Source organism: Pinus tabuliformis, chromosome J (genome assembly GCF_031772625.1).
Source record: "Pinus tabuliformis cultivar Carrire ecotype Pingquan chromosome J, CPIR1, whole genome shotgun sequence".
Classification (NCBI taxonomy): Eukaryota; Viridiplantae; Streptophyta; class Pinopsida; order Pinales; family Pinaceae; genus Pinus; species Pinus tabuliformis.
In genome coordinates, this window is record NC_142295.1 from 101986893 (window position 1) to 102131071 (window position 144179).

The window sequence follows — 144179 nt, forward strand, 5'->3', positions numbered from 1 at the left end:
TGAATGTACGAAGCACATCGAGCAGCGAGAAAAAGGGACACATACACATGCACCATCAAGCAAAGACCAAGACCATTGAAGACCCCGCGCACTTTTCACGCATGTTTTGTATTCGTTTGTAATACTATTCTTTAAGCGTTTGTAATGCATGTTTGCTTAACCTATACTAAGGTAGTTGAACTATTTCGGTTATTTTAGTACTTACATTGTTGAAGGTGTGTTGTATTATTTATCAATGTCGTCCCATCCGTGTGGACTACTCTGCAAGACATTAGACAAACCATCTTTTCATTTTCTTGGTTTTAACGACCGTCACCTCCTTGGGGACGACTCCGTTGGACGATGTACATATTTTCCCTTGAACTTTGGTTTTCATGACTGTCACATCCACTGTGGACTATTCCACTGGATGTTGGACAGACCCTTGTTGTTGTTCGCGTGTGTTTCTTCCTAGGTTGGGACTATTCCCTCTCATCAAGAGGCTCACTTTACTCCCCCTTTTGACAGTAAGAGAACCCAGACACAAAGTTACATTACGCACTCACCAGGCATACTCACCTCGCTTTCTTGAAGTTACAAGCATAACACTCTCATGTGCTGAACAACAAGAGCTAAGGAAAATCTCTAAGACAATGGCAACCAGCCCATCGTATCAGATGGGACTCCTACACCAAATGGTGTGAGGTCTAGTTGGAACTTCATACCAAGGAGATCCCTTGAATGTTGGCGGGTCCAACACCATCAACAAGTCTAAAATGTATAGTAAAATTTTTATATGATTGAATTATTGATCTCTAAGGCTTTGTGTCTCTAAGATGGAATCTAGGGTTTGTAATGGATTATAGTAGAATTTGTCATATATCTCTAAAAAATAATATTGAGGCCCTAGATAGAATGAGACTGATTTAAGTTTCTTTATGTTGTAGTCTAGGGTTTGTAACAAAACCCTAGCAATAAATTGAAGTTTAGAAGTATATGTCTCTCGTTGATTATGAACCTAACTAGGTTTAGGTGTTTTCTAAAGTATTTGATTGTTTTGATGCTTCCATTACATTGACATAACTTTGATATTGTTAACTTCATGCTTATATTGACATAACTTTGACACTGTTAACTTCATGATTATATATATAATGGATCATAGTAGAATCTGTCATATATCTCTGAAAATAATATTGAGGCCCTCTATAGAATGACAATGATTTAAGTTGCTTTATGTTGTAGTCTAGGGTTTGTAACAAAACCCTAGCAAGAATTTGAAGTTTAGAAGTATATGTCTCTTGTTGATTATGAACCTAACTAGGTTTAGGTGTTTTCTAAAGTATTTGATTGTTTTGATGCTTCCATTATATTGACATAACTTTGATATTGTTAACTTCATGATGAAGAAAGTTATAAGATTGAGGTGATCTTGATGAAGAAGTGAAAGGTTGAAGCTTCTCTGATGTTATTGAAGAAGAAAGTAGGTAATCTCCCTAAGTTAAGAGGGAGCATGGTTCGAAGAAAAGAGTACATCTCCCCAATTAAGAGGGAGGGCATATTATGATGAGCATGATGGATACCTTGAAGAAGAAATCAGAAAATAAAAGGAAGTACTATAATGTATTGAGGATGTCTTGATGTTGCTGATAAAATGAAAGAAGAAGTGGCATCAGGATGATTGAGGAGCCTGAAAGTTTGTGTTTACTTGTATATATATTGTTGATTAGGTTTTGTGTTTGAACAGGTAAATCTCTCCATGAAGAAGGATGAACACTTGGGAAGCATGCTTGTACAAATGGATATATCTAGTTTATTAAGAAGAGATAAGGCATATAATGGCAGATGCTTGGGAGGACATCTAGATGACCTATGTGTGTTTGATGTCTAGATCCCAAAGAGGGAGGGTGGGGTTGGTCTTGGAGCTCTGACCAACCCATAGTTGAAAGATCAATAGCCTCTTGAAATTCCAATACCCATAGTTGAAAGACCAATAACCTCTTTCAGCTAGGATCCTAGTCACAACTCCCATTGGCCATTGGACCAAGGGCTAATGATAAGGGACTCCAACCTTCAAAAGTTCACTTTTTCTCTTTAATATAAAATCTCCAATGTTAAAGGGTCGAACCCTAGATTAATTCTGCACCAGCAATAGATAAGCAAATTTCCAAAATTTCGATACACAATCCATTGACGAAAAAGGGGTTATGTTTCCTGCTAGCAATATCGAGTTCAATAATGTAGAGAACTTGTGACTATTGTTTGGTTGCAATGTCTGACCCTTGGGACTTGATAGCCCAAAGATTTTCCAATCTAGGGCTTATGCCCTCCCTTCCAATTAAGCTTTGATTGCAACTCCCTTGTCAACGATATATGTAGGGGATGAGGTTAGGGATCCCCAAACCCGAAATTTCCAAATAACCCAAAAATTCAAGGGGAATCAATCCTCAAATTTCTGTAAGGTGCAAGCTTGTGGAAGGGATTTTTCTTAGTTTGTCCCTATTGGACACCTAAATAATAAACCTAGAATAGGAAAAGACCCGGAGTGTGAATCCCAAGGGTCACCATTCCCAGTAGAGACAAGAATTAAGAAGTTGAAAATAGGAAAAGCAAAGGACTTGGTTGAACTTCAAGCAAAATACCTAAAGTGGGAAATAAACATTCTTGCACCGCACATCATGGAAATATTCAACAACGTCATTCGGCAAGGGTTCCAAAGAGATTGGACAACTAGTCTAGCAATACCCCTTTTTAAAAAGTGGAGACATTAATCATCCTTCCAACTATAGAACCATTATGATCAATCCTTTGTTTGCAAAGCTCTTGAGTGACATGGTAGAAACTAGAATCCGTAAGTGGGTGGAAGTCAAAGAAAAGAGGGAAAAAGGGCAAGCAGATTTTAGGTTGAAACATTCTACAGTAGATCATGGTATCACGTTGAGACACATTATTGAAAAGGTTTTGGAGGGAAAGAAGAAATATTTTGTTGCTTTTTTGACTTGAAAAAGGAATTTGACATGGTCCCTAGAGATAAGTTGTGGAGTAGAATGGAAGAACTTGAAATTCCTTTGCATTATAGAGTTGTTGTCCATAGGCTTTATGAAGATGTGAAAGTCAAAATTAGAACTTCAGCAGGCATTTCAAAAAGCTTTATAAGTGACATTAGAGTCAAGCAAGGTTTCCCTTTATCCCCTATTATTTTTGGTTTATATATTGATAAATTGGAAGAGTGGATAAATTTGCAAGGTGGGGATGGTGTTCGGTTGGGGGAGTTTGTGATAAAGCTTCTTTTATATGTTGATGACCTTGTATTGATTGCTAAATCGGCCCAGGGATTGCAGATGCACCTATATGCTCTTGAGCATTTTTGTAAAGCAGTGGGGATGCAAGTCAATACCAGCAAGACCAAAATAATGATTTTCTCAAATAAAAAGAAGCAGAGCCAGCATATGTTCTTCTTTGAAGGCAACATTCTTGAAGAAGTAAATGAATACAAGTACCTCAGGATTGATTTCAACAACAAGCTTAATTGGGAGCACTGTAGAAAGAAGAGAATTTTAGGAGGGTGGAAAGCATTATATGCTCTTCAAAACATATGTAGAGAGGCAGAGTTATGGGATTGGAAAACAATTAAAATGATTTTTGGGCTCCTAGTTTCTCCAGTGATATTGTATGGGTGTGAATTGTGGGCTAGCATCATCCCTGTCTCAAAATGGAAGCAAATTGAGAAAATCCAAATAGACTTAATCATGAAGAAGTTGAAAATAAAATTTTTGGTTTCTTATGAGATAATGTTGAGTGAAACAATAGCAACTTCCATCGAAACAATTGCTATGGTGCCTCTCATAATGTATCTATAAAGAATTGAACAAATGGGAAAAGATAGATGGCCTAAAGTTATCTTCAATGAAGGAATGAGTGAAAGAAAGAAATCATGAATGAGACAAAACAACAAATGGATGCAAAAATGGAATATTTACCTCAATGCACGTCCCACAAATAGCAAGGATTTAAAGAGTTTTGTTATGAAGAAGTTTTGCAAGTGTATATGGGAACAGAATTGGGCAGAAAGAAGAAATACTATGTTCAAGAATCCAACCCCACTTTTGATCTCCAACAAAAAGAGTACATTGGAGCTAGGATTCAATAGAGAGAAAAGATTCTTATAGCTCAATTAAGAACTAACTCGCATCAACTACGGTGCGAAACAGGCCGATGGAAAATACCTAAAGAAGCTTGGGAAGAACGAGTGTGTACTTTTTACACTTCTGGAGTAGTGGAATCAGAAAACATTTCATTTTGGATGTGATGCTTTCAGAGACATCAAAGATAGTTATAAAAATATGATAACATCGATTCCTTGGCATTGTCTTTTCAGTGAGGGGACTTTTAGAAGGTTGGGTCAGCTCATCATTAATTTGAATAATAAGAAGATTGAATTGGAAAAGGCAAAAATCAGGGAAGTTAGTGGTCCCATAGACTATATCTAGTCTCGTGGACGTTAAAATTTCATTTCATTTCATTTTCCAATGTATATATTGATGCTTATCTTAATGAAGATATTCATTTAGGAGTTACCATCCTGGCATGACATCCTATCAGAGCTCAGGTCCCAAAATTTGATTCCACTGCCCTTATAGCTTCTCTACCATCTATTTTTGTTTAAGCTATCTATGATTCCTTGACTTAGCAGAAACACCTCTTCGCTTTGTATCTCTTATTGTTGTGTGCCCATTCCCCTATCTGTTGTAACATGTACATTCAAACGGTTAAATGTTATCTCCATTGTAATGTAGATCCTGGCCTTGTCGTAGCAAAAGCCTCTAAAGGCCCATGCTTGAAGGAGATCACTTGCTTGTAACATGCAACTGTGAATTTCTACATCATATTAACATTCAAATTTCTCTAGTGGTGTCTCTTCACAATGTAATTTTTATGATGTAGTGCGCAACTGCGTAATGTAACCTTCAAGTCATTGGAACTTTGGAGTTCCACATTGTTTGTTGTTAAAGAGTTGTGTGCATGTCTGCTAGTAAGGCCTAAGGACCGATAATGACAGTGAACAACGTGAACTTGAAGCTTGACTGCACACACTAGTCATCTTATTATTGCACGATTGGCATTTTATTATTGCGCTAGCTTGCACTAGTTCAAATTCGTGTAAAAATCCTTGGGCATCCTTAGCCCTAGCTTGGGTAGAACTAATTCTCCTTAGTTGTCATTGGTGGCTCTCAGATCTACTTTTATGGGCACCATTCCAACACCATTTTTTATATTTAAAAGGCCCTTCAAAAGCGTAATTAGGGAATCTGTGACCATTCTTCTAAGGCGTCATCTACCGAGGCAAAGGATTTGCCCAGATGACCAAAAGTGGCCAGAATCTGAGCAAAAAAATTCAAAAAATATTGCAGTAGCAATGTTTGAATTATGTTTTTTATGGTGGAAATAGATTCAGCACTATCAAAAACCACTGGGGCACCCAAAATCTTGAGAAATTACAGCAATAACCTGTATTTACAAAAATCCCTGCCAAATTTTATCAAAATTTCCATAATTTTCAAGGAAAAAAAGCAATCTGGTTAGACTACTGCTTTTTCTAAGGGTTGGAAAGCAACAAGACATATTTCGATGATACTCAAATGGAAATCAAGGGGATCATATGTATATTTTCCATATCAAAGTATGTTGAGATGCACTCTTAACCTTGTCATAGAACAATATAGGAGGCATAATCCTTGATGGAACATTGTTGGTGATAATAGTAATACTTAATATACGAGCCTCACTATCATATTGATTTCCTTAACACTGTTGCACACTAGTCATTGTTTATTGGTGCACATTGTTTGTTATAATATTGTTTACCAAGTTTGGATAGAATTCGTTTATCATGTACAAAAAAATTATTATTGCAACAATTCTTTTGCTTGACCATTATTAAAGATGCATTCTCTCATCTCCATTGTTGGAGAAGTTCTCACTGGCAAAGAGAACTACCATGAATGGTCCAAAAAAATCAGAGACACCCTCATCTTCAATGACTTATGAAAAGGTGTTTGTGAAGGAAAATATGACAATCCACCTGCCAAGCCCACTTCATATAAAGAGCTCGCCATATGGGAGAACACGAGCAACAAATCTTATGCCATGATAGTTGTTTCTATCAACGAAGAGGTGAGTCACCATATTATTCCAATTACCAATGCTTTTGATGCATTAAAGAAGTTGAAAGACTTATATGACTCAAACTCAAAGCTCAAGGTAGTCCAATTGATGATCAAACTCTTCAACCTAGAGTTGAAGGATGATGATCCCCTATCCCTATCCTTAGAAATTAGAGCTATCATGCATGATGTAGAAGCCATTAGAGTTAAAATGGACATTCCTCTCACAACTTTCCTTAAGGCTCTCTATTCCAAATATTATCACTATCTTGAATCCTTATAAGCTAGTGCCCAACCTAAGAATATTATGTACACTCTTGTGGAGAAGTTTCCAGAAAGGGAGAAATTGTTTGGGAAGAGGAAGAAAATTGCTCAGTTTTCTGAAGAAACTGTGTCTTGCACAAAAAGAGAGAAATCAAACACAAGATTCTTCTAAAGGAAGAGGTGGTAGAAGAGGACGTCGAAGAAGAAGAATGGAGGCAGGAGGTAAATATCATCAAGGAGGGAAATTTGATCTCCATTGTATTCGTTGCAATAAATGGACATGATGCATCCACATGCAAGCTCTCTTGGGACAGAATCCAACAAGAACGAATGAAGATAAAGGCAAAATGTTAGATCCAGGTAAAAGTAAAGCACCTAAATCTGCTCATTATATTCTGGCACATTGCAATATTGGAATAACTGAAGACCTATTTCATACTTCATTTACTTCTTGGAAATATGCATGGTTTCTTGATACAAGTGTAGCCTACCAGATGACTTTTTAGAAACATTTTTTGAAGAATGTAGTGATAATGTAGATGGAGTTGGATACTTTGTAGACAAGTCAAGATTCAAACCATTTGAACTTGGCACCATCAGGCTCAAATTGGTTAGACTCCATGAATTTCTTCTGTATAATGTGCTCTACTTTTGAGAGCTACGAAGAAACACAATATCCCTTGTTCACATTCACTAGCAATGACATTTTATTCACATGTTTGATGGCAAAGTTCTTTGGTTCCACTTTATATGCCTTGATTCCTAAGGAACAAAGAAACAAACTTGGTGCAAGGAGTCGAAAGTGTATCTTCTTCGGGTAGTCATATACCTTCAAAGCATATTGTCTCTAAAATGAGGTAAATAAGAAGTTTATATTGTCTAAAGATGTGATTTTTCTTTAATTTTCCAAGGTTGGCATTGTTGTTGAGTGGCAACATGATTATTTGGATAGATTTAATCATGCAAATGACTTTTGGAAATTTGATAATGAGATTCCACATCTTAAAGGGGGGATCCCTATCGTGGATCAACTATGGAATCTCCTTCTGAAGCACTCTCTCCCTCATGAAGTTCCAACCACTTCTTTCGATCAAGAAGACAATTTGAGTGATGTGATTAAGAGGATTGGAAGGCTAAATCTTGATGCAATCCCATGTCAATCAACAAAACATCCTAGACCATCTCAGAAAGGCCCTTCAAAATGGCTCACTAAGACACTTGAAAGCGTTATCCTGACAAGGTTGGAAAGACTTGAACTAGAAGTTCCATTAGACAGGATGGAGGTTATGTAATGATTCAAATTCGATTGTTGATATAAATGTTTCTTATTATTGTGAATTAAATTTGTCTATTAATTTTGAACCAACTTTTTTTAAAGACATTGTTTCTCATGATGAATGGAAAGAAACAATGCAAAAAAATATGATTTTCTCATAAAGAATGAAACCTAGAAGCTGGTGGACCCTCCATTTGGAACTAAACCAATTGGTTGCAAGAGGGTCTTCAAGAACAAGTATAAATCATATAGTTCACTTGACAAGCACAAAGCAAGGCTTGTGGAAAAATGATTTCCACAAAAAGAAGGGGTCGATTATGAGGAGACCATTTCCCCCACAGCTAAAGGGGCCACCATCTAGACTCTCTTGATTTAGCAGCGCATAATGGATGGAAAGTCCATCAAATGGATGTAAAAACTGCTTTCTTGAATGGAGACCTAAAAGAAAATGTTTTTATGTTTCAACTAGAAGGTTTTGTTGTGAAGGGACAAGAGCATAAAGTATGTAAACTCATCAAATCCTTGTATGGCCTAAAACAAACATTGCGAGCTTGGTATGAAAAATTGATTGAGCATCTTTTGAAACTAAATTTCAAACACTTTAATCTTGATGATGCAACTTTATTTGTTAAGAAAATTGGCAAAATTGTTGTCTATCTTGTGGTATATGTAGATGATTTGTTGATGACAAGGAAAAATGAAAATTATATTGCATCCATAAAGAAAGAATTGAAGAAAGGATTTGAGATGACATATTTGGGACATCTTCACTACTATTTGGGTATTGAAGTAACCCAACATTAGAAATATATATTCCTCTCTCAAAAGAAGTACATTGGAAAATTATTGAACAAATTTGGCATGGTTGAATGCAATCCTTTGTCCACTCCAATGGAACAAAATTTAAAGCTCACATCTAAAGAAGGAAATGAATTTGAGGATGTAACTAAGTACAAAAAACTTGTAGGAAGTCTTATCTACCTCACCACTACCAGACTAGACATTTCATTTGTTGTTGAAATCCTTTCCAAGTTTATGCAAAAGACTTGTGAGGGTTGATGATCTGTTGCAAAAAGAGTTTTAAAGTACTCGAAAAGAACTCAAGACTTTGGACTCAAATATACATAGGTAGATGACTTCAACTTGATTGGATATTCTAATTCAATCTTTGATGGAGGCAAGGAAAACTGAGTATCTACTTCAAGTTATGTTATGAGTCTTGGATTAGGAGTTGTCTCCTAGAGGTCACATAAACAATTAGTTCCAACAGATTCAACATCAAAGGCAGAATATGTGGTATTTGTAGAAGCAACCAAAGAGATTGTGTGGCTCGTGACAATTCTTGAAAATTTGTAGGAGAAAAAAGTGCACTCTACTCCTCTTCTAATTGACAATACTTTTGCAATTAAATTGGCCAAAAGTCCAAAATTCCATGATTGAACCAAACATATCATTACAAAGTATCATTTGATTCGACATCATGTTAAGGCCAAGACTATTCACCTACAACATTGTTCCAAAAATGAGCAAATTGCAAACATCTTCACCAAAGTGCTTGGAAGAGAAAAGTTTGAAAGACTTAGAATGATGTCTGGACCCACAAAATCCTCTCAGATAAACGGGGGAATGTTGGATGCCTAATCCTCCAAGATTGGGTGAAATTATGTAAACAATAAACCTAGAATAAGAAAAGACCCGGGAATGTAAATCTTAAGGGTCACCATTCCATTGTAGGTATTGGTGTTTATCTTAATGAAAATATGCATTAGGAGTTACCATCTTGGCCTGACAATCCCCAAGGCTAGAATAGATTCTTATAAGGCACAAGTTTTCCTAGAGTACTCTTAAAACTATAAGGGTCCTTGCTAGCCTTGAAGGTATCCATACTCTTTCATTTCACTGCCATACTCCAAGCCTTTCATTTAGTTTCTTCAATAGACTTCCACCAACTCCAAAGTTATTTAATGAACTCTTTAGTACTCTCCATTAGATGTTCTAAGAAATCTCTTCATCTTAAGTCTTCCTTTTTGAGATCAAGGCTTCTATTCTTGTCTCAAGCCCATATCACCCACAAGATCTACACACTTCAACAAGCCTAGAGATTATCCAATAACAAACCATGGACATTAGTAATAACCAAGACAAAATCTATCAATCCTATGCTTAAGGTTAACCATTTGCTTCATATCCATAAACATGAAGGACATAACACAAGAGCACATTAAAGGCCATGCAAACACCATGTAGCCATTACAATTAGATATGCTAATTCTCATCATAATACATCATATAGGCCATATTGTCCATTTAACATACAAGCACATGAACATAATACATTTCATCAATCATCATTTCTTTTCTATTAACATGGTTTATATTACAAATATGAAGTCCACGAGGGTACTTATCTAATCCAATTCATTGGTTGTCTATGTTTGATGAAGGATGAGCCATATTCCACCCTACCATACACTCAACTACATTGCGATCTCTTAAAATTGGCCACCCTTGAGCCAAGCCATATGAAGCCATGAGGGAAGTTTTCACTTGGCATTATAAGGTGGAGTCACAAAGGCCGTTCTCCTTCATCAAGTAAAAGTCATCATGTCTCTTAAGAGTCCCACTGAGCATGGGGTCTACCCAACTATTATGAGCAACTCCTCAATTTCTCTGCATATTAAGCACCCAAAAAGGGCAAATCTCTTCGACATTATTAGTGGTGAAGGAATGAAGACTAATCTCCTTCATCCAATCAAGCTCATTGGTTCCCTTAAGATCATGCCAAGCTCAAAGTCTACCCAATAGTTATGTGTGGATTCTCAACAACTTTGTAGAGCAAGCACTCGAAAGGGTAGATCTCTCCAAGTCTATTCATGGTGTAAGGATGAAGACCACTCCATCCACACAAAAATTGGTATGAGATCTCTCAACCTATTAGGTTAGGGCATGTTCTCATTCACAATATGGCCCCCAAGGGCCTACACAACACAAAGAGAGCCCCTCTCGATGCTTCTCTTGTGTGCTTCTTATGCATTGGTTCAACAAGCTTTCTCGAATGTTGGCCATTCTAAAACTACATAGTTTGAAGGGAGTTCTCCGCTCAACCAAGAATCCCTCTATGCTTCCCTCCAATAATTCTATGCATAACACTAATAAATTCCTCAAAAATCTAATTGGCACTCTAGCTCAAGTTCAAGACTCAAACACTGGCCTCTCACAACTACGCAAACTACAAAATGCATAGGATTTTTCTTTAGTTCCCCCGAGTCTCCTCTTGCCTCTCTACTTTTCTCTTCTACTCTTCTTTGCCCTTTGCCATGCCCATGAGTGCTTCTCTTTTGTATCTTTCCTCCTCTTTAAGTTTCATTTTTTGATGAGTTATATGGGCATTCAAAAGCCTTCAGAAAGGAGGGTACATAACCCATACTTCCGAGGAATTTGGTACCACTATCCCACTCCTTTCATAATTGTTGGTAGTTATTACTACTTCCCATTAGGTATTTTCTTGGGAAAGTTGACAATCCCAAATTATTAGCTTAGCCAAATATTTCATGACAATGATTAATTCCCTAGACCTCTTTTCACTGACTTCCCTCCTAATGGTTTCTATTAAGGCTTCACATCCTCAACAATTGTTATTAAATTATAATTACAACTAATCCATGTCTTTTTGCCCATTTACATTTACACACCCATAAAAAAATCAATATAATTAATTACAATTATAATATCAACAAAAAATTAAAAATTGGGATGTTGCAAATGTAATCTACAAACATTACAAAATTAAAACCAAAGATAAACCTTATTGCTTGTCTTTGCTAGGTGTCAAGGTGTTGGGTGTTATATTTTTTACATGATTGGCCCATGTATTATAGATTAATAAGAGAAAAAAAAAATTAGAACAAAACACCCTTAAAAAACTATTTAAACTATTATTTATATCTATTTATAACAAGATTTTCACTTTTAACAATTTTATTGCGCACAATTTTTCAACTCAAAACACAAAATTTTCCAATTTATAATTTTTTTAATTTCAATTAATAAATTAAAATTATGTTATAATCCATATCAATGAATTCAAAATTTTCAAAATCTATATCAACATTGCTTTATTGTGAAAGTTTAAAACTCAATAAATAAAAAATCTTACGAAATTAATTTACTTATCAAATATACCATGTTAAGAATCCTAATCACCTCATGATATTATATTATATAGTAATTAAATTTACTAAAACTATATTTATTAATTAAAATGCTATATTTATATTTAGGTATCACATTTAAATATTATACTCGGGATGAGAATTCACTACTCGTCCCTAACGATTTTGATAGTGAAACTTATCTTCAATAATTGGAGAAATGGAACTGCACGTTCTGCGCATGATTGATGGATTGGTTTTTGTGGTTCTTATTTGGCTTTTATGTAATAACTTGAATAATTGCAAGTCTTCCCAACACCATAAAAGTTTTATGATAAAACAAAAGCCATGGGAAGGATGTTAAGGTGGGGACATATAAGTTGTATAATAAAACAAAACAAAAAGCGTGAGGATGTTCACGTGGTGACTCATTGAGGATTTTATACCAAGACTCTGAGCATGCCCCTTTGTGTGTGCAGAACAGGCCACAGAGCATGTCTATGGAAGGTCTGAGGAGGATTTGGCTTATTTTTGTTTTAGGGTAAGGACTCAGGAGAGTATTAATGTACATTGAAATTCCAGTTCTTATTTGGCTTTTATGTAATTAAATTTAATAATTGCAAGTCTTCCAAACACCATATAGGTTGTATGATAAAACAAAAGCCATGAGAAGGATGTTAAGGTGGGGACATACAAGTAGTATAATAAAAAGACAAAAAGCGTAGGGAGGATGTTCACGTGGGACTGATTGAGGATTTTTATAGTAAGACTCTCAGCATGCCCCTTTGTGTGAGTAGAGCAGGCCACAGAGCATGGCTATGGAAGGTCTGAGGAGGATTTCGCTTATTTTTCTTTTAGGGTAAGGACTAAGGAGAGTATTAATGTACATTGAGATTACATCGTGAGGGATACGATGGAATTCTGGGAATTAATTTTACAGTTGTTTTTGGCCAGAGGTTCATATTATATTTAACAAGTTCTCTCATTGTCAAAATTCTTTGTGATACATAAGTTTTGGAAAATTGAATACTATCATGTCTGTGCAGGCCATTTCTGTCACTGTTGCTGAGTCACGCAGAGGAGATAACAGAATTTGAGGGGAAGTCAGTTGACGTTTTCAATAAAGGCCCCTACTCAGTTGGCAGACTGGACATTCCACCATGGGGAGAAGACCCCTTGAAGCCCTTGCTGGTGGCAGTCCCCACGGCGAAGGGCGTGTATCCCGTCGTAATGTTCCTGCACGCGTACTTTCCCATCAGGAATTATTTCTACTGGCAAATGCTGGAACACGTGGCGTCTCATGGCTACATTATCGTAGCTCCACAGGTAACTGAAAAAGAATTTTTTAGGTTTTATTTTTTATTTTTTTCAATTGTAAGGTAATGGGCAAGTTAGACACCACATTGGTATGAAATTTTTTATTTGTGAAACTATAGATCTGCTTTTTCGCAATAATAATTTCTAATGTACCAAACATACAGACTCTCTTAGCTCTGATTTTGAACATATAACCTCTTAACAAAAAAATACATACTCTTAATCACTCAATAAACTCTCTAAAACATGGATTTAGCTAATTTTGATTTCACAGAATTGCAGAAAAATATGCGGTAATTTCTGTAACTATTAGCTTCGTGTATATATCGTAGCAAAATAAAATACGCAGAACTTTCTATTACTGTCAGAATTGTGTATATATCCTAACAAAATATGTGTATCGTCAGATGTATGACATTACCGGCTGGAACACGACGGACGAAATGCTGGACGTGGCTTCCATCCGAAGGTGGTTGCCGGCTGGACTTGTAAACTTCTTTCCACCATATCTGCGGGCAACGGTTAAACCCGATTTTGGAAGAGTGGCGATAGCGGGCCACAGCCGTGGGGGCAAGGTGGCCTTCGGCGCGGCCATGGGGCTCTTTTCACCGCCCAGTTTCTCCGCCCTGGCGGCGCTGGACCCGGTCGACGGTGCCACCGGCCACCCGACGATCCCACCGCTGCTGACAGACTCGCGGAATTCGCTGAACCTCAAAATTCCGACGCTCATCGTCGGAACGGGCCTCGGGACGGTAGAGTACCGGTTGTTCCCTACCTGCGCACCGAAGGGCCTTGGTCACGTAGAGTTCTTCCGGGAGACCCCCGGCCCGGCTTATCATTTCGTAGCGTTGGAGCAGGGGCACCAGGATTTCCTGAACGACGACGTGGATTTCGTGGCGTGCTTTCTTTGCAAATGCAAAACTCCCCTGGCGCCCATGCGGAGGTTCGCGGCCGGAATTCTGGTCTCGTTCCTCCATGCGACCGTGGGCGGTAAGGGCCCTGAGGCTCTTCTTGAAGTTCTCGTAAATCCGCATCTGGCGCCCGTCCAGCTGGAGAAGCCGGCGTTTAAACCTCCTGGCCCGAGTGAAACCGATCCTACCTCGGTGGAGCATGGGATAGAATTGTAATTTAAAATTCCTACGAGAATTAATTAATTTTTATTATAATTCATGACTAATTTGGAAGATATAAATAAAGTATATTTGTTAATTATTATTGCGTGCCAATATTTCTGGCAAAATAAGAATAGCGTGAGATTGGTCTATATTTTTTTCAGAAAAATTGTGTTAGACCTTACAAAAGCACCCTTATTATCATCCCACCCTGTGCATTTTTATTATTTTGTCACATTTTAAGTAAGTGTTTTTATTTTTAAAATGATAACATATATAATTATTATTATTTTAAAATTACTAAAATGTTTCTTTAAGGAATAAGAGATTTATTTTCTCATGATAATTTAAATGTTAAATTTTATAAAAGTGTACATCTATTTATTATTTTTTTATTGAATTTGCGATTTTTGCTTGATAGATCCAGAATTAAGATGAATCTAGGCTGGTTATATATATATATATAGAGTTAAAATGAATCTAAGCTGGTTATATATAATATAGTTAAGATGAATATAGACTGGTTTTATATATATATAGTGTTAAGATGGATTTAGGCTGGTTATATATATATATATATATTTGATAAATCCAGAGTTAAAATGGATCTAAGTTGGTTATATATATATATATATTTCATTCGCAAAACTAGATTGTCAAAACATATAAAAATAGAATATATTACATAAAAATATCATTGACAACTATATTGTGAAAACCTAAAACCCAAAAACCTCTATCAGTAAATTAACACTATGATTTCAATTTCACTTAAACCATAATTTTAATTTTAATTTTTTATTTATATTTAACCGAATCAAAATATTTACATAAAACATTACCACCTTTCTTTCTTCAAAACTAAACTAGAAAATTCCATGCTAGAAAAGATCTCTCAACTCTTCCTAACTTTCCTAACTAAAAAATAAAAATAAAGTTTGTCATGATGAAAAACTTGGGGATACAATGTAAACTACGAACAGGCTCGCCACTCTACCCTTTAAATTATTGGACGCAATTCAGATTTCAAACTCTTAGTTATAGCATCGCATCTTCGATCCTCAAGCAAATGCCCAACGTGTTTATGGAGTAGATGCACTTCCTATCTGAAGAGAGATTCCTTTCACTTAGCCTTAATAGCCCTCTCATTTTCAATATGGCACCATATATTTTATGCAACTCCTATAGCTGAGTGTGGTTTGAACCGGCTGGTTCGAATCTGACCGGTTTTTCCTCTATGTACGAGTAAGGCCAATTCACTGGGAATTCTCTTCGAGGTGGCAATTTACTGTTCAAATTTCCTGTCATGGCCGCGGTGACACATTCAATCTTGGCAGGCAGTAAATTTCTTCATCATTTGGGAAGTGATCCAATAATAAAACATCTGGATGATCATTAAGCTCATCAACGAATCCAAACCAATAAATAACCAGCCCAGAACCAAATCTGTTCACGTACCTGCAACGAGGATGAAAAATGATCGGAGTTAAAGATGATAGTGTCAAGACGACAGCAAATGTAAAAACAGCATAAAGTTCTGTTTTGGATCCCAACCACTGCAAAGGCTTAGTAAGCGTGACCTTCAAACCAGTCCAAAAATAGCGGAACAAGAAAGGGGATAAGGACAATATGAAGGCCCTGAAGTAGCTTATCGTAATTACAATGCAACTAATACACAAAGAAACCAAACTTCACGTATGTAAAAGCACGAAGAAATATTCATTTCCAACCAAAAGAGAGAAAATCATGTGCAGAGAGAGACAAACAAAATGTGTAATAGTAGAGTTAGCCCCTGCAATTTTCTCCCCTACCATAACATTTCAATTTGATCTTTTTTTTTGTAGTCACCAGATCAAGATCTAATTCTCTGTCACACAACCAGCATAGTTACGTTCTTATGGGAGCAACTGAAATGAAAGCATGTTTCTACACATTTCAAAGGCATCTACTCTCTACATTTTGAAGGTGTTTCTGCAAGGGGCATTTCAAAGACAGTGTTTCCATGCTTTCTTTTCATAAAACCCTTTATCTTCACAATAGCTGGAATGTTTAAAGTTTCTCTTTTTCGAATAGAAAGAGTTTCCTTTACTGTATGCCGATTAGATATTATAATCAAAAGCTTGAAGGGTTTTCCAAATTCTTGACATCATAGTCGGTTTCTCCACTTGAAACTCAAATAACAACCGATTTTTTATTCAAGTTTTGTTCTATTTGAACTGTATGAATATTTACTCTTCCCTTCTATTGGAGAATTCAATTAGTGATAGCCGAGGCGGTCCAAACACTGTAATCTCTTATATGATGTATTTAAGATTGAATAGATGTGCACGTTAACTCTACTTGAGTTGCTAGTAAATATCAGGAATACTTTCTGTTATTTCCGAAGCATGCATAAGCATGTGTTTTCTCATTTTCCTATAGACAAATTTGGGCTGCATATGTTTCTATATTTCCGTGTCTCGGACAACTCTGGCAAAATGAAGCAGAATGCCATTATATAAGTCACAAGGAGACGAAGCTACTATTTTCAGGTCAAAAGACTTTGCATCATACAAACAGTAGACACACATCACATCCTATGCAAACATCTTGACTGAAATGCATGCTGCATTCCAAGAAGAATCATTGGTAACGTGATATTTGAAAGTTGTACCTTACACGTCATAATATCTAAGCTTCAACAAATGGTGGCGCCTACAAATCCAAATCGCCAAGAATGTTGGATGACACTTGTACCTAAGATATTATGTCAATTTCTAGCGGTAGCATGGGGATAGAACCATCATGGGTCATGCGAGTACAAAACATTTAGAAAAGTAGAGGAAAAGGAATGTTCATATTATAATGTTATTTCAGAATTTAGTGGGTGTGGTACATCTGTTTGGCTTGGATATTGCATTCATCTCTTCGGGGAATATGTTTGCATTTACCTAAAATATTGTCAATTAACAAGAATAACTAAATCTCCAAATTGCGAAGGAAATAGCTTCTTTTTCTAGCTTTGGACAACAAAAGCAAACCCTATGTTTGTGTTCATTCCACATTAATGGTGCTTGCCCTGCGTGAGCCACTAAAGGAAGAATTATCATTACGTCCAAGTTGAGGACATTGAAACCAAAGGAAATCTACTTTAAATTCCACAATAAAACAACAATTGCAGGCACTACTTTTTTCTCATTTACAACAAAAGTAAGTTCATTTTAAATTATCAAATGCTCCTGATTTTAACGAACATAACAGTGATCATAGAACTGATGCTCAGGTAGGTATATACACAAATGTCATCTGATATAGATAAAAGAGTACTGTGTAAGTACATTGTGGAATTAATTCCACAATGCGCTATAGTTGGAATGTTTTGTTTTACTTAGTATATTTGTCTTTAGCAGCATCTTTTTTCGATAGGAGAAACAAGAATCTAACCTCTGAAATTGTTGAATTCCTTGGACCCGGTGGTTGTATTCATCCCCAAAGGAAGCTTTGCTGTCAATCCAGTTAACTATGCGACCACAAACACCAATAGGAACCTCCAATTTAACATCCGGCGTCTTACTAAACCCCGCAGCACGTAAGGCTTCTTCTGACTGGAAAGGAATCTCCAACTTTTGTAGCCTCCCCCTCAGTAAAAACTCATATCTACGGGTCCAACCAAACTTCAAATCGATGCCAAAAAAAATGCATATAATTGAAAGATAATGAAATCATTTAACGGAATAAGGAAATTGACAGAATAATAGAAATGAGAACTAAAAACATCTGCTTTAAAAAATACAATTAGCACCATAAGATGAAGTAAAAAACAACAATTAACTCTATTTTCAAAAGAAAATCAACAACAGGGAAAGCGATGCCAACTATAATAGAAAAATGCATATAATTAAAAGATAATGAAAGCATTAGACGGAATCAGGAAATTGACAGATCACATAGGCAGATCTCAAAATGTGCAAGCTGACAGATTATCAAAAAAAAGGTATGTTCCAAGAATCAGGTAAATGGTACATGGAAATCAACTGGGAGAACAACACCTATGTCATGGAGGACCTTCTTTTTCCAGGAATATAGGCTCTCTCCTAGGCACTACTGAAGTCTGGTTTTACTTCTGTTAGAGATTTTTCGACTGCTTGGCCGCTAGGCATAAAACAGTGTCCTCTATGAGGACGGATTTTCTTCCCCATCATAGATGGTGTTTTTTTCTCAACAAGTTCATACTGTATCCTAAAATAGGCATACCACTGATGGCTGTAATTTTGTGTATTTTTGTATCTAGCTTATATCATTCAGTTCCCTATACACAGTTTAATCATTGAATAGCTTTATCACTTGCTATTTCTTATTTGAGGGTAGGAGGTACTTGCAATTACAGCCTCATTCAGTTCCCTATACACAGTTTAATCATTGAATAGCTTTATCACTTGCTATTTCTTATTTGAGGGTAGGAGGTACCTGCAATTACAGCCTGTTTTATTTTATAGACAATGCCAAAGTGGCTTATGTTTTGAACAACAGCTGACTTTTGTAAATTTCTACTTTGTTATCAATACAAATTGTGCTTTTTTCGTACTGGAAAAATGAAATTGACACAATAGTAAAAATGAAAACTAAAAAAATCTGCTTTAAGTAATACAAATATCTCCTTTAGATGAAGTAAAAAACAACAATCAACTCTAGTTTCAAAAGAAAATCAACAACCACGAAAACGATGCCAACTGTAATAGAAAAATGCATATAATTGAAAGATAACGAAATCATTAAACGGAATAAGGAAATTGACAGAAAAAATAAAAATGAGAACTAAAAACATTTGTTTTAACTTAAAATATACTTATGTCAGCATTAGATGAAGTAAAAAACAACAATTAACTCTAACATCAACAACCGGAAAAGCAAAGACGGTTTCCCTCAGAAAAACAGAAGCAAGCATTGGACATAACGGAAAAAATAAGCCTGATTGAATGAATAAATGAAAATATCAGCGAAATCAAGATATTACTCTTTAATCTTTCAAGATACAATACAATTAAAAGAGAATAAATCATTAATTTAAGTGAACACTTATATATATATATATATATATATAGTATAACGTTACAGCTAACACACTATTTAAACAAAGTTGGTAAAAAGATTCTGGGTTTTTACTACTGGAAGAAGGTTTTGGTGGAGTCTCAATTGAAATTATACTTGACATTTGATGAGACAAGTACTTAAATAATTAAGATTATGAGCTTTAGGAAGTCTTTAAATCAGTTGTAACACCCCCTACTTTGGACCTTACTTCTTGTAATTTCAAATGTAATCACAACACCACTGTGGGAAAATCATGATTGGCTGGCTGAATAGCTAATTAGTATTGTTATTAATTAATTAAAAAGAAGGTTTTGGTGGAGTCTCAATTGAAATTATACTTGACATTTGATGAGACAAGTACTTAAATAATTATGATTATGAGCTTTAGGAAGTCTTTAAATCAGTTGTAACATCCCCTACTTTGGACCTACCTTCTTGTAATTTCAAATGTAATCACAACACCACTGTGGGAAAATCATGATTGGCTGGCTGAATAGCTAAATAGTATTGTTATTAATTAATTAAAAAGAATTAACGAAGGGACAGCCTTATGGATCCTTGGTCTAAGGGAAACATGCTTGCTTGTGTATTTTGAAAGCCATTTCCAGGCAAATTTAATGCCTGAAGCTACTTGCTTGCTCACCTGGTTTGAAAAGCCATAACCTGACCTAGCCGAATTTAATGTCAAAGTTGCTTGCAAACTCAGGAGCCGTTACTTGACAGGTTTTAAGATGATGTGATCAAGTTTGAATTGGAGTAGGTAGAGTTGCTAACAATTCACTTACGAGAGCAAAATTTGGGTTGGACAGTTCCCATTCCCATTTTCCCCTCTTGCAAATCAAAGAGACAGCCATAAGGAAAACAAAGCAAAGACTAAGGCAGTGCTCTCTAAGTTGTACCGAGAGACACGAGAAATTCTATTATATGCACAATAGAAGTGAATTGGGGGTTTGACAATTTGAAGGGAGTTCTTGTTGGAATTTTGTAACCATGGTTGGTATTTTCATCCAGAAAGGAAAAGAAAAAATTAAATTTGAATTAATGACCCCACAAGTGTCAAGTCAGCCAAGCCCCTTGAAGGCACCCATTCGACCTCCTTTCGAAGACTAGTTATAGGAGACCATTTCTCCTCATTTGCACATCGATGATCTCTTGTTTTATCTCTGATACAGTGAAGATAGGAGGAAGAGGAGAAGACCAAAAATCAAAAGAAGAGATGACTTGACGGCTCAGCACTTGGGGGAGTTCTTGTACTGGTTAAATGTTATTTTGATGTTTTATTTCTGGATGGATTGATAAACATTGACTCTCCCTCGTAAGGAAATATTTATGGGTCTTCCCCTGGCTGCTGGCTTAATTTTCTGTGTCTCTTGTCTCATTGTCTTATTTTACTTTCCACTGCTCTTTCATAGTTAATGGTTGAAATTTTCTTATGTATAACTACTTGATGATATAAAATGCTATATGAAACTACTATTAATGAATCATTTGAAGTAGTTATATTAATAGAAAATTGTTCTAGTCTGTCACAACTAAAAAAATCAACATGGTATCAGAGCTATAATCAAAGAGCAGTTTGATGGAGGTCCAAATTACCTCTGTAATGTTGTTGCTATCCAAAGTTTGAGGTTAGAATCCAAGTACATGATGATGGGTCGAGTTCTCTATGATTTATCTCTGTGGAAAGGGATCGAGCTCCCTGTTTGAGAAAGGGCCGAGTCACAAAGTACAAATGCGTGTTCAAGGCAAATGAATGTTATACTTATCACAAGTGCGAATTCTAGCATCCAAGTCTAGTCCAAAGTTCTGAGCTAAGTTTGAGGTTTGTAGCATACATTTAAGGTCTGTGGAAGGGGTCCGAAGTCTGTGTACTAGTCTGAGTTGTGCAGAGGAGATCGGAGCCTTATTCTTTAAGGTTTGACCGAAAGTCTGATCCCAGTCAAGGTCTGCAATTGATCCACGTTTTATGCATGTTTCCAAGCTACAGAAGATACCAAATTCTGTGAAAATCCGAGCCTCATCTCTGTGGTATGGTGGTTAAGAGCCGAGCCATTTATGTGTTAGGATCCGTGTTATCCCTGAAGTAATCTGAGCTCCTTGACATGACCCTATGTGGCATCCGAATTATCTTTGTAAATTTGAGCTATCTCGTGACATCCAAGTAGCATCTGAGTAGTATCCAAGTGGCATCCGAGTTTGTCATCCCTATGGAAGAATAACAAGGTTGAGTTTGGAATCAAATCCAAGCTTGAGGTAGTATGAGATAGTAGTCTGTGAAATAAGACCAAGCAGTCTAAGGTCCATCTCTATATAATCCGAGATAGTATTCCAAGACTGTATCAATCCACAAACAAGCCGAGTCTTTTGCATCTGATCTATAGTTTTTTGAGAAAGATAGATAAGCCATTCTATAAAGCCACTATAAGAGACGGAGTCTCTCAAGAAATTTGCATAAATGAGGAAGAAAGTGTGCCATTATATTTAAGGAATTCAAAGACAGTAAAGCCTAAGAGGCCGACAAAGCCAGAGAATGCCTTCAAAGGAAAGAATTTATAAAGTTTGAAGATGCAAGACTGTGTCACCTGGAGGGTCTATTATATACATTACCTTGACAACCATGCTCCTCAGAAAGTCTTCAAGTATATGATCAAGATTGTTATAAAGATTATTCAAGACTCACAAATGATCTCTCACCATGATCATTTCGATTGAAGAAATTATGTGACCCCTATTCATTTGATAACAAACCTGAGTAGGACATTACTTTGAAGTCTCAAGTATTGAACAAGGAAGATTCAGAGTTGTCCCTAAGATCGTGATATGTCATATCATTGAAAGATAGGGTCTGCTAAATTTGAAGATGTCTCTTGCCCCTCTTCAAGCCTTGAAAGTCAAAAGTCTCTCTCAATGATGTCCTAAATGACTAAGAGTTTGCATGAATATTTGAGTATAAGCCTAAGAACTGAATGATGAAATTTATTGCAAGGGCAAGTGTTGTTGTTACAATGATGTAAGTGTTGAAGATGTTAGAAAATCAGAAAGGCAGAAAGGTTTTCTTAATTACTTGTGATATTTTTATGTTTTCTTATGTTCTTCTTTTACTTTAGTTCATCAAGCAATTATCAAAACAATAACACAAAGATTATAGACACCAGATGTAGGCAGATAGCCATGGCAAAACCCCTATCTAGGTGAAAACCCAATCAATAAGTCTTCCTTTATTAGTTTCACAAGATAATCCAAAACTCTTTGACCTAGACACAAACTTCCTCCAATCACCAAGTCAACCCTTCCCTTCTTTTGTAGATGATAACATTCCAGCAACAACTTCGACCTTGATGCAGCAGCAATTCTTCAGCCTAGCAAAAACTTTGACCTAGAAAAAGAAACACTTCAACCTAGAAGCAGCAGCAAAATTTCCTAAGTCTAAACTTGGGGAATATGGTTAATTAATCAGAATTAATTAAGTCAAGGCGTGAATGATCTCGAAACTCACACAGATCAACTTCAAGTTAATCCTAGCCATCGATTAAGATTTAATCTTGATCGTTGGAGTCCCAACAAAGGATTATAAGAAGTCAATGAGCACTTGGAGAAGACACCTGAGGTTCGATTTCTAGGCAGATCGAATTCCTGAGTAGCAATAGTCAGTTGTTGGAGAGAGAGTTAGAGATCGAAGCAGTAAGTGAGGGTCAGGGACAATGATCCGACGAAAAGAATTTCTCGATCCGAAGAGGTGGTAGCAAGAGGGCCGAATTACCCCAGAGAGGCAACGTTGAGGGACAACGCAATTGCTTTAGCTAGGCAATTCGATTTGGAGGAAGGAAAAATCGTTCTCAGTTTCAGAGTCTAGGAAGAAATCCCAAAGGGCCGGAGAATCGATTTCCTCAGCATCCAAAGGCAAAACGACTTCATCAAAGCCCATTTCAAAGCAAGTCATTGATCCAGCTATGCAAAGCAGCGCAAAGGCTGACGCAAAGCTCCAAGAAGCTGAGTTTTGGTAGGGAAAGTCGAGCCAAAGATTGCTTGTGGGAAAAGGGTAATTCCCTTTTGTATTTTGCCTAGATTTTCTTGTTGTTTGGATTGCCAATTGGGCTTCCATAGATGTACTTAGATTTCACTGTTGCATAATAAAATAAAACCCTCACTGTTGCACCGATTTTCCCAAGTTGGGTTTTTCTAGGACATTTGTCCAAAAATAATTGTGTTATTTTATGTGTGTGTGCTAGCATTTCTTCTAGCGTTTATTCTTCCGCAATTTTATTTGTGTAGGTTGCAGTGTGAGTTATTCAGTATTTGTTGTATGAAACAGTAAATAAATTGTTAATTAAAATAACAATTAGGAGAATAATTTCCAATTGTTGCAATAAGATTCCGGGTTTTGCAGTTTTCACATGGCATTAGAGCGCAGTTGATCAGCTAGAGTGCAAAGTAGCGAAGACAAGAGTTTTGTTGTTCAGTGTGGGCAACAGATCGTAACCCCAGAGGCAACATAGTCACTTTGCCAAGAGGCCGAGTTACTTGAGGAGATTTGATTTTTTTGAGCAAGGGACAATAAAATTCAATCTCTCCAGATTGAGTGATTTCAAAGGTAGACGGAGCAGCCTAGTATTTTTGCAGAGTAGATCTCTAGTTGGACGCAGTAGTTTTGCAACATTTTGCTAGAGTTGAGCTAGTGCCGGATGGAAGGAAGAAGAGCACACACTGAGGGACAATTTTCCTCGAGGAACTTCTAGTCTCAAGAAGTTCAATTTCCCTCGCAAATCAACAGTCGTTGTGAGGAGAGTTTCTCACTCCATAAGGGAGTATGAATATCCTAGCAACAACTTAGCAAAAGGGAAGAGGAGATTTTTTACATTTGTTGAGATGTCCACTGTTGGGCTTCGAGATCAATACAGGTTGGATGGAGCTTCCAACTATGTCATCTGGAAGGCAAGGATGTCCTTCCTTCTGGATGAATATGGCCTGAAGCCATATATTGATGCAGTGGTAGCAGTACCCCAAAATGCAAATCAGCTGAAGGAGTACAGAAAGGAGATGGTGTGGGCAAAGAGATTAACCTTAGATGGTGTCCAGGATCATGTTGTATCACACATAGAGTCCAAGGGAACGGTCAAAGAGATGTGGGAATCGAGATACACTTTCCAGGTTGTACCAAGGAACTTTTGAACAATGGAAGATGTACTTAAGAGGAAAAGTTGAGGCTCATCTGGATGCAAAAGGGAGAAGGCAGACTCTTTCCTCACTGGGATTTAGGAGGTCCAGGACCAATTGTCAATTGTTGGAGCAGCGCCTCAAACCACAAGAGTTAGTGCGATTGGCACTAAACAATGTCTACGAGGAGTGGCAAGTATTCGTCCAAAGTATTTTGGGCAGAGATACCTTGCCAAGGTGGAACAAGGTGTGGGCCGATTTGCAGCAGGAGGAGTTGAGACAAGCTCTATTGAAGAGCTCCATCAATGGCAGCAAGTTAGAAGCGGCTGAAGGAGGAGGAGAATGTGGCCCTCATATCAAAGGGTCCCAGTCAAGGACAGGGGGAGCAAAGAACGAAGAAGAAGGACATGTCGAAGGTCAAGTGCTTCAGATGTGGTGAGCTTGGTCACTACAGTACCCAATGTCCTCTCAGAAAGAAGGACAAGGAGGAGAAGCAGGACCAGCAGGCAGCATCGGCAGAGATTGATAAGTTGTCCTCCAAGCAAGAGGAAGACTTCGCCATGTTTGTTGATATGCCTCTAGGAGTGAGGTGGAGTGACTTGGTTTTATAGCCCCAGAGCACTACAGATGGGCAAGGTCATTGAGGAATCCACCTTTTAGATCATTACTTTGCTACGAGGGCCCACAATATTAAGTAACAAGATGGACCAGTGACAGTTGATGCAGTCAAATGCTAGAGTGACAGATGCAGAGACTAGTAGCAGTCAAATATTGGGGAGAGCAGTGTAGAGTTGGCAGCAGTGCAGTTGGCACAGTGCATAGTCAGCAACAATGCAGATTCTTCAGTGACAGTGCAGATACTAGCAACAGTAAGAAACTCAGGTGATAGATGCATCATACTAATCACAGTTGATTCAATATTTAAGATGCTTCTCAATTACATTTGTTGCAGTTGCGACAACAACAAATGAGAGGGAGTTGTAGTGCATATGCAATGTTGGCAACAGTTCAACAAGGTCAGCAACAACACAGATTCTTCAGTGACAGTGCAAATACTAGCAACAGTAAGAAACTCAGGTGACATATGCATCATACTAATCACAGTTGATTCAGTATTTAAGATGCTTCTCAATTACAGTTGTTGCAGTTGCAGCAGCAACAAATGAGAGGGAGTTGCAATGCATATGCAATGTTGGCAACAGTTCAACAGGGTCAGCAGCAGCACAAATGCAGCGTATATCAAAGTTGCGCAATTGTTGGTGGGCAACAACAACCAAACATAAGCAATGTGATAGGAGATGTTGCAGAAACAGGGTGCTGCTACAAGATGTGTAGTAGAGCACTAGAACACATTCCTCGCTAAGAGGGAGTGTTAGTTTTTGTAGCATCGGATGTATTCTAGCCACGAAATGTTATGGAGAGGCTAGAATATAGGAGATCTCAAAAACCCATAAATCATTTCTAGAAATTTCGCCTAGAAATGACTTAATTACATTATTAGCTAGTTTTTAAATATTTCCTATGTCTAAACTTAGGGAATATGGTTAATTAATCAAAATTAATTAAGTCAAGGCATGAATGATCTAGAAACTCACACGGACCGACTTCAAGTTAATCCTAGCCATCGATTAAAATTTAATCTTGGTCATTGGAGTCCCAACAGAGGATTATAAGAAGAAGTCAATGGGCACTTGGAGAAGACACTTGAGGTTCAATTTCTTGGCAGAACGATTTCCGAAGTAGCAACAGTCAATTGCCGGAGAGAGAGTCAAAGATCGAAGCAGTAAGTGAGGGGCAGGGACAGTGATCCAGTGGAAAGATTTTCCAGACCCAAAGAGGCAACAACAAGAGGGCCAAATTATCCAAGAGAGGCAGTGCAGTTGCCTCGGCCAGGCAGTTTGATTTGAAGGAAGGAAAAATCGCTCTTAGTTCCAGAGGCCGGGAAGAATTCCCAGAGGGCTGAATAGGTGATATCCTCAGCATCTGGAGGCAAAACGACTTCATCAGAGCCCAATCCGAAACAAGTCGTCCAAACAACTACACAGAGCAGCGCAGAGGTTGACGCAAAGCTCCAGGAGGCCGCATTTTGGTAGGGAAAGCCGAGTCAGAGATTGTTGTGGGAAAAGGGTAATTCACTTCTATATTTTGCCCAAATTTTCTTGTTGTTTGGATTGCCAGTTGGGCTTCCCTAGATGTACTCAAATTTCACTATTGCATAATAAAATAAAACCCTCACTGTTGCACTGGTTTTCCCAAGTTGGGTTTTTCCAGGGACATTTGTCCAAAAATAATTGAGTTATTTATGTGTGTGTGCTAGCTTTTCTTCTAGCGTTTATTCTTCCGCAGTTTTATTTGTGTAGGTTGCAATGTGAGTTATTCAGTATTTGCTATAGGAAACAGTAAATAAATTGTTAATTAAAATAACAATTAGGAGAATAATTTCCAATTGTTGAGATAGGATTTCGGGTTTCGAAATTTTCACATAGGTATTTTCATTAAGAAAGGAAAAGAAAAATTAAATTTGAATTAATGACCCCACAAGTGTCAAGTCTTCCAAGCCCCTTGGAGGCACCCATTTGACCTCCTTTTGAAGACCATTTCTCCGTATTTGCACATTGATGATATCTTGTTTTATCTTTGTTCCAGCAAAGATAGAAGGAAGAGAAGGTTGAAAATTAGAAGAAGAGATGACTTGATGGCTCGACACTTGTGGGAGGTCTCGTATTGGTTAGATGTTATTTTGATGTTTTATTTCTAGATGAATTGACGAACATTGATTCTCTCATAAGGATAGATTTTTGGGTTTTCCCCTTGTGGGTTTTGCCTTGGTCACTCTGTGTCTCTTGTCTCATTGCCTCGTTGTGATTTCTATTTCTCTTTCATGTTTAATGGTTGAATTTTTTTTATGTATAATTGTTTGATATTGAATGTGTTAAAATTGGCAACTAGGGCCAAACTCCATGTGGGTCATCTTATTAATGGCAACTGATATTTTTCTTGGATACCTCTCATCGAGAGGTGTAGGATTGATCTAAAGATCATCCGATTCCAATAAGTATTCATGGAGATATGAATTTATTTGTGTTATGGGACAATTTGCCAAGGTCGGCCAGCAACCAAATAAACCCCACTTGTGCTCAACGTTTTAGTATAAATAGAGGTGCCTTGAAAGTCATTTGAACACACATCCTCTTGGTGATCTCTTCCTCTCCACTTGTCTTTGTGTTTTGGTGGGAGGAGAGATCTAAAGAGGATACATTGCCCTAGATCCTAACGCTATCATGGAGGAGATTTTAATGCAGTAAAGGAAGCCTACATAACGCAGCAAGGAGAGATCTCATTGCTGGTCTAAAAGAGAAGCCCTACGCTACCCTATACACAACTCTAATGGAGAGCCCTACGCTGCCCTATACACAGCTCTATGGAGAGCCCTACACTGCCCTATACACAGCTCTATGGAGAGCCCTACGCTGCCCTATACACAACCCTATGGAGAGCCCTACGCTACCCTATACACAGCTCTATGGAGAGCCCTACGCTTCCCTATATGCAGCCCTATGGAGAAGCTCTATGTTGCCCTACCCGCAGTTCTCCAAGTGATATAAAGGAAGACTATTCAAGCATGCCCTAGTCACAACCATGGAGGAAGGAAGGTCTGAAAGCGGCTTGTATGACATGGAGAAGAGTGTTGAAGGGTATACGTTGAAGTCTGTCCAGCAAGGCAACATATGTTAGGACTGTGTTGATAATAATACAATCACTTGCATGGAGAAAACAGTGATGATACATTTAAGCATCATGATGTTGCAACCAGCAGATATATTGCAGCAACATGTTGATGAATGTTGCAGCATGATGGGTACAACAATGAAGTGTATCAAAACATAGTGAGGGGCAGCACAATGGTGAGTTACAGCGGTATGATATAGCAAGTTCATAGTGCTGCTAGTATAACACATTGGGACAGCAGCATGATACTTAGTGCAGCAAGTACAGCTAGCATGCAAGGGACAGCAAGCATGCTAGGGACAACAAGCATGCTCAGGACAAGAAGCAAGAAAGGGGCAGCAAGCTAGCTAGGTGCAGCAAACACATAGGTTAGTATGGCAACATGTTGCAACAATGGCACATGATGCAGTATAGTGATGGGTACCGACATGATTGATGAAGCATGATGAGATGCAGCATTGTGATGATGGGTGCAACATGGTGCAGCACGGTGAGGCACAGCATGATGATGAGATGTAGCACGATGATAGGTGAAGAAGTCACCTTGGAGAATCAGTTGAAGCAGCCTATCTTCAACTGATCTCATGTATCATCTTCTTAGAGATGATCTATGCTCTCATCTAGATAAGTCAACGTATTGACTTCAGTTGTAAATGTAATATCTCTCTCTCTCTCTCTGTGTTGAACTATTGAAGAACATATAAGAAGAATTGAACAAGGGTTTCCCCACATTGGGGTTTGTCCCTGGCTAACGCCACATCTTGTGTCCTCTTGTCTTGGCTTGTCTTTTGCGATTTATGTTTATGTTCTATCTGCAGTTACTTTAATGTTGATGTGATTGCTAATCTGGAAAAGATATTGAGCTAACTATGAAAATTGAAATAAATTGCTCTAAGCATAGAACATACCTAAACTTAACATGGTATCAGAGTTGAGGTGAAGACAAAGCCCAAGCAAGAGTGAAAGAGCAATCACCGAAGACAATTGGAAAAGGATCAGTGGATTCCTTATCCCTCTTCAAATTCACCAAGGGTGAAATCGAAGCAGAGAATATTATCAGAATAGCGCAGCAGAAGCTTCTGATGGCCTACCTAAAGATCACTTCATTGGGAAGTCCAGATCTAAGGGTGGAAGGAAAGGCAAATGCCTTGGTTGCAATAAGTTCGGCCATTATGCGAAGGAGTGTCCGAATGGCAGGGACACATCACTTGATGATGATAACAATCATTCCAAGGACATCTTCAATGATCAGAGGAATGACAGGTAATGCAGGTCATCAAGGAAACGGCCAACTCTTTAGAGAAAGCAAGGAACCCCAGGTATGAAGAATCAAATGTTGTTTCTAATAAGATAAACAAGCGTTATCTTGTATTGGCCCTTTGCTTCAGATTCTTTGCGAACCTGGCTTATTGATTGTAGTGCTTCAAGGCACCTCATCGGATAGAATGGTGCTCTCTCGAATTTGGTAGAGATGGAAACAATCGTGGTATTATGCTTGGAGTCGATGCCACCTATCCCGGAAAGGGTGTAGGGAATGTTACCCCTCAATTGAATGTGGGTAACTCGATTCATTTACAAGAATCTCTTTTATGTACCTGATCGCAAGAAGAACCTGGTGTCCATTTCGGTAATGGAAGTCAAAAGGTTTCAGGGTGGCATTCATCGATGGAAAGGTACGTGTTTGGAAATAGAATTTTCAAAGATGCTTTTATCTTTGAGTTCAAGGTTGGCAAGAAGTCCATTAGGGACCATGTCAGTTGACACATAGCACCGTAGGTCTATAAGTCAGATGATGACAGGGATGCCTGAATTCAAAAGGAGCATGATGGTACATGTCTAAGATGTACCGAAGGGAAAATCTTACAAGGGGACCATTCCCCTCATATAGCACATCCACAGGTTTGGAACAACCCAATGGGTTTGAGATTCACGATCAGGAATCTCATGTGTGCCGGTGGAAGAAAGCCCTCTATGGCTTGAAGTAGATCACCCCGGGTTTGATATGAGAGGATTGATAGTTGTTAGATGAAGCTGAGATTCACTAAGAGTGAAGTCGATCCAAACCATTGTTTGAAAGTTGTGGATGATAGACCTCTCATACTGCCACCATCTGAGAGCGACCTATTTCAGATAGGTACAGACCCTCTAACTTGCAAAAGTAAGAGGGAGTTGGATTCCGAATGTGGAATAGTAAACTACAAGCCCATGACTACCTCGAGGATCTTAACTTTCAAAAGTTATATGGTGAGCTCATATTTGGTTGAGCCTCATTGGATTGGTGCCAAGAATCTTCTGAGATATCTTTGGGGCACAATCTCTCATGGATTGAGATACACTGCTGGAAATATGAAGTTGCATGATTATTCGAATGTTGATTTGGCAGGCAGTGTGGAGGATCACTAGAGCACTTCTTAGTGTTGGTTCTCGTTGGGTTCTGCTTCGATATCATGGATGAGCAAGAAGCAGAAGTCGGTTGCTATAAGCACCGCCAAGACCAAATACATAGCTATGAGTATGATCTCATATGAAGCTGCCTGGTTGTGGAAGCTCTTCACTGATTTGTTTGTACATATGATGAATACCATCGTGATCCTCTGTGACAACCAAGGGGGGATTCGATTGTTGAGGAATCCCGTATTCGATGATTGCTCCAGTAGATAGACATCAGATACTACCTTATCTGGGATATGGTAAGTCGATGAGCAAGGAGGCTCCATCGCATTGAGACTGATGTACAGGTCGCAGACATTTTGTCGAAGCCCCGAGGAAAGATCAAATTTGTGACTTTCCCGAACAACTTGGAGTCGTTGAGAGACCTTCTTATAAGGGTCCTGTATGTTGCATGCATTGAGCTCTAGGGGCTTGGGGTACTTACTGGAGCGACATACGACCACAGGGCGACTCACCCTCCCCTGGTGGTGCGCTATGTACAGGGTGAAAGGTTCAACCTTCCCCTGTGATACCCCGTGACAACTTTGGGACAAGATGATTGGTTCTCCTGTGGCGACTGTAGGACAGGATGATTCATTCTCCTGTGGGACAAGATGTTTATTTCTCTTGTCCCCATGCAGTTTGGGACTCATGGGAAGTACCTTTCATCCGATCAATGAGCATGGAAATGGGGTTAGGGACCATAGTAGTACTATCAATGGACACATCATTGTATCTATCGTACTCCCTATGCTAGGATGACCTCCATTGATCTGGAATCAATGAAATTGATTTGGGATAAGTATGAGTGGTTTGAGACACTCTCTTGTGATATTGATTTGGGATCAATAAAACTAACTTCGGATCAGTAAGAATGATATGACACACTCTTCAAATGAAACTAACTTCGGGTCAGTAGAGAATGGTATGAGACATTCTCGATCAATTCTTCTTCTTCATGGTTCAGCAGAGCAGAGCAGAGTAGTGCAAGGCACTGATGGCAGAGATAGTACAGTCGGACATATGGATCAGCGGATGGAGTTCTCCCTAGTTGAGAGGGAGTGTTAAAATTGGCAACCAGGGCCAAACTCCATGTGGGTCATCTTATTAATGGCAGCTGATATTTTTTTTGGATCCCTCTCATCGAGAGGTGTAGGATTGATCTAAAGATCATTTGATTCTGATAAGTATTCATGTAGATATGAATTTATTTGTGTTATGGGACAATTCATCAAGGTCAGCCAGCAACCAAATAAACCCCACTTGTCCTCAACGTTTTAGTATAAATAGAGGTGCCTTGAAAGTCATTTGGACACATCCTCTTGGTGATCTCTTCCTCTCCACTTGTCTTTGGGTTTTGGTGGGAGGAGAGATCTAAAGAGGATATGCTGCCCTAGAGGATGTCCTAGATCCTAATGCTATCATGGAGGAGATTTTGATGCAGTAAAGGAAGCCTACATAATGCAGCAAGGAGGGATCTCATTGTTGGTCTAAAAGAGAACCCTACGCTGCACTATACATAGCTCTATTGGAGAGCCCTACGTTGCCCTATACACAACTCTATGGAGAGCCCTACACTGCCATATACACAACTCTATGGAGAGCCCTACACTGCCCTATACGCAGCTCTATGGAGAGACCTATGCTGCCCTATACACAACTCTATGGAGAGCCCTACGCTACCCTATACGCAGCGCTATGGAGAAGCTCTATGCTGCCCTAACCGCAGTCCTCCAGGTGATATAAAGGAAGACTATTCAAGCATGCCCCAGTCACAGCCATGGAGGAAGGAAGGTTTGAAAGCGGCTTGTATGACATGGAGAAGAGTGTTGAAGGGTATACGTTGAAGTCTGTCCAACAAGGCAGCATATGTTAGGATTGTGTTGATAATAATACAGTCACTTGGATGGAGAAAACAGTGATGATACATTGAAGCAACATGATGTTGCAAGCAGTAGATATATTGCAGCAGCATGTTGATGAATGCTGCAGCATGATGGGTACAACGATGAAGTGTATCATAGCATAATGAGGGGCAGCACAATGGTGAGGTACAGTAGTATGATATAGCAAGTTCATAGTGCTGCTAGTATAACACATTGGGACAGTAGCATGATACTTAGTGCAGCGAGTACAACTAGCATGCAAGGGACAACAAGCATGCTAGGGACAACAAGCATGCTCGAGACAACAAGCAAGCTAGCTAGGTGCAGCAAACACATAGGTCAGTATGGCAACATGGTGCAACAATGGCACATGATGCAGTATAGTAATGGGTATCGTCATGATTGATGAAGCATGATGAGATGCAGCATTTGCCATTGTGATGATGGATGCATCATGGTGCAACACGGTGAAGCACAGCATGATGACGAGATGCAGCACGATGATAGGTGAAGGAGTCACCTTGGAGAATCAGTTGAAGCAACATGTCTTCAACTAATCTCATCTATCATCTTCTTAGAAATGATCTATGCTCTCATCTAGATAAGTCAAAGTGTTGACTTCAGTTGTAAATGTACTATCTCTCTCTCTCTCTCTTTGTTAAACTATTGAAGAACATATAAGAAGAATTGATCAAGGGTTTCCACACATTGGGGTTTGTCCCTAGCTAATGCCACATCTTGTGTCCTCTTGTCTTGGCTTGTCTTCTACGATTTATGTTTATGTTCTATTTGCAGTTTACTTTAATGCTGATGTGATTGCTAATCTGGAAAAGATATTGAGGAAATAAATTGCTCTAAGCATAGAACATACCTAAACTTAATAGAATGCTATATGGAACTAATACTAATGAATCATTTGAAGTAGTTATCTTGATAAAAAATTGTTCTAGTCTGTCACAACTAGAAAAATCAACAATTCTTTCACTGTGTTTGAGATCATTGACTTCTTGTCTAAGCATGTCTTTCCAATGTGAAGAGCAAAGATTGAATTCAAACACTAAGTGCTTGCCCTTGGCCAATGAACCACTTAGAGCTTTTAGTTTGGCTATTAAACCACTGAGAGCTTGTAGTTTGGTTGTTGAACCACTTAGTGCTTGTCGGTTGGTTGATGAACCAATAAGTGCTTGTTGACTAGTTAATGAAATTACTAGGTGCCTTGGTTGATGAACCACTTAGTGATTGCTTATTGGCTGATGAACCAATAGTGCTTGCCAATTAGTTGTTAAACCACCTACATAGTTAATTCAATCCTCTAGCTCTAAGCGACATACTCCCTTGGAATTTGGGTGAAGTTATGTGTATTGAAACTCGGAGAGTAATCCAATCACTGGGGTGCTTACTACTACAGAGTAGTTGAAGAACCACCTGGACAGTGGATTCCATACATTGAGTGTTTAATCTATCCATTGGTGTGAATTTCCCTATGCAAGCATCCCCTCAAACTCTGGATCTAGCTCGATGGTGGTCAACTGCAAGAAATATTGTAGTGTAGCTAGCCCCTTCCAGTTGGATGGAAAGTGGCAGTCCCTCCTTCAGTTGCTAACTAGCTCAATTCATTCAGATAAGCATAAAGTGGTGCCTATTTAACTTTCAAGTTGTGATAGCCTTGTTCTATTCATGAGTGTTACTATGATCATGCATATTCATGTGTGGGTGTTTGAAAATTGTTATCACACTTATTGTTGGCTATCTTCAACATTATGGTTTCAATTATTGATAGCATTGTGGAGTTGCTGCCATATTTATGATTTATCAATTATTTGTATGCTTGGAGCTAAGTGCCTACATGTCTCTAACTGCAAGTTCATAACTTATGAAAAGTGTTGTAAACTGTAAATCTCTACAATATTTCCTTGTTGTTGTTATTATGAGGATAACTTTGAATTACTCACTCAAAATCTACCATATTGAGAAAATGCATGACAAAATCCTTAAGAATGTAGTTGCAAGGTTGTTTCACCTGTTGGAGGCCATTGTTAAAGCCTTGGCCATCTCATTCAAAAAGATTGATGGGCGTGCCTCTACCTCCTTGGCTTGGCGCTAAATTTTTCGAATAGGCACTATCAAAGACGAGGTGGACCGGAAACTGTTGCAAGAATTTATGTTTGTCAACACTGTTAATCAAGAAGACTACCTATCACTCATCAGTGCTTACATCCCATAGTGCTTTCACAATCGGGCGACAACGATAGTAGTAATTGGCACAAAATTTGTTTGTTGGGGCAATCAACTAACAGGACAGTCCACTGCTAATTGAATCGACCCTTCGGGCCCTCATGTTGATTTTTAATATACCTTGGACAAGTGGTTTCCCATGGGTTAAGTCTCTACCTAGGGAAAAGTGTCCAAAATAAATTTTTTCCTAAGTGTGACTTTATAAGTAGTAAAGTCAATGTTCAATTATAAAGTGAAAGGTGACTTTAGACATAAAGTACAATGTGGGTACTTTATTTAATGGGTGAGTTAAAAAATAGAAAGTGAGAATTAAATGCACATTTATTCTCATCCCTTGATCTAAATGAATATGAGCCATTAGATCTTAGGGATGCCCAAAAGTCATTTAGGGAAACAAAAGGGGGAAAAAAAGAGAGAGACTGCATTCATTCTTCATGAGCAAATTGGAAAAAGGAGGTTGAGAACTGGAGAAAAGTTCTGAAGGATAAATTTGTTGCATCAAGCTGAAAGAGTGATTTCTGGGCAAAGTTGGGCACAAAAATCAAGGGATGGAAGACAACAGAAAGTACAATACGAACAACATTTAATGTTGTGAGCTGCACGTCATTCAAGAGAAGTTTTTGAGAGAAAAAAAAAATACGAAATCCGTACACTACAGTCTGTATCCATATAGTACATATTTTCAACTTCAAGTGGGCATGGTTTTCAAGGAGTTTTGGGCTGAAGAGATAAGTTGTATTTCGATGTTTTGTTTTGTCTACAAATGAATTTTTCTTGAACTTGAAAGATAAATAAATTTGAAAATCTCTCTAACAAATTTTCCCTCAAGAAGATTGAAGGGGTTTTGCTTGGGTCTAAGTTGACCAGAAATCTGTGTATTTTTATGTGTTGCTGGTTTGTTTGTGTCCATATTTATTTTCAACATATGTTGACAGCCCCATGTGTTTTAATCTAAAAAATTTCATTTCTAGAATTCTATATGTTGAATGTATGTTTATGGGAAAGGGCATTTAACTGAATGGGAGTGATAAGGTGAAATTAAAATTGGGTTGGGATAGCAAGAAACTTTCTAGTCATCAAATTTCAACACCTCATTATTGAGTGGCCTTCTTAGACAACACTATCCAGGCATGGTTAGATCAACAACCTTGATTCACTTTGGGGGGGGCCCGATCTACTGTAGGATAATGAGTGGGAGGGATTCTGAAACAAGAACCCACCCACGATAAAAATCACTATGGTTTTTGGTGGAACATCGAAGTGGAACCTCATGTAGGGGTGACTACCCCACAAGTGGGTCGGATTTTCCCTTATTAACATGGCCCACATTCGGGATTTGAGGTGTGGTAGGGGTATTAAAGTTTGCAGCAAGACATATGTGGATGAGATCAAATCATTCCACCTTGGAATGGCTGCATCTGAGGATCCAGATGTAGACGAAGGAAAATCCATAAGTGTAAGGTCAGATGTGGTTGGAACCGAATATAATGTGAGATGATTGCAAAACACGAAGGGGTAGGCCTTATGGGGCCCATGTGCCAGAGACGATGTGGCAAATGCCATGGGGACCTAACAATGGCCACATGAATGCCACATAGGGAGGTCCCAGTAATGATGTGGACTTGTATCATGCTGATGTGGCAATGGCACGTCGCAATGCCACATGGACCAAGGAGGAGCCATGTGGATGACACTTGGAAACTTCATACTGACATGGCTCTCTTTATGATTGGTCAAACTCCAAATGGGCATAACCTTCAATCTAAGAGTCAAATTGAGATTAAATTTATATCGTCAGAAAGCTCTTAACAAGTTCAACGTGATGATGACATTCGTTTGTGTTTTGACAATGTTGAGTGAAGAGTATTTTTGTAACCTCATCGTCATAATAGACCTTGGAGTTGGGCCAAAAGAAAAAGTAACACTTCTCGCAGCACAAGAAAGTACAAGGGCGTGGTAGGGAGCATTACAAAGTGGTATCAAAGCTTAGGTTCAACACTAAACTTGAAAAGGCTCGTAGACCGAATTTAATATAATGTTTTAGATATTACATATGTTAATTTTATTTAGATTTATAATTGATGTGGTTGCTAACCTTGCTAGAATGCTTACATGTCTTTTAATCTATGTGACTAACATGGATTTTGATTTTGTGAACAGTTTCATATCAGCATGTTTAATGTTGTCAGACCAAGGCAATAACTTATTATATCCATATCAAGATTAACTAACAAATGTGTGTGTGGCAACACATAAGAAAACACAAGTTCTAGCCTAAAAGAAAAGAATGAGCAGTACAATGGTGTAGTACAAGACAAATAGATCCTAACATAATTAAAAAGAGGAAACAATTGGGAGGAGGTTGGAGGAGAATTATCTTGGTTGCATGGACACTCTCAGGAGCTTGAAGGTTGAATTGAAAAGTTGTAAATTAGACAACGAAAAGATTGTCAAAGCACGAAAGAAGTAAGCAAAGGTGAATGCAATAATTTTGCAGAGTTTATCAAATTTACAAAGGCAAAAACAACACGAGCTTGGTGCCAACTATCTAGGCAAACACAAAACCAAGCAAAGTCCATCAAAAGTACAAAAACATGGATTGGAGACTGATAGGGTGAAAGGAAGTAAGTCAAGGAAAAGACATAGACAAATAAGTGAAAACACGATGAAAGACCCAGGCAACACTCGAAGGAGATCAATCACAAAGCCAAATCAAACCACTTCACAATCTGCGCATCAAACCTTAGCTGCCTCATTAACTAACTACTGCATAATACTGCCACACACACTGTCACAACTACGGATACGCCAGACCCAATTCTGCCAAGTATCATTGTGTTATGTCAATTAGGTATTGTCATGTCATCAAGTCAACAACCACACCATGTCCTCAGGTAATTGTTATCATCACAAGGAAACTGTCATGTACAAGAAACACCGTCAAGTACCAAAATACATTATCAAATGCCAAGTATACTCTCATGTAGATCATTGTCATACAAAGTCACTGTAATTATGCATTGTCAAAGATCACAACAATTTGTCTCTATCGTACAACTGTAAAGGTCATCACTGTCATCAAGAGATATATTGTTGTATTCAATGTTGTAGATTATCAATTTAGGTGTCACTATCATGCGCTTGGTCTTTGTTATAGGTCACAGAAATGTTGTGATATCTGTCAACAAGGCTTAGTTATTAAATCACTGCCACAATTTGTCATGTAATGCTTGTACACTAAATCTCATGGAAGATCATGTCATCATAGGTTATTGTTTGTATCAAGATTATCATCAACCCTTTAATATTAAATGTATCAAGGCCTACCACTGCCATACAATAATGAAGTCTTTAATGTCAATTGTGAAGTACTGCTAACATCTAGAGGAGGCCATTACTACTACATATCTCACTGAACCATCTTCACAAGGTGACAAAGATACTTCAAGGTGAAGTAATCGTAAAACTCTTAGACAATCTTCAAAATAAAAACAACCCCTCGCTGCTCATTGATTCTTTGTATTAGAGTTACTGTAGGTATGGACTAAGTCAAAAAAATTTGTCAAATACTACCTACTGCTTTAAGAAGAGTTACACCAAGAGGCAATGGTGATTTATTTAGAACAATACAACTGCAACCGTTAGAAGATCGTTGCCTCAAAATTCATTCACAATTGTAGTTAGAAACCCTTGTGTTTAGAATGCCAATCTAATTTATGTTCTGGACTTATTCACAAGTGCAAACTTCTGAGTGTAGCCCGCATGAGACACTTTGGTTGAGGAGCCTAATAATCAAGGATTGAATGCCTTGTGAACAACAATAAAACCCTAGAGGATGTTGAAGGTCATTCCTTCAAAGTCCCACAATCTCAAACGAACTTTATGCTCAAAACTTGAATTCTTAAAAACCCTAAGACAATGTTTTTTAAAATTGTTCCAAAAACATAGGTATTTAGGGAGTTGAAGGCCTATCAAAATAAATGTTTGGAGCACTATAGGTATAGCCTATTGAACGATTTCAGGTATCTAAAATGATGCCCTAACAAGTCTCCAAACACAAACTAAGGATGTTGAGAAGGAGCACAACTAAATCCTTAATTTCTTCGTTGTTCTAAGAGAAGGATCACCAAGAATTTTGTTGATTTCTTGTAGTGGATGCCCTAAGGAGGCCGAAATATTAGTGTTCTCAAAACCCAAGCGCTCATTCTACCTGCGAGAGAAGATTTATCTAAGAGAATCCCAAACCAAAAAGAAATATATATATATATATATATATATATATATATATATATATATATATATATTATTATATATATATATATATATATATATTATATATATATATATATATATATATATATATATATATATATATATATAATTTTAATTGTCCTTTGACCATTGACTTGACTAAGGTGATGGTACCATATGGTCACCCTCTAGGATTTTCCCAAAAATTGGGGTTTCAAACTTCAAACACAAATATCTCTCAAACTAGGAGGCCTCTCGGGGCATGCCATATACCACCGAAATCGGCTTGACAACGAGAATCAAATGGAAAGGATCTCCATGATAAATTCCATGGTTTGCTTCTTCAAAAATCCTCAACAAGTGCAGGTTATGTCCTTAGTCCAAGGAATCCAAACCCTGGAACTAGGGTTTTCAACCATCCAATACTGGAGCTTCCAACTTGATGTAATCTAGACAAATATAACAACATTCATTAATTGTTTAACATCAATGACAGGTGTTTAGTCAAAGTCAAACTCCAGGGTTGACATCAATGGCAACACCATTCAACAGAGAAAGTGAAGATTCAAAGGTACCTCAATGGGTTTACCACAAGCTTACTAAGACAAGATTGAGTTTGATGAACCAAGAACATTACAAGACACCATGTAGAAAATAAATATTGTTATGATCAGTCTAAGCATAAGATCGAGGTTTATACAAGTTGGAAGAAGTACAAAACCCTGATTTAAAGGAAAGGGATCAAAATCTGAAGGGCATGGGCAGATGGCGAAAAACAGTAAGTTCATCACCCCTGCAAAAGGAGGATTCCAACGAACTTTCCCCGCTTACAATAGAGATCGACCCACTAAACTAGCGAGAGAAGAGGTTGCAGGGCTCAAGAGAGGACCATTCCATTATTGGACATATGGAGGAAACCACCTGCGGAAGGGTTGTCCTCAGTGCTCACCAACAACAACAAAATGATAAAATTTTGTACATGCAAGAGGCAAAGATGGTGAACAATGTGGCTTAGATTATACCTCGAATTTATGCAATGTTGGATTGTGACCTCCTATCCTAGCCAAGTGTTGCTTGAACTTGTTAGTACCTCCTCCTTCAATAGATTTTTGGAAATATTTGCAGATCATTTTGCCATCAATCATATCACAATGAGCCCATGCAATATCCTTGGCTTTTGGAGGCATGGGGACTACTACTCAGCCCAAACTCTCTGTTGTTCCACTACTCCAACAAAAACTCAACACTCTCCAAGCTCACAATGAAGCTCACAAAAACTCCAAATGAGATGTGTGAGGAAAATGAGAGGGGAGACATCCTTTTAAAGGCTTGGAGGAGTTGTTTTTGGAGGGAAACAAGCCCTAGTTTTCCTCAAAACCACTTGAAAAATCGTGAAACAACCTTTTGTGGGGTCTATGGCCAGCGTGGCAATAAATCGATTGATTTATGACAAGACCAACCAATTTATGGGAAAAATAGGCTAATGAACTGATTGGTTTGACTATTTTATGGTTCAAACTAGCCAGTTTTGAATACTATGGTTTTGAACAATGTTAAAATTGGTAACTAGGGCAAAACTCCATGTGGGTCATCTTAATGGAAGCTGGTATTTTTCTTGGATCCCTCTCATCGAGAGGTGTAGGCAGTGTTCCACGGGGACTCGCCCCCCCCCCCCCAGGGGTCTAGTTTCCTCGCTCCCCCGCGCTCCGAGGACTTGGGGACGAGTAGGGGACGTTTCCCCACGCTCCCAAAATGGAGGAAACTCAGGGGGACGTGCCAGGGAAACGTTTCCCTTCCCTAAGGGGGCGTTTCCGAAAAGGGGGACGTGGGGGGCGTGGGGGGACGAGAGGGGACGAGGGGGGGCGAGAGGGGACGTGGGGGGACGAGGGGGGACGTGGCACACCTTTAATGCATTAAAAACCATTTTAATTAACTAAACGCTGAACTTAATCTTTAATTAAGAGTTAATTAATGTTTAGGGTTTTGGAAAGTCGTCGTTTCATGTTATAAAAATGGCACCCTAAACCATGAACAACACACTCACAGCCTTTGCAAGTTCGCTGAGCGCTCCACTCACAACGTTGGATTTCACTGTTCGGATTTTAATAAACAGTGCCTGTATCATTATTGATTGTATTAGGAATTGTATACAAAAGGTAAATTACCTAAAAAGAGTCAGTGAATTAATACAATTTGTTGAAAGTGCAAGCTAGGAAAACTAAGACATTGAATCGGTTCAATATGGGCTCTCCCCATTCATGGTGATAGTAGGTTTAGGAAAAGAGCCTATTGTCACATGTTCTGAAAAGTGGATCTGACTATTTTGTTTCCAGGAACCAATTAACCACAAGTATGGTGAAAAATCCGACTTGTAAAAACTTAAAAGACTGCCTCCTTGACTACCATGCGTTGTGTTGATGAGACCTGATTGAAATATAATATTGTTGATATAATAAGACCTGATTAAAATACAGAATGTTAATATTCCACCAGCCACCCAACTACTTTCCTATATGATTTCTCAAAATTCTGCCCTGACATCTAATTTTGATCACATGAGAACTTAAAAGGTTCAAAATATACATTCGCTCAAAGAAAGAAACTAGCAGGATCTGTAAAATGGAAACTAACTAAGCAGTCTAACAACATGAAAAGAAGAAAGTAACTTCCACTTACGTGTCTATCATTTTTTGCATGAGATTGCCGATGGAAAAATCTATGGCACAAGGTTATGGCTGTCGCAATGGTTACCTGGGAACTGAATAAACAATAGACGGTCAGCCTATTACTATATTAGGCCTATGGTCTTTACCTGTGGAAAAAGCATCCAGGTTCCGTTTAGTCCAAGTTCCAAAAATGATTTCTTTTAGACATTTTCTCTAGGTTAGCAGTATCTAAAACAGAATTGTGAAGGTATATCAGACCTATGGGCTAGTCCTATAGAAGCATTTCCAAATAGGCTATTCATATATTAATATTATCAGTTGAAAATCTACGGCCTGCCTAACTAATATGTCAAGAACTTAGAAGTCCAGTTTCTCAAAATCATTATACATAATCCACTATAGTTCTGAGTTCTCTCTATGTTAAAGTTTTCTTCTAAGAAGGACAGTTCTCTCTTTGTTTAAGTTTTCTTCTAAGAAGGATTGTGTAAATTTTCAAATTCATTGCTTTCTTGCTCCAAGAGTTCATATCAATGATCATGCTTTGCAGCTTTTCAATTCAAACCAAATTGTCATAGTGGACTCAATTAATAAATTATATTTTATATTTATAAATTTTTAAGACCTTGACGCTCCCCCACGTTTCCTAAAAAATGGTAGGGAGCTTTTGCATAGGCCGCTCCCGCGCCCCCTCGCTCCCTCACCCCCTCGTCCCGGAACCTTGGTGGAACATTGGGTGTAGGATTGATCTAAAGATCATCCGATTTCGATAAGTATTCATGGAGATATTAATTTATTAGTGTTATGGGACAATTCTTCAAGGTCGGCCAGCAACCAAATAACCCACACATGTGCTCAACGTTTTAGTATAAAAGGAGATGATTTGAGAGTCATTTCTCACACACTTCACTCTTGATCTCTCTCCATTTGTTTTGGGTTTTAGTGTGAGCGAAATCTAGGAGGAAGTAGCCCTAAGACGCAGGAGGAAAGGAGGGTTACAATCTGCCCTAGCCGGAGTCCTAGCACAACCCTAGCCGCAGTCAAGAAGAAGTTATATGCTGTCCTAACCTAGAGGACACAATCATGAAGAGATGCCCAAATCCTCCACCCTGTCTCAAGGGTAACCTAGCCGCAGTCAAGAAGAGGATATACGCTGTCCTAAATATAAGTATGATGCCCTAACCGCAGTCTAGACTAGGAGGTGAAACTGTTGTCCAAGCCATGCACTTATCCGCAATCAAAGAAGGGCTAACGTTGCCCTAAACGAAGTCTTACAAGAAGGGTTATAACCGCAGCTTTTGGAGGAACCATAGCTGGAGTAAAACATGCCCTAGCCGCAGAGAATAGACGGTATAATGCAACCCTTAGACACAGCTAACAGCAAGGCAGTTTAAGGACCGTTCTAGGGCTCATTGAAGGATATCCAAACTATGGTTAGAAGGCTGAAGTGTTAAGGGCTAAACGTTGTGCTGAGCATAACCAAAAGCCAATTGTTGTTGTGCTAGAACTCAGGTCATAGCACCACAGTTGGGCTTGCGTTGAGCTGTTAAAAGCTGTCATATACCCTATGGCAGCAACCTAGCAGGGAAGGAGTTCACCTTCAGCAAGCCATAGTCTTTCAAGGTTTGTTTGGGGCAAATTGGAGAACATTAAGGTTACTGGAATATGCACTAACAAATAGGGTTGGAGCAGCATGCCAAAGTGTGAATACTGTTAATGATAAAGGCTGCCAAGAATACATGGAATAGTATGACAGCGGTGTGGAATACATAGAATAGTATGACAGCAGTATGGCAAACATGGAATAGCAATGACAGTGGGACAGCAACAATGGCATAGTGCAATGATGGCACAACGAGACAACAACAACAGCAAAGTGACCCATGAAGTTGAATGCATACTAATGTGATAGTACAACAAGATGCATGGGCAACATAATATCACCGATGCCATGTGGCAGCAAAAGCACATTGGGACAGTTGTAGCAATGCTAAATAGTGGGACAGCAGCATGGTGCTGCAAGCGACAACAGCATGGTAAGTGGTACAGCAGGACATGGTGCTTGTTGGAGCTTGGTACTTGGGACAGCAAGCTATGACATGGCATAACAATGTTAAACGATGGGACAACAAGGACATGGTGCTTGCATAGAACAACAAGCAATCATGGTGCAGCAGTATGATGCATGCAGCATGGTAATGAGGTCCAACATAGTGATGATGGGTGCAGCACGATGCAACACAATGAGGTGCAGCATGATGACAAGGTGCAGCAATATGATGGGTAATGGAATCACCTGGGAGAATCAGTTGAAGCAGCATGTTTTCAACTAAGTTAAGCTATCTCATGTATCATCTACTTAGAGATGATCTATGCTCTCATTTAAGATAAGTCAAAGTGTTGACTTCTGTTGTAAATGTACTATATCTCTCTCTCTCTCTTTGCTGAACTATTGAAGAACATATAAGAAGAATTGATCAATGGTTTTCCCACATTGGGGTTTGTCCCTGGCTAGTGCCACATCTTGTGTCCTCTTGTCTTGGCTTGTCTTCTGCGATTTATCTTTATGTTCTATTTGCAGTTTATTTTAATGCTGATGTCGTTGCTAATCTGGAAAAGATAATGAGCTAACTGTGAAAATTGAAATAAATTGCTCTAAGCATAGAACATACCTAAAATTAACATGGTATCAGAGCTAAGGTGAAAACAAAGCCCAAGCAAGAGTGAAAGAACAATCACCGAAGACAGTTAGGAAAGGACAAAAGGATCAATGGGCTCCTCATCCCTCTTCAAATTCACCGAGGGTGAAATCGAAGCAGAGAATACTATTAGAATGGCGCAACGAAATATGGCCTACCTAAAGATCACTTATTGGGAAGACCGGATCTCAAGGTGGAAGGAAAGGCAAATAACTAGTTTGGCCATTATGCGAAGGAGTGTCTGAACGATAGGGACACATCACTTGATGATGATAACAATCATTCCAAGTACATCTTCAATGATCAGAGGAATGACAGTGCGGGTCATCAAGGTAATGGCTGACCCTTCAAGAAAGCAAGGAACCCCAGATATGAAGAATCAAATGTTGTTTTTGATAAGATATAGAAGTGCTATCTTGTATTAGCCATATCCTTCAAATTCTTTGGGAATCTGGCTTACTGATTGTTGTGCTTCAAGGCACTTCATCGGATAGAAGGGTGATCTCTCTAATTTAGTAGAGATGGAAACAATCGTGGGATTATACTTGGAGCCGATGCCACCTATCCCAGAAAGGGTGTAGGGAATGTTACTCCTAGATTAAATGAGGGTAACTCGATTCATTTACGAGAATCTCTTTATGTACCTGATCGCAAGAAAAAAACCTGGTGTCCATTTCGGCAATGGAAATCAAAGGTTTCAAGGTGGCATTCATCGATGGAAAGGTACGTGTTTGGAAATAGAATTTTCAAAGATGTTTTTATCTTTGAGTTCAGGGTTGGCAGGAAGTCCATTGGGGACCATGTCAGTTGACACATAGCACCGGAGGTCTGTAAGTCAGATGATGACAAGGATGCCTGAATTCAAAAGGAGCATGAAGGTACATGTCTGAGATGTACCGAAGGGAAAATCTTACAAGGGGACCATTCCCCCCATGTAGCAGGTCCACAGGTTTGGAACAACCCAAGGGGTTTGAGATTCATGATCGGGAATCTCATGTGTGCCGGTGGAAGAAAGCCCTCTATGGCCTGAAGCAGATCACCCCGGGTTTGATATGAGAGGATTGATAGTTGTCAGATGAAGCTGAGATTCACTAAGAGTGAAGTCAATCCAAACCATTATTTGAAGGTTGTGGATGATAGACCTCTCATATTGGCACCTTCTGAGGATGACCTATTTCAGACAGGTGCAGACCCTCTCACTTGCAAAAGTAAGAGGGAGTTGGATTCCGGATGTGGAATGGTAAATTGCAAGCCCGTGACTACCTCAAGGATCTTAGCTTTCAAAAGTTATATGGTGATGATGTTGGACCAGATTTGGGAAATGCCTCTGAGTTTCATAAACTCATTTGCATTGATGTTCTTGGTGAACTTGCGTCCGAACATATGTTTTGCAGTTAGCATGGTGAGCTCATATTTGGTTGAGCCTCATTGGATTGGTGCCAAGAATCCTTTGAGATATCTTCGGGCCACAATCTCTCATGGATTGAGATACACTGTCGGAAATATGAAGCTGCATGATTATTCAAATGTTGACTAGGCGGGCAGTGTGGAGGATCACTAGAGTACTTCTCATTGTTAGTTCTCTTTGGGTTCTGCTTCGATGTCATGGATGAGCAGGAAGCAAAAGTCGGTTGCTATAAGCACCGCCGAGACCGAATACATAGCTATGAGTATGATCTCGTGTGAAGTTGCCTGGTTGTGGAAGCTCATCAGTGAGTTGTTTGTACACATGATGAATACCACTGTGATTCTTTGTGACAATCAGGGGGGATTTGATTATTGAGGAATCTCGTATTCGATGATTGCTCAAGCAGATAGACATCAGATACTCCCTTATCTAGGTTATGGTAAGTCGATGAGCGAGGAGGCTCCATCGCATTGAAACTGATGTACAAGTCGAATACACTTTGTCAAAGCCCCGGGTAAAGATCAAATCTGTGATTTTCCCAAACGACTTGGAGTCGTTGAGAGACCTTTGTAAAAGGGTCCTACATGTTGCATGCATTTAGCTCTGGGAGCTTTGGGGTCTTGGGGTACTTACTAAAGCGACATACGACCACAGGGCAACTCACCTTTTGCTGGTGGTGTGCTATGTATAGGGTGACAGGTTCAACCTTCCCCTGTGATACCCCATGGCGACTGTGGAACAAGATGATTAGTTCTCTTGTGGGCCGAGATGATTAGTTCTCCAGTGGCAACTGTGGAACAAGATGATTAATTCTCCAGTGGACTGGGATGATTAGTTCTCCTGTAGCAACTGTGAAACAAGATGATTAGTTCTCCTGTGGGCCAGGATGATTAGTTCTCCCATGGCAACTGTGGTATAAGATGATTCGTTCTCCTGTAGACAAGATGATTAGTTCTCCTGTCAAGGCATCCTACCGATGTAGTTTGGGACTCATGGGAAGTAGCTCTCATCCGATAAATGAGCAGGGAAATGGGGTTAGGGACCATAGTAGTACTATCGATGGATGCATCGTTATATCTACCATACTCTCTATGCTAGGATGACCTTCATTGATTTGGGATCAATGAAACTGATCTGGCATCAGTATGAGTAATTTGAGACACTCTCTTGTGATATTGATCTGGGATCAATAAAACTGACTTTGGGTCAATAGAGAATGGTATGAGACATTCTCGATCAATTCTTCTTCTTCATGGTTCAGTATATCAAAGCAAAACTGAGCAAAGCAGAGCAGTGCAGGGCACTAATGGCAAAGATAGTATAGTCGGACATATGGATCAACGGATGGAGTTCTCTCTAGTTGAGAGGGAGTGTTAAAATTGGCAACTAGGGCCAAACTCCATGTGGATCATCTTATTAATGGCAACTGGTATTTTTCTTGGATCCCTCTCATCGAGAGGTGTAGGATTGATCTAAATATCATCCGATTCTGATAAGTATTCATGGAGATATGAATTTATCAGTGTTATGGGACAATTCGTCAAGGTCGGCCAGCAACCAAATAACCCACACATGTGCTCAATGTTTTAGTATAAAAGGAGATGACTTGAGAGTCATTTCTCACACCCTTCACTCTCGATCTCTCTCCACTTGTTTTAGGTTTTAGTGTGAGAGAAATCTAGGAGGAAGTAGCCCTAAGACGCAGGAGGAAAGGAGGGTTACAATTTTCCCTAGCCGCAGTCCTAGCACAACCCTAGCCGCAGTCAAGAAGACGATATACGCTGTCCTAACCTAGAGGACGCAGTCATGAAGAGATGCCCAAATCCTCTGTAACCTTGCCGCAGTCAAGAAGAGGATATACGTTGCCCTAAATATAAGTATGATGCCCTAACCGCAGTCTAGACTAGGAGGTGAAACTGCTGTCCAAGCCATGCACTTTTCCGCAATCAAAGAAGGGCCTGACACTGCCCTAAACGAAGTCTTACAAGAAGGGTTATAACCGCAGCTTTTGGAGGAACCATAGCTGGAGTAAAACAAGCCCTAGTCGTAGAGCATAGAAGGTATAATGCAGCCCTTAGACACAGCTAACAGCAAGGCAATTTAAGGATTGTTCTAGGGCTCATTGAAGGATATCTGAACCATGTTTAGAAGGCTGAAGTTTTAAGGGCTAAACGTTGTTGTGTTGAGCATAACCAAAAGCCAATAGCCAATAGTTGTTGTGCTAGGCCTCAGGCCATAGCACCACAGCTGGGCTTGCGTTGAGCTGTTAAGAGCTGTCATATACCCTATGGCAGCAACCTAGCAGGGAAGAAGTTCACCTTCAGCAAACCACAGCCTTTCAAGGTTTGTTTGGGGTAGATTGGAGAACATTAAGGTTACTGGAATATGCACTAACAAACAGGGTTGGAGCAACATGCCAAAGTGTGAAGACTATTGATGATAAAGGCTGCCCAAAATACATCGAATGGTATGACAGCAGTATGGAATACATAGAATAGTATGACAACAATATGGCAAACATGGAAAATCAATGACAGTGGGACAACAGCAATCGCATAGTGCAATGATGCCACAACGGGACAACAACAACAGCAAAGTGACCCATGAAGTTTGAATGCATACTAATGTGATAGTACAACAAGATGCATGGGCAGCATAATAGCACCGATGACATGTGGCAACAAAAGCACATTGGGACAGTTGTAGCAATGCTAAACATTGGGACAGCAACATGGTGCTGCAAGGGACAACAGCATGGTAAATGGTACAGCAGGACATGGTGCTTGTTGGAGCTTGGTACTTGGGACAGCAAGTTATGACATGGCATAACAATGTTAAACGATGGGACAACAAGGACATGGTGCTTGCATAGGACAGCAAGCAATCATGGTGCAGTAGTGTGATGCATGCAGCATGGTAATGAGGTCCAATATAGTGATGATGGGTGTAGCACGATGCAACATGATGACAAGGTGCAACACTATGATGGGTGATGGAGTCACCTGGGAAAATCAGTTGAAGCAGCATGTCTTCAACTGAGTTAAGCTACTTCATGTATCATCTACTTAGAGATGATCTATGCCAATGTTGCACGAAGCGAGAGCGAAGCGGAATCGTTTTTTGGAAGCGGGGACGCCGAAGCGTCATTTTCCAAAAATCTAGGAAGCGAAGCGTCCGCGGAAGCGTCTGCTATATATATATATTTTATATTTTTTTGCATTTATACTCAAAACAAACATCCCAAATACCAAATTAATTGTAGAAGACATGCAAACATGCATATTTTTGCATAAATCAAAATAGATATGGCATCCATGATTCCATTGTAGTTACTAGTATGTACAACAATCATCTATATTCTAGCTATTACAAACATACATCAAATTTTTAAGCATATTATAAAACATAAAACATTTAAGCATATTATAAAACATAAAACATAGAGCATATTATGATTTATCTAGCAAGTGAGCAATTGTCAACATTTGTCATGTCCAAAATTCAAATAATAATGTTTACAAAATATGTCACTTGGTCATCGCCAAGCCAAAAAGGTTCAAAATTCAAATTCACAAGTCTACAAGTCTAATGAGTAATCTATGACAAAAAGTAGTAGATTGTGAATATATCTACTAATCTCTCCTCCTTCCACCACGAATAGAACGTGGTGGCAGGCCTCCACGTGGTGGCAATGAAGAAGATGGTGCCTGTGGAAGTCGTGGCACTGAAACTGATAAAGAAGAACCCCCTGCTGTTGGTGTTGAACCATGGAACCTAGGAACCAAGGGACCAGATGGGGGTGGGGGTGGTGGCATATCAACACTGTCATCATCATCCTAGAATCGCTCAAAAAATTCATGCAAAAAAAAAAAAAAACACTAGTTAACAAAAAAAATAAAAACATGAATTAGAGAAATGCTTTATAAGGGAAAATTTGGAAAATTCATACCACAATGGACATACCTGGATAAGAGCATCCTCTAATTGCTCTAGTCGCAACACTCCATCCTCCAAATTGGGCTCCTTTGGATTCTTGTCCCAAATCAACAAGTCTTTATTAGACTTTGCATCTTCACAGTAATGGGACAACAATCGCAAGTTGTAATGAACATAAACCAAGCTCTCTGCCCGGTCTAAATTCAACCTGTTCCTTTTAACACTGTGGATGAAAGAATAAGAGCTCCAACACCTCTCTGCAAAAGAAGTGTTTACCACCTGTGATAGCACCCGCAATGCCAAAGCCTGTAGAAGTGGAGTACCCCCTCCATGCATGTTCCACCACTCAAGAGAAGAAAAAGTCTCTCGATATTTAATTGCATGTATGCTCCCAAATGGACCAGTGTTAAGCATATAGTTGCTCACCTGTCTCCATACCAATGCAGCCTCCTCCTCATCGGGGATTAATTTACTCAATGCAGCCATATATTTTTTGTGAACCTCTTGATCTTGGTGTAGTTTTCTCCTACTTCCCCCCAGGTGCTGGTGTTGAAAGCCATGATGGATGATAGTATTTAGGTGTCAAAACATATGCTAATGCATGCAATGGAACATTTAGCATTTCCCATCGGTTTTCCACCTCTACACGAATATAATTGTACAAGGTGGTATCTCTAGGCTCAACAATGTCTTTAATCTGCCCCAACATGCTATCCATTTGCTCATACACCTCCCCAATTACTGGTCGATCTGAATCTGCAAACTTGATCATGTAATAAATTGGTTTGGTGAATTGCAAAACATATTTAACCTGTCCCCAAAAGTAACTGTCAAGAACAGTGTCCTTGACTGCATTTGCACCATCTATGTCAGTGTTAATTTCATCCCATGTTTCAGCACACACCAGATTAGTTAAAGCTTGTCTCACCTTCACTAGCCGCCTAAACGTGAGGTAATAACTAGCAAATCTTGTCTTTGCAATTTTAAGCAATTGCAACTTGGAGTAAGTGCCATAGAAGTAGTTTACCCTTGTATGCCCTGTGATGAATTTAATGAGCTGCTTCCCTCTCCTGTAAACCTCAGCAATCCACCCACATTCTTTGTGTTTCACAATATCATGCATCAAAAGGTTCAATGTGTGAACCAGGCACCCAGACCAAAAGATGTGTGGATGAGTACGCTCAATAATTTTTCCTGCTGCCTTACAATTTGCTGCATTATCTGTGATCACTTGAACCACATTATTCGGACCAACATCTTTGATTGATTTCAATAGGAGATCTGCAATGTTTTGTGCAGATGCAGTGATGGAGGAGGAGTCATGACATGCAATAAATACTGCACCACTAGAAGAAACACCAAGAACATTTATCAAATGTTGGTTTCTAATATTTGTCCACCCATCTGATACAATGGATACCCCAGAATCTACCCACTCATTTGTAAAACGTGTCAAAGCTCTTTGAACCTTAGCTTTTTCTCTTTCTAATAACATTGTTCTAGCTTTCTCATAGTTGGGGGCCTTGTATCCTTTTGGGGCTTCATTGATGGCCTTTACCATTTCATGCCAATAGGGAGAGCGAAGCACATTGAATGGTACACCGCAAGCACAAAGAAAACAGACTATCTTTCCATCCACATCATCCCTCCCAGCAACATTAAGGAAATCCCCTATTGTTCTTCTACCTCCAGAGCTTGCAGAAGTACTATGAGGAGATGAGCAACTACCAAATTTAGAGGTTGCACTTGATTCAGAATGAGTTTTTTGTTTCTTGTTTTTTTGTTGTGCAGCCATCTCTATTTGGATGTATTTTCTTCTTTCTTCAGTTGAAATGTTTGGGCAAATTTGTACCCCCACAGAACCCTTTTTTTCATCACTGTCCAGCACCCCACAAAGATGCCTCCTCAGACGGGTATATGAACCACAATATGGTTTTCCTCCATGACAACCATGAGGGCACACAAATTTGTAAGATCCACCACCCTTTCCCCCATCAAGTTTAGTCACATAGTTCCACAAGGGTGTTGATGTAGCTTTCCCATCTTGTGTTTCAGTGTCCCCTTCAGGTTCATCCCCTTCCTCTTCAAACCCTTCCTCCTCATCATACATTGGGTCACTCCTATTAGGACCATCACCAATGTCCTCTTCTGTTTCTTCCCTTCTATTCCTCACCTTTGCCATCATTAAAACCAAGAGTGGAATGATACATAGAAGCCAAAAGAACACCATCTTGGAATATGGATATAGGTGGTGGACAACCTGTAAATAAAGGATCAAGTAGAAACAATGGGAAAGAGTAGGAGAGGGAGGAGAAAAATACAAAAAAATTGTCAAAAAAACAAGGGAGTTTGGGGTTTGAACTTACCTCTTTAGCTCTTGTAGATGAAGTCCTCCAAGCTCTTGCTCCAAGCTCCTCCTCCTTCTCCTAGCTCCTCCTTCTTCACTCCTCCAAGCTCTCCTCTCTTCTCCTCTCCTTTCCTCTCTTCTCTTCTCCTCTCCTCTCTTCTCTTCTCCAACTCTCATAAACTCAAAGTGAGAAAATGAGGAATGAATGGGGGCTTTATTCTTTTCATTCCTCACCTTAACCTAACTCTAACCTCACCCTAACCCACCCCCTTAATGTTGAGTGAACATAACTTAAAAAAAAAATTAAAAAAATAGTGTTTTTTTCCCTTGGGCGCGCCCCTTCTCGCTGAAGCGTACGGAAGCGTGCGCGAAGCGGCCGCTTCCTGCTCCGAATCGTCGAGCTTCGGAGGCCCGAAGCGCCGTACGAAGCGCGCTTCGGAGGCATGGAAGCGGCGCTTCCGGCTGGCGCTTCGGAAATTCCAGGAAGCGTCTTAAAATGCCGAAGCGCCGCTTCCGATGAAGCTTCCTAGGCGCTTCCATACAGGACGCGCTTCCATACAGGACGCGCTTCGGAGCTTCGATCCGGGGGGGGGGGGGGCGCTTCGTGCAACACTGATCTATGCTCTTATTTAAGATAAGTCAAAGTGTTGACTTTTGTTGTAAATGTACTATATATCTCTCTCTCTCTGTGTTGAACTATTGAAGAACATATAAGAAGAATTGATCAAGGGTTTCCCCACATTGGGGTTTGTCCCTGGCTAGCGCCACATCTTGTGTCCTCTTGTCTTGGCTTGTCTTCTGCGATTTATGTTTATGTTCTATCTGCAGTTTATTTTAATGCTGATGTGGTTGCTAATCTGGAAAAGATAATGAGCTAGCTGTGAAAATTGAAATAAATTGCTCTAAGCATAGAACATACATAAAATTAACAAACAACTTAAGCATTTGCTCAAACACGCACTTGTCTTGAAAATAATCGACCCAGAAAAGGATTTCCTGGTTTATACAGATGCTTATAAAGAAGGATTAGGTGGAGTTCTAATGCAAGAAGGACAAGTGATATGTTGTGAATCAAAAAATTAGATGAGCATGAAAAGAACTATGTCATCCATGATTTAGAACTCATCGCAAATGTGCATGCACTAAAGATGTGGAGGCACTACTTGCTCGAACGAAAATTTGTGTTGATGTCAGATCACAGAGGGCTAAGATATTTGTTTGACCAACCCAAGTTAAATGCTCTACAAGTTAGATGGTCGCCTTTGATAAACAAATTTGACTTTGAGATAATGCACATTAAAAGCAAGAAGAACAAGATAAGAGACGCGCTTAGAAGTTTGCACATGGCTCACTTGGTAGCCATGAGAACTTACCAATTTGATACCAAAGAAAAGATCAAGGAAGCATTCATACAGGATGAGCACTTTCAACATGTGAAAACTTGCCTGCAGAAGGAGCCAAAAGAGCCATTGAGTAAAAATTATAAACTCACACACAAAGGAATGTTGAAATTCAAGGATAGGTGTTATATACCTTGTATGGGTGACTTGAAGAAGCTAATCTTGGACAAGTTTCACAAAGTACCTTTTTCAAGTTATCCTAATTATCAAAAAATGATAACAACAATGAAGAATTATATTATTGATCGAGCATGAAGAAGGAGTTTGCTAAATACATTGCTAGGTTCCTAGAATGTCAACAAGTTAAAGTGGAATGCAAATACCCAACATGATTGTTGCACCCAGTTCCAATCTCTGAGTGGAAATGGGAAGTCATATCCATGGATTTCATCACGAGATTGTCAAAGACACCCAAGCTGCATGATGCCATTATGGTCGTAGTGGACAAATTGAGCAAGGCAACTCACTTCATACTTGCGAAGTCCGTCCACAAGGCCATGATGTAACTCAGATTTTCATGAAAGAAATATTTAAATTGCATGGCATACCCAAGAAGATAATCTCTGATCGGGATGCCAAGTTCACATCAAATTTTTGGAAAGCATTGTTTGCTAGCTTCAAAACTCTGCTAGCATCCAGCACAACCTATCACGCTCAGACTAATGGACAGACAGAACGAGTGAACAAAATTTTAATGAACATGTTGAGAATGTATTTTATGCATCAACCAAGGAGGTGGGAAGAGTTCCTACCATTAGTGGAATTTGCTTACAACGATTATCAAGAGTCATTGAAGATGAGCCCTTTCAAGGCCTTGTATGGCAGAAAATGTAACACCCCCATTAGTTGGGATGACCCAATAAATAGAGTCGTTCTTAGACCTAATATGTTGAAGAAAACGGAGCAAAAATTAATTAGTATCAGGCGAAAAATGAATGCAACTTAGGACAAGAAGAAGAGTTATACATATCAGCAAAGAATTCACATGGAATTCAAAGTGGGAGATCACATATATCTTTGCATTAGACCAAGGAAAAGCCAATAAAAGTGGGGTCCTATGCTAAGTTAGCACCAATATTTTGTGGGCCATTTCAAATTTTGGAAAGAGAAGGATCAATGGCTTATAGACTAGCTTTACCACCAACTGTAAAGGCACATGATATATTTCATATAGCCTTGCTTAAAAAGAATGCATATGACACTAATCATGTGATTGATTAGTCTATGATACAAGTGGAATTTGAGGGATTGTTCCAACCAGAGCCACAATACATCCTGAACCAAAGGTAGACTGTGAGCAGGTTAAGGTGCAATGGAAGCACTTTAGACCAAATGAAGCAACCTAGGAATATGCAGATCAAATGAAGCCATTGCACCCATTTTTGTTTATTGTGTAGGCAACCATAAAGAGTTATCACTATAAAGCTCAATTTTTGTTGTTGTTTGTTTGTAGAACACCGAGGACAATGGTCCTTTAAGGGAGTGGGTTTTGTAACATCCCCTATTTTGGCCCCTGTTTTTTGTAAAGTCAAATGTAACCACAACACAAGTGGGAAAACCATGACTAGCTAAACCTCTTATTAAACAATTGCTAATTAGTATTATTATTAATTAATTAAAAACAACTAAAGAAGGTATAGTCTTACAAATCCTTAGTCTTGTTAATTTTTGCAACTGCGGTCAAATTCCACTTTGGACAACTCAAATGACCGACATGATGATTGCATTAGATTCCTCTTTTCAAGAGGACCAAAATCAACTTAAAGATCACCCAACTTGGCCAAGCGTGTGAAAATTCTATCGCTGCAGCAACTGATTTACTTTTCCTACTTATTTCATCATAAGTTATTCATGAAATTACTTCAACAAACATTAAAATAAATATTGTTGTAGATATCACATCGTAATATAGAAACAAAAATATGCACACATTGACACAGTTATTTTGGACTAATGTCCCCAGAAAAACCCAATGTGGGAAACCTGTTGCAAAAAGGGAGGATTTTATTATTCAGCAAATTTCTTGAACAACGGAGTGCCAAATTGGCTTATCCACAGATACACAAACTTCCAGCACTTTCCTAAACCCAGCATAGGCCCTACTGACCTCTGCTACAGCCTGAAACCCTTTGCGTCAGCTTGAAAACCTCTGCGTCAACCCACTGAGGCTCTGCGCAGCCTCTCTCGGCTTTTGCGTCACTCTTGTAGCCTCTGCGTGGATGACGCAGACCCTTCTGGCTTTGCGCAGTCTCTACTGCCTCTGTGTGGATTCCTCTAGCTCTGTGTGGATTCCTCTAGCTCTGTGTCTGCCTCTTCTACGTTGATATCTCGTCTCTCTGTTCCGTACTTGCTGCCTCCTAACTGCTCTCCAGACCACTGGTTCAATTTCTCTACAAACTCCACTCCATAAATTGAACTGACTAGTCTCCCTTAGTATGTTCTCCAAGTGCCCCTCAAGCCTCCTCTTATACTTTTTCTGTTGACATCTCAACGATCGAGATTAAGTCCCTAATCAACGACTAAGATTAGACTTGGCTTGATCCATGTCTTTTTGGACCATTCTAACATAGATTCATATTAATACACATTAATATTTTATTTTCCCTAAGTTTAGACTTAGGGACTCCATTAAAAACATTAATTATTTTAATATCTCCTGATTTGTTTAGAATCTGCCCAAACCCTTTCTGGGTATTGGAGATCTCATGTGCCCCAACCTCTCCACCAAATTTCGTGGCTAGAGCACATACAAAGCTACCCCAAATCAACACTCCCTCTTAACGAGGACTGTGCTCTAGCAATACCCCTCATTGAGTACTACTCTGATCATCTGGCATCAGTACCTGTTCTGATGCTAGGCCTTCTTGCCCAACATCCTCTACACTGCTACCTCTTGTACTGCTGCACATGGTTCTGCCACTACCACTGATGCATTTGTACGACAACTCCCTCTGCATCCGTGCTGTTGTTGGTCCTTTCTCCCAGCACTGCATCCGCACTGCACCTTCCTCTGCATCTGTGTTGTTGTTGGTCCTTTCTCCCAACACTGCATCTGCACTGCAACTCCCTCTGCATCTGTGCTGTTGTTGGTCCTTTCTCCCAACACTGCATCTGCACTGCAACTCCCTCTTCATTCGTGTTGCTAACACACTACTTCTGAAAGGGGTTCTTTACCATCCCCATCTTTTCCCTGAAGTAGTCAAATTTTGACTTTCCAAGGGCCTTGGTGAGGATATCTGCCACTTGTTCCCCTGTAGGAGTGTAGCTCAACTATACAACTCCACGTTGGACACAATCTCTGACAAAGTGACACCGAATATCAATATGCTTTGACCTATCATGAAATATTGGATTCTCAGAGAGTTTGATGCAACTCTAATTATCACACATGATCCTGGTCACCTCCATATTTCTTCTGAATAAGTTTACCAGCAGTTTTCTAAGCCATATGGCCTCACACGAAGCTGTGCTTGCTACCATATATTCTGCCTCAGACGAGCTCAGAGCCACGGACTTTTGTTTCCTACTGCACCAAGAGGTTATTCCTGATCCAATGTTGAAACAGTACCCAGAGGTACTTTTCCGATCCACTGAACTTCCTGCCCAATCTGCATCAGTAAATCCACTCAACCTGATATCCTTCCCCTTGTTGTACAAGAGCCCATAATCAACCGTTCCTTGTAAATACCTGAGAACGTGCTTGGCCGCTGCCCAGTGAGCCCTCTTTGGTTCCACCATAAACTGACTGAGGGTGTTGACAGTGTAGCAAATATCTGGCCTGGTATTGACTAGATACATCAGGGACCCTATGAGTTGTCGGTATAAGGTGGAATCAACATCCTTGTCTTCTGATGCATCAATCTTCTTTCAGTTGGTGATCATTGGTGTAGCCATAGGTCTACAGTCTCCCATCTCGAACCTTTTCTGAATTTCTGTAACATACCTTCCTTGCCCGAGGAAGATTTCTCCTTTCTGCTGCCAAACTTCCAACCCTAGAAAATAGTGCATTCATCCCAGATCCTTCATATCAAACTATGTGGCTAGATTCTTCTTGCAATGTTCAATGAGTCTGGATGATCTTGTTAGGAAGAGATCATCCACATATAATACTAAGATAAGTGGCTCACTCTCTACGACCAGATAGTAGAGATTCGGATCCACGTCACTCTTGAAAAACCCCATCTTCTACAAATAGCCATCTATTCGACAATACCACGCTCTTGGTGCCTACATCAGCCCATACAAGGCTTTCTTCAGTCTGCATACATGAGACTTCTTCTCATGAGTTTCAAAGCCCTCTAGTTGTTCAATGTATACTTCTTCTATTACCCCGTTCAGAAATGTCGCCTTGACATCCATCTGATGGATCTTCCATCCCATTTAGGTTGCAAGAGATATCACAGTCCTAATAGATGTATACCTGGCTACCGGGGCAAAGGTTTCCTCATAGTCAATCACTTTCTTTGGAGCATACACCTTAGCCACAAACCTGGCCTTGTATTTTTCAATACTCCTGTCCGCAGCATATTTGATCTTGTAGATCCATTTTGAACCTACCATAGATCTGTCTTGAGGCCTTGACACCACCTCCCAAACATCGTTTACCATTATGGAGTTATACTCCTCCACCATCGCATCTAGCCAGACCGGATGCTAAGTTTCCTCCCGTAAGCTGGCAAGCTCTCCATCCTTAGCTACTAACGCCTGATACTTCTCTGTCTGTTTTCGCTCCCTTTTACTGTTACTTGGCTCTCCGATGAAGTTCTCTGCATCATGCAGAATCTGACGAAATTCCCTGCTGGTTCTTTCTCTGCCAAGAGGTGCTTCAGTTTGCTCCTCTTCCTCATCCTGAGAATCTTCCTAATCTGATGAAGAATTCTTCACTTCCGTTGGTTGAAGAGGCATGACCAACGGATCCTCTTTCGACTGCTCCTTGGAAGGCATTTCGTGAGATCTTCTGAAAGCTCTGTCCTCCATGAACTTTACATCTCATCGTACTACTACCTTCCTTCTCCCTGGAAGATAGATCCTGTATGCCTTAGCATTCTCGCTATATCCTGCCAGATACCCCTTTTCTGCAGTCTAATCCAGCTTCTTCCTCTTTTCTTCCGGTATGCGACAATATGCCAAACTCCAAAATATCATGAAATGACTAACTTCAGGTGTCTTCCCAGTGAAGACTTTCTCTGGAGTAATCTTGCCCAATGCCCGATGAGGAGTCTGGTTCTTAACGTAGATAGTTGTGTTGCTTGCTTCTGCCCACAGGAATTTTGGCATACACTGATCATACAGCATGGCCCTAGTTGCTTATACAATAGTCCTGATTTTCCTTTCTGCCACCCCATTCTGCTCCGAATTGTAGGGAACGTCCACTCTCTTCTGATGCCCTCCTTAACGCAAAAATCAATGAAGTCCTTATCGACATATTCTCCACCATTATCTGGCCGCAAGACTTTTATTTTCTTACCTTTTAGATTCTCCACTAGAGCCTTGAACTCCTTGAATCGATTGAAAACCTCATCCTTAGTTTTCAAAAAATAGATCCAAGTTTTCCTCGAGTGGTCATCAATGAAAGTAAGGAAATACTCGGCACCGCTGAGAGCTTTGACAGACATAGGTCCGCAGATATCTGAGTGTATCAATCCTGGTACACTCTTGGCCTTGTGGTTGCTCCTAGGAAATGTCGCATTGGCATACTTTCCTAGAGCGCATCCCTTGCATACATCATCTCATTCCGTACTCAGATCCAGAACTCCTGTTACAGTGCTCCTGAGAATTCTCAAAACTCCATGGTGCAAGTGACTCATCCTTTTGTGCCATAATTCGTTCAAGTCTTTGTCCCCATGACTGCCTATTAGTGCCATTGGAGATTCTAGTTGTAATTTGTACAACTAATTCACTTTCTTTTTCCAGCTCCAGTGTTTGACGTATACCTTTTCCTTGATGAAGTAGACATCATAGCCCTTGCCTTGTAGTTATGACACGGAAAGTAAGTTCATCCCCAATCCTGGCACATGCACCACATTTGTGGCACGGAACTGCTCTCCCGATTCTATCTGAAAAACTATGGTACCCTTTCCTACTGGAGTACACGTTGCCTTGTTCCCCGTGGTGATCTGAAAGTTCATCTTCTCAATATTCTGAGAAACCCTCCCTGATTCCTATCATATGCCACGAGGCTCCACTGCTTACATACCATACTTCTGATGGTGCAGCACTAGTCATGCATACCACTCTTCTTCCAACCTGGAAGCCAACATAGAGAAATCAAAATCTCTCTCTCTCTCTCTCTCTCTCTCTCGTGCAATCTTATGAAAATTTGCGTGAATCCCCTGAGGTGGATGCCTCTGCATTGTGGTCTCGACCCATAACTGATTTTCCCATTTTGTCTCTGATTACTTGCTCTGATACCATGAGAAAATTCTATCACTGCAACAACTGATTTACTTTTCCTACTTATTTCATCAAAAGTTATTCATGAAATTACTTCAACAAACATTAAAATAAATATTGTTGTAGATATCACATCGTAATACAGAAACAAAAATATGCACACATTGACACAGTTATTTTGGACTAATGTCCCCGAAAAAACCCAATGTGGGAAAACCGATGCAGCAAGGAAGGATTTTATTATTCAACGAATTTCTTGTACAACAGGGTGCAAAACTGGCTTACCCACAGATAGACAAACTTCCAGCACTTTCCTAAACCCAGCGTAGGCCCTACTGACCTTTGCTACAACTTGAAACCCTCTACGTTAGCCTACTGAGGCTCTGCGCAGCCTCTCTGGGCTTCTGCGTCAGCCTCTGCGTGGATGACGTAGGGCGTCCTGGCTCTGTGCAATCTCTATTGCCTCTGCATGGATTCCTCTGGCTCTGTGTCTGCCTCTTTTGCGTTGATCTCTCATCTCTCTATTCCATACTTGATGCCTCTTGACTGCTCTCCAGACCACTAGTTCAATTTATCAGTAAACCCCACTCCATAAATTGAACTCGCTGGTCTCCCTCAGTATGTTCTCCAATTGCCCCTTAAGCCTCCTCTTATACTTTTTCTATTGACATCTCAACGGTCGAGATTAAGTCCCTAAACAACAGCTAAGATTAGGTCTGGCTTGATCCATGTCTTTTTGGACCATTCTAACACAGATTCATATTAATACACATTAATATTTTATTTTCCCTAAGTTTAGACTTAAGGACTCCATTAAAAATATTAATTATTTTAATATCTCTTATCTGTTTAGAATCTGCCCAAACCCTTTCTGGGTATTGGAGATCTCATGTGCCCCAACCTCTCCACCAAATTCCGTGGCTAGAGCACATCCAATGCTACCCAAATCAACAAATCGGAAGTTGAGTTATGAATTATTTTACTCATATATGTATTATGGAATAGGTCGTCCCTAACCACATGGGTTACTACTTAAGTCGGCCTTAACCCCAATTCGACCCTCATGAAAGCCTATAAATAGAAGAGACCTCAAACTAATTTGGATACAATCGATCGAGCTATCTTCTCTTCTCTTACTTTCTTGGTTCGTAGGTTCGACAGAAGGAGTTCACTCATGGGTCCGAAATCATAGGCATAAGGTTCGCTCTAACTTAGGGTTTTCTGATCCCTCAACGTTGGCACAAAACTGGACATTTTAGTCCCTGGACGCTAGCACACAAGCTTATGGGAGCATCCAAGGAGCCTTGGACAGTGGCACAATGAGTTATGGGAACGTCCAGATCTTGAGGGTCAAATCGGGTTGTACTAGTCCCCGAATGCTCGCACATAGTGGTCCTGAGAGCATTCGAGATGCCATCGATGCTCCTCAACAGTCTAATGAGAGCGTTCAGGGCTTGAAGTAGGTATGGGTATGTTTGACCACGAATGCCCTCATCCAGTTCACCTGGGAGCGTCCAAATCTGTTTTGGACGCTATTATCTAGTTATGCAAACATCATCTAGATCTGTTATAGACGCTCGCACAACTCCTTCTCCCTGCGTCCAGGACTCATGAATGAGATTTCTGTATTCTGAAAATTTCACTCAGTGACAGTAGTGTTCAACAATATTCAACGGTTGATTACAGTCAGTGACAGCACAGTTCAACCATCAAAATCAAGGTTTTGCTTTCAAGCATGATAAGATTTGTTTCATGGATATCATAGTTGTTTTGATGCATATATAAATTTATGGATCATTATACTCTCTTTTGCTGTATCATTTGATAACAATCTAAGAAGAAGAAGATTTGCAAGGGTTTTGCCACGGTCTCGGACCAATCCTGGTGTCTCTATGTGTGTGCATGCTTTTCTTCTAATGTTCCTTTATGTTTCGTTGCATTGATGATGATGATGTTGTTCTTTCTATATAATTGCATATGTTGATGAATAATGGTGTAGATCTGAATAATGTAATGATGATATGGTGTGAACTTAATGTATTAATGATGAAATGCAATTATCAAAGCAAAGAACAATATAGCCTTATGAAAAATTAATATGGTATCATAGTTGGGCTGAAGAAAAGCCATGGAGATCACCCCGATATTGACACCTTTGATGGAAGCCAGAAGAGGATGGTCGAGACCTAAAAGAATTCTAGGTTTTGAAGAAAACCCTAGGCAACTTGATTATTAGGGTTTGATGGATTCTATGAGCTTAGGGTATGAGAGAAACCTTGGATTATGTAACAATATGAGATATTAAAATCTAGCTTGTCAATGTGAAGATGCTCAAGCACTTGTGGTAGATTTGATGAATCCCTAGATGGGATAACCCCTAACAAACCTGGTTGGACAACTAAAAGCAACATTGGTATATGGATAATGGACATTGATGGCTCTTGAAGATTGATTCAAGAGGGAGAGGATCACCTCTCATTGAAGATAAGTATTTCTTGACTTATGATGCCTCTTACTTTTGTTTAGATTCATGGATCTGATTATTATGATTATTGTTTGTACTTCCCACATGTGTTTGAGTACATGGATGTGACTAACCTCCTTGATGAGCTATGATGAATGGATCTTTCTTGAGGATCATTTGAAATGCAAGAAGGATGGCTAGAGATGGAAAAGGTTAAGAGGCACTACAAGATCACAAGGAGCTTCAAGTTGCTTATGAAGAAGGTGCATATGTATTTGAATACCACAAGGTATGCATGGTATGTTGTGTTTTGCCTATTGGCTCTATAAGCCCTAAGGTATGATGAGAATGTCTCTTTCTTTAATGGCTCATACATGCATATGAAAGTGACTTGGATCTATGTTTCCTATGATGAAAAGATGCACTTGGTGTTGAAAATTTTGATCTTCTTGAATTATATGAGGCTATCTAAGGTTGATACATTGATGTACTTGATGTTTGGCTAATATCTATATGTTGGATATCTTGATCCTACATAAGTCTAGCACCTTGACTCTAGTAAATGATACTCTTGATACTTGTCATGATGGATTTCATAAAGAAGGATAGCTCATTGACTCTTATACATGATACTGCTGGTAATGCTTGCGATAAGCATGATGAAAGCATACGGAAATAGAGATTGACACTCTTGTTGTTTTGATAAAGTTTTATTGAATGACCTAATTGATCATGAAGAGCATGGTAACCTTGATGTTAGAAGTACAATTATAAGATCGATATCTAGATCTCTTGCTAATTATGGACATGTCATGAGTAATTATGGTTTCCCTAACTCGATGGAGTGACTTGATAGAAAGTGTTATTGTCTCTCAGATATGATGTTGCATCTATCTGCGGCTTTGAATCTGACCTTTGATGAAAGATTGATGGCATGATGTTGATAGCCATGATAGATATATGTTTATGATCTAACAGATTTGTTGTTGCTTGACTCTAGTAGAGACAAGTTGATTACATGGTTGAAGATGAATGAAGTAGATTCCCAGTTAGAGGGAGAATCTCTTCTCAAGATTCCTTCTCATATTTGCATTTTGTGTTGTTGAAGTATGATTTATGTGCATGTGACATTATTGATCTACAACAAAATCTCAAATATAAAATGTTAAAATTGGCAACTAGGGCCAAACTCCATGTGGGTCTTCTTATTCATGGCAGCTGATATTTTTCTTGGATTCCTCTCATCGAGAGGTGTAGGATTGATCTAAAGATCATCCGATTTCGATAAGTATTCATGGAGATATGAATTTATTTATGTTATGGGACAATTCGTCAAGGTCGGCCAGCAACCAAATTGCCCCCATCTATCCTCAACGTTATACTATAAAAGGAGGTGGCTTGCAAGTCATTTGAGACACACATTCATTTCTCTTGTGATCTCTTCCTCTCCACTCGTTTGGGTCTTAGTGGAAGGAAGAGTCACTAAGAGTATACGCTGCCCTAATATGAAAGTCCTAACGCAGTGTATGGAAGATCATGGAGAACAATAGAGAAGCCTAACCCAAACATGGAAAAAGCCTAAGAGCTCTATATTATAGTCTAGAAGAAGCCCTAGACAAGGAGGAGAAACAGTGCTCTTGAAGATCCTACAGCAACCCTAATAGTAGTCATGATGGAGAACCTTCAACGTTGTTCTAAAGACTTTAATGTAGCCTTGGAATCACAGTAAGGAAAGGCATAACGTAGACACTAAGACGTTGTCCTTATATGCCCTAACATTGTCCTAAAAGAGACCTCTATTCGCAGCAAGGAGAAGCCCTAGTCATGAAGGAGACACAACTCTAACGCTGCCCTAAATATGGTCATGGAAACACAGCAAGGAGTGGGTAAAAACGCAAGTCTATAACAAACATCTAGACGCTGATTTAGGAGGGTCATATCATGCCCTAGTCGCAAAGAATAAGAGGGCTAATCACTGTATAAAGGAGGCCTAAAACGACAAGTTCTAAATGTTGTCAAGAGAGCTCCATATACGTTGTCCTAAGGTGGCCCTAATCTGCAGCTACAGAGCTACCCTAGTTGTTGTCTATCTAGCCCTTAAGAAGGGTCCTGTAGCATTGACAACATAGTGATACGGTGCAGCAATATGATATGATGGGCCAGCATAGTAATAGGGTACAACAACATGAATGTATTGAAGTGCAGCATGAAGGATGCAGCATGTGTATCATGGGTGCAGCATAGTGCACAGTGATGGGTACAACAGTCATTGGTGCAACATAGTGCACAGTGATGGGTACAGCAGTGAATAGGTGCAGCATAGTGCACAGTGATGGGTACAGCAGTCATAGGTGCAACATAGTGCACAGTGATGGGTACAACAGTCATTGGTGCAGCATAGTGCACAGTGATGGATACAACAGTCATTGGTGCAACATAGTGCATAGTGGTGGGTACAACAATGAATAGGTGCAGCATAGTGCACAATGACAGTGGTGCAGCACAGTGATGCATAGTGCAGCATGACGATGAAGAGCAACAAGTTGGGTACAGCATGATGAGGTACAACTCAGTGAGTTGCAACATGGTGCAACATAGTGATGATGCACATGGTATGATGGTGCAACATGGTGCAACATAGTGATAGGTAAAGCAAGGTGATGGAATCCCCTGTGTTCGGATCAGCTACCTCATGTGTCATGTTCTTAGAGAAGATCTCTGCTCTTATTATGACAAGTCAAAATGTTGACTTCTGATGTATATGTACTATCTCTCTCTCTCTACAGAACTATTGAAGAACATAAGTAGAATTGATCAAGGGTTTCCCCACATTGGGGTTTGTCCCTCGCTGGCACCACATCCTGTCTCCTCTTGTCTTGGCTTGTCTACTACAATTTATGTTTATGTTCTATCTGCATTTTACTATCATGTTAAATGTGATTGCTAATCTGGAATTGATATTGAGCTAATATGGAAAATTGAAGTAAATTTGCTATCAGCATAGAACATACCTAAAATTAACATGGTATCAGAGCTGAGGCAAAGACAAAGCCCAAGCAAGAGTGAAAGAGCAATCACCGAAGACAGTTGGACAAGGTCAAAGGCTCAATGGGTTCCTCATCCCTCTTCCCGGCTGAAGTCAAGCTCCATGAAAAGTCTATCATGGATGGAAGATGTCTCTAAATCTGACATTGGAAGAGCAAGAAGTGTTGGATTACGTGAAAGGTAAAATCTCAGAGCCTTCAGAAAATGCACCAACTACAAAGAACAAGTACACTAAGGGTGGAAGGAAAGGCAGATGCCTTGCTTGCAATAAGTTTGGCCATTATGCAAAGGAGTGTCCGATTAGAAGGGACACATCACTTGATAATGATAAAAATCATTCCATGGGCATCTTCAATGATTGAAGGAATGACAGGTACAATGGCAAAGGAAAAAGGAATGCAAGTCATCATGGAAATAGCCGACTCTTAAAGAAAGCAAGGAACTCCAGGTATGAAGAATCAAATGTTGTTTCTGATAAGCTAAAGAAGTATTTTCTTATATTGGCCCTCTCCACTACTTCTCCTCCAGATTCTTTGGGAATCTTGCTTATTGATAGTAGTGCTTCAAGGCACTTCATCGAATAGAAGGAAGCTCTCTCTAATTTGATAGAGAAGGAAACAATCGTGGAGATTATTCTTGGAGACGATGCCACCCATCCCGGAAAGGGTGTAGGGAATGTTACCCCTCAATTGAATGAGGATAACACGATTCATTTAAAAGAAGTTCTTTATGTACCTGATCTCAAGAATAACCTAGTGTCCACTTTGGCAATGGAAGTCAAAGGTTTCAAGGTGGCATTCATCGATGGAAAGGTACGTGTTTGAAAAAGTAATTTTAAGATGCTTTTGAGTTCAGGGTTGGCAATTTGTATCAAGTTGTAGGAAGTCCATTGGGGACCATGTTGTGTGACACATCTCTTCAATGGCACCGGAGGGCTGCAATTCTTCATTGTAAGACCCTAGCTGATGTGAGTCAGATGGTGACAAGAATGCCTGAATTCAAGAAGAGCATGAAGGTACATGTCCGAGATGTACCAAAGGAAATCTTACAAGGGGAGCATTCCCCTCATGTAGCAAGACCTCAAATGTGGAACAACCCGAGGGGTTTGAGATTCAAGATCGGGAATCTCATGTATGCAGGTGGAAGAAAGCCCTTGATGGCTTGAAGCTACCACCTCAGGCTTGATATGAGAGGATTGATAGCTATCTGATGAAGCTGAGATTCACTAGGAGTGAAGCTGATCCAAACCTTTGCTTTGAGGTTATGGATGATAGACCTCTCATACTGGCGCCTTATGAGGACAACCTCTTTCTGACAGGTGCAAACCCTCTCATTTGCAAAAGTAAGAGGGAGATGGATTCTGGATTTGGAATGGTGAATTGCAAGCCCATGACTACCTCGATGGAGATTAACTTTCAGAAGTTATGTGGTAATGATGTCGAACCTGATTTGGGAAATGCCTCTAAGTTTCATAAACTCATTCTAGCATTGATGTTCTTGGTGAACTCCCATCCAGATATATGTTTTGCAATTAGCATGTTGAGCTCATATATAGTTGAGCCTCACTGAATTGGTGCCAAGAATCTTCTGAGATATCTTCAGGGCACAATCTCTCATGGATTGAGATACACTACCGAAAATGTGAAGCTGCATGATTATTTTGACGCTGATTAGGCAAGCAATGTGGAGGATCACAAGAGCACTTCTAAGATGTTGATTCTCTTTGGGTTCTACTTCGATATCCTAGATGAGCAGGAAGTAGAAGTCGGTTGCTTTGAGCACCAATGAAGGCGGATACATAGCAGTGAGTATGGCCTCCTGTGAAGTTGTCTGGTTGTGGAAGCTCTTCAGTGAACTGTTTGGACACACGCTAGATACCATCGTGATCTTTTGTGATAACCAGAGGGGATTCGATGGTTGAGGAATCTCGTGTTCTATCATCACTCCAAGCATATAGACATCAAGTACCACTTTATCTGGAATATGGTACATCGAGGAGCAAGAAGGCTCCATCGCACTGGGACCGCTGTGCAAGTCGTCAACATTCTGTTGAATCCCCTAGGAAAGGTCAAATCTATGACTTTTTGAGAACGACTAGGAGTCGTGGAGAGACTCTCCTAAGGGTCCTGTATGATATGGACATTGAGCTCTGGGAGCCTCGGGGGGCTTGGGGGTACATCGTGGAGCAATGAGCAACCATAGGGTGAGTGGTTCAACCTTCCCCTAGTGGTCTACTATGTAGGCAAGATGAGTGGTTCATCCTTCGCCTGCTGAGACACGGTCATAGGGTGAGTGGTTCAACCTTCCCCTAGTGATTTGTTGTGTACAGGGTGAGTGGTTCAGCCTTCCCCTAGTGATTTGTTGTGTACAAGGTAAGTGGTTTAGCCTTCCCCTAGGATACCCCTGGCGACATGTAGGCAGGATGAGTGGTTCATCCTTCTCCTATTGAGACATCCTACCGATGCAGTCTGGGACTCATGGGAATTACCTCTCATCTAGCCAATGAGTAGGGAAATGAGGATAGGGGCCATAGTAGTACCGATGGACGCATCGTGTTACTATCGTACTCCGTATGCTAGGGTGATATTGATCTAGAATCAATTGGAACTGACTTCAGGTCAGTAAGAGTGATATAACTCACTCTCTTTTGGAACTGATTTCGGATAAGTAAGAGTGGTATGATACACTCTTTATTTGGAACTGATTTCGGATCAGTAAGAGTGGTATGAGACACTCTCTTTTATATGGGACTGACTTTGGGTCAGTAGAGGATGGTATGATACATTCTCGATCACTTCTTCTTCTTCATAGTTCAGCAAAGCAGAGCAGTGCAGGGCACTAATGGCAGAGATAGTATAGTTTGGCAGATGGAGTTCTGCCTAGTTGAGAGGGAGTGTTAAAATTGGCAACTAGGGCCAAACTCTATGTGGGTCTTCTTATTCATGGCAGCTGATATTTTTCTTGAATTCCTCTCATTGAGAGGTGTAGGATTGATCTAAATATCATCTGATTCTGATAAGTATTCATGGAGATATGAATTTATTTATGTTATATGACAATTCGTCAACGTCAGCAAGCAACCAAATTGCCCCCATCTATCCTCAACGTTTTACTATAAAAGGAGGTGGCTTGAAAGTCATTTGAGACACACATTCATTTCTCTTGTGATCTCTTCCTCTCCACTCTTTTGGGTCTTAGTGGAAGGAAGAGTCACTAAGAGTATATGCTGCCCTAATATGAAAGTCCTAACGCAGTCTATGGAAGATCATGGAGAAGCATCTACGCTACCCTAATAGAGAAGCCTAAGAGCTCTATATTATAGTCTAGAGGAAGCCCTGGATGTGGAGGAGAAACAGTCCTCTTGAAGATCCTACAGCAACCCTAATAGCAGTCATGATGGAGAACCTTCAACATTGTTCCAAAGACTTTAATGTAGCCTTGGAATCACAATAAGGAAAGGCATAACGTAGAAACTAAGACGCTGTCCTTGTATGCCCTAACGCTGTCCTAAAAGAGACCTCTATTCGCAGCAGGAGAACCACTAGTCATGAAGGAGACACAACTCTCACGCTGCCCTAAATATGGTCATGGAAACACAACAAGGAGTGGGTAAAAACGCAGGTCTATAACAAACATCTAGAAGCTGATTTAGGAGGGTCATATCATGCCCTAGCCGCGGAGAATAAGAGGGCTAATGACTGTATAAAGGAAGCCTAAAAAGATAAGTTCTAAATGTTTTCAAGAGAGCTCTATATACATTGTCCTAAGGTGGCCCTAATCCGCAGCTACAAAGCTGCCCTAGCTATTGTCTATCTAGCCCTTAAGAAGGGTAGTGTAGCATTGATAGCATAGTGAGGGTGCAGCAATATGATATGATGGGACAACATAGTAATAGGGTACAACAGCATGAATGTATTGAAGTGCAACGTGTGTATGATGGGTGCAGCATAGTGCACAGTGATGGGTACAACAGTCGTTGGTGCAGCATAGTGCACAATGATGGGTACAACAGTCGTTGGTGCAGCATAGTGCACAGTGATGGGTACAACAGTCGTTGGTGCAGCATAGTGCACAATGATGGGTACAGCAGTGAATAGGTGCAGCATAGTGCACAATGATGGGTACAGCAGTGATAGGTGCAGCATAGTGCACAGTGATGGATACAACAGTCATTCGCGCAACATAGTGCACAGTGATGGGTACAGCAGTGAATAGGTGCAGCATAGTGCACAGTGACAGTGGTGCAGCACAATGATGCATAGTGCAACATGATGATGAAGAGAAGCATGTTGGGTACAACATGATGAGGTGTAGCTCAGTGATGGTGCAGCATGTTGCATCACAACGATGATGGACATGGTATGATGGTGCAATGCAACATGGTGCAGCAAAGTGATAGGTACAACAAGGTGATGGAATCACTTGTGTTTGGATCAACTACTCACGTGTCATCTTTTTAGAGAAGATCTCTGCTCTTATTATGACAAGTCAAAATGTTGACTTCTAATGTATATGTACTATCTCTCTCTCTGTTGAACTGTTGAAGAACATAAGAAGAATTGATCAAGGGTTTCCCAACATTGATGTTTGTCTCTGGCTGGCACCACATCTTGTGTCCTCTTGTCTTGGCTTGTCTGTTGTGATTTATGTTTATGTTCTATCTACATTTTACTATCATGCTAAATGTGATTGCTAATCTGGAATTGATATTGAGCTAATATGGAAAATTGAAGTAAATTTGCTATCAGCATAGAACATACCTAAAATTAACATAAATCCTGTACATAAATTAGGGTTTCTACTCCAAACGCAGGCATACAACTGGGAGATTTCGTCCCTAGATGCAAGCATAAGGCCTAGGTAGCATCCAGGCAACTAAAGACGCTCTCATGCTAACCTGAAGGGAGTGTCCAAGGGTTTGACTACAGTAGACCATATCTGAAGTTGTCTGAACTCTAAATCAAGGTGTCTCTGACATATTTTGCCTATTTAATATGACTTCTTAAGTTGTTGAGTTAAATTGTTGATCACAAAAAAAAGTATTATTGTGCATGATATCAGAGGTTCACTTGGGATATGTCAGTCTTTCATATGTGTGGCAAATAACAGTTAGACTTGCAAGTTGGAAAATGTTGAATGTTTGTCATAATATGAGCATGCAGACAATACTTGTGTTTGCAGGTGACCGAGACATACATATAGATATGTCACTATGTTTGTACTACTAGAGGTTGGCATGATTTGGCTGATTGATATAAATGAGCAGTGTTCAGTGTTATGTCATGATGATTGACAATAACTTAGAACTGATGATTGAGATATGCTTTGACTATAGATCTCTCTATGATAGAAAATTTGGACTTGACCTGATGTCTAATGATCTGACTTGACGATTGATGATTTGCCCTGATGTCAATGCTATGTGGGCACAATGATTTATATTCAAAAAAATGATTTTGTATTGGCCTCCTCGTTCCTAGCACAATGATTGAGGTACTAATAGTTGTGATTCAACATGAAATTGGAACCTGCATGACTCATCCTTGGTGTATGCATTTGCACCTAGCAACAGAAATTACTTATGTTATGATTATGAGAATGACTTGATAAAGTTCGGATTGATAATGCAAGGTTGATGACAACTTGATATGAGCTCTCCCTATCACCCGATTAAAAGTATTGATACTATGATAATGATGACTTTGATAATGGTCTGACATTGACTTATGTAAGGTTGATTATGCTGACTTAGCAAGGCATTATGTTTAGAGCATTGCATGAAGCAAGCTCCCCGATCCTAATATGTCTATATTTGACAGTTATCTGATGAAGTCAGGATGATGAGTTTCAAGGTATGGCTTTGATTTTGATTATGGTTTTGGTTTTATAACCTGATGGTCTACTCTTGACAGGTGACAAGCCTCTGATGATCTAAATCAGAGGGAGATAGTTTATGAAGCTTGAAATGATGTATCATGGCCTGATGGATCAATTTCTGGAATTTGGGAAAGAAGTTCTACATTGCATAGTTATTGAAAATGTTTGTGAATAATGAAAATGCAAATCCTTGGATACTCCGACTTAAAGTTCTAAATGTTGTTGAACTTGACATGGCATCCGAATGTTGATTGAAGCATTGATGTTTCGTTTTGAACATCCATGTATATATATGATGTGCATAGAACCTGAATGAATTCATGAGTGAGTTGCTTCACTCACATAGAATTGCTGCCAATCATCCTTTGAAATATCTACATGAGGTGTTCTATTTTTTAGAATGAGATATTTCTCCTATGATATGTGACTGCATAGATGTATTGTTGACATTTGAGATTATTGTTGATAAGCACGTTTGGATGCTGCTTTAGTATGAGATATACCATAATATATTGAATGAGACATTCATAACATGACCAAGGTTGATCATGATGCTGCTAGCATGGCTAGCTGTGAGGCAAGATACAGAAGCTCCTTAGAGAGTTGTTTAAGCATGATCTAGATATGACATGGGTACATTGCGATGACACAGAATCCCATATATATATAGTTGGAACTAAGATACTCTCATATATTGAGACAGTGCAGCTATTCAAAACAAGCTCAGGCTTGTGGTTGGCACCTCCTTGAGAGGGAGGTTGATTATGGTATCCTTTTGTGAATATATGACTATTTATGTTTTGACATGATATTTGATTTAATGTTGTGTATGAACAAGAAACATCTACTATTGAGACAAATTCATACCAGATATGAGTATGATGAGAGCAGCGTTGATCGAGGACATTGAGCCAACTCTTCCCCCTGTTTGAGCTCCCAAGGTGAGGAATTGAGGGAGGATGACTCCTGGAGTTGAGGGAACTCTAGACAATAGGGCATGACCCCTATCTGTTACTCACAAGGTTGAGAGTGCTACTCCCATGTTTGGTCTTTGCAGAGTATAACCCCGTTGGCATCATACCCACAAGTAGGGCTTGTTGGGAATACCGCTCCTTGTCTGGCCAATGAGTTGAAAGTGTACTTGGGATGTACAACCCAATGCAATTATGATGCAGTTGTTCTACCACATGACTACTAAGAGTCATGGTTGGGAAGATCGATAGGCAATAGGATTGGGTTGAGAGATACTCTGCTTTTGAGATTCCGAGTTGAGGGTAAGCTCCCCGATGAGATTCCAGGGTCGAGGATTTGCTCCCCGGTGTGGTTGGATATCCTATTGCTCGATATGGGGTTGTAGATATATAACTCCCCCATGAGATTCCAGGCCAAGATGTGCTCCTCGATGTGGTTCTAGGTTGAGATGTGCTCCTTGATGATATGCTTTCTGATGACAATCGACGATGATATTCCGGGTAGCAGCCCGTTGGCAGAGATTCCAGGTAACAACTTGATGGATAGAGTTTGGCAACTTGATCTCCCCTCCGATGACAAATTCTTCTTCTTCTAGATCCGAGAATGTTTAGCATATGAGCAAGATCAATCAAGAGATAAGCAGGAATAAGCAAAGGATAAATTGAGGTGTACAATAATGATTTTGATGATGAGACACTTGAGATGGACATGGCACAATGACTACATGACAAAGATGATCCATGATGATACATGATGACACTTGAAGATTCTAGAATGACATATTGATCGATGGACAGATATTGGTAGGTGGAGTTCTCCCTAGTTGAGGAGTGTTAATTTTTGCAACTGCAGTCAAATTCTACTTTGGACAGCTCAAATGACTAAGATGATGATTGCATTAGATTCCTCTTTTCAAGAGGACCGAAATTGACCTAAAGATCACCCAATTTGGTCAGCGAAAGTTGAGTTATGAATTATTTTATTCATACATATATTATGGAATGGGTTGGCCCTAACCACATGTGTAACTGCTTAGGTCGGCCTTAACCCCAAGTGGACCCTCATGAAAGCCTATAAATAGAAGAGACCTCAAGCTCATTTGGACACATTCAATCAAGCTATCTTCTCTTCTCTTATTGTCTTGGTTCGCACAAGTTCGACGGAAGGAGTTCGCTCAAGGGTCTGAAATCACAGGCGTAAGGTTCACTCTGACTTAGGGTTTTCTGATCCCCGGACGTTGGCACAAAAATGGACATTTTAGTCCCTAGACGCTGGCACACAGTTTTATGGGAGTGTCCAGGGAGCCTTGGACGCTGGCACAATGAGTTATGGGAGCGTCCAAGGCTTGAGGATCAAATCGGGTTGTAATAGTCCCCAAATGCTCGCACAGAGTGGTCCTGAGAGCGTCCGGGATGCCATAGACACTCGCACAACAGTCTTATGAGAGTGTCCAAGGCTTGAAGTACGTCTGGGTATGTTTGACCCTGGACACCCTCATCCAATTCACCTGGAACCATCCAGATCTATTTTAGACAATGTTATCCAGTTATGCAGAGAGCATCCAGATTTGCTATAGACGCTCGCACAACTCCTCCCTACGTCTGGGACTCATGAATGATATTTTGTATTCCAAAGATTTCGCTCAGTGACAGCAATGTTCAACAGTATTCAGCAATTGATTACAGTCAGTGACAGCACAATTCAGCCATCAAAATCAAGGTTTTGTTTTCCAGCAGGATAAGATCTATTTCATGGATATCATAGTTGTTTTGTTGCATAAACAATGTTATGGATCATTGTACTCTCTTTTGTTGTATCATTTAATGACAATCTAAGAAGAAGAAGATTTGCAAAGGTTTTCCCCATAGTGGGTTTTGCTCTGGTCTTGGACCAATGTGTGTGCATGCTTTTCTTCTACTATTCTTTTATGTTCCGCTGCATTGATTATGACGATGATGATGTTCTTTCTATATAATTGCATATGCTGGTGAATAATGGTGTAGATCTAAATAATGTAATGATGATATGGGGTGTACTTCATGTATTAATCATGAAATGTTAATTTTAGGTATGTTCTATGCTTAGAGCAATTTATTTGAATTTTCACAGTTAGCTCAATATCTTTTCCAGATTAGCAATCACATCAGCATAATAGTAAATTGCAGATAGAACATAAACATAAATCGCAAAAGAAAAGCCAAGACAAGAGGACACAAAATGTGGCGCTAGCCAGGGAAAAACCCCAATGTGGGGAACCCTTGATCATTTCTTCTTATATGTTCTTCAATAGTTCAGTAGATAGAGAGAGAGATAGTGCATTTACAATAGAAGTCAACACTTTCACTTATCTAAATAAAAGCATAGATCATCTCTAAGAAGATGATACATGAGGTAGCTGACCTCAGTTGAAGACATGTTGCTTCAACTGATTCTCCAAGGTGACTCCATCACCATGTTGCACCTAACATTGTGTTGCACCTCATCATCATGCTACACCTCACTGCGCTGCACCGTGCTGCACCCATCATCACTATGCTGCATTTCATCATGCTTCACTAATCATGACTGCACCAATCAATGTACTGCATCATGTACCATTGTTGCACCACCATCAACACTAATCTACACCATGCTGCACCATGTACCATCAACACTGATCTACACCATGCTGCACCATTACTTCTATCATGCTGCGACACCAATGTTGCACGAAGCGAGGATGTTTTTTGGAAGCCAAGACACAAAAGCGTCATTTTCCAAAAATCTAGGAAGCGAAGCGTCCGCGGAAGCGTCTGCTATATATTTATATTTATTTATTTATTTTTGCATTTATACTCAAAACAAACATCCCAAATACCAAATTAATTGTAGAAGACATGAAAACATGCATATTTTTGCATAAATCAAGATAGATATGGCATCCATGATTCCATTGTAGTTACTAGCATGTACAACAATCATCTATATTCTAGCTATTACAAACATACATCAAATTTTTAAGCATGTTATAAAACATAAAACATTTAAGCATATTATAAAACATAAAACATAGAGCATATTATCATTTATCTAGCAAGTGAGCAACTATCAACATTTGTCATGTCCAAAATTCAAAATTCAAATAATAATGTTTACAAAATATGTCACTTGGTCACCGCCAAGACAAAAAAGGTTCAAAATTCAAATTCACAAGCCTACAAGTCTAATGAGTAATCTATGACAAAAAGTAGTAGATTGTGAATATATCTACTAATCTCTCCTCCTTCCACCACGAAGAGAACGTGGCAGCGAGCCTCCACGTGGTGGCAATGAGGAAGATGGTGCCTGTGGAAGTTGTGGCACTGAAACTAATGAAGAAGAACCCCCTGTTGTTGGTGTTGAACCATGGAACCTAGGAACCAAGGGACCAGATGCGGGTGGGGGTGGCATATCAACACGATCATCATCATCCTGGAATCGGTCAAAAAATTCATACAAAAAAAAAACACTAGTTAACAAAAAAATTAAAAACATGAATTAGAAAAATGCTTTATAAGGAAAAATTGGAAAATTCATACGACAATGGACATACCTGGATAAGAGCATCCTCTAATTGCTCTAATCACAACACTCCATCCTCCAAATTGGGCTCCTCTGGATTCTTGTCCCAAATCAACAGGTCTTTATTAGACTTTGCATCTTCACAGTAATGGGACAACAATCGCAAGTTGTAATGAACATAAACCAAGCTCTCTGCCCGGTCTAAACTCAACCTATTCCTTTTAACACTGTGGATGAAAGAATAAGAGCTCCAACACCTCTCTGCAAAAGAAGTGTTTACCACCTGTGATAGCACCCGCAATGCCAAAGCCTATAGAAGTGGAGTACCCCCTCCATGCATGTTCCACCACTCAAGAGAAGAAAAAGTCTCTCGATATTTAATTGCATGTATGCTCCCAAATGGACCAGTGTTAAGCATATAGTTGCTCACCTGTCTCCATACCAATGCAGCCTCCTCCTCATCGGGGATTAATTTACTCAATGCAGCCATATATTTTTTGTGAACCTCTTGATCTTGGTGTGGTTTTCTCCTGCTTCGCCCCCCAGGTGCTGGTGTTGAAAGCCATGATTGATGATAGTATTTAGGTGTCAAAACATATGCTAACGCATGCAATGGAACATTTAGCATTTCCCATCGGTTTTCCACCTCTACACGAATATAATTGTACAAGGTGGTATCTCTAGGCTCAACAATGTCTTTAATCTGCCCCAACATGCTATCCATTTGCTCATACACCTCCCGAATTACTGGTCGATCTGAATCTGCAAACTTGATCATGTAATAAATTGGTTTGGTGAATTGCAAAACATATTTAACCTATGCCCAAAAGTAATTGTCAAGAACAGTGTCCTTGACTGCATTAGCACCATCTATGTCAGTGTTAATTTCATCCCATGATTCAGCACACACCAGATTAGTTAAAGCTTGTCTCACCTTCACTAGCCGCCTAAAGGTGAGGTAATAACTAGCAAATCTTGTCTTTGCAATTTTAAGGAACTACAACTTGGAGTAAGTGCCATAGAAGTAGTTTACCCTTGTATGCCCTATGATGAATTTAATGAGTTGCTTCCCTCTCCTGTAAAGCTCAGTAATCCACCCACATTCTTTGTGCTTCACAATATCATGCATCAAAAGGTTCAATGTGTGAACCTGTTGATGCTCCGAAAATCGTTGTATCAACATTGGGGGATAACCACCCGGTTCGGACCTTAATACAGCTCCTTTTCCGTTTGGAATGGTGTCTTCGACTGGGGATAATGGGACCAGTTTCCTAGCAATGAATAAACGGAATGAATGAATGATTGATTGACTAATCTAATGATAGACGAATAACTTAATTTATTAGCGAAATAAAAAGAATTACTACTAATCCCGGGAACTATTGTACTTTGAGGTGTAGCGCTTGATGATCTATGTTTATTAACAGGCATGTAGATGACTCCATCTAATAAACATGGACATTTACTCATTCAAGGATTACTTTGCTTAAATAGTTAAACAAGGTGATTAACACAATATTGCTACACTCATCATTTATATCATCAATACATATATGATCAAAAGAAAAGCATTACCATAAACATCCAATAGTGGAGGGAATAAAGAAATGTTGCTAAAACACATATATATATTCGATAATAGCAAAGGCGATCAAATAAAAATTCATATAAAAATAATGGATTCAGACATAGATAATAGTACCATATGAGCTGCGAGTCACTCTCCAATATCAATCGCTATTTGAAATTCTTCCTCTAACGCAAAAATACTTTCAAACAAAGACAGTAGTGCACATTTGCATAAAAGCTTCTTTGCCAAAATCAGAATGATTGGTCCAGTTTTATAAAAGAATATGCCTGAAGCACAGTAGTGCAACTTCAGGTTTTAAGTCAAGTACAAAACTTTTCGACCCTTTCTAAAAACATGAAAGGGTCTATAAATACTGAATTAAACTAACTATCTATGAAACTGAAATCCTACTTAATTGGTATCAAATGATTTTGAATATCTCCTTCTCAGCAACCTGGCAGTCGGCGGCATGAATCATTAAGTAGGTTGTTTGCCTCTAAACTTGAGCTGACTTATCGCAAGCATTGGCTCCACTTCGGGCGGTTTGTTGAGGCGAGAGTTAAGCTGGGCGGCATAGGTGGCATCCTGAATATCGGGGATAATATACCCGATTGCATCTGTAAGGCATTTGAGGGCGGCTCTTTGACTGTGTGGTTTTACCAAGAAGAACCAATAGGTGTCCCATGTTAAACTGTTAATTCCAGCAATTAATCTCCCCTTTTCCTCTAGATCTAGATAACATGACTGCTCCAATGTTTTCACTGTTGTCAATTTACCTAGAGTGCATTGGGAAATCATGTTTGACAAGTAGAGAGTATTATTAACCAATTCAACCAAATTACTTGTGGTTGATTTGCACCTTGAAATTGCCCTCTCTGCTTTCATTAACTGGGACTGCCATTCTGTAAACAATATTTCTTTATGTGACTCTAAAATTCTTGGTAAATTTGTCGCTTGTCCCTGATCGGTATCTTGCCAGTCAAGAAATTCAGTTAATGTTTCTTCAGCTTGATCTAATTCTGTTCTAGCCTTTTCTGTTCGTTTACTTATTGATTCTGTCAATTCGCATAGTGGTTCCGCCTGGGCGATTTGTTGACATAGAAGCTTGATTTGTGCTATTAATGCCTTATTTATCTGTAACGCTTCTAATTTGAATTCGGTTATTTGTGGAACGCCCTTTGTCTTCTCAAGCTGTGCTGATAGTTGAGCAATCTGCTCATCTTTTGACTTCAGCATTTGTTCATTTGCTGCCCTCAGTTGTGCCAAGGCTTCAGACAACTCTTTCTGCTTCTGGATTGCGCTGTGATCAATCCTCTGTTTCTCTTCCCGCAATTGTTGAGTTAATTGATTATTTATTTGTTGTTGTGTTAACAATTGTTGTTCTGCCTGCTCCGCTTTCTGCTGTGTTTGCAATAAAAAGATTTCCTGGTCTTTTGTTTTTAATAAAAGACTCACCTCTGATGCCTTGTCTATTGTTGCTGCCGAATAGGCTCCAGCATACTGTGATAGTTTTGTTAGGTCATCAGAGGGGTCAAATTCCTCCTTCCAAACCACATTGCCCGTGACCGTCTGTTCTGGGAAAAGGGAAGGTTGATCAGTCCTTCTTCTCTTCCTCTGTCGTTTTACCACAGCTTTGTGCCTTGGGCTATAGAAGACATCCAAGGGAGGAATTTCTTCTATCTGCAAAATGATTTGATCGAAGGGGTCCTTTGGGATTATTTCTACTTCCTTTGAACTGGGTAGGCCGCTGGTTCCACTTGGAACCTGTTGTGAAGTGGTTTCTTGTGTATCAGCTGCTTTCGAAGTTTCGGTGTCCTTTGAACATTCAAGACTACTGATAATTGAATCAAATTGCTGCCATTCCTGGAGCAATTTGGGATCAATTTGAGTATCCACATTCACCTCTATGTTGCTCTGTTTCTGCTCTTTAGTCTGGGTTTCCCCTCGCACCTTCTCCTGTTCTTTGTTCTGGGTTTCCTCCTGCACTTTCTCCTGTTCTTTTGTTGTAACCGGAGGTTCCTTTGAATGTTGTTGTTCAGGCTCGCTTGGTCTTGTTGCTGGGGTTGTTGCTAACAGATCTAGAGGCAGAGTTTGCAACCTCTGTTCTCTAAGTCTGTTGAATTCAGCTAACCCTTCATCTTTGTATTGCATTATGGCCAGCGATCTAACCTGATACATTGATTCAGCTGAAGAGAACAGGTCGTCAAACTTATCTTCTACATGATCAAACTTTGTTAATTTGGCCTGTTCAAGAGCATTATAAGCGACTTTGTTGGGATCAAATCGCCTATTTGGGAGAGTCGCTAGAGTTAATGATTTCATTTTTGTAGCTTCTTTTTCTGCATGTTTGAAATCATGCAAAGTGTAGACACCACATCTCAGAGGAAAGGAGGGCCAGACCTGCTTCTTATTCTTCTTGAGAGTTTGTGTAACTCCTTCGGCAATAATCTGATAGGCTATCTCCCTTGCCAGCAGTTTATCAGGTATGTACAAAGGAAGAACATGAGGTTCGGCTTGGCTGCCGAAAATTCTTACATAAGTAAATTTCTCCTCTCCGAACCATCTTCCTATTGATGTTAAATCAATCCCTGCTTGGTAAGAAATTTTGGGAGCAGGTTTATTAAAAATAGAATAATGAATGGGTAACATGAAGCCGTTGCAGACTTGGTAGAAATGGTGCTTATAGGAAGTCTTCCATAATTTCTAATGGTATATGTGAATAGGCGTGGGGTCTTGTGGAGTCCACCTCCAGCCGAGTACAGGAAACTCAGAATTAAAACACAGGGTATCTAGCATATAATCACTGTAGTAGAATGGGGGAATAATCCTTTCTGAGACGGAAGTTTTAGTTCTAAAACTAAGAACTGTGGTCGCTAGCTTATCTGACAGTATGGTTGCCCAATCCATTATCTCACTATTACATGCCGCTTCCATCAAGGGAACCATTTCTATAGTGAAATTAGCGGAATCATGCAACCCCCACAATCTACACATCATTATCCCAACATAACAATACGGAGAACATAGAGAATCAACAGAGTACTTACCGGAAGTTTCATGCTTGTGTTTCGCCGGATTTTGCCTCCATTCCCGAATAGGTTTGGATTCAGTTTCGTTCTCATTTTGGAATTTCTCCAGAAATGCCTTGTTGTATTTCTTCTCTGGCTCAGGCAAATGATACATTTGCCTCAAATCACCAGCCTATAATGAACCGAAGATTCTCCCATCTTTGGTGCAGAAAGTTCTGTCTGTGATTGGGATTTCCTCAATTGCCCACTTTAATATATCCGTATATGGGAGAATTTGTTCCCGAGCCGCTATCCGATGAAGGAAAGAGTCGGCCAAGTCTTTCAAAGTACCATCAGATTTTCTACTGGAACCCGCTGTAGCTTGTACTGTCGTCACCTTTGGTTCTTCGGCTTCGATCAAATTATAGGTACTTTGCCAAGTGGTCTTGGCAAGTCCTGAACATGTAGTATCAAATATTAATCCTTTCTTTTTATTTGCTGGATCAGCGACGGCTTGTCCTGTGGCTGGTGCAGTGGAAGCGACTGTGGTTTTCTTAGACTTCTTCCCCATTCTGCTTGAATCTATTACTTCGGAAGAATTCTGCATAGTAGTGGAAATAAGCGTAACACAGAGAATTGGTAGCGAAAACCAAATACGAGTGAGATATATTGATCAATGCATGATGAGGGATTAACTTAAAAGTGGCCGCGGATACAATCTATGAGAAGATTTTTTAAGCTTACTATTTCATTAAATGGCCATTAAAACCTGCCAATCCTTTAAATGCTCATCATATCTCTTATCGACCGCATGATTTGTTTAAGCGTGCCTTGGACGTTTTGGCGGTTGTGCGTAGGTGAATCACTGTTTGAAAGATAAGGCCTTAAATACGAATTAATCGTAATACCTCTGCTTTAACAGCTTTTTGAAGTTTGCGCTTTTGGCTTTATCGCAATCGGGTGTCGGGGAAAACTTAAATCTTCATATTGAAACCTTTTGAAATCCCCGATCGCCGATAGCGATATCACATCGCATCGCATTGGGAGTATGGGCACTTTAAAAAGCATGCATGGTATATCGCCGATTGCCGATAGCGATATCGCATCGCATTGGGAGTATGGGCACTTTAAAAAGCATGCATGGTATATCGTCGATCGCCGATAGCGATATCGCATCGCATCGGGGCGAACGGGAGTTTATCGCATCGCATTGGATTGAAAGGCACTTTAATTATGGGAACTTATGATTGCCGATGTCCGATAAACTATTGCATGTTATCGCGTCGGAGCAAACCAATGGGTTTTTAAGTTATGCCTCCTTTGTCATTGCGATATGTGATCTTGCGATCGCTTTATCGCAATGATAAAAGATTGATTATTTATATTATAAGACCAAAATTGGTTTGTCAAAAAGATTTTTTGTAATGTTTTAATTTTGTTTTCGAATATTTTCGAATAATACAAAGTTGATACCAATCAAAACTAAAAGGGACCCATTTCATATGATAGTTTTGTGAATAAAAATGATATGAAATGGGGGGTTGTTGTAGAGCACAACAGAACCAGGCACCCAAACCAAAAGATGTGTGGATAAGTATGCTCAATAATTTTTCCTATTGCCTTACAATTTGTTGCATTATCTGTGATCATTTAAACCACATTATTCGGACCAACATCTTTGATTGATTTCAATAGGAGATCTGCAATGTTTTGTGCAGATGCAGTGATGGAGGAGGAGTCATGACATGTAATAAATATTGCACCACTAGAAGAAACACCAAGAACATTTATCAAATGTTGGTTTCTAATATTTGTTCACCCATCTGATACAATGGATACCCCAGAATCTACCCACTCATTTGTAAAACGTGTCAAAGCTCTTTGAACCTTAGCTTTTTCTCTTTCTAATAACATTGTTCTAGCTTTCTCATAGTTGGGGGCCTTGTATCCTTTTGGGGCTTCATTGATGGCCTTTAACATTTCATGCCAATCAGGAGAGCGAAGCACATTGAATGGTACACCGCAAGCACAAAGGAAATGGACTATATTTCCATCCACATCATCCCTCCCAGCAACATTAAGGAAATCCCCTATTGTTCTTCTACCTCTAGAGCTTGCAGAAGTACCATGAGGAGATGAGCAGCTACCAAATTTAGAGGTTGCACTTGATTTGGAATGAGTTTTTTGTTTCTTGATTTTTTGTTGTGCAACCTCCTCTATTTGGATGTATTTTCTTCTTTCTTCAGTTGAAATGTTTGGGCAAAATTTGTACCCCCACAGGACTCTCTTTTTTTTATCACTGTCCAGCACCCCACAAAAATGCCTCCTCACACGGGTATATGAACCACAATATGGTTTTCCTCCATGACAACCATGAGGGCACACAAATCTGTAAGATCCACCACCCTTTCCCCCATCAAGTTTGGTCACATAGTTCCACAAGGGTGTTAATGTAGCTTTTCCATCTTGTATTTCAGTGTCCCCTTCAGGTTCATCCCCTTCCTCTTCAAACTCTTCCTCCTCATCATACATTGGGTCACTCATATTGGGACCACTGTCCTCTTGTGTTTCTTCCCTTCTATTCCTATTCCCCTTTGCCATCATTAAAACCAAGAGTGGAATGATACATAGAAGCCAAAAGAACACCATCTTGGAATATGGATATAGGTGGTGGACAACCTGTAAGTAAAGGAGCAAGTAGAAACAATGGGAAAGAGTAGGAGAAGGAGGAGAAAAATACAAAAAAAAAGTCAAAAAAATAAGGGAGTTTGGGGTTTGAACTTACCTCTTTAGTGCTTGTAGATGAAGTCCTCCAAGCTCTTGCTCCAAGCTCCTCCTCCTTCTCCTAGCTCCTCCTCCTTCACTCCTCCAAGCTCTCCTCTCTTCTCCTCTCCTTTCCTCTCTCCTCTTCTCCTCTCCTCTCTTCTCCAACTCTCATAAACTCAAAATGAAAAAATGAAGAACGAATGGGGGCTTTATTCTCTTCATTCCTCACCTTAACCTCACCCTAACCCACCCCCTTTATGCTAAGTTAACATAAATTAAAATTAAACAAAAAAAAAAAAATTGCCTTGCGCGCAGCCTCTTTCGGAAGTATACACTTCCTCTTTTGAAGCACCACGCTTCCGACACCCGAAGCGTCGTACAAAGCACGCTCCGGAGGCCTGGAAGCGGTGCTTCCGTACCACACTTCTGAATTTCTAGGAAGCGGCAAAAAATTCGGAAGCGCGCTTCCGGCCAAGCTTCCTAGGCGCTTCCATACGAGATGCTCTTAAGGGCTTGGAACCCGTGGGGGGCCTTCGTGTAACATTGTGCCACACTGCTTTAGTCATGCTTCCTTAGCTGCTGGCTGTGGCCTATAGCCTAGCCCAGCAGCAAGATAGACTATGATCCCACAGTCTTAGGATACACACAAGGCTATCATTAACATGTACAATGTTGATATGTGTGTTATAAGAGCTTCTTCTCATCAAGATAGGGAGGTTTCTCATTGTTGTAGCAGTTCCTTTAGCCAACATAGTATAGCCCTTCTAAACTGCTGATAAGAACCTCTTGTGACAGCGATTAGGATCTCCTCATAAAACATCTGAAGAGACCTCTCCTATCAAACTGATCCAAAACCCAACACAAGTCACTAATGGAGAAGAATACATACTTCTACACTTCTATTCATGGGCAGTGTTTTGGTCATTGGTTAGGGCTCCCACTATAACCTACAGCAACCCAACAATCATGTCCAAAACAAACCTTAAATTATGTGGCCTCCTCTCCTCTCCAAGTTAAGTGACCTCGTTGTTTGAGGAGGCACCTACAACTCCTTGTATAGGGATGTTTGACCCTCAAAACAGTACCTACAGGCCTGCGGCCTAATCACAATAGGAAGGTCCCTTACTCGACCTGTTTCAGGAGGATATCCCTGCGTTTTCTAGCCTAGAACAGTCCCTAATTATTGCGGCCCTCCAGCAAGGTACTTTGGCCCTCCTTCCAGCACTCGGTCACCTGAAGTTGGCCTCCAAACGTCCCTTCAAACCCTCGTTGGCCTGTCTTCCTTACTGCGGTTAGGGCATCCTTTAGACAATGAGTTAGGGAGCCTCTTTACTGCGGTTAGAGTCACCCTTGGGACAACATATTTGATGGGGGGTTGTCTTCCTTGATAGCGTAGAGGATTAGGGCATCTCTTTTCCACAACATGACTGCGTCCTCTAGGTCATGCGTAGAGTTGTCATAAGCTAGGGCTGTGCTAGGACTGCATTTAGACTTCATGCTTAAGCTTCTTTCCCCCTGCGTCTAGGGCTTCCTCCTCTTAGACTTCTCTTCCACTAAAACCCAAAACAAGTGGAGAGAAATCAAGAGTGAAATGTGTGTACAAATGACTATCAAGTCACCTCCTTTTATACTAAAACGTTGAGCACACAAGGGGGTTATTTGGTTGCTAGCCGACCTTGACGAATTGTCCCATAACACAAATAAATTCATATCTCCATGAATACTTATCGGAATCAGATAATCTTTAGATCAATCCTACACCTCTCAATGAGAGGGATCCAAGAAAAATATCAGCTGCCATAAATAAAATGACCCACATGGGGTTTGGCCCTAGTTGCCAATTTTAACACTCCCTCTCAACTAGGGAGAACTCCATCTGCTGATCCATCTACCAGACTGTACTATCTCTGTCATCAGTGCCATGCACTGCTCTGCTCTGCTGAACCATGAAGAAGAAGAATTGGTCGAGAATGACTCATACCATTCTCTACTAACCCGAAGTCAGTCCCATATAAAGAGAGTGCTCAATAGCGCTCTTACTGACCCGAAGTCAATTCTAGAGAGTGTGTCATACCACTCTTATTGATTCCATATCAGTTCCAAGAGAGAGTGAGCTATGTCACTCATACTGACCCGAAGTCAGTTCTGAAGAGTGTCATACCACTCTTACTGATCCCAGATCAATTCCAGGAGAGAGTGAGCTATATCACACTTACTGACCCGAAGTCAGTACCAGAGAGTGTGTCATACCACTCTTACTGATCCTAGATCAGTTCCAAGAGAGAGTGAGCTATATCACTCTTACTTACTCGAAGTCAGTTCCAATTAATCCCAAATCAATGTCGGTCATCCTAGCATAGGGAGTACGGTAGATACACGATGCGTCCATCGGTACTATTATGGTCCCTAACCCCATTTCCCTACTCATTGGCCAAATGACAGGTACTTCCCATGAGTCCCAGACTGCATGGGTAGAATGCCTCGACAGGGGAACCACTCATCTTGTCCATAAGTCACCACGGGGTATCACAGGGGAAGGTTGAACCATTCACCCTGTACACAATGCACCACTAGGGGAGGGTGAGTCGCCCTATGATCGCTTGTTGCTCCAAGAAATACCCCAAGCCCCACAAAGCTCCTAGAGCTCAATGCATGCATCATACAGGACCCTCATAAGAGGGTCTCTCAACAACTCCAAGTCGTTCTGGAAAGTCACAAATTTGACATTCCCCGGGCTTCGACAGAATATCTATGACCTACACATCAGTCCCAATGCGATGGAGCCTTCTTGCTCATTGATGTAGTATATCCCAGATAAAGTGGTACGTGATGTCTATATGCTTGAAGTGATCATAACACACGGGATTCCTCAACAATTGAATCCCCCTCTGGTTGTCACAGAAGATCACAGTGGTATCCATCATGAGTCAAACAACTCACTGAAGAGCTTCCGCCACTACGCAGCTTCACACGAGGTCATACTCGTAGCTATGTATTCGGTCTCAGTGGTGCTCAAAGCAACCGTCTTTTGCTTCCTGCTCATCCAGGATATTGAAGCAGAACCCAAAGAGAACCAGCACTCAAAAGTGCTCTTGCGATCCTCCACACTGCCTGCCCAGTCAACATTCGAATAATCATGCAACTTCACATTTCTGACAGTGTATCTCAATCCATGAGAGATTGTGCCTTGAAGATATCTCAGAAGATTCTGGGCACCAATCAAGTGAGGCTCAACCATATATGAGCTCAACATGCTAACTGCAAAACATATATCTAGATGGGAATTCACCAAGAACATCAATGCTAGATGAGTTTATAAAACTCAGAGGCATTTCTCAAATCAAGTCCGGCATCACCACCACATAACCTCTGAAAGTTAAGCTCCATCAAGGTAGTCACAGGCTTGCAATTTACCATTCCAAATCTGGAATCCAACTCCCTCTTACTTTTGCAAATGAGAGGATTTGCACCTATTCGAAAGAGGTCGTCCTCATAAGGTGCCAGTATGAGAGGTCTATCATCCACAACCTTCAAGTAATGGTTTGGATCGGCTTCACTCCTAGTGAACTTCAGCTTCATCAAACAACTATTAACCCTCTCATATTAAGCCCTCGGGTGTTTTGCTTCAAGCCATAGAGGGCTTTCTTCCACCTGCATACATGAGATTCCTGATCATGAATCTCAAATCCCTCGGGTTGTTCCAAACCTGTGGACCTACTACATGAGGGGAATGGTCCCCTTGTAAGATTTTCCTTCGGTACATCTCGGACATGTACCTTCATGCTCTTCTTGAATTCAGGCATCCCTGTCACCATCTGACTCACATCAGATAGGGCCCCATAATAAGCAGAACTATGGTGCTATAGATGAAATGTGTCAACTGACATGGTCCCCAATGGACTTTCTGCAACTTGATACAAATTGCCAACCCTGAATAAAGCATCTTTGAAAATTCTAATTTCAAACACGTACCTTTCCATCGATGAATGCTACCTTGAAACCTTTGATTTCCATCGCCGAAATGGACACCAAGTTCTTCTTGCGATCAGGTACATAAAAGAGATTCTGGTAAATGAATCGAGTTACCCTCATTCAATTGAGGGGTAACATTCCCTACACCCTTTCCGAGATAGGTGCCATTGACTCCAAGTATAATCCCACAATTGTTTCCATCTCTACCAAATTAGAGAGAGTACCCTTCTATCCGATCAAGTGTCTTGATGCACTACAATCAATAAGCCAGATTCCCAAAGAGTCTGGAGGAGAGGGCCAATATAAGACAATACTTCTTTATCTTACCAAAAACAACATTTGATTCTTCATACCTGAAGTTCCTTTCTTTCTTTGAAGAGTCGATCATTACCTTGATGGCCTGCATTACCTGTTATTCCTTTGATCATTGAAGATGTCCCTGGAATGATTGTTATCATCATCAAGTGATGTATCCCTACCATTCGGACACTCCTTCGTATAATGGCCAAACGTATAGTAAGCAAGGCATCTGCCTTTCCTTCCACCCTTAGATTCGGACTTCCCATTGAAGTGATTTTTAGGTAGGCCATCAAAAGCTTCCGCTGCACCATTCTAATAATATTCTCTGCTTCGACTTCACCCTTGGTGAATTTGAAGAGGGATGAGGAATCCATTGAGCCTTTTGTCCTTTCCCAACTGTCTTTGGTGATTACTCTTTTACTCTTGCTTGAGCTTTGTCTTCACCTCACCTCTGATGACATGTTAATTTTAGGTATGTTCTATGCTTAGAGTAATTCATTTGAATTTTCACAGTTAGCTCAATATATTTTCCAGATTAGCAATCACATCAGCATAATAATAAATTGCAAATAGAACATAAACATAAATCGCAGAAGACAAGCCAAGACAAGAGGACACAAGATGTGGCACTAGCCAAAGACAACCCCCAATGTGGGGAAACCCTTGATCAATTCTTCTTATATGTTCTTCAATAGTTCAGTATAAAGAGAGAGAGAGAGAGAGAGTACATTTACAACAGAAGTCAACACTTTGACTTATCTAAATAAGAGCATAGATCATCTCTAAGAAGATGATACATGAGGTAGCTAACCTCAGTTGAAGACATGCTACTTCAATTGATTCTCCAAGGTGACTCCATCACCATGTTGCACCTCATCATCATGCTGCACCTCACTGTGCTACACCACGTTGCACCCATCTTCACCAATGTTGCACGAAGCGGGGACGTTTTTTGGAACCGGGGATGTGGAAACTTCATTTTCCAAAAATCTAGGAAGCAAAGCGTCTACTATATATATATATATATATATATATATATATATATATATATATATTTGCATTTATACTCAAAACAAACATCCCAAATACCAAATTAGTTGTAGAAGACATGAAAACATGTATATTTTTGCATAAATCAAGATAGATATAACATCCATTGTACATTAATTATTAATTATTCGAGCATCAACCATCTAGAATCTAGATTCTTCTCCTCTTGTCTAGCCTTTGCCTCTACCTCGATTGTCTAGGGATATTAGTCAACATTGCCCAATTTTGATCAAACTACCTAATTCAAGACTTAAAATATGGTAGAAAAAGCTTAACATGCTTGATCGATGATTTTGACTTGATTGAAAGGTAATTTTTTGCTAAGGGCGTATCGCGTGACAAAGGAGTTCAACAATTAACACCACCAACACTAGGGTACATATAGGGCTTGGTGCTCTTGATTAAATGCTAATCGCATACCTTCATACTTGATATAATCTAATGAAATGCCACAATTCCATTGATCCTGAATTCCTGAAAACTATTAAGTTTGTTGAATTTTGAATAGGATATGAAATTCTATTTTCTCCACATGAAGTCCAATGAGGCTGGAACCACTCTCAAACATCCTGAGTCATTTCATGGTAATGTTAAAAGGATGAAAATGAAAAATAAAGGAGAATGTCACTTTTACTTTAAGAATTTAACATTACCATGAGGGAGCATCTGCTATATTTATATTTTTTTTGCCTTCATTCCTCACGCTAACCCAAGGTGGACCCACCCCCAACAAGCAAACTCACCTAAAATTTAAAAAAAATTGAAAAAAAAAACGATTTTCTAAACAACACGAAGCTTTTCCGGAAGCGTACGGAAGCACCACGCTTCCGACACCCGAAGCGCTGTACAAAGTGCGCTTCGAGGCCTGGAAGCGGCGCTTCCGTACCACGCTTCCGAATTTCCAAGAAGCGACAAAAAGTTTGGAAGCGACGCTTCCGCACGAGACACGCTTCGAGGCTTGGAACCAGGGGGGGCGCTTCATGCAACATTGATCATCACTATGCTGCATTTCATCATGCTTCACTGCTCATGACTGTACCCATCACTGTATTGTATCATGTATCATTGTTGCACCATGTACCATCAACATTAATCTACACCATGTTGCACCATTACTTTTGTCATGCTGCCACTGCTTTGGTCATGCTACCATGTTGCCTTCGTTGCTGGCTATGGCCTATGGCCTAGCCCAACAACAAGATAGACTATGATCCACAGTCTTAGGATACACACAAGGTTGTCATTAACATGTACAATGTTGATCTGTGTGTTATAGGAGCTTCTTCTCATCAAGATAGGGAGGTTTCTCATTGTTGTAGCAGTTCCTTTAGCCAACGTAGTATAGCCCTTCTAAACTGCTGATAAGAACCTCTTGTGACAGGGATTAGGATCTCCTCATAAAACATCTGAAGAGACCTCTCCTATCAAACTGATACAAAACCCAACACAAGTCACTAATGGAGAATAATATATACTTCTGCACTTCTATTCATGGGCAGTGTTTTGGTCACTAGTTAGGGCTCCCATTGTAACCTACAACAACCCAACAATCATGCCCAAAACACACCTTAAATTATGCGGCCTCCTCTCCTCTCCAAGTTAAGTGACCTCGCTGTTTGAGGAGGCACCTACAACTCCTTGTATAGGGATGTTTGACCCTCAAAACAGTACCTACAAGCCTATGGCCTAATCATAGCAGGAAGGTCCCTTACTCAACATGTTTCATGAGGATGTCCCTGCGTTTTCTAGCCCAGAACAGTTCCTAATTATTGCGGCCCTCCTTCCAGCACTCGATCACCTGAAGTTGGCCTCCAAACATCCCTTCAAACCCTCGCGGGCATGTCTTCCTTACTGTGATTAGGGCATCCTTTTGACAGTGAGTTAGGGAGCCTCTTTACTGCGGTTAGAGTCACCCTTGGGACAACGTATTAGATGGGGGGTTGTCTTCCTTGATAACGTAGAGGATTAGGGCATCTCTTCTCCACAACATGACTGCATCCTCTAGGTCATGCATAGAGTTGTCATAAGCTAGGGTTGTGCTAGGACTGCGTTTAGACTTCATGCTTAGGCTCCTTTCTTCCTACGTCTACGGCTTCCTCCTCTTAGATTTCTCTTCCACTAAAACCCAAAACAAGTGGAGAGAAATCAAGAGTGAAGTATGTGTACAAATGACTATCAAGTCACCTCCTTCTATGCTAAAACGTTGAGCACACAAGGGGGTTATTTGGTTGTTGGCCGACCTTGACGAATTGTCCCATAACACAAATAAATTCATATCTCCATGAATACTTATTGGAATTGGATGATCTTTAGATCAATCCTACACCTCTCGATGAGAAGGATCCAAGTAAAATATCAGCTGCCATAAATAAGATGACCCACATGGAGTTTGGTCCTAGTTGCCAATTTTAACATGAAATGCAATTATCAAAGCAAAGAACAATATAGTCCTAAGAAAATTAACAGGTATGAGGTAAGCTTTCTTGCTTGTATATTTCAAAAGCCATGTCCAACAAAGTTTAATGCCTAAAGTCGCTTGCTTGCTCACCTAGTTTGAAAATCCATTACCTGACCTAACTGAATTTAATGTTGAAGTTGCTTGCAAACTTGAGATTAATTACCTAATAGGTTTTATATGATGTGATTGGGGCCAAAATGGAGTTGGTAGAGCTAGTGACAATTCATTTATGAGCAGAGATTGTATTGGGCAATGCCCATTCCCATTTTTTCCCCTAACGCAGATCAAAGCAACAATCATCAAGAAAATGCACTGAAGAGCTAAGGGAATGCTCTCTCAACTGTACCAAGAGATGTAGGAGAAATTCTATTTATACAAACAATAAAAGTGAATTGGGGGTTCCACATTACAAAGGGAGTTCTTTGATTGTGTTTAAGATCACTAAATTCTTGTCTAAGCATGCATTTATAGTGTGAAGAACAGAGATTGAATTCAAACACTATGAGCTTGCCTTTGGTTGATGAACCAATTAGTTCTTGCAAATTGGCTAATGAACCACTTAGTGGTTGTCGATCGGTTGATGAACCACTAAGTGCTTGTTAACTGGTTAATGAAATTATCGGGTGGCTACCTCGGCTAATGAACCACCCAAGTCACCAAACACGTCACCCCCCACATGTTGTGAATTCGTCGTGTTTAACGTGATTTGTGCTTGACATGTGCTCAACACGAGTTTGATTCGTGTGCGAGATGAGCGACACGAGTCAAACTCGTGTCGAACACACGCTGAAATTGTGTCACAATTTTTGAACACCTGTCCGACAAAAAGCAGCCTACACACTGGGTAAATTATGGATTTGGGCCACATTTCATCATTTTGCTTTATTGTTTGGGTGTTGTGGGACTATGTGAGTGACAACAAAGGAGACTGACATCATTTGGAGGTGATTCAAGGTACAGGTATGTGGATTTCCCTCCCAATTTTTTCTGGTTTTGCTACAACAGTATGCCTCCCAATTTTGTTTACGTGCACAACCTTACAACAATGCATTTTTCTTTATTTTTACAACAGTGATGGCTCAAGCAAGAGCAACAGGGAAAGGGAAAAAGAAGGGGAGGAATGTCACCATTAGTAATGTCCCCCCTATTTCAATTTCATCAAGGTTTGCCAATATTCCATTTGTTGGAAGTGGGGTTGCAACAACAACTTCAAATGTTGAGAGAACATCAACTTAACAAGACAAGAGGCTCAAGAATTGAAATATCCCTTGTGGAAGTATGTTAAAAGATATCAAGGGTTAGGCAACAAGTTAAAGGGAGGAGGCAATGTTCTTTGGACATGCAAAGTTTGCAACCATCAATTCAAGAGCACCTATTTCTATGTTAAAGGGCATTTTTTGGGCACATCATCCATTGGAATTAGAGCATGTGTAGGAGTGACTCCATCTAAGAGGAAAGAATTAGAAAGAGAGGCCAATGTTGGTGTGGCAATGGTCGCTGCAACATCTAAAAATAATAAGAATGAGGATCCCCTTCCATTCTTAAGAAAAAGCAATTATCCATTTGGGAGTTCCAGTGGAAGTGCAAGTCAAGCAACAAAAAGGAGGGCACTTGGTCCAATGGACAAGATATTTAAGCAAGAGAGGCGAGAAGAGATTGATATTATCATTGCTTTTTTTAATATCTCAACTTCATATCATTTAATGTTGCACAATCACCTTTATTTATTGAGATGTGTTGAGCTCTAGCTCAAGAGGCTCCATTGGGGTATGTTCCTCTTGGTTCAGAGAGGCTTAGAACCACATTGTTGACTAAGGTAGAGAAGGTGGATTAAATGCTTGAGCCTATTAAATCAACAAAGCCAACATCTGGGGTTAGTATTATTTATGATGGATGGACAAATGCAACACACCATCCACTCATCAGCTTCCTGGTGTCTTTCTTTAATGGACTAGTTTTCTTTAAAGCAATGGATGCACTTGGAAAATACAAGGATGCACAATATATGGGCAAGTCGTTCATTAAAATCACTGAAGATGTAGGTGTTGATTCATGTGTGCAAATAATTATAGACAATGTACTTGTTTGCAAGGTTGTTGGCATGATTATAGATGCTAAATATCCACAAATATTTTGGACACCTTCCATTGTTCATTCTTTGAATTTAGCACTTAAATCTATTGCTTCTTATGTGCCTTGGATTGGAAACCTTATTGAGGATGCACAACATATCCACCACTTCATACAAAATCAAAACAATGCCCTCATAATCTATACAGAGTACACACATCTATCAATGTTGAAGATTGCAAAAACATGGTTTGCCTCTGCATTCATCATGTTGAAGAGGTTGAGGGAGGTCAAGACCGCTCTTGCGACCATGGTTATTTTAGAGCTTTAGTCTTTTTGGAGAAAAACAAATCAAGCAACCTCTAAAAGAGTCAAGGACAGTGTTAAATAATGCTTCGTGGGAGAGCGTAGATCTTACTATTAAAATCATGGACCCTATCATTGCTTTCTTATGATTTGCAAATATAGACCAACCCATCCTATGAGAGGTTTATGAGGGATGGGATTCCATGATTAAGTCCATGAGTACCATTATTTTTGAAAATGAGTGCCCTAAGTATGAGACATCAACAGAGGCATTCTTCACCACCATACAGGATATTTTTGTGAGCAAGTGGGACAAGAATTGCATACCTTTGCATTGCTTGGCTCATTCATTGAATCCAAAATACTACAAGCATGAGTGACTGAATGGTGGACCTTCACGTAAATTCCCTCCTTACATGGATGGTGAGATTTCACAAGGGAGGAAGGATGCATTGAGACAAATATTTCATGATAGAGCATCCCTTGATGAGGTGGAGGATGCCTTTGTAGATTTTTTCACTAGCACTAGGCGATTTGCAAGCTATGATGTGATTAGAGACAACAAGGCTAAGAAGCCTTATGCTTCGTGGGCAACTCATGGGGCAACATGCCCTCCTCTATAACAGTTAGCCATGAGGCTCTTCTCTCAAGTTACTTCATCCTCTTGTTGCAAGAGGAATTGGAGCACATATGTGAATCTGTATAGTTTGAAGAAGAATAGGCTTGAGTAGTCCAAGGTAGAGACAATGGCGTATGTGCACACCAACCTGTCTTATTTACAGACAGAGGAAGGAGACGTTGAAGGGAAAGACAAATATGTGGGATGTGTTTCCTAATGATAAGAGTTTGGACATCAGTGTTAAGTTGGCATTGGCCAACTTGGATCTTAATGAGCCATTGCTAGAGCTTGTCACTTTTGATGATGATGATGATACTCGAGGGGCCATCCTCCACACCAACAAATGCAGAGATTACATTGGATACAAAGGAGAATGCAAAAGAGAGCAATGGTGGTACTGATGTTGATTTTGATGTTGATGAACTATACCCTATAACCTATTAGCAACTGCCTATGAAATTCTTCCATCCTGATCTACGATTTTGAGTTCTAGTATCTACCCTGTTTTGTATTTTCGGGACTTTAAGTAATACATTTTCATTTTGATGACTTAATGAGAAAACTACATTTTATGGTTAATTTCTTGTGTTTGTCAATTTATCATCATTGATGTTGTAAGTACTAGTTGTAAACTTGTATCATTGATGAATCATGATTGTATGCATAATCTATGATTGAATATGTATCTACTATCATCATGAGAATATATATATAATATATCCCCCGTGTCATATTCGGGGGGTCACCATGTCATGTGTTGGACACTCATATTTTCTTGTCCTTCATGTCCCCGTGTCAAGTGACTTAGTGAACCACTTAGTGCTTGTCTATTGGTTGATGAACCACTAAGTGCTTGCCAATTGACTGTTAAACCACCTACATAATTAATTCAATCCTCTTGCTCTAAGCAACATACTCTCTTAGAATTTGGGTGAAATTATGTGTATTGAAACTCAAAAAGTAAGCAAGACACTGGGGTGCTTACTACCAAAGAGTAGTTGATGAACCACCTAGACAGTGGACTCCATCTCCTAAGTGTTTGATCAATCCATTAGTGTGAATTTCCCTGTGCAAGCATCCCCTCAGACTTTGGATCCAATTCAAAGGTGGTCATTTGCAAGAAAGATTACAGTGCACCTATTGTTGGGTGTCAAGTGGAAGTTCCTCCTCAATTGCCATCCAACTCAATTCGCTCAAATAAGTATAAAGTGGTGCCTATTTGACTTCCATGTTTTGATAGCCTTATTTTGTTAATGAATATTACTATGATCATGCATTTTCATGTGTGGATGTTTGAAAATTGTATCACACTTACCGTTGGCTATCTTGAGCATTATGGTTTCAATGTTTGATAGCACCTTGGCGCTGCCACCTTGTTTATAATTTATCGATTATTTGTATGCTTGGAGCTTAGTGGCTACATGGCGCTAACTACAAGTTCATAACTTGTGAAAAGTGTTGTAAACTATAAATCTCCGCAATATTTCCTTGTTGTTGTTGCTAGGAGGATAACTTCGAATTATTCACTCAAAATCTACCACATTGAGAAAATGCATGACAAAATCCTTGAGAATTGATTTGTAGGCTTGTTTAGACTGTTGGAAGCCATTGTTTAGGCCTCAACCATCTCCTTCAAAAAAATTAATGGGCACACATGTGCCTCCTCCATGTAATGCTAAATTTTTCGAACCAACACTATTAAAGTTGAGGCAAGGCCAACAATTGTTGGGAGAATTTTCATCTATTGACACCATTAATCAACGAGATCGCTCATTGGCACTTACAATCTATTATGTTTTCACCATTGAGCAATGGCAATAGAGTGGTGGCGATAACTGGCGTAAAATTTGCCATCTATCAAGGCCATAAATTGACGGGACCACCCACTACTTATCAAATCAATTCTCTGGGGCCTCATTATCATGTGGCCTTCCTAAACAACATGATTGAGGGATGGTTAGATCAACATCTTAGGTTCACTTTAGGGTCCCCTTGGTTTACCTTGGGATAACGAGGGGGGGTCCAAAATAAGAACCTGCCCACGATAAAAACCACTCTAGGTTTTGGTGGAACATCAAAGTGGAACCTTGTGTAGGAGTGACTACCTCATGAGTGGGTTGAATTTCCCCTTGTTCAGAATGGCCCACATCCAAAATTCAGGCATATGAGGTGTGATAAGGGTATTGATGTTTGTTGCAAGATGAATCTGAACGAGGTTGTATTACTCTACCAAGGAATGGTTGCATCTAGGGATTGAATGTAAGTGAAGGCAAATCCATAAGTGCAAGGCCAGATGTGGTTGGAACCAAATATAACATGAGATGGTTGCAAAACAAAGGGGTAGGCCTCGTGGGGCCCACCTGCCAAAGTTGACTTGGCAGTTCATACTAATGTGGCTCTCTCTATCATTGGTCAAACTCCAAATGGTCATAAATTTCAATTAGGGAGCGGAATTGAGATAATATTTATATTGTCAAAGATCCCTCAATGAGATGAACACAATGATGGCATTCATTTTGCATTTTGATGATGTTGGGAAAAGAGTATTTTTGTAATGTCATCTTCATAAGAAACCTCAGAAGTTAGGTCAAATAAACAAGTAACACCTCTTGCATCCAAAGAAAGTACAAGGGGATGGAAGGGAGCATCACATTAGTGGTTGGAGCTTATTTATTTTTGGTTTTTTCATTTCTTTTATAATTTTTCAGAAAACTATAATTATGAATAAACATTTGGATGTGATTAATAATTTCTAAATGGTAGGATGAAAAATAGTGACAAATTTTTGAACTTAGAAGGTTAATGATTAATCCCTTCTTATTGTATTCTATGTTTTGGCTCGTGAAGAATTTGTTCTATGTTCTTTGTAAATATAAAATGCAATTTTTCCTTTTGGAAAAAATACCTAAAGAAAAATAAAATAAAATAAAAAATATTTTCAGAAAATTGCAAAAGTTCAAAACAAAACAAATATGGTAAAAAGTGACAATTAATTTGTATTGAAAAAAATTCATTCTGAAACAAAATGCAAAATCAGTTTTTTTTTAATAGGCCAAAACATAGTCAGAGGATCTTAGGTCTAGTAGTTTGGTGAACAATTTATTTCACCAATTGCATGAGTTCAAGTCTCATTGAATCATGTTGTAATTGGCTTGTTTGTAGCATTTATGGAATAGTTGTATCCAATGTAATAGTGGCAACCAATTTTTGCAATCAAAGTTATCGAAACATCAATTCATGATAAGCACCAAAACACCTATCACAATACATCTCACATTGCCAAAATATAAGTTGAACATATACACATTTAAAAATCATGTAACAAAATTCTTGACCATGGAAATTCACTCCCATTTTATTGTAGAATTTCCAAACTTATAAACAGATTGTGATACAATATCATGGAATAACAAGCACCCAAAACATTAATAAATTCAAGAATTTATGTGAAAATAAATGCTCAAAAAGGGAATTCTACAGTTTTTTAAAAATTGGCTAAACTTGATACAATCTGAAATAAATGTAACATGGATTGGCTTTCTTACTCTGTTTTAGTAATTCTCTAATTTGAAAAAAGTTCTGGTTTCGAGAATGTTCATATTAAAAAATAAATAAATAAATATAATATAAAATAAAAAGAAAAAGTAAAAGATTATATAAAATAAGGAAAAAGATAAAGATAAATTAAAAAAAAAGAAAGAAAAGAAAAGAAAAAAAGAGAACACGGAAGGAAAGAAGAACAAATAAGGATAATTAAAATAAACTCAAAGCGAAAAGAATCAACTTTCAAAAAAACATAAAATCCAAAGAGGTTACGAGATGAGGAAATCACAAAAATTAACCTACCAGACAAGTGATAATTTGATATATTATCTAAAAATGAAAAGTTTAAAGATCCAGTTCTACGGGTTTTAAGTAAAGAAAAAAATATTCCAGGAATATTAAGAGCTTTTAGCAAAACCCCACTACAAGATGAGGAAATCACAAAAATTAACCTACCAGACAAGTGATAATTTGATATATTATCTAAAAATGAAAAGTTTAAAGATCCAGTTCTACGGGTTTTAAGTAAAGAAAAAAATATTCCAGGAATATTAAGAGCTTTTAACAAAACCCCACTACATTGGACACGAGCCGTGATAAATTGAACATAGGTTTTGTTTTCTTACTCTAGTCCAGTAACTCGGCGGATCATCTCAACCCGTGGCGAAGCAACCTGGTCGGACTCCACGCATTTCTCAGAATCCTGAATAAATTTGGTAACGGTTATGGAGACATTATCTTTCGAATTTAAATTTGTTTCAAATCCACGAAGGCTCAGTGGATCTTTAAGGCACTGCGTGATCTGCTGCTTGTTTAAGCCCAGAAGATTTTCGAACAAAAACCTGCAGAGAAGACAGGGGGGAAGTCCCGAGTCCCGGCTTATGGTTAAGACATCTTCCCCCGCAGCGTACCTGTAACCAGGGGAGTGAATTAGCTCAAACTGGAAAAAGGATGGAAGAGGGTTAGAATGAGGTTAAAGGGAGCACACCTTGCAACATATTGACGAACTAAATGGGGTTTGGTGAGCTTGGGGTAGTCTGATCGGAGGCGGCGAGATTTCTCCTGTGAGGAGATGGCAATGAAGGTGTCCAAGGGAATTGAAGAGAAACGATCCTGAACGAATGTGAAAATATTTGGGTTGGTATCATTCTGGAGGAGAAGGGTTCGAATCTCTTCGTATTCGGACGCCTTCATTTTTCGGTGCGATCAACGGCAAAGCTGGAGAGTTTTGAAATGAAAACATGTATACGTATGCCAAGGATTTTATAGTCTGGCGGGAATGATTTTTTTGTGCGATCAGCGGCAAGCTTGAGAGTTTTAAAATGACAACATACATACGAAGGCGGGAATGACTATTTTGTATAAAGGCAAATGGTGGTGGTGTTGTTTTTTTTTGTTTTTTTGGTGGTGTAAATTTGGCAGTTTTTTTTTTTATTAATTATATGTAAGGTAGGGTACAAAATATATGTCTAGTGGTTTCAACTTGTCTGAAGGAAATTAGGTATGTTGGTCATCGATCAACATCATATGTCATCCAAAACATAAACAATGTGAGTATGCCTATCAAGGCTATATAAGCTACTATGTCTACGTTTTTTTTTTTTTTTGTAAGTTTGGCAATACGTTTCTTTGCTATTAATCATATGTAAGGCAAGTTACAAAATATATGTCCAATGGCCTCAACCCGCCCGAAGGGAACTAGGTATGTTGGCCACCAATGAGCGTGATATGCCATCCAAAACATAAATAGTTTAAACATGTCCATCCAAGCTATATAAGCTACTATGTCTAATATATGTTTAAACTTACCACTAACAATGTAAATGATATCCGACCAAATCATTGTAACAAAAACATCAAAAAACTTTCAGGAGGTTCATAACTTCTCGACAGTCAATCATCTGACGATTCTATGGGAGTCAGGCCTTTGCACTCGACCTTGGCATTTCGTTCTGTTGCAGGCTTTGTAGTTGTTTTTCCATGTGGCCAAGGCGGACATTCTGGTGGTATTGTTGCACCTGTACTGCCTAGATCTCCCACTGAATATCTTTTAGGCTAGGCCCCTCTTGTTGGGTTTGCGACAGCTCCTCCAAATTCCTGGTAGTTGTCATTGCTTTTGCCAATAAATTCTTCATGACCCAGTGGAGTTGGACTGACTGTTTGAAGAGAGTCTGCCTACCTCGGGTGTGTCCAGGGTCCAGAAGCAGGGGTTCCCAATCCTTTGTTGGAGGCGACTCTGTCGCAGCCTTGGCGTTCAATTCTGCCTCCCATGACGAAATTAGGGACTTCACCTATGTTGGGTTCCCCACTGTAAGCATGCATGAGGTTTTGCATGTTCTCCTCCCTGGTTTTCCTGCCTCTCTTCCATTGGGTCTTGCTAGTTAAGGCCAACGACATTTTCCTTTTGTTGTTGTTCTATTTACAATTGCGGCGGTGCCCTCTTTTCCCGACCCCACCTCTGCCTTCACCATGCTACCTTCAACCAGAATTTCCTTCGACCGCGGAACCTCCCGAGCTCTTGCCTTGGCACGGAGTAGAAGTGTCAGAGTTAGAGGGAGAAGTAATTTATACAGACCTGAAAGAGTAATGTATGCAAAAGAATTAAAAACAAACATCCAAATGTCGGTATTTCCATCCATCCATTCCCTATGGAATGCAGTTATTGTGTCGTGTTTCCTGGTCTGAGGAGTGAAACCCAATTTCCCCCCAACCCCCTCATCATTTTCCTTCATCCTCTCGGTGCCCAGACTTAGGTGAATTCCCTCCCTCTGACTCTCTATTCTCCCCCAGGTCCAGCCAGTCCTCTGGCTCCAAGAATTAAGCCCCACCATAACAGAATTGACAAACACACAAGTGTTGGGATACTCTGAGTCCCCATTCATGCCCCTTTGGGCCAGGGTTTTGCCTGGAGACCAGACCTTGGCTAAATTGACAGACCCGTCGGTGTTTGGTGACCTCGACTCCCCATTCATGCCCCTCTGAACCAAAAAATTGCCGGAAGACCCGACCATGACAATATTGAATTGAGGCTAAAAAATATCTCATGACAATATTGACAGACATACTGGTAAAGGGTGTGCCTAAACTTGACTACATTCCCTCCCTTCGACTCTTTATTCTACCCAAGGCCCGGCCAAGCCTTTGGCTCCAAGAATTAAACCACGTCGTAATGGAATTGGCAGACACACAGGTATTAGGGTCCCTTGAATCCCCATTCATGCCCCAATGGGCCAAGGGTTTGTCAGGAGACCAAGCTATGGTAGAATTGCCAGACACACCAGTTTTTGGGGGCCTCGACTCCCCATTCCTACCCTGTTGGACCAGAAGTTTACCCGAAGACCAGACTATAACAGACTGAACAAACATACTGGTAATATGAACCCCGGACTCCCCATTCTTTCTTCTCTGGCCCATAAATTTTCTAGGCCCCTACAGGCTCTCAAAACTGCCTCGGTCCTGTCCAGGTCTCAGACACCTAGATTTAAAGGGTGCAGGAACAAAATTTGCAACCCGAATGCCGAGAGCAGACCCAAACCCTCCATGCATGCCCCTTTGAGCCAACAAATTGCCATATAACACTGAAATTGAAATTTTGGACATCAATAGCAGTAAACTCAACCAAATTTTACCATAAACATGTAGAACCATCACCCATCCCTACCAATCCAGCCTCCTTTCTTGCAGCATAGTCTTAATTTCTAGAACAAAGAAGGTATGAAATGCGTACCAGTGACCCTGTCTAGCCGAAGCTCTACTGGCGTCGTCCTGCTGATGGCATCGGTCTCTACTCCCACAGGCGAATTCCACCGCCCTGCTACTAGTCTCTACTCTGGTAGGTGAGCTCCACCATAGACCATGCATGCATACAATGACGACCCTCGCCACCTTCCTTGCTTGTATTCCCTCCTTTATCGTTTGTCTTCCCAATGCGACTACCACTTGTTGCCAGTCTCTCCAAGTCTTTATTGGCTTACGCATGTGGGGACGTTGGGTGGGTCGCCCACTTGCAATGCTCCCCATCCCTTTACGCATGGAAATGATCCACAAGGGGGTCTTGCATCCCATCACACCCTGGTTGGGGTAAGGCAAATGGTTTTGTTGTTTGAATTTGGTAATTTAATTTTAAATAAAATTGCTATTTTTTTTAGCGTATAAAATGTATTTTGGAATATATAAATGAAATTAGCATTTAAATTATATTTACATAATAATTTTAAAAAATGATGAATTTTAAACAAAATTTACTAAAAGAAAAATCTTTTGTTGTTGTTGTTGTAAGCTTTAGAAATATATTTATATTGTTAAACCACTTATGTTACATTGATTGCTTTTGTTGCCCAAAAACTTTATGGGATCCCATATATACGTAGATTGAAGAAACCATGTTCCCATGATCCAAGGTTTAGCCAAAAAAACAACGAGAGAAACTTACTAACATTACAACTAGCTAGCCTATTGGTAATTACATGCATTGGTGCTTGTTGGACAATCAAACAAAGCAATATTCACATAGAGCATGCTAAGACATACTAAGCATAGTATTCAAAATCGGCCAGTTCAAACCATAAACTGGTCAAATCGGCTGATTCATTAGCTCAGGCCATCAAACCAGTTGAAAAACTCAGTTATCTAAGCAACCTCACTGATTTTTTGGTCTAACCGGCCATAAACTGGCTAGTTTATTGCTAGGCTAGCTACAGACACCACAAATGCAATTTTGAAGTTGTTTTGAGGGAAATTTGAGGTAGATTTCCTCCAAAAACAACCCCTCCATGAAAAGCATGCCTCCCCTCTCATTTGTGTCACACATCTCAACCCTAGCAATGGTGGCAATTAATGGTAATATTAAATTCTTAAATTGAAAGTGACATTTCCTTTATTTTTCATTTTCATCATTTTACTTAAATTTTTAACATTACCATGAAATGACTCAGAATGTTTGAGAGTAGTTTCGACCTCATTGGATTTCGTATGGAGAAACTAGAATTTTATATTTCACTCAAAATTCAACAGACTTAATGGTTTTCAGGATTTCATGGTTTGGGGGTTTGCAATGTTTCCATTTGATTCTATCATGCAAGTATGAGATTAACATTTTATCGAGAGCATGAAGCCCTTTAAGAACCTTGACGTTGTTGGAATTGATTGTTGAACTTTGTCGAAGTTGGTGGTATTAATTGTTGAACTTCTCTACCATGGCCTTAACAAGAATGTACTCTTCACTCAAAGGAAAACAACTAGTTAGGCATGCTAAGCTTTCTCTACCACATTATAAGGTTGAGGAGATGACTCTTCCCTCAAACCAAAATATTTAGTTAGGCATGTCAAACTTTTTCAATTTCTATCATATTATAAGGTTGAGCAATCCAAGTCTGTAAGACTTTGAGCTATATGATGTTTATGTATCTCTTGTTGATGATCCCATTTCTAGTAGCGCTAAATCAATGATGAGTTTCATGAGTGATCATGTTGATTAGTGATTTGTACTTTTGATGTCTATTTTTGCTACTACTACTACCACTACTACTAAAGTTGCAGAGGAGTTTCACAAATCCTCAAACTTTGAGCCAAATTATTTATGTAGCTCATGTTGATGATCCCTTGTCTAGTAGTGGTGCTGAGTTTGATCATGATAAGGAGTGATCATGTTGTTTATCACTGATATGTAGACTTGTAGTAGGCTAGTGGCCCCATAGCTTGTAGCAACTTTTTTGGACTCTAGAGGTCATTTAGAACCTCATTGATAATGTATTTTGTTGTTAATATGTATTTCACTCGGTGCCAATTTGATATAATCACCTTTACATGTATATAGATGAGCAAACCTTGCATATTTTGTCTCTATTGGTTTGGAATCATGGTTTTAAACCTTAAAAATAACTTTTTTTCATTAAAAACTTATTATTTCATGTATTTTTTAACAACAGGTTCATTAAGATCTGACCAGTCTCAGTTTGACTGATTCCGGTTTGAAACGTAGTTTGATAGGTGGATTGGTCTGGTCACTGGTTCCAGTTTTGAATACTATGATACCAAGAGCCAAAAACCATAAGAGAAGTAGACATATCATACACAAAAAGAGTTAAGTGCCATAAAAGACCATTAGTCTAATATAATGACTAGAGAAAAAACATTGAAATTGCCTCGGGGTAAATCCTCTGATGGTGCATTGATAACAACTGGTGTGTGAGGCTGCAAGTATGATCTGAAGTCTGAATTAGAGACCACGTAACATTCCACCTATGTTAACCCGGTGTCAATGTCATCCAGATTGTACCTGATATCCAGTAGGATCTGTTTGATCTCCTCTTGTCTTGCAAATAACTAATAATGGTTGACTTGCTTGTCATAGATGACCACATGAAGCAATGTTTCTAATTGACGGTGTAGAGTCACTGAGTGGAGAAAATGAAGTCGCCTTTTGTGAAACTTCCCAGGATTTAGAGTCCACCTGAAGGTGCTTCCACTGATTTTAGTATCAGAAAAATATGTATGATTGCCAAATTCCTTGGCTTCTAAGTGAAGGATCTCATTCATCACCTATGGGGGAACAAAGTTGAAGTGGAAAGCCACTGAGTGCCAACCAAATAGACGTCGGCGACGAGAGGTGGATGCTCCTATGACACTACCCCAATGACTAGATTGGTGTAGTCGAGGAGCCATGAAAACAATTATTGTAAATAGACTTGGTTGGGGTGACCAAACTAGGGTGAAACAAATGGTGTAACCAGACGCAAGAACCCAGACAATACAATAACGAAGAGGTGATATTTCAGAGATGTAGGAACTAGAATGAGAGTGAATACAAAATGTTAGAAGGACGTCATCAACGAAAAACATGGTGAACAACCCTACACACCTGTGACAAGAAACTTCCTTTTGACATTGGATTTGCAGTTGGGAATAACATGTGAGGACTATACTAAATAACGTTGGAAAAGCTAGGCCCAAAATTCTATTGAAACCAAATAGAAAATGTGCCAAAGTACTAGACACGACATACAAGGTCTAGACAGCTAAAAGATATACCTGCAGAGTCGGGGATTTAAGAGGACACAAAAGTCAACACAACAACTAGCTTGAATGAAGGACTTGTCGTTGTGTTGCGTAAAAAGAGAACAAAAAACATGAGCACCTGCAATAACCAGCGAGACTACTAAACCAAAACGCTACATAAGAACAAGTGAATTAACAACGAACACTTAAGCAGGGGGTGTGAATATGTACACAAACCTTCATCGAATTCGCAGAGCAGCAATGTTGGTGAGCAATACAGACCTGGAACCACTGTAAACCTAGAAACAAACGTGAAAATTCACCACCCAAGGGCGAGATCCTTGTGCTTATAAAGAAAAACCAAGACCTGAAGATCAAATAGGCGGAAAAGACTGTCTAAGCGATCCAAAGCGAAAGAGGGACAAGTGTGTGTTACAACACGGATGTTAACACTCACATTAAACACCCCATTCATGTGCTTGTTGCCCTGAAATGCCTCCATAATCAACTTCAATGGTCAGAAACTATGAACCGGAAGAATGTCGAATGAAGGTCCCTCTCCCACCACTGCCTACATTGAAACTGATTTGACAAAGTTGTAGTTGCTGAATGGTTTTGTTGTGCATTAAAAAGCCAATTTGTGTATTAGAAAAACTACTCTTATATATACATATGTCAAGGGTTTTGTATTCCAGCAAGAATGAGGCGATGAATTTCTACTAATTGATAGGTGTACTTTTCTCATATTTTTTTAATTTATATCCATGTTTATTAAAAAAATTAGGTATTGCACCTTTTTTTTCTCTAATTTTTTTTAAATGATTAATGTTATATTTTACTTTAATAAAAAAGTATTAATATTGTTTCATGCATACATTTTAATTAAATTTTTATTTTAATTTATTAAATTATTTTAATTTTAATATTTTTGTTAATTCATATTATTATATAGGTTATATTGTTTTTGTTTTTAGTTAAAAAAGTTTGACTTTCAATTAGTTTTGAAAATTTTAAATAAATTTTATAAAGTTTTGAAAAATAAAATATTACACTTAATATTTCGAAAATTAAAAATAAATATGAAATTTTTAAAATTTTTATTTCTATTTTTTTATTGTTCCATATATATCAAATGACTAATTTTATAAGGGTATAAATAGAATATAATTTATTTCAAAAAAAAAATATCAAAAGAATATATATATATATATATGCTACCAAATGTCATAACAATACACATCAAATTTCAATATTTATAACTAGCAATTGCTCCAAAAAGTACAAAGAGAGACTGTTAAGATTTTTAAATTGAAAAATTTGTATTTTGAATTCCATAATAAATAAAAATAATTATATTAAATTAATCAAAGTCTTTCCGTCAATGATGAACCATACTTGTTGGTTCGAACGCTTCGGCCAAAAATTTCTCTTATGTGATTTCTACCGAAAGGCTTTGCTTGATTCATTATGGATGGATCACAGAAGCATGAATTTAAAAATTATTATTGTACACATTTCTCATCAAATGTAGTCGTTTTTGGTCAAATATAGTCGTTGAATGATCTGCTCTCTTTATTTATCCTGCAGCCATGGTCTCCTTACGATGAACCACACTTGTTGGTTCGAAACGCGACAAAAGAATTATGATGTGATTTTCACAGAAAACTCTTCTAAAAAAACTTGATATGGATCACAGAAGCCTAAATTCAACAATTATTTATAATTATAAATATGAAAATGGTAAGATAATTTTTTAGAAAAAATGTTTGTGTTCACAAAAATAGATTTTTTTTTGTGGAAAATTTTATGTTAGAGTAAAAATTTGCATAAAATAATATGAAAATTATATAATTAACAATACACATAATACCTAAAAGAAATGAAGTTTTGTATGAACATAAAAAAATACTTAATAAATTTTGATGCTGCTGTATTGAGGCTTCTGTGATCCATATAGAATTTAAGAGAGATTCTTTCGGAGTTTAAGAGAGTTTCTGTCTGGAATGTTCTACTATCTATTTAATATGCATAAGCGAGATCTGTTCATTCAACTTGTCCTGACGATGAACCACACTAGTTGGTTTGAAACGCGTCGACAAATGTAACATCATGTGATTTACGCCGAAAGAATCTCTCTTAAATTTTGATGCTTCTAATATTTTTAATACATCAAATAAACTTGATGAAATTATTAGCATTTTTCATATTAATAAATAATTCATTGAGTTAGCAGGGAACTAAGAAAAAAGAAATACAAAGAGGGATAATACACAACTTCACTGTAGATAAGATTGCTTTTGAATTTACTCTGGCCCAACACTGCAGGAAATGTATTGATTGTATGTCATGGAATTAGCAAGGGGTTGGTCGTGTAGTCATGCACCATGAAACTCGTTGGCAGAGTCCTGGAGCTACCTTCCGAAAATTAAGTGAGTGGAAACAACATGTGTATTGGTGTAATAAAGTACTTGGACTGGAATCAGGGGAAACAAAATTTTAACTTCCATTCAACCCTCTTTTTTTTTTTGTAAATCCAAGGTTCTCAATTGATTAAGAGGCTATCAAAAACCCCTGTAGGCACGGAGGAAATATGCCCTCAAACTTTGAGGCACGTGTGACATATGCCCTCGAACTTTAACACACTTGTGACCTTATATTTGCAATTTAGATTGAAACCCAGAGTGAATCTTCTAAAATCCCTATACTTCCTCCATGATTTTTCCTTCTTAGATATGAACCTCCATGTTACATCACATTCATTCGGTTTGGACCCTTGAACATGCAATTAATAGTTGGGGTTGGTACAATAGCAATAATATCCTCACCAGTGCAGAGTATGGAGTCATCTTGTTTAAATGTCGCATTGTTATTGCAATCACTTTGATTACCAATACAACAAGCACAAAAAATTAAACTTAATTTTTGTGACCACGTGAGAATGAAGATATCCGAAGGTATATGTTTCACTTGCCAATGAATATATTCAAATTCATTTTTAAAGAAAGCCTATTATTTGTTGGTATTTATAACTCGTAAAAATTAATTAAAAAAAAAAAACAAAAACAAAAACAAAAACAAAAACAAAACAAAACAATGAACAAGAAACAAATCACACAAATAAACACAAGAATTTTACATGGTAAAACACTCATAGTGTGTCAAGGAAACTTCCACCGGGCAAAGATTGAAATTATTATTATTGGAATATGAAAAATGCTAATAATTTCATCAAATTTATTAGATGTATTAAGAAAATGATATGCATCAAAATTTATTAAGTAATTTTAATGTTTGTACAAAACTTCATTTCTTTTAAGTATTCTGTGTATTGTTAATTATGTAATTTTCATATTATTTTATGTAAAGTTTTACTTTGACATAAAATTTTGGTAAAAAAGAAAATAAAACTATTTTTGTAAACTAGAGTTTTTTTTTTTTAAATAATTTTTATATTCATAAAAACATATTTTATTATATAATAATTAACTTTTTATTATTATTTTTTATTAATTATGGAATTCAAAATACAAATATTTCAATTTAAAAATCTTATTGGCTTCTCTTTAGACTTTTTGGGACAATGGTTAGTAAATATTAATTATAAACTTTATATTTATTAGGCAACCATATTTTCATAATAGTTTGAAGTCGAGCTTAAAAACAACTCACCTACCTACCTTCATAATGACAACATACTAAAACCAATTAATATTGATTTAAAAATATTAAATTAACATACAATTATATTAATTTATTTTAAAACTTTCCTTATCTTATTTATATTAACAAAATTAACCCTATTAAAAAAAAAAAATTGAATATGGATATGAATAGAGAAAAATACAATTTTTTAAATCAACCAATTACGCTACATCGATCTAACTTAACACAATTTTAAATAACTTCAAACAAAATCCGTTTTGAATCGTTAAGATGGTGAAATAAAAATACTCCAGTGATATAATTTGAACTAAATTGTTATTGAACTTCCACATCCATGTGTAATATCAATAACATGGGTCAATATATATAGATACTTTATTCTTTATATTGCCATTTACGAACTCATTCATTTTCTATCATAAGTTCGGTTAGTGGTACCAGACTTGAAGGTCTGATCTCCAAAGGCTATAGCAAATTGCTTGCCTACCTCAATAGATACTTCATATCCTACCAGATCTTGCAATCTGCAGGTAATAAAAGAAATCCATATCACTCTGCCGTGCAAGTAATAAGTTGTTCTATATAGTTAAAATATCCAGGTCATTGTATTTTCGTTGATATGGAACATTTTACTTTGCCAATATATTTATTATTTTAGATATGCATACAAGAACATGATTTTGTTGACCGTTATCAGCAATCAGTGAATATTTGGGAATCACAGGCACATGGTCGTGGTCAAATAATTGACCGCGCCCAAATCTATCGAATTCCAGAATATTGGAAAAACAACAATCAACATAATCTCAAGGCTTACTGACATGGAACATTTTACTTTGCCAAAATATTTCTTATTCTAAATATACACACAAAAACATGCTCTCAAAAGATACCTAAATGGACCCATTGGCATTCCAAAACTTGTGATGACTATGTCTATTCTATAAATATCTACACCAAGATTTGCCAACATATGATTGCATGGGAAGAACATTCGATTGACAGCAAAGTCGGTGCTGTCAATCTGAGGTGAAGTTTTGTCTGTTCGAACAATTTCAAGGAGTGGCATCTGTTTCAAAAATGGTAAGTTAGCATACTAGATATTGGATTGCAAGCAATTATTTGAAACAAATAGTAGAAATAATCAGTCAACTCAAACATAAAAGGTATGCACATCCATAAATATAGATAATTAGTAACAATACCATAACAATCTCCTGAAAAAATGTTCCTCACTATATGGCCTTTTTTTTTCAGAGAGAAAAAAACCAATATAGCTTTATATTAAGAGTATATAAAGGTCATCATTACATAATCAAAAGTCGGATAAGGCATAGAAGTGCCCAGCGTCACTTTCAGAGATAGGATGCAAATAGGGAATTAAGGCGAAAAAGGCCTAACAGTCTTTGCAAAAATAGATGACAGATTAAACAGATCCCAAAACAAAAAACTCGAATACCAGATAGTATAGATGATCAAAACCAGATATACCAGGACTGTCAGCAGAGACATTCCAGCTTCTGTCAGAACAGAAACATGAAACTGATGCATGCAAAAATCCTATAAAGAGAGAAGGGGCGGAAAATTCCCAGCCTTGGGAATTTGCGGATCCAAAAAGCATGAAACTGGCGATCTAGGAGCCAAGATCACTAACATGAGCAAAAGACCATGGCATCATGTAGAAGACATGTTCAGCAAGGAGACTTCCTGATGATAGAAATCATGACAAGCCAATATGTGTTGAAGAATAACTTGAAGAGGTTCCTTAGAGCTTTGGAAAATATGAGCATTCCTCCAGTTCCACATGAACCAGCATGAAATGATGAACAACGATATCCAAGATGTTGACTGTCTGCTCCACCATTTAAAGCCCTCCTGAACAGAAGAAAATAGATTGTAAGGGAAACCAAAATGTAAAGACAATACATACCAGATATGAAGGGATGAGGGGCACTGAAAAAACATATGCAGCTTTGATTCCCCGTCATTGTGGCACATGGAGCATCTACTCGGACCCTGCCAGCTTCTCTTCTGAAGTATCTCCCACGTGAGGTTTTTGTTTTCAAAAAGCAGCCAGGAGAATATGATCATCTTTAGCGGGCATGCAGCTTTCCCAAAGCAGGGAGGGAAGATCAGGGGAGGACTTCCAATACTCGCGGAGATCATATCAGCATAAATGTGCCTTACAGACACATGGTTCTGGAGAGACCATAGCAGACGATCCTTTGTTCCTGTTCGAGAAATCCCTGAATTTTCAAGGCTCGCTTTAACCACCCGCCAGAGAGGAACCATCGACTGAGGTAAATGTAAATCCGCCCCCTCTTTCCAAACCGGGGAAGAGCCTGACCAGCCTTCAATCAACTTATCCCAGGTGAAATATCCCAGTCTATGAAGATTGCTTATCAGTGGATGAGGGATCGAGAATTCCTGGTCTGGAGAAATAGAATCGAAGGCAATATAAATATTCGATCCTGAAAAGAGGTTCCATCGGAATTTTTTCATGAAAAATGGAAGGACCTTTCTAAAACTTTGCCATATCCTCGATCCGTTCCGGATACCAATGGTCCGCCTCCTATACCAAAATTCAATGCTTTTCCCTTTTAGATACTTCGATTTTATAATCCTGCTCCATGGCCCGTCATGGAAAATTCCTCTATAGAGAGACTTACAGAGGAGAGCATTTCCAAAGATGCGGATGTTCAACAGACCCCATCCACCGGCCTTTTTTGGTTTTGCAATAGAGGCCAACTTGACAAGATGAATTCTGCTCTGTTGTGCATGACCACCCCACAAGAAATTTGCAACCAATCTGTTCATCTGTTTAATAATACTGATGGGAAGAAAAAAGATGTGTGCCCAGTAGATTGAAAGTTGACATAGGACAGCCTGAACTAAAATGAATCTGCCAGCAAGAGAAAGAAATTTATATTCCCATCCTGCAATTTTTTTATAGAACCGATCCAATAACCAACTCGAGTCCTTTTTTGTATATCCTTTGGCCTTTAAAGCAAAGCCCAGGTATTTAAACCCATGTTTAACTGAATGAGGAGTTATGCCCATCAAATCAGATATCCAATGAACAATTTCCATATTTACGTCATTATGAAACAGGGAAGATTTATCCTTGTTGATAAACAAACCTGTAGCTTTCTGGAATCTTGTGAGGATTTCGTTTAAACATGTCCAAGATGCCCTGCAAAGCATAGCGAGGATAAGAACGTCATCGACAAAGAGACTGTGTGAGATGTAATTGTCCTTGCAGATTTTGACCGGGCGGCATCTCTTATCCTCGACAGCTCTATTTATCTGCAAGCTGAGGGAGTTCATCACCAGGATGAACAGTAATGGGGACAGTGGGCATCCCTGTCGGAGGCCTCTCTCCGCTTGGAAAAAAGATGAGGGAATACCATTAACAATCACCAAATATTTAACATTCTCTACACAAGACATGACCCAATTGACACTTTTTGATTTCAGTCCTGTCTTAGCCAGAAGAATTCTCAAAAAACCCCAGTCAACACAATCGTAAGCTTTTTGTAAGTCGATCTTGATAATAGCCGCATCCATATTCTTCGTCAGGATAGAAAAAGGACTTTCCTGTGTCATGGCAACCGCATCCAGTATGAGTCGGCCCTTTAAGAATGCATGTTGTTCTCTAGAGATGTAGGAATTGAGAATAGGCTTGATTCTCTCCGCAATAATTTTTGAAATTAATTTGAACACGATGTTGCATAGAGAGATTGGCCGAAAATCTTGAAAGAATTCCTGCCTGATTTTTATTGGAATCAGCGCAATGAAGGTTGTGGTAGTAGATCTGATTTGAAAAGATCATAGAAATGAGAAAAGAATTCAATAGGCCATCCATCGGGCCCTGGGCTTTTATCCTTTTTGAAGGATTTGATGGCCTTTAGAAGTTCCTCTTCTGAGACTGGTTTAATGAAGTCTTCATTTGCAGCATCAATGAACATTTCCGGCACCAGCTCTATGCCCCAAAGGATATCTTGAAAGATAACCTCTCTTCTTCTATACTGATTTTGGAAATATTTGACAGCCTCCCTCACTATCTCATGCTGTGATGTGAGGACATTCCCTTTTTCATCTTCTATGCTCCAGATAGAGTTTTTTTCCCATCTCGCGTTTGCAAATTTATGGAAGAACCGTGTATTTCTGTCTCCCTCTTTGAGCCAGATGGCTCTGCTTTTGAGACGCCATGTGGCTTCTTCCTTTAAAAGAAACAGATTTTTCCTTTTCTCCAGCTTTCTAATCGTGTTCTTCAGGTCAAAAGATAAACTATTGTTATCAGTCGATTCATATAGGGAGGCTAGTTCCCTGCGTATTTCATATAATTCCTCTTTATCCTTTCTCTTCTTATTTTTTTTCCATTCTTTCGACACTGTTCTCAATCTCTCCAGTTTTTTGCGAAACGGCAAAAAGGGAGCCATTTCATGCTCATGGATGCTCTTCCAATTTTCTGAGATGATTTTATTATAGGACTGGTCCTCTAGATAGATTCTATTGAATTTAAAGGAGTATCCTAATTTGTTAATGCCTTCATGCCATTTTAGGAGAATGGGCCTGTGATCAGATGAATGGTCATCTCCAATGGATAGTACTGGCATACCCATGTTTCCGATAATACTAGCATGAATAACAACTTTGTCAATTCTTTTAGCAATGTAGGCTTGTCCAGTCCTGTTGTTTACCCATGTGGGTTTCAATTTGTCCGGAATAATGTCCACCATATCTCTATACAGAAACTCCTTCTTTATAAAATCAGCTAGAGAGTCATTTTTCCTGCAGTTCCCCCAACATTCACCAGAATTGAGTGTCAAATTAAAATCTCCTGCAATTAACAGCGATTCAATCTCAAGAATATGGGAATCGAATAACTTTTTCCAAAAAGGAAATCTGTTTTTATATGGAGCATAGAGATTTAGCAAGTTTAATGCTTTTTCTTGACCCCTGATGGATGCTTTAATTAGAATTCCTGCATAGCATTTGTAGGCTTTTGCCATAATCCAAACTGGATCCCATATAACCATGAGGCCACCCGACTGACCATTTGCTTCAGTGGCCACTATATGCCACAAGGGAAACATTCTCCTAAAGTAAGCTATGGACGTGGAGCTAGGATGCATGGTCTCTTGAATGAATATGATCTTGGGATGTGCCATGTAGAAAACATCCTTCAGCACATTAAATTTGGGAGCTGCGCCCAGACCCCTAATATTCATGGAAATGAGGAATGTCATTTTGACGATTCACCAGCCTCACATGCTCTAAGGGGCTGAAACTCGGGTGACTCCAGGACCGGAACTTCGACTAAGGATAAGTTCCTCACACCATGCTCGGATACAACAGATCTCCCTCTAAAATGTCGGCTGCCTCCCTTTGATTTTTTCTTGACAGTGATATTTTTCGCAGATTGGGGACTTATGCAAGGATAGGACGGACTAGACGGTTTATGAATAGTAAGTGGTTCAAGTTCAAGCGAGGTCCTGTTGAAGAGACAATCGATATCACTATCAAAATTATTAGGTGTAGAATCTGAGAGTTGGTTCCTCGGGGAGTGAATATGACATGGGTCATTTTCTTGAATCATGATAGGATTCTTTCCGTTTGATCTTGCAGGGCGGCCTATCATTTGTGTCGGGGAAGAGGAGGAAATCTGGATAGGAAGGGAGCCTACGACGAAGTCCTTTTGTTCCATTTCAGGGGGAGCCTACGACGAAGTCCTTGAACATGTGTTTTTGCACCAATGAGATTGAGATCAATTCTAGATGTATTAGATGCAGTGACAAATCTTTTTTAGATAACTAAATATTTCTTGCTTCAAGGAATTTTTCTCTATTGCATCCTTCAAGAGAACAAAATACTTATCAGAATTTTCCCTTCCAAACAGATAAGCTTATACAAATATTCTATACATGTATAAAATATAATGCAATAAAACATCTATTAATATGCACTAACCATTATCACCATATGTAGATTATGCATAATCTACAACTATAGAATAAAATAGTTGGTAGCATGTGCTAACCTCTATCACCATATCCACATTCCTAAATTCTGTATAATCTACAACTCCCCTAATCAGAGGCAGTCTTCTCAAATTTTTATTGTGTCATGCTTCCTTTCTTTACACGACTCTTCAAGTTTGCTGTGATTTGCACAAAAAATGGTCATAGGTTATAAAAAAGCACAAAAGGAAGAAGCGATATTACAATATAAAAACAAACAGTAAGGAAATATGAAGCGGGAGAATGAATGAGACAATAGACAAAGTCAAGCAGAAAATAAGGTAGGTTCTAAAAGAGCATAGCTGAAATTCTATTGATGTTTTGCTGAAAAAAACCAACATTTATTTATTTCAGAATGACTGGAATATTATTGAGAATAAGAGAAAGAAAGAAATAAATTATTTTAATGTTTAAGAGGCTAAAGATAGCTTATGGGATAGATTGTTTTTTCATCTACTTGACGTATTGGACCCTTTTTCTGTGAAGCTTCACAATAAATGTTCCCAGCTTTTGGACAAACTCCTAGCTAAATAGATTATCTCAAGAACTAACTGCTAGCATATATGCATAACTTTCCCTAATATGCTACCTCTTTGCCAAAGTAATCTGCAATCCAATTTAAACTTTCAGTTATGCGAACAACCCTTTGTTGAAAAGAGTTGAAGTAAATCCTGAACACTGGATCTTTATGCCAAGTGTGAACGACGTTACCATTGAAAGATAAACTCGATCTTTATTCCTAAACATTTGATTTCAATGTACTTAACGGACGTTTTGTATCTCATTAATTGTCTTGTAAAAGTGTCATTAATCGTCCAAAATGACATAACGCAAACTAATCAAAACTCCGTTGTAATCCATTTGAAAGTCAAGTTGTAAATTATCACTTAATGGATTCTTTGTGAAAGAAAGGCTTATATTCGGAGGCCAATAGGTAAATTCGTTTGGAATTACATGTTAAAAGAATATTGTTTCATTCATCATATATCGATTACTGGACTTTAGTGGTATATTATTATTTTATTTTTTAAATTAATTTTATTTTATTTATAGATTCACATATTAAAAATTAAGGTAAATTTATTTTAATTTTGGATCTATCAATCATTTATCTATAAACAAAAAACTAGTTTAGTAATTTTAGTAACATATTTGTGCAATTAATTTTTGATTTTTGTGCTTTTGTTTTGTACAAATATCTTTATTTTGGATTATGAGTTAGATAAAATCCAACTATCAATATTATTTTTTTCTATTTATAGCCTAAACTTTTTTGAAATATTTTAATATTCATTTTTTTATCTTAATTACTTTTTACATAAAAGCAACAACCCTACATATTATTATTATAACTCAACTCATAGTGAGGAAACTTCTACCGGGCAAAGATTATTATTGGAATATGAAAAATGCTAATAATTTCATCAAATTTATTAGATGTATTAAGAAAATGAGATGCATCAAAATTTATTAAGTAATTTTGATGTTTATACAAAACTTCATTTCTTTTAGGTATTCTGTGTATTGTTAATTATGTAATTTTCATATTATTTTATGCAAATTTTTACTTTAACATAAAATTTTGGAAAAAAATAAAAATCTATTTTTGTAAACACAATTTTTTTTCTTTTCTGAAAATTTATTTTATAATTTTCATATTTATAATTATAAATAATTTTTATATTCATAAAAACATATTTTATTATATAATAATTAATTTTTGTTAATTATGGAATTCAAAATACAAATATTTCAATTTAAAAATCTTATTGACTTCTCTTTAGACTTTTTGGGACCATTGTTAATAAATATTAATTATAAACTTTATATTTATTAGACAGCCATATTTTCATAATGTCTTGAAATCCAACTAAAAACAACTCACCTACCTACCTTTATAATAACAACATACTAAAAACCAATTAATATTGATTTAAAAATATTAAATTAATATACAATTATATTAATTTATTTTATTTTTTTCCCTATCTTATTTATATTAACAAAATTAACCCTATTATAAATAAATAAAAATTGAATGTGAGTAAAGAAAAATACAACTTTTTTTTTTATCGACCAATTAAGCTACATCCATCTAACTTAACGCAATTTTAAATAACTTCAAACAAAATCCGTTTTTGAATAGTTAAAATGGTGAAATAAAAATACTCCGGTGATATAATTTGAATTAAATTGTTATTGAACTTCCACATCCATGTGTGATATCAATAACATTTGTCAATATATATAGATACATTATTCATTATATTGCCATTTACGAACTCATTTATTTTGTATCATAAGTTTGGTTAGTGGTACCAGACTTGAAGGTCTGATCTCCAAAGGCTATAACAAATTGCTTGCCAACCTCAATAGATACTTCATATCCAACAAGATTTTGCAATCTGCAGGTAATAAAAGAAATCCATATCACTCTGCCGTGCAAGTAATAAGTTGTATATAGTTAAAATATCTAGGTCATTGTATTTTCATTGATATGGAACATTTTACTTTGTCCATACATTTCTTATTTTAGATATGCATACAAAAACATGATTTTATTGACCGGTATCAGTCATCACCGAATATTTGAGAATAAGGGCCATCCGATTCCAAAATATTCGAAAAATCAACCATCAACATAATCTCAAAGCTCATTGACATAGAACATTTTACTTTGCCAAAATATTTCTTACTCTAAATATACACACAAAAACATGCTCTCAAAAGATACCTAAATGAACCCATTGGCATTCCAAAACTTGCGATGACTCTGTCTATTCTATAAATATCTACACCAAGATTTGCCTTGCCAACATATGATTGCATGGGAAGAACATTCGGTTGACAGCAAAGTCGGACAAAAACATGCTCTCAAAAGACACCTAAATGGACCCATTGGCATTCCAAAACTTGTGATGACTCTGTCTATTCTATAAATATCTACACCAAGATTTGCCAACATATGATTGCATGGGAAGAACATTCAATTGACAGCAAAGTCGGTGCTGTCAATCTGAGGTGAAGTAAGATCAACGATAATCTGAGGTGAAGTTTTTTCTGTTCGAACAATTTCAAGGAGTGGCATCTATTTCAAAGATAGTAAGTTAGCATACTAGATATTGGATTGCAAGTAATTATTTGAAACAAATAGTAGAAATAATCAGTCAACTCAAACATAAACGGTATGCACATCCATAAATATAGATAATTAATAACAGTACCATAACAATCTCCTGAAAAATGTTCCCTACTATATGGCCTTGAACATGTGTTTTTGCAGCAATGAGATTGAAATCAATCGTAGATGTATCATATGTAGTGATGTATCATATGTAGTGACAAATCTTTTTTAGGTCACTAAATATTTCTTGCTTCAAGGAATTTTTCTCTATTGCATCCTTGAAGAGAATAAAGAACTTATCAGAATTTTCCCTTCCAAACAGATAGGCTTATACAAATATTCTATACATGTATAAAATATATAAGCTTATACAAATATTCTATACATGTATAAAATATAATGCTATAAAACATCTAATAATATGCACTAACCTCTTTCACCATATCTACATGACAAGACAATAAAGAACTTATCAGAATTTTCCCTTCCAAACAGATAGGCTTATACAAATATTCTATACATGTATAAAATATAATGCAATAAAACATTTAATAATATGCACTAACCTCTATCACCATATCTACATGACTAGATTATGCATAATCTACAACTATAGAATAAAATAGTTGGTAGCATGTGCTAACCTCTATCACCATATCCACATTCCTAAATTCTGTATAATCTACAACTCCCTTGATCAGAGACAGTCTTCTCAAATTTTTCTTGTCTCATGCTTCCTTTCTTTACATGACTCTTCAGGTTTGCTGCGATTTGCACAAAAAATGGTCATAGGTTATACAAAAAAGCACAAAAAGGAAGAAGCGATATTACAAAATAAAAACAAACAGTAAGGAAATATGAAGCGGGAGAATGAATGAGACCATAGACAAAGTCAAGCAGAAAATAAGCTAGGTTCTAAAAGAGCATACCTGAAATTCTATTGATGTTTTGCGGAAGAAAACCAACATTTACTTATTTCAGAATGACTGCAATATTATTGAGAGAGAAAGAAAGAAAGAAATTATTTTAATGTCCAAGAGGCTAAAGATAGCTTATGGGACAGATTGCTTTTTCATCTACGTGATGTATTGGACCTTTTTTCTGTGAAGCTTCACAATAAATGTCCCCAATTTGGGGGCCGGACTTGAATCTCGGACAGATGGCAAGAATCTTTGGGTACTTTCCACGAAATCCATGAATATTATCGAATAAGAAAAGGTAGAATGGGAGAAATCCTTAATATATACATTTGAACAACTGTTGGTCGTACTCGTTTCAATCGAGAAACCCCTAGCTAAATAAATTATCCCAAGAACTAACTGCTAGCATATCTGCATAACTTTCCCTAATATGCTACCTCTTTTATCCGCAATCCAATTTAAACTCTGTTATGCAAACAACGCTTTGTTGAAAAAAGTTCAAATAAATCCTGAACGCTGGATCTGTATGCCAAGTGTGAACGACGTTACCATTGAAAGATACACTCGATCTTTATTCCAACTATGAACGTTATCGTTCAAAGGGTTTAATATTAGGTTTGGATTTTGTCTTTGTGGGCCACGGTTTTGCACGTACGAGTGAGTGGTGACATGGTGCAAAAATTTCAAGGGGAGATTAAAAGATAGACGAAAATAAGAGGTGAACAAATTCAAAAATTTCAAGGGGAGATTAGAAGATAGACGTAAATAAGAGGTGAACAAATTCAAAAATAAACCTATCAACCTAAACATTTGATTTCTATGTACTTAACGGACGTTTTGTATCTCATTAATTGTCTTGCAAAAGTGTCATTAATCGTCCAAAATGACATACACGCAAACTAATCAAAACTCCGTTATAATCCATTTGAAAGTCAAGTTGTAAATTATCACTTAATGGATTCTTTGCGAAAGAAAGGCTTATATTTGGAGGCCAATAGGTAAATTCGTTTGGAATTACATGTTAAAAGAATATTGTTTCATTCATCGTATATCGATTACTGGACTTTAGTGGTATATTATTATTTTATTTTTTAAATTAATTTTATTTTATTTATAGATTCACATATTAAAAATTAAGGTAAATTTATTTTAATTTTGGATCTATCAATCATTTATCTATAAACAAAAAATTAGTTTAGTAATTTTAGTAACATATTTGTGGAATTAACTTTTGATTTTTGTGTTTTTGTTTTGTACAAATATCTTTATTTTGGATTATGGGTTAGATAAAATCCAACTATCAATATTATTCTTTTCTATTTATAACCCTAATTTTTTTGAAATACTTTAATATTCATTTTTTTTATCTCAATTACTTTTTACATAAAAAGCAACTACCAAGCAACAACCCTACATATTACATTATATTTGTTTTAGTAATATAATTATCTAATTTAAATTATAAAATATAATAGATAAATAGCAAAAAAATATATTTATATTTTTAATATTATATTTATTAAGCAAACATTTAAACTAATGTTTTAAAAATGTAAATAAAAATTATACAAATTAAATTGATATGTTTTTTTTCAAAGTGGATAAAAGTTTATAATTCTTTACTATTCAAAATAAGTCAAAATGTTTTTCTACGCACTTGAAAAACCTTTGTACCAATCTCTATACCAATGGCCATTTACTAAGTTATTACCCTTCCACATGAATTGTCAATTTATGCACATATGGTGAATTGCTTTCTATGAACATACTAGAATCAATTTTTTATTTTGTTTTTTTTTAACAAAAGGGTATTGATTTGTATTAAAAGTATGAAATGGTTTCAAGACCATAACTTTTACGTAGTTCAACTGATTTTAATATTCTACACGGCATACATATTTGCAAAATATCTTTTTTTGTACCTATTCATTCTTCTATCTATTATACTAAACTAGTATTTACTATAGACACTACAAAATATTCCTAATAACATAATGTATTTGCAATACATTATCAGAAAACAAAATATCCAATATGAGATTGATGGTCTAGTTTCAAAAGATGCCTTATCCTGGATTGTTGTGTCCCCCTGCTCCTTCCATTCTTAATCAATTATGCCTTGTTGCTTCTTTCCTTATAGTTTGTCGATGCATTCTGTTTCTTCAGGATTAATCTTTTTGCTCCTTTGTCGAGTTTAGCTTCTATCTTGTTCATCCCAATGCCCAAAACGACCACTTCTGCCTCCATGATTGCTTGTTTCTTCCCGAATTTGCTTTGCAATAGCAAGAAATCAAAGCTAGAGTTGAAGACGCTAATGGTTACATAAGGACAGAGGAAGAAGAAGATGCAAGTGTTCGTAGAGCACATGAAATAGAACACAAAGAAAGAAAGGACAGTGAAACAAACTTTATTATCAAGGGAATAAGAGATTTTGGGAAGAATGAAAGTACTCTCAACTTGACAAGAGACTTTCTAAAAGAGGAACTACATTGGAAGGGGAAAATTTGCCAAGCAAGGAGGGTGGGGAAGATATGTGGAGAGAGGCCTCGACCCATAAAAGTCACCATGGCAAGCATACAAGACAAATACCAGCTTTTGGGCAAAAAGAAACTCTTGAAAGGTTCACACTTCTTCCTCGATGAAGATTTAACTTAAAAACAACAAGAGGAGAGAAGGGATGAATTGGAGAAAATTAGAAAAATAAGAAATGAAGGGAAAAGGGCATGGTTGTACAATGCTAAAGCCGTTATTGCAGTGCTTGGGCCTCCAGGCAAAAAGGGCAGCAAGATGGCAGTAAAGAAAAAACAGAGAATTCGATAATAGGGAGGAAAACAACAAGAGCAACATGGATGAATAGGGATGAAGGCTCAAATTTGAGTCTTATGTGCCAAACTGCGTAGCAGTCAAATTCTACCCAGGTCTACCTAAGTTTAGTTTGTTGGAATTGTAGAGGTTACCCTTGGAGGAGGGGACTTGGGTTAGGGCCTATTGCGGAAGGTAGAGAAATAATTTGTCTCATGGAAACTCATGAGCATGATGGTTGCAAAACTCCTGTGTTTGACGGTTATTTGAAGTTGGTAGTTTGGAACAAGGTAGCAGAAGATGGCAAAGGGTATGGGGGAATACTAGTTTGAGTGAAAGAAAAAGAAGGTTGTCACATTTAGTTAATTAAAGAAGATGCAAATAAACAATATTTATGGTTCAAAATATTAGAGAATGAGAATCACATAAGAATTGCATCATGCTATTTTGCCCCTCAAGTCTCAAAAACTTACAAAAAAAAGGGGCTTGATAGCAAGGATCTGTATGCAGCTTTAAAGCGAGATATTGCCGTGTACTCTCAGTAGAGAGAAGTTCTTTTAGTGGGATATTTCAATGCTAGAACAACAAATAATTAAGCTAGCATTCTTTGTTGCAAAGAGGATAACAATCCTATTTGGCTCAGTGAAGAGGAGAATCCCCAATGGGTGAGGTGTTCAGAAGATGACAAAGTTAGCAATCATTTTGGGCTTTCAACTTAATTATTTGCAATGGTCTAGATAGATGGAAAAGGTCTGGGAACTTCACTTGCAACACATACAATGGGGCAAGTGTCGTTGATTATGTGATGTGTTCACAAAGCTTGATAGAAAAGATAGATGACGTTAATATTGGAGAGCATATTTGGGACTTAAGATCATACCATAACCCAATTTATATAAGGTTATCATGGTTATAAGAAAGGCAACATAGGAGGAAAACCCAATGCTCTCGACAATCACTATTAAGGGGCAAAATTCGTCTAACACAAGAAAATTGTACTATCTTCAAGGCAATATTAGAGAGATTAATTCAGAAGGAGAAAACTGGTTTCAAAAGCTTCAACAGTCATGAGTTAACAAATATAATTCAAAGTGCACTTGAGAAGTTTAAAAGAGAAAATAATAGGAAATCAGAATCAAATTGTTTTCCTGTAAATGCGTGGTTTAATGAGGAATGCAAAATGCAAGGAGAACCTTGAAAAAGGTAGGCAAGGAGAAGATGAATGTAAGGTTATATAAGAAGAAATTAAAAAAGAAAAAAGATGAGTTCATGCAAACAAGGCGAGAAGAGTTAATATATTTAAGCAAGAATAATCCAAAGCTTTTCTGGCAGGAATTGCAACTAAGGAAGAAGAAAATTGAAAATAATATTACAGCTAATCAATGGTTTGAATATGCAAGGCAACTCTATGAGAGAGAATCTGAGGAAGAGTCCCCCCTAGGATCAACACAACTTCAAAGCTCTTCATGTTACAAGAGGTGGAGAATGGAATTAAGAAGCTAAAAATAGGAAAGGAAAAGGACTTGGTTGAACTTCAAGTGAAGTATCTAAATGGGGAATGAATGCTCTTGCATCGCACATCATGGAAATATTCAACAACATCATTCAACAAGGATTCCCAAGAGACTCGACAACTAGCTTAGCAATACCCCTTTTTAAAAGTGGAGACATTAATAATCCATCCAGCTATAGAACCATTATGATCAATCCTTTGTTTGCAAAGCTTTTCGGTAGCATGGTAGAAAAAAAAATCAATAAGTGGGCAAAAGCAAAAGAAAAGAGGGTAAGAGGACAAACGGGTTTTAGGCCGAAGCATTCTACAGGGGATCATGGTATAACGTTGCGACACATTGTTAAAAATATTTGGAGGACAAAGAAGAAGTATTTTGTTGACCTCAAAAAAACATTTGACACAGTCCCTAGAGATAAGTTGCGGCGTAGAATGGAAGAAATTGAAATTCATGTGCATTATAGAGTCGTTGTCCATAGACTTTATGAAAAGGTGAAAGTCAAAATTAGAACCTCAACAGGTATTTCATAAAGCTTTAGAAGTGACATTGGAGTCAAGCAAGGTTGCCCTTTATCCCCTACTCTTTTTGGTTTATATATTGATAAATTGGAAGAATGGCTAAATCTGCAAGGTGGAGATGGTGTTCGATTGGGGGAGTTTGTGATAAAGATTCTTTTATATGCTAATGATATTGTATTGATTTCTAAATCGGCCCCTGGATTGAAAATGCACTTATACGCCCTTGAGCATTTTTGTAGAGAAGTGGGGATGCAAGTCAATACCAGCAAGATCAAAATAATGATTTTCTCTAATAAAAGGAAGCAGAGCCAACATACTTTCTTCTTTGAAGACAACATTCTTGAAGAAGTAAATGAGTACAAGTACCTCGGGATTGATTTCAACAACAAACTCAATAGGGAGGACCGTAGAAAGAAGAGAATTTTAGGAGGGTGGAAAGCATTATATGCTCTTCAAAACATATGTAGAGAGGCAAAGTTATGGGATTGTAAAACGATTAAAGTTCTTTTTGGACTCCTAGTTTGTCCAGTGATGCTATATGGGTGTAAATTGGGGGCTAGCAACACCCCCGTCTCAAAATGGAAACAAATTGAGAAAATCCAAAAATGCTTGATCATAAGCAAGTTCAAAATAAAAATTTCAATACCTTATGAGATAATGTTGAGTGAAACAGGAACAACTCCCATCAAAGCAATTGCTATGGTGTGACTCATCAGACATCTAAAAAGAATTGAACAAACGAGAGTAGGTAGATGGCCTAATGTTATCTTCAATGAAGGCATGAGTGAAAAAAAGAAAACATGGATGAAACAAAACTACACATGGATGCAAAAATGGAATATCTACCTCAATGCCTGTCCCACAAATAGCAAGGAAATAAAGAATTTTGTTATGGAGAAATTTTGTAAAAGGGTATGGGGAAAAGAGTTGGGTAGAAAGAAGAAGTACTACATTGAGGAATTCAACCATACATGTGATCTGCAACAAAAAGATTTCATTGGAGCTAGCATTCTGTGGAGGGCAAAGGTTCTTATTGCTCAATTAATGACACAAACTCGCATCAACTTCGGTGTGAAAAAGGACGGTGGAAAAGGCCTAAAGAAGCTTGGGAAGAACGAGTGTGTACATTTTTCACGTCTAGGTAGTGGAATCGAAAAAACAATTCATTTTGGAATGTGATGCATTCAAAGACATCAAAGAAAGTTATGAGAACATGTTAGTACGAGTTTCTTGACATTGTCTTTTCAGCGAGGGGATTGTTGGAAGGTTGGGCCAGCTCATCATCAATTTAAATCGGAAGAAGATTGAATTGCAAAAAGCGAAAACATGGAACTAATGGTCTCATAGACTATTTTTAAGTCTCGTGGACCTTAAAATATCATTTCATTTCATATTTTTTGTCCAAGAGAGTCATATGCACCTCTTTCTCCTTGGCCTCCAACTCACTTCGACAATTTAGAAGGCTCAATACTTTCTCCACAACCTTCGTTAATCGATCAAACATCATATTTGTTCTCTCCTCCATATTAATTCACTTACTCATTCGATAATTTAAAGTAGGGACTTATAGTCATGGTTTCCCAACGATTTTTCTTAAGAGTTGCAACTTAATTGACACTAGGAGCCTTTTATATATATGCTAACATTGTTTTCTCGGTCTCCTCTTTTGATGTCACCATTTAATGGATTTAAATCCATGTCCTGCCTTGTTCATGGTGTCATCGAAGCAATCCATTACTGATAGTTCCTCAAGATCGCTCGGGATTTGCAATATTAAGTCATTGTAGATATTACATTCGATCCTTTTCAAAACAATGAGAGTAATACTCTGTTTTCTCCACACTACTCTTCGAGAAGGATCGTTCAATCTCCACGTGTCCTGTCTGTTGATATCATGTAATATCCGAGACAAATGTTAATTGTGCAGTACTTCAACGCCTTCTCTTTTTTAATGATAAGCTATCATTCATGGCAATCTTTAATATGACAATTAGATGTCGCCGTGAAACAAAAATGGAGAGTGATCTTGCTAATCCTACCAACCATCTGACATAACATCCCACAACCATTACCACCACTTTACTCTAAGTGAATTATAAAGGAATTGTTGTCATTTGTCATTGTAGACATTTGTATATTATTACTTTGATCCTGTTACAACTTACCTTGATCCATAATAGCTCCCTTAAAAACTAATTCTCATCAACTCCGTTGTGAAACAGGGCACTGGAAAAGGCCAAAGGAAGTGTGGGAGGAAAGGGTATGCATTTTTTGTTCTTCCGGAAAAGTGGAAACATAAAAACATTTCATTTTAGAATGTGAGGCCTTCAAAGACAACAGGGAAAGTTATGCAGATATGCTGGCAGCTAGCTTTTGGGATAATCTATTTAACGAGGGGTTTGTCGAGCAGCTGGGAGCATTTATTGTGAAGCTTCATAGAAAAAGGGCCGAATACATCAAGCAGATGAAGAAGCAATCTGTCCCATAGGCTATCTTTAGCCTCGTGGACGTTAAAATACTTTCTTTCTTTCTTCTTTCTTGGCAACCGTGTCTACCACATTGGATGTTTTACATGGTGAAAATTAATTATTACCTCAAAGTGCCTCAATTGCTGATTTATCCTTTGTCGTATGGAGGAATTGGGGTGTTACGATTTCCCCTCTACTTGTTTAATGACTAGCATTGAGTCCTCGAAAATCATCAACCGACCCATCTTTTTGGCTATAGATAGTTTTAGCCCCTGCCACAAGGCCAAGTATTCAACTTGGTTATTAGTAGAGGTGCAATCCCTAGGTGAATTGAATCTCTCTTTGATCATCGGGGTGCAAAATAACCCCTCCCACTCTTGACAACTTGAGACACACTAGAATCAACTTTACCATTGTATGAGGGTTAGTTTAGGTGTGCTCTAAGTTGTTGCATGGGTTTTTCTTGGGTTCTCAAGGAACTAGGTTTAATAGATTTGTGTGTACGTTTGAAGAAAACCTCTTATGTTTACTATATTTTGAAGCAATATATAGCAAAGTAGATGTTGGAATTAAAACTTTATCTAAAATTATTATGCAATGAACATAGCAAAAATGTTCATTTTTGTGTACCAAAATACGAAGATAAAAATTCCTTCCAAGGTAATGGAGTCATGGAGTGTTATATGTACAACTCAGTTCGAGGTAGTGAAGTCCATGCAAAATGAAATGGAAACTTTGTAGGGATTATCATGGCTTTTGGAGATTCCTATGGGTTGAACAAGGCTTATTTGATATATGTTGGGTACCATGCAATCGACGAGGATGCATTAATGTGATGGACTAAGACATGCTTGCTTTAAATTGGTTACAATGAGTAGTAATAACAAAATTGGACATGCCTTATTTATTCATTGCTAATATGTGCATACGTGTATACACATGCAGCATAATGTTTGGTGGCTTTAACAATTAATGGATGGTTATGAAAAATTGTGACCATTGAGCTTTAAACTTATTATCCATATATACTTTTGTTGTTTCATATATACACCGTGGATGCACATGGATGGTTCAACATGTTCCACATTTACATTTTCAAAATGATAATGATAGGTCTTTAGTGTATGAGGAAATTAAATGAATTTTGACAATAACCCTAAGGAAAAGTGAGCACTAATAGAGTAAATGTCACCCTTGGACCCCTATCTTGTATTTTATCTATGTTGAAAGAACTACTCGCAAATTTAAAATATTACACTTTAGAAATTAATATATTGAGGAAATCAAGGGGTAGAGGTAAATCTTTACATGCCTTCTTTGCCTCCTATAAAAGAAAAGTAGAACTTGATTTGCAAGGAGGAAGGGAACATGTGTAGCTCTGTTCTCAATTCATTCTTTCAACCCTTAATTGCCTAGAAATGCCAACAATTGTAGGTAGGCTACAACCTGAAAAGGTGTGGGATTAGAGTGAACACAAAGTAACTTCTAGTTGGAGGTAAATGTTAGTATCCTTTACAATATTTTCAATACTAATGTTACCATGAATGGTGTGGAGTGACATGCTTCATATTGTCTAGGGCTTCACTTAGTTTGAACATTGGAGTGTTATAAACAACATAGGATCTTGAAACCTTATGTCCACAAGGGCTAGACTAGTAATCTAACATGTTTTGGTTCTCTTGACCTATATATAAACAATTTTATCAATAAATTTTTCTTTGGGCTTACCTATGATCCATTTTGCGTGTATATTATTGAATTTTAGTCTCTTGCTTAGTTGTAAGGAGGGCATGTTTTCAATTTTATTTTGTTGGTTTATTTGTTGTATGTACATCACTATTAGCTTACCAACAATTGTTATGCATTTTTATCTACTTATTTTAGATATTATCTTAGGAGATTTTGATCCCATAGTCATTTATATAGTCCAGTTAATGCCCATTATTTGTTTAATCTTTTTTATAACTCATATTTTTTTACTTTTCAACAATGTTAATGGTTACCATGATTATTATTAGCCGCTTTAATCTTTCATGCATTCATTTCATCCAACATTAGTTAATAGCCACTAACTATACTTTAACAACAAATTTATAACTAAGGTTCATTTATTCAAATAATTCAATCACATTAATTGAAAGACTAGTACCTTTGAGGGAAACAACCCCGCTCATTGAGCTAACAATCAACTCAATTCCATAGCTTTAGTGAGTTGGAGTAGAGAAATTATATGTATATATTATTAATGAATAAGATGATGATACAATTGTGGGAGGCCCCTCGCTTAAATATTGCCTCAGGTGCCTCTTGGTGAATGGGCATGATCTTTGATCATGCCCTTTGCCTTAATTTAACTAATAATTACAGGGATAATTATTTTTTATATAACATTGCCTTCCTCTTGAAAAGATGCTTTGTCCTCAAAGCATACGTAACGATGAGTGTTGTTGATGAAACACTTATGTCTCCCAAGAAGCTTCTTCTTCTGGTAAGTCCTTCCACTTGATTAGGTATTCTTTGATTACTTGTGATCGCAATTTCTTTTCCCTGATGGAGATGATACCTTCTGGTTCTAAAATAACCCTTCCTTCGTCATCTAAAGTCAGAAGTGTTGTTTGCACTGATTGATGTTGACCAAGTGCTTTTTTAAGGCAAGATACATGGAAAACATTGTGAACACGACTTTTATCGGGAAGGCTTAAACTGTATGCTACTTGGCTGATCTTTTTGTTGATCTGGTACGATCCATAAAACTTTGGTGCCATTTTTTTTTCCCTTCTATTTTAAGGACAACTGCTTATAAGGTTGGAGTTTAACAAAGACCCATTCTCCAACTTCAAATTCTCTCTCAGTTCTATTTCGGTCAGCTTGCTTCTTCATACGATTCCTTGCATTATTTAGATTTTCTTTTAGAGTTTGGACGACTTTTTGGGTTTCCTCTAACTAGTTTTTAACAATTGGAAGCTTTGTCTCGATGATAGCAAAGTCCTTCCATTTCGGAGGTTTGTAACCGTACAAAGCTTGAAATGGAGTCATTTTCGCTGACGTGTGGTAAGTAGAATTGTACCACCATTCAACGAGATGTAACCACTAAACCCACTTAATTTGTTTGGCTATGGCGTAAAAACGTAAGTAGGCTTCTAAACATTTATTGACAACCTTTGTTTGGCCATATGTTTGAGGATGGTAAGTTGAACTCATGTTGAGATAAGTTCCTATATGTTTGAAAAATTCCTTCCAAAAATTACCCTTAAATTTGGCATCTCTATCGCTCACAATGACCTTGGGAAATCCATGTAATTTGTAAACATTTTTGCAAAATATCTCAGTGATTTGTTTTGTCGAGTCTGATTTCCTCATTGCAATAAAGTGAGCATACTTGGTGAGTATGTCGACTACTACAAGAATTTTATCCTTACCATCAAACACAGGTAAACCTTCAATAAAGTCCATTGATACTTCCTCCAATTTCTGATTTAGGATGTTTAAGGGATGAAGTAGTCTGGGTGTCATAATATTTTCATTTTTATTACTCATTCCCTTCCAAAAGAATGACTAGCGTGCATTATAGTAGGTTTTAAAGAATCCTACATGTCTGACTGACAGTGGATCATGCGATGCTTTGAGAACCGTGGCTTTAAATTTGGAATCTGCATTCAGATAAATTCTTCCCTTATACCATAGAATATTGTTCTTCCATTCAAATTTTGAATTATGAGGAAGATTATTGATTATAGCACTTGTTTCTGGGTCTTTTGCATATTCACTTCGAATCTCATTAAGTCATTCGGGCACAACCACTGAAACTGCAAGTAATGATGGTTCTTCATCTTTCCTCGACAAAGCATCAACTACTATATTATCTTTCCCTTTCTTATGTAATATATCCATGTCAAAGGTGGCGATTTTTTCTATCCATTTTTGTTGTTTTGTAGATAACGTTTTCTGTTGGAGGAGATGTTGAAGACTATTATGATTCGTTTGTTTTAAGAACTTACTTCCCAAGAGATATTGTCTCCATTTGGCTCATGCGTGCATAATAGCAAGCATTTCCTTGTTGTATGTAGACTTGTTGAATTGGTGGGGTCTAACCCAGGTTCAACATTAGTTAGCCAAACAAATCCCTACACTACTGGCCCTTTCGGCATCAGCCTGCTGAGCGCGGAACGAAGTGTCACCCGAAGCAGTATGGGGGGATGCTAGAACCAAGTTTCCGCACCCTGAGATTGTCATGATGTCGGTTTATTCCTTATGTTCCTGCTTTCATGCAGGTCACTTAGTTTTAGGGCTTGCCAGACTAGCCCTTTATTCCTCCCTTCAGTACCTCCACGAAAAGGTACGATTGACGTTCGCACAGTCCTAAACTGCAGTTTAGGTATTTTCGCGTTGCTAGGGCAGCGTATCGTGCAGATTCCCAAACTAGTTTAAGTGTCTTACTTATCTTATTAAACAATCATAGCTGGCACCGCGTAAACAAATGTTCTTACTTGCGTTTAGTTAACTAACATAATTACATACATTCACTCATCATATAAGCATTATAAATGAAATTCATAGATAACATGTCAAGATGCATTATCAAGAAACAAAGACACAAAATTCGTAGAATTATTGATATCTTTAGATGATTACAGACTCTATTCGCCCTGCACACACAACTGCAGGGGTCTGCGCACTCAGCTGCAGACTTCCACCCTAGGCCTCTACGCACTCAGCTGCAGAGCCTCTACCTATGCTACAACCCGAAACTTAGATTTCTTACTTCAAAGCTATGACTATCTTACTACCACTACTCTTAAAAACTACTTAGAGCTTACTTAGCTCTTTTTATACAGTCCCATGGTCCGTGGACCATGGGTAGATCTTTCACAACCGACTTAAATTTACAAAAATAAGGGCGGACAACCCCTTATGACTCATGATACCTTCGCGCTCCGCGACCACAAAATGCAGAGACTTTACAATTTTATTACAAAATTCGACCCAAAACATGGGCTTTTAGCCCCAAAACTGTCCTTGGGGGATCCAATTCCCAACAAGACTTGAGACATTCTTGCTTTTTAAGCTTCCTACTTTGACCATCCTGCATTAGTACTGCTCCTATGCCAAAACTTGAGGCATCACATTCAATTACAAATGGTTTTGAGAAGTCTGGAGTTGCCAATACAAGGACATTAGACATAACTTCCTTCAAGTATTCAAAACATTTTTATGCTTCATCATTCCATCGAAATGAGTTCGTTTTTAAAGAGTTCGATAGGGGTGTGGTTATATGGGCATAGTTTTTAATAAATCTTCGATAATACCCAGTCAGTCCTAAGAATCCTCTTAGCTTGGAGATATTAATTGGTTTGGGCCATTCCCTTATAGCCTTGATCTTATTAGGATCTACTTTACTCCTTCTTTGGATATTATATGTCCAAGATATTCTACTTCTTCCTTCCCAAAAGTGCATTTGGACTTCTTGGCATAGAACTGATGTTTTTCTAATACAATAAGAACTTGTTCCAAATGTTGTAGGTGCTCCTTCCATGTTTTATTGTAAATTAGAATGTCATCAAAAAATACTAACACAAAATTCCTTAGAGATAGACGGAATAGCTCGTTCATAGTAGCTTGGAACGTTTTCGGTGCATTGGTTAAACCAAAAGGCATTACTTTAAACTTGTAATGACCTTCATGTGTTCAAAATGCAGTTTTTTCTACGTCTTCCAACCTTATTCTGATTTGGTAATACCCTGACCTTAAGTCCAATTTTGAGAAGTATTTAGCGCCATGTAGTTCATCCAACATTTCATCGATAAAAGGAATTGGAAACTTGTTTTTAATTGTTATTTTGTTTAGTCCTCGATAATCGACGCATAATCTGAACGATCCATCTTTCTTTCGAACTAATACAACTAGAGCAACATACAAACTTTTACTTTTTGTGATGATACCACACTTTAAAAGATCTTGGACTAATCTCTCAATTTCAGTTTTTTGATGATGTGGATATCGATATGGTTTGATGTTGATGGGATTTGATCCTGCTTTGACTTCTATTGTATGCTCGATTTCTCTTTTAGGAGGCATCTTCATCGGAAGGTCTTGGAATACTTTTTTGTGCTTTTGAATTAGCTCTTGGACTTTTGGTGCTTCTTCGTTGACCAGATTCAAAGTTAACATTTCTAATTGATGGCACTATAGTACATAAGTTGGAGCCCCCTTCCGAATCATTTTCATCATCTGGGATGATGATACAATGTGGTTCTCCAGTGGCTGGAACCCATATAATTTGTATTTTTGCCTTTCCAATTTAAATTTTATAAATTGCTTTTGATGGTTGACAGAGTAAGTACCGAGGGTTTGTAGCCATTGGATACTTAGGACCACATCCACTCCTCTTAATGGTACAATGTAGAATGAAGATTCTAAATTAAATTCTTGACTCTGCAATTTGACTTTATGGCATTTCCCTACCTTTTCATTTTGCTTACCGTCAACTACCATAACCTTCATGTTAGGCATTGGAAATGTGAAAGTGTTGAGTCTCTTCGCCATGGTTGAGTCCAAAAAGTTTTGGGTGTTACTGGTATCGATCATAACCATTACATTATTCTTCTTGATATGTCCTTTTAATTTTAATTTCTAGGGCTGTGATACACCTGTCATAGTCGATAATGATACTTGTGGAATGCTCCGGTCATCTAGTTCTAGAGAGAATTCCGAGAAATCTTCGATTTGTTCTACGTCTGATTCATCATTGTTTGAATCATTAGTTGCTTCACATTTATATAGGTTCTTGGTCTCTTTTCCTTTAGCACACCTATGTTTAAGGTCCCATTTTTTGCCACAACGTTTGCACTTGCCCTCTTTCACTCTTTGCATTTTCACGTTAGTTTTTTCTCCTTCACGAAGATGTGGTGGAACATATTTGTGTTATCTATGTTCGCGGCTTGGAAAATTATTTGTCTCGAATATACTCTTTCAACCTTCATCTATTGCATTTTTTCGTGCTTTTTTTCAACAACTTTTGCCTTCTGTCTCGCTACCTCTATAGAAGTGATGTCATGAAGCTCAAGCTCAACCTGAACAGGGTTTAAGTCCCGTGATGTATGAATGAATCATACGAGTTTCTGATAATCCAGGTACTCGTGTGGCCAAAGTTTCCCATTCTCGAGTGTATTCATCCACATCTCCTTTTTGTTGCACTCTGTTGAGTGCTGAAAAAAAACTCTTCTTCCTTGACACCTCGGAACCTTTTAAAGAACACATTTTTGAATTTCCTCCAACTGATAACAAGTGTTGTTTATTTAATTAATTGAGTTATATGTAGTTATAAACTATATAATAATTAATTAAATTTAATTAATTGAATTATGTATAGTTATAAAATTTAATTAATTGGATTATTATATTATAAATTATATAATAATTAATTAAAGTTTAATTAATTGATATATATATATATATATATATATATATATATATATATCACCGTTATTTGTATATTCGTATGGACTGGGAGATAGACACAGAGAGGGGCGACAGAGGTCGTCGGAGCACGACGATAGGAGTCGAGGGCGACGGGTTGCATGGGCAGTGGAAGGGACATCGATGCTGTGGGATTAGGACTCCGGTGACTATGTAGTAGGCATTGACAGATGTACTGACGGCCTGTGTGGCAAGGACAGAGGATGATGTAGCTTCACGGTACGGGTGAGGATGACAACGGACGGCAGAGAGACACGGCGAAGAGAGATGGATAATGGTTGGCACGCAGGAACAGAGGAGCAATCGACAACATGATGGATGAAGGAGTGTGGAAGCAGTCGGGTTAAGAAGACAATGAACTGTGCACCAAGGAATGAACCTACTCTGATACCACCTAGAGCAGAGAAAATCAGTATTTAACAGAAAATGATATCTGCATATTATTAATGAATAAGATGATGATACAATTGTGGGAGGCCCCTAGCTTAAACACTGCCTCGGGTGCCTCTTGGTGAATGGGCATGATCTTTGATCATGCCCTTAGACTTAATTTAACTATAATTATAGGGATAGCTAATTTTTATATAACACGAGTCTAGGCTCAAAGCAATTTGCATTGCCATCTCCTTTTCCCTTGATAAACCTACAAGGGTGTTTTCCATGTTCTTGTCTGTCATCCACTTCAAGCATCAACGAGTCATTTTCATGATTTGATATATATCAATGCCAATATAAATTATAACTAGATGTCTTGTTAAGACATTATTTTTTGCAAAACCTACTCAAGAATTAATGACAATGTCTAGAGGAAGAGCCTACATACCTATCACAATTGCCTTCAATTCGTCTCTTAACTCCAAAATCAGAAGGGAATAAAGTTTATCATTGAATATAGGTGTGACATTAGGTATTCTACCCATATTGAGGCATGTTGTAAGCTTGTTGAATCTTCTCACCTCCTTGTCTTTAAAGACAAAATTGAGAAAGTGGCAAGAGTTGTGGCATATCGGTGCACCTCCACATTTATTCGGTGTGTAATTTTCTCCTTTAATCACTTGAAGCACACTAGAGAGTAAAGATTTGTTTATAAGTTTGTTGTTAACTCCCATTGACTAATGTAAGCCCCAATTGTACTTTTATTAAAGACCAAGAAGATGCTTGAGATGAAAATAAAGATCATATATAAAATCTCGAGGGATTTATGTTAGCCAAAGCTCAAGAGAATGAGAAAAGAGATGTTTGCTCATCATGGAAACCATAAAAAGGATTGTTCAAGATCAAAGATGAGTTACAAACTCCTCATGTTGTCATAGCCTCTAGTGGATAGAAGTAGATTGTTTCTTTTATTGTGGTAGATTATCTTGAGTGGTATTGAGAACTTAACATTGAGAAAAAATGGATGGTGGTCATCATATTGAAAAATAGACAGTATTGTGAAAAACTGACAAGCACAAACTCAAATGAAAAATTAGCCCCCTTAAAAACTTCTAAAAAATTAAGGGCAATCAAAGATTTTTGCAACACTAGTATTGAGTATTCATGTTTACAATAATTAAGCCCAGGAAAGTTTATCTTGAGATAGCTTTGGACATAACCATATATAACAATTTTACCTTACAATGCCTTAAATAAATGATATAAACTCTTTGCCTAAGCATTAACATCTCCAAAGGATAATAAATTCTCATAATTTTAGTACAAGATAAATAAGTTTTTAATTTTACCACAAAAGCTCATAACCACAAAAGCGCATAATGTTTTAGGAAAAGAATGAAAAATGCAATATATTCAAGCATACAATTAAATTAATAATTGAAAACCATTAAGGAAAATTAAATTTTTTGATTCTCTTATCCTTAATTTAGTCAAATTTTAATATTTACATTAAAATTTCTAATATTTTTCTTTTATCCATTATTTCAAATAATTCACATGAGATAATTCACTTCTCATGTTTCATCAAAACTTTAAAACCTTTTACACTATATGTACTTTATGGAAAAAAATTATTTAGGTTCTTGAAAGTTTACTCAAACTAATAAATTTTATATTTATAATTATTTATTTTTTAGAAATTTACTAAAACTTTTATATGTGTTGATGTAGAGTTTAAATTTTTATCCCGTATTAAAATAGATATCTATATTATATTACTACACAGGGGTTTTACAGTTTTCTCCACATTAATAAAAATCATTATTTCTTTCTTTTTCCTCTTTTTAATGAAAAAATTAATGGCTAATTTACAAATTTGATTGAGTATATTTCATAGCTAGTAATTACATTTAATTATATTAAATCATTTACATTTTACAAAAGTAAATTTTCATGTTTCACTTTATATAATCGTTGTCTTAGGAGGAGCTCAATTGGTAATGGAAGATCATATAAATTAAGAAATCCAAGCATTAATCTTCTGGTTGACCAAATACTGAAGAAAAATTTGTTGGTTCTCCAGCAACTCACTTGAAATAGTTAAGTAGATTGGTGAAATTGATCCCTTATAGACGTATCCAAAACATATATACATACATGCATGTATAGGGAGAGATTCATGTCATCACCAAATAACATGTTTCATCCAGGGAATATCTGGCCACCACATGGAAAAGGGGCACGACATTAGCTCAATGCATGCTTCCACGAATTTGAACAGTCAACCTTGCATCGTTGGAGGCTGCCTCCTCATATCATAGCATTCATCTAGCTCAAGGATGTTAAATCTGGTTCTTCTGGAAACAATCGGTCACAAGTAACCAGACTAATCTAAAGTTCTGAACGTGGAAACAATTAATTCAAGGAATAATGGCACAACAATCTAATATGTCTAGAATTGATCCAGTGACATTATAATACAAGAAGGCTGTGCGTCCTCTCCAACTCGGATTAATATTGAACATTTGCACACTAGTTGAATCTTGAATAATGTTTCAAATCACAGACAATACTGAGGATTTGCTTAAATTGCAAGTTGAATCCCTTTATCTCCAAGCATGGACAAGAAGATTGAGGTTCTACTTGGACCTGAGTTTTATCCTGATTGGGAGAGGTAAGAACTATTTTGTCTCCACCCATGTGGGCACTGTTGACTGTAGATGGACAAGACTGGGAGGTAGAAGGAAAGAAGGTAAATTTGTTTTGAGTTATTGGGAACAGTTATAGCATCAAGGCACCATGTGCACTTGTTAAGCTTCTTGAAGAATCCTGATGCAAGAAATTTGGCTCTCCTTTGACACCATGGGCCCTTCAGCATGCTTTGCATGAATGTCTTTTAATGCTTGATTTCGAATGAGGGGGTGATCAGTGATAGTTGTTGTTCTGTTCGCTTCATTATTTTTGTTAATTCAAGATGAAGTGCTATAGTGTTCTTGTTGTATACGCATGGTTGAGAATGGGTGCTACTACCCATAATATCATAAATAACACAGGAAGTTGCATAACCAACAGTTTAAATATCCAAGAACCTAATTGCTCTTGAAAATGTTACTGCTTAATCAACCTTGGAAAGCATGACAATGCAAGTCTCTGGCCTAACAAAATTGAATTATATTTGCATTTTGATATAAATGCGTGATGGATGTAATAGACCACCACATTTTTAGGTTTGGCCTATGGGGGTGGCTTTGTAATATCCCTTCCAATAAAAATATGCTGAGTGTGTTTCTCAATTTTTGCAAATTTTGGGTACAAACTTAGGAAAAGTGGGTGAAAATTAATTAATTTAATTTTGTGTGGTAGGGGAGGCCCCAAACATTAGACAAAAGGGAAGATTAATCACATAGTGGGATGTGGGGACCACCCCATGAGGAAATACACACTCCTTGAGGAAATCGAATTGGAGGGAAGAGGGAAGAGGCAAGGAGATCGAATGGTGGAGCCCACAAGGAGAGAAAATGAGCAACAACTATAAATAGGAGAAGTGGCCTCCATTTTGGCATCTTTTTACAATCTAACTTTTGAACACAAGTTTTCTTGAGTTGTTTAGCCAAGTAAACCAGTGTTGTTTAGCACAAAGAATTCCCAAGTGGGAATTCTGTTACATTCGGCGAATTCGAGTGTCACTCAATGAGAGCATTTCAGAACTTAGTGGGGAGATATTTGTTGGAGTTCGTGGGACACATCAACTCTTGCTTCAAATAGTTCGAACTTCCAAGAGGACGCAGGGACAAAAATCGAACCACTGAGTTGAGGGATTTTTAAGGGGAGTCATGGCCAGCGAATTTAGGAGACATTTCATTGAGGGTGGACCAGTATTTGCGGAGAATTTCGGGGCTGGAAGTAGCTGCTCCTGAGAGAGCCAAACTCACCATTTTAGGGCTTGCGCAAAAGTATTACTAAGCAAAATTTGTGGGGTTGTATTCATCTTATTTGTGCCGGGTTTTGGAAGGAATTTCACTCACATCTTTCGGAGGAAATTTGCAGGGCAATCCTACAACTAATTGAGAAAGAATTGGTGACATATCCAGCGGTTTGAATTGCAGGGGGACGCAAAAACAGTCAAGGAGGGTGTAGCACCAAATTTGGGTAATTCTCGGAGGTTAGAATTAGCCCAAATCATTTTTGGGTTTCGATGGACTAGCCTCAAGGAGTCTACGCCTAGTTTTGCATCATTTTTGGAGGAGTTTTGGTTCCCCAAAACAACAGGATTATTTAGCAGGGAGTTAGGAGGAGTGAGCTTAAATTTTGGGTCTCGGGTGGTCGGTAGAATTTGCCAAAACCCTTTTTGGGTTTTTCTGGGTTTTATGTGGGGAGACTTCAACAAAAATTGCAGAAATTTCTGGGCACTTTTGAGGGGTCAAATACAGAGTTTTTTCCCGTTGCAGCAATAGTTTACACCAGACAGGGCACAATTTCTTTTGGGAACTTTTTCGACACTTGGAGCCATTGATTTGTCACCTTGGTTTGGCCTTGCTTGCTGTAGCAAGTCTAAGTTTCTCTTATCACAATTATTGTACTCATAATTTATTATATTAATACAACGGCTCAGAGATTTTGCCCACATTTCAGCGTTTATTTGTGTACAGTTGTGCATGCTTGAAATTTATAGTTGTAGCTAGTACATTGCTTCTGTTATCTATTGTATTTTTCCATTTGGAACATTACAATGGTATCAGAGCATGATATTGGCCAGCTGCGGGGAGGCTAGCAAGATCATGGAGGAGGCAACGAGGCAGAGCCAACAATTGGTGAGTCAAAACCAGCAGATCCTAGAGGGGATGCAACAAATGATACATAACCAGTGGAGAACCCAAGCATACGAACACACACCCTAGCCGTACAACACCCATACGTATGGCCAATTTGGCCATCCTACCATGCCTCATTTCTTGGATGAACAGGAGGAGGAGAAGTATGGTTTAGGGGTTGGATCATCAGGTAGAGGAGGGCAGTTAGAGGGTGAGTCCAGGAGACGATTTTGTTGGTGGAGACCTAATTTTAGACATCAAGAGCCTGAGGAGGAGGCTGAGGGTACACAAGGTCATGAGGAGCACGTAGATACACCCAGTGTGACACATGAGCCACCCTTGCGGGAGTTTCCTTTGGTAGCCTCGATTGACACGTTGGTGGAGATAGTTGGGCACACACCCATAGGACCTTCCATTGATGAGGTGCTAGTAGGCGCAGAGGTACCCAAAGTTGTGATAAAGTTCCTAAATGACCGCTACCTACAACAGCAGGGAGAACACCTTGAGGAGCGTGTGCTAGATGAGGATGTTATGCTTGAGGAGCTGCCTGTGGTGGGGTAGCCTAGGACTCCTATTGAGCCCATGATGGAGGACGATGGGCAATCATCTTTTGGGTCTGCCATCGATGGGGAGCAAATATATATGCATGCATCTAGCAAAGTTGCAGTACTTCTAGTCAGTAGCAAATATTGTTAGGTTACCTCTGCACGTTGGAGGGAGAGTCGCTGAGTTACCTAGACAGATCGTATATGTTGACCAAGACAGTGAGACAAGGGAACATGAGTTGCACAGGGCATAGGGCTTGCAGAGTGGAGTTGTTACGTATATTAGTGCTCTTGCATTTGATCCCTCTCATGGGGTGGGATGGCGAGAGGAATTGAGCTGGTATTCGATGGAGCGGGTTAGGTGTTACGACATATCCATGGCCATAGTTCAATAGGGGTTGTGGGTTACCAGAGGGGCTCGAGGGCCAAACTATTTTTGGGATCCAGGTGGGATTCCCCATCACATCATGGAGTCAGTCGGTGATGGTAGTAGCTGTGCGCTGGATCCGAGGATTGAGGGTACACACACCCACAGTTTTCTATCAGAGTTCTGAGCAGCTCTAGTGGCTAGCTAGATCGATAGGGGAGTAGGTGGACTCCGTGAGTTGTCCTGGCATGTGGATCAGGCGTGGAGTCACAGGATGATCAACATACTCTTGCAAGGGTTGATCAGAGGAGGTGGCATCGATAGGCCACCAGACAAAGCATTGTACGAGGATGAGGCTTTCCTACGGATATGTGGGGTGCAGAGGACACCAAGCAGCATCACCTTAGTGACACCGTCGCTGGCACGTAGGGAGGTTTGCCTATTAGATCTCTTTGAGAGGATCAAGAGGGGAGGTCCACCCATTCGAGGTCATGGAGGTGTGGTAGTAGAGATGGTGACCCTGACAAGATGCAGGTTGCTGCACACTAACTCAGCCTCTAGCCATGTCATTTTGTGGTATATAGAGATATGCAGTGATGAACGCCTCTTGAGTATATCCATAGGGACTTGCATACAGTCACAAAGGAGATGGTTGTTGTCCCTTGATGCCCTCATAACAAGCAGTAGGGCACAAGAGACTCACCTAAAGCAAATGGACATGACCCAAACTATCATGAACAAGAGAGAATTTTTCCTGTTGGGGCAGACAGACTATGCACTTGTTGGCACGAGGAGGCGTAGGGATGACATGGTATGTTGCAGAGGTAGCATATGCTTTTCCTTGAGCCCCCCTTGAGGGTATGATTATGGGGGATCTGTATGACACACCTTCGGCAGGGCATTTCGAAGCATTGCAGGGGCATGCAACGTAGGGGATGATAGACTTGTTCTACAGGAGGGCACGTAGGCTTCTGGTAGTTTTTGGGTACACCATCCGGAGACAGGATGGTAGAGTTTGTTGTGTGGCCAGGCAGGAGCAGGGTCATGGGGTATACACCAGATTGTCCCTTGATATATGGAGCCTATACCCGCAGGGATCAGAGGTGAGGCATAGATGGATCACAACAATTGTCAGAATTATGTCGCTGCAAACTTGGGAGCTAAGGTTTCAATTAACGAGTGGATCACTCCACTTCGAGATTAGTAGGGACCCTGATAGAGAGAGATCTAGCTCATTCTTTGTTGATTTGAGGTAGCATCGGATGTGCTCTAGCCACGAAAATTGGTGGAGAGGCTAAGGCACATGAGATCTCCAATACCCGAAAAGAGTTTGGGCAAATTCTAAACAGTTTGGGAGATTTTAAAATAATTAATAATTTTAATGAAGTCCCTAAGTCTAAACTTAGGGAAAATAAAATATTAATGTGAATTAATATAAAACTGTGTTAGAATGGTCCAAAAGTCATGGATCAAGCCAGATCTAATCTTAGTCGTTGACTGGGGACTTAATCTCGGCCGTTGATTTTTCAACGAGAAAAGTATAAAAGTAGGCTTGAGGGTCACTTGGAGAACACACTGAGGGAGACCAGTTAGTTCAATTTCTGGAGAGGGGTTAGATGAGAAATTAAATCAGTGGTTTGGTGAGCAGTAAGGAGGCAGCAAGTACGGAACAGAGAGACGGGATCAACCACTAGAGATCAACGCTGAAGCAGGAGTGGCAGACGCAGGGCATTTCGGGCAGACGTAGAGGCAGCAGGAGACTGCGTAGTCATTAATTGGGCCTACGTGGGTGACACAGAGAGGGCCAGGGCTGACGCAAAGGGTCTGAGAACCACACAGAGGTCAACCGGGCTAACGCTGGGATTGGGAGAAGTGTTGGAGAATTTTTTTCTCTTTGTGCGTAAGCCAATTTGGCACCCTGTTGTACTAAAGAACTGCTGAATAATAAAAACCTCCCTTGCTGCACCGGTTTTCCCACATTGGGTTTTTCCGAGGATTATTGTCCAAAATAACTGTGTCAATGTGTTGATTCTTGTGCATATGTTTGTTTCTGTATTACGATGTGATATCAACAACAATATTTATTTTAATTTTTATTGAAGTAATTTCATAAATAACTTATTGTGGAATAAGTAGGAAAAATAAATCAGTTGCTGCAGTGATTGATTTTTCACATGGTATCAGAGCGAGTAATCAGAGACAGGAAAGGAAAATCAATTATAGGTCGAGACCACGCTGCAGAGGCATCCACGTCAGGGGACTCACAGATTTTCAGAAGATTGCACAAGAGAAAGAGAATTCGATTTCTCTATGTTAGCTTCCAGGCTGGAAGAAGAAGTAGCGTGTATGACTAATGCTACATCATCAGAAGTATGGTATATAGATAGTGGAGCCTCATGGCATATGACAAGAATCAAGGAGTGTTTCTCGGAATATCGAGAAGAGAAGATGAATTTTCAGATCACCATGGGGAACAAGGCAAAGTGTACTCCAGTAGGGAAGGGTACCATAGTCTTTCAGACAGAATCAAGAGAATGGTTCCATGCTACAAATGTGCTGCATGTACTAGGATTGGGGATGAACTTACTTTCCGTGTCACAATTACAAGGCAAGGGCTATGATGTCTACTTCAAAAAGGAGAAGGTATATGTCAAACACCCGGGCTGGAAAAAGAAAGTGCAGACCGAGATCCAAAGTAATCGATTGTATAGATTACAACTAGAATCACCAATGGCACTAATAGGCAGTCATGGAGACAAGGACTTGAACGAACTATGGCACAGAAGAATGGGTCACTTGCACCATGGAGCTCTGAGAATTCTCAGGAGCACTGTAACAGGAGTTCCGGATCTGAGTACGGAACGAGATGATGTATGCAGGGGATGTGCTCTAGGAAAGTATGCCAAGGTAGCATTTCCTAGGAGCAAACATAGGGCCAAGAGTGTACTAGGATTGATACACTCATATATCTGTGGACCTATGTCCGTCAAAGCTCTCAGTGGTGCAGAGTATTTCCTTACCTTCATTGATAACCACTCAAGGAAAACTTGGATTTATTTTCTGAAAACCAAGGATGAGGTTTTCTGTCAATTCAAGGAGTTCAAGGCTCTGGTGGAGAATCTGACTGGGAAGAAAATAAAAGTTTTGCACTCAGATAATGGTGGAGAATATGTCGATAAGGACTTCACTGATTTTTGCGCTAAGGAGGGCATCAGAAGGGAGTGGAGAACTCCCTACAATCCGGAGCAGAATGGGGTAGCAGAAAGAAAGAACATGACTATTGTAGAAGCAACTAGGGCCATGATGTATGATCAGGATATGCCAAAATTCCTGTGGGCGGAAGCATGCAACACAACAGTCTATGTTCAGAACAGGACTCCTCATCGGGCATTGGGCAAGATTACTCCAGAGAAAGTCTTCACAGGGAAGACACCTGAAGTCAGTCATTTCAGGATATTTGGGAGTTTAGCATATTGCCGCATACCCGAAGAAAAGAGGAAGAAGGTAGATCAGATTGCGGAAAAGGGATATCTGGTGGGATATATAGAGAACATTAAGGCATACAGAATCTATCTTCCAGGGAGCAGGAAGGTAGTAGTACGACGAGATGTAAAGTTCATGGAGGACAGGGCTTTCAGAAGATCTCGCGAGATGCCTTCCGAGGAGCAGTCAAAAGAGGAGTTGTTGGTTAAGCCTCTTCAACCAACAGAAGTAAAGAATTCTTCCTTAGAACAGGAAGATTCTCAGGATGAGGAGGAGCAGCGAACAGAAGCACCTGCTGGTAGAGGAAGAACTTGCAGGGAACTTCGTCAGATTCTGCGAGATGCAGAGGAGTTCATCGGTGCGCCAAGAAACAATAAGAGGGAGCGAAAACAGCTAGATAAAGATCAGACATTAGTATCTCAGGATGGAGAGCCTGCCAGTTTCAAAGAGGCAACTTAACACCAGGTTTGGCTAGATGCAATGGTGGAGGAATACAACTCCATAATGGTAAACGATGTCTGGGAGGTGGTGCCAAGGCCTCAAGACAGATCAGTGGTAGGTTCAAGATGGATCTACAAGATCAAATACGCTGCAGACGACAGTGTTGAGAAATACAAGGCTAGGTTTGTGGCTAAGGGGTATGCTCAAAAAGAAGGGATTGACTATGAGGAGACCTTCGCGGACTTCACTACCTGACCTGATGAATGGCTCAACCTCCCAGTCCAGAATGTATCTACCTCTCCTACCGGAATGATCTCTATCTCACCTCTCTCCCTGGCTCTAGCCCCACCAGCAGAATGTCTCTCTCTAGCCCCTCGCCGAATCTCTCCCTCCCTGACCTGAATGGCTGCTCTATATAGCCCCCCCTTCCCTGAGGTCTGGTCTATAGTCCCCGGTAGCCATGTATACATCTATTAGGACCGTGATATCTCTTGCAGCCCATATGGGATGGGAGATCCATCAGATGGATGTCAAAACGACATTTCTGAACGGGGTAATAGAAGAGGAGGTATACATTGAACAACCAGAGGGCTTTGAAACTCACGAGAAGAAGTCTCATGTATGCAGATTAAAGAAAGCCTTGTATGGGCTGAAACAGGCACCGAGAGCATGGTATGGTCGAATAGATGGCTACTTGCAGAAGATGGAATTTGTCAAGAGTGACAGGATCATCCAAACTCATTGGGGATTGCAAGAAGAATCTAGCCATAGAATCTGAGAGATTTTATGTGTGATACCGAACTACCTCTCTAAGGTACATACCCCATTCGGATGTCCACAAGGTAAGTCCTTTTAGAACTATTTGTATCTTGGATCTCCATGCATGAGTCCTCAAAGAATATTGATCTTCTTCGACCACTCTTCTCTTGGATTCTTGTCCATCCTCAAAGAGTGTCGGTCCCTTTCCTTTCTTGGAAGATATATCCTCAAGGAAAGCACAGATGCTTATCCAATCCTCCGTCATTCTTTCTTCACCACTAAAGAAGAGAATGCACATGTGATGTCCAACATCACTCCCTCTCAATTAGAGAGTACATCCCTATAGAACCTTACTCCTTTTTCTCCCTCTCAAGCCAGAGGAGATTCCTTCCTTTCAATAATGGAAGCCAACATCACAAGCCTTCTAACCTATCTTCATCAGAGTATCAACTACAAGTTCTCCATAGCTACAT

General features: G+C 38.7%; 2 protein-coding genes across 2 annotated transcripts; one reads left to right on the plus strand and one right to left on the minus strand.

The window, feature by feature from the left end:
* Positions 1-12555: 12555 nt before the first annotated feature.
* Positions 12556-14345, plus strand: LOC149225720 (chlorophyllase-2-like). Its single transcript, XM_089375139.1, has 3 exons — positions 12556-12693; positions 12881-13160; positions 13559-14345. The coding sequence occupies exons 1-3, from the start codon at positions 12647-12649 to the stop codon at positions 14276-14278; spliced, it is 1047 nt and encodes a 348-aa protein (XP_089231265.1). The 5' UTR covers positions 12556-12646; the 3' UTR covers positions 14279-14345.
* A 734-nt stretch (positions 14346-15079) lies between these two features.
* On the minus strand, positions 15080-98739 carry LOC149225721 (uncharacterized). Its single transcript, XM_089375140.1, has 4 exons — positions 98413-98739; positions 98051-98335; positions 17687-17899; positions 15080-15721 (listed from the first exon to the last, which is right to left on the minus strand). Exons 1-4 carry the CDS (start codon positions 98616-98618, stop codon positions 15568-15570), a joined length of 858 nt encoding a protein of 285 aa, XP_089231266.1. The 5' UTR covers positions 98619-98739; the 3' UTR covers positions 15080-15567.
* Positions 98740-144179: the final 45440 nt, after the last annotated feature.

What these genes read in the sequence shown, in the direction of transcription:
- LOC149225720 (XM_089375139.1), top strand. Translation starts at nt 12,647, where the DNA reads ATGGCTATGGAAGGTCTGAGGAGGATTTCGCTTATTTTTCTTTTAGG. An exon ending in TCGCTTATTTTTCTTTTAGG is followed by an intron (nt 12,694 to 12,880) that starts GTAAGGACTAAG and finishes ATGTCTGTGCAG; the next exon opens with GCCATTTCTGTCACTGTTGC. An exon ending in ACATTATCGTAGCTCCACAG is followed by an intron (nt 13,161 to 13,558) that starts GTAACTGAAAAA and finishes GTGTATCGTCAG; the next exon opens with ATGTATGACATTACCGGCTG.
- LOC149225721 (XM_089375140.1), bottom strand. Translation starts at nt 98,618, where the DNA reads ATGAAGGCGTCCGAATACGAAGAGATTCGAACCCTTCTCCTCCAGAAT. An exon ending in GTTCGTCAATATGTTGCAAG is followed by an intron (nt 98,336 to 98,412) that starts GTGTGCTCCCTT and finishes CCCTGGTTACAG; the next exon opens with GTACGCTGCGGGGGAAGATG. An exon ending in GGAATTCAACAATTTCAGAG is followed by an intron (nt 15,722 to 17,686) that starts GTTAGATTCTTG and finishes TCCTCGTTGCAG; the next exon opens with GTACGTGAACAGATTTGGTT.